The sequence below is a fragment of the Alosa pseudoharengus genome, unplaced genomic scaffold (genome assembly GCF_046254945.1).
Source record: "Alosa pseudoharengus isolate Yale_2024_CS ecotype anadromous, Long Island Sound unplaced genomic scaffold, YU_APseudo_1.1 YU_APseudo_1.1_scf_9, whole genome shotgun sequence".
Classification (NCBI taxonomy): domain Eukaryota; kingdom Metazoa; phylum Chordata; class Actinopteri; order Clupeiformes; family Clupeidae; genus Alosa; species Alosa pseudoharengus.
Window position 1 is genome coordinate 35628572 of NW_027468881.1, and position 114637 is coordinate 35743208.

Genomic DNA, 114637 nt, shown 5'->3' on the forward strand with positions numbered 1-114637 from the left:
AGAACGTCCCGGCTGGAATCTCAACAAGCTTCAAGTAATCTTTTTGGAATACTTACTGATTGCCTCATCAAGTCTGTGCAAGCATTGAAAGTATTATGCCGTGCTTTCCCTCAGATCTGACAGTGGATGCCTGAGCAGCTTGTAAATCGTCTGTCCCCAGTTTGTTGAGCCCCCCTTCACCGCAGAGTGGTGAGAGCCTTTTTACTGAGAGTACATTCAATTAGAGGGAGTGGAAGTGTCTTTTATCATCTGTACTGTTGCTTATCTCCATGTCCTTATAAAATGTATGTAATCCAGTAATGCTCACCCCACCCTTCTCATTGTCATGGAGGAGCGCTATAAAGGTTTTGTCATAAATGTCACTTTGGGTTTAATGGAGATCAGAGCACTCTCAGGTAAGAGACTTCGACTGCGGGGCCTTTAGCAGTGCCGCTATTCGTCTCAATTTGGTCCCGCTCGCTGGCTTTCAATGAGGGTGAAAAACATGTGGGCCATCTTGGAGCTAATGGCTTTGAAATGCTGAATGACTGTGTGCATTTGGAGCGTTATGGAGAATACCTGTGTTATTTAAGGAGATGCATTCCTGTCAGAGACTGGCAATTTAAACTCCGGGCATTAGATGGCGATATCCATTGTTTAGCTGGATAGATATAGGACTGATGAATACAGCAGCCTGGTAACACTCTATCTATACCAAATATGCACTTCTGTAGACCAGACCAGACTTGATAACATTTAAATATTAAAAAACAGCAAGCTAACCTGAATCTGTCAGGGCACAGTGCAAGCTAATAGGCACATTATAATGCAATCAGTCCATTTGGACAGAGAGCAGTCCCTTAATGAGAGGAGAACAGCTCAAAATGAGCGATGACTCAGGGGGGAGGGTCCAGCGCAGTGTAAAGCTGGCTCCTGCCTCCCCCCTGTTCTCCTCCGTTATCGCACTGAATCACCTGGGTCAGAACACACACCTCGGGTCAGCAGGGGCTGACTCAGAACAAACACATCTTCCCAGAAAAAGCAATGACTAAAAAGACAAAAAAAGCCTTCAGGCTGACGGTGCGATGCTTCGAGACCTGGACGTGCACATCAGTATAATTGCAGGGTTGTTTTGTGATTTGTGTTTCCATTTTGAGCTGGCGTTGGAACTCTGTAGGTGCCAGGTTGAACATATGTCATGGTGGAGAGGCATCAGATGGCCCGGTGGGTGAGCCAGAGATAACACAGTAAAATCTGTGGCATAAAAAACAACAGGCACACACAGGCTCCCCTCACTGGAAACGATGGAACAGTCAGTATGAAAGAATGAGTTGTGATGAGATGTCCAGAAATATATAGGGACAGGGATAGAAACGCCCTCCAAATTTGGTTCACTATATTTTTCTACAGTTTATATAGTAAAAAACACACGCTAGGCTACTTCCAGAAAATGTGTGATTCTAATTGTTGTTTTATGTTTGTAAACATAACATACATATTTCTTCTGTTCATATTACCCTAAAGAAATATTTTAAATCATAAAATGCTAAGCATGCTATGCTGTATGTATCTTGGAGTGTAAATGTGTAAGTGATCCATGAAACATTTGAGCTACACTCTCACTTTTTACAGTTGCCACCAAAATCCATTTATTGAGTTAATTTCTGTGATTAATCACAAATATTCATCAGTAAATACCCCGATTTTTAATTTGCGTAGCTTGTGAAACCAGATTCTGTTGAATGCAAATGTGCATTAGTACTTTGTTCGTGTGTAAATATTTCTACAAGTGAAAATAATTATGGATCTGTTGTTAGTCAAGCAGAGAATCCATTTCTATCTTAATGGTATGTGACATACTTTGTCTGAGCGGCCACAAAGCCAGTTCCCGTGGGAGTCACAGCCCTGGGAATCCTGCTTTTTGTGTGTCAGAATTCATAATAAGAGGGCTTACACAGAGAGAAAAACATACAGGCCTATGGAGGCACACCCATACTCATGATATTCGGAGAGTATGTGATATTATATGCTTCAATAGCACCATGTGATAAGCAGTGATGATCAGGCCCATAATAATGACTCCTCACTTTTCTACATAATACACCAAATCCAAGGATGAAGTTGCGAAGTCCATAAACCACATCAATCCATTCTGGGCACACCTGCCCATCCTAAAGTTATTGTCTAGGTTTGTGGAATATGATAGTCTTCTAAGTGGGCCATCAACTATTCATGAGGGTGCTGATTCACCTACAAAAACGCTCTCAGGTGTGCAAGATCCTGCTGAGATTTCCACCCTTTAGATAGATAGATAGATAGATAGATAGATAGATAGATAGATACTTTATTGATCCCCAGGGGAAATTCAAGGTCTCAGTAGCATACAGACAATACACACACATTCACTAACAGCAGAAAAAGTAGTTAAAAGTATATATAAAAAACACAACTAAGCAATAAGGACAGTAGAAGATAAATAATATACTAAATATACTAAAATACAAATTATACTAACACTTAATCTAAATCAATTCTAAAAACAGTATCCACATAGTGGGTGATTAATCAATCAACAGGCGCTTGCAATGACTGAGGCAGGGACTGAGCTTGTGATTCTCTGTGCATAGTAAGGTAAGGTAATATCATGGATTCCATGCCATGGTTGGAGCTGGAGACCGGTCACGAGGACACTGCCTGAGACTCGGCCTGAGCCTGAGACTCGGAGTGGATGGGTTACTCATAGGGGTTCTAGTATTGAATTGGGGCACTGTGGGTTGATAATTGATTTTGGTTATGAAGAATTCATGATATGAAAAATGAACACTCATATTTATCATATTTATGGAGTTATGATAAATATAGAAAGTTATAGTGATCTCATAGTTTCTGATACAGTACTGATTGGGTTGGAGGAATTACACCATACGGCTGCATAGTTCAGTAAACGCCTTTGATCACTGAATAGCAAGCTTGTTGGCAGCTACTCTCAAGAAGGTCTTAAGAATAATAATAATGGAATAATCCATAGCTTTACCACTGCAAAGTTAATGATGATTTTATGTTTTCCATAGGTTTTTTTTTAAATAAGTCTTATGACAAAACCTTTTAATTATTATTAAAAAAAAACAACAATAAACACTCTGTCCACTGTATTGTTCTACAAATTTGTTTTTATACCTGGTACGTATTTACAAAACTTTCAGACAGCCTGAAGGTGCTTTGCTCAGAACATCAATGCCCAGTCCATAACACTAATACTTTAGTCCCTAGAGTCTCTCTTGGCATCATCATGGTCATCATGTGTGGTACAGTAAGCGTTTGGACGAGTTCCAATACCCCATCTACATTCGTTATGCTGAACAGATGGAGGTTGTCAGGTATGAACATGGCACCTTGTTAAAAAGAGAGAGATGCACTCCCTCATCCATAATGTTGACAGCTGAGAATGTCAGTAAGATTACAAAAAAGTTGAGGACACAATCCAGTTTAAAAGCCATTAGGAATAAATGTTGTGCTGGTTTACAGTAGCTCTAGTTCAGTATTTGGACCGTGGCTGAAACAGTTGTGCCATGGTCTAATACTTGCGACACCTGCTGTAGTAACTGAAAATGATGCTGTCTATCCACCTGCGGTATCTTGACACGGCGGTGTAGACCCCTGGGTACCTGGCATCGGCACACCCCTCTCCCCAGGACACGATGCCGTAGACCTGGCCCTCACACACAAGCGGGCCACCTGAGTCACCCTGGAGACAACAACCAGGAGCCTGGGTTATATATGAACTAAACCATATACACACATGTGCACAAGCATGCACACACATCAATACTCTCACACACACACATACTGTAGTTGACCCCTGTCGATGTCAGCGGTCCAATGTACAGTGGTCCTCCATGCGGCTGTGACCTCACCTTGCAGGCATCCTTGCCCCCTGCGTTGTATCCTGCGCAAATCATGTTCTCTGAGATGCTGCCGTTGAAGGAGTCGCTGCTGTTGCACCTGGTGGTGGAGACGATGGGCAGCTTGACCGTGCGGAGGACAGAGGGGATCTGCCCGCCAGCGGGGCTGGTGCGGCCCCACCCGGACACACGGCACACCCGACCCTCAGCCACGCTGGCATCTTGACGGGGCAGGGGAGCGAAGGACACGTAGCTGTTCAGAACCACGGGAGACCGTAGCTGCACAGACAGGGGAGAGGGGAGAGGGTGTGTTGAAAGCCACAGACAGGAGAGAGGGGAGAGGGTGTGTTGAAAGCCACAGACAGGAGAGAGGGGAGAGGGTGTGTTGAAAGCCACAGACAGGAGAGAGGGGAGAGGGTGTGTTGAAAGCCACAGACAGGAGACAGGGGAGAAGGGATGTTGAAAGCCACAGACAGGAGACAGCTGGGAGAGCAGGAGCGTGCAGTCCATATGGGCAGGTGGGGCAGCTAACTACCTGAAGCAGCCTCCACAAAAAATAGTTCAATGAGAACGGTGCAAACTTAACTGATGAGTTCTGATCTACCATTTTAATCCACTTACATTTCTGACTGTGACATGATTTAAGCATACAACAAAGTCCTGTAAAATATGTAATTTTAATGTAGCCCAAAATGATAGGCTATTAAAAAAAAGGCTTTAAATGTATGGTCACCGCACGCTACTGGGGGAGAGGGTATGTTTAAAGCCACAGAGCTGAGGTCAGTGGAACTGCTGTAGTGCTGGTTGAATATCCACAGTTGTTGTCGGTGATAATTCACCTCAGAGACAAAAAAAGACCATTTCGACAGTTGTATCACTGAACATAAGTAATAGAGTAGCCTACCGAAGCCATGACGTACTGTTGTCAAGGCAGTATTGTTTGACTGTTTAATCAACTGTTCGCTTTGGACAAAGGCGTCTGCAAAGTCCCATAACCATAACCATAACCAACCATTATGCCCAGGCCATATAGATTTCAGTGTCCCACAGTAGAACTATGTCTCAGATGACTTCAGCATAGCCAGAATGTATTTGATTTGCATTAGGAAAGAAGCCATGAGATTTTTTCAGTAGTTTCTCACTAATGGCCTCCCAACACCAAACAACTTTGACAAGATTTGGGAAAGATTCTTGAAAGAAGAAGTCTTTTATGTCCCCCATTCAAGCTTTAGGCTAGTCTAAAGACTACAATCTTTCAAGAATTTCCCCCAAATCTTCTCAAAGTTATTTGGTGTAAGGACGCCATTAGTTGCATTATCTTTGAAAAAGTGTGGTCTTTTCATATAAAAAAAATGTTTACTCAAATAATGAGCGGGAAATGTCTACAGGCCCTTCATCTTAAAAGAACCATAATGTCTCAGGAGCATTCAGTGAACAGCGCCTCTTGAGGTTGATTAAAACACATATTTCTATATAAACATGCTAGCCTGCCTGCTGCTTTTATCCCATAAGCAGAACTTTTAGGCTGAGACACAGAAAATAACTCCCAAGTGTTTTGTGTCAGCCAACTCCACTCGTTAAGTGTCACCAGTTATGAGCATACAGGAACAGCTAATGAGTGTAATCAGTGGATTCAGTAAACACGTTGAACAAACTAAAGAAGACCATTTATTTTCACAAGCTACCTTTGAGCACTGGTGAAAATAACGGAGACTCGGTGTGCTCTGAATAATGTATTTGTCATCTCTTTTGAATGGTGCACACAAGTCCAAGAGTAGAGTAACAACAGTGAATGTAAGACAGTTTGACCATGTTTGTTCCCCAATAATGATCTAATTCCTTACCAACACCCAGTAGTATATATACAGTATACATGTGTAACAGGTAATTCTCTCTTACTTTAATGAGCATTATGTCAGCATTGTGTGTAGTTTTGTTGTAATCTGGATGAGGTATAAGGAGATACGGTCTGTAGAACTGCTCAGTGCCCTCATACATGCTGAGGGAGTAGTCTCCAGCTATGATCATCATGTGCTCAACCCTGGAAGAGGACAGAAGGAGAGATAAGACGATCTGAATGGGAATCCACGTTTATGCACAGGTTAATTATCAGAAATGTGTGATGTTAGGCTATAACATCTGTGATGACGCTGTTCTGAGAATATTATATAATAGGTTTTTTCACAATGTGGATTTTGTAGCAGTCACATTGCTCTCTTTGTTCACTTCTCCCAAGACCAGGGACGGATTAAACAAATATGGGCCCCTGTACAAAATATCAAAAAAGCCCTTCCCTCCCCCTGAACGCGACGCGCGCGGGCGCGTTTGCGCATGCGCGTGCAAGTGACGTGCTCGTGCAGCCAGCGCTTCTCTCTTTGCTGTCGCTGTGCAGGCTGGTGCACAATTTCACACAATGAAAATGTAGTACATTATGTCATATATTATAACTCAGGCCCACACAGAAATGAATTCCAGCAGCTGTTTTTATTATTAGGCTGTAATCTCCCTTTGCTGGCCAAACAGTCTACAGCAACATTTTTCACTAACAATTGACAACAGTTGTCATATTTCTGACGGACCGGGCGCAGGGACGTTGATAGTATTTTGTGAGAGGTGGTGCTGATCATATTACGGGGGGTTCGGTGGTGTCTCCCCAGGTAAAATTTCGAAATTCTGGCTGTTAAATATACCCTTTTAACGCGGTTTGGAAGGGGCATACAAACTTTAACAGAGCAAGCAGGGCCGAAGGCCCCCATTGGCTGAGGGCCCCTGTGCACGTGTACACTTGGCACAAGCCATGATCCATCCCTGCCCAAGACATCTGATTATGGTAAGAACATCAATTGGCCCCAAGGCCTTTTTGATCCTGTTGTCAAACATTATTCCACGTATCTAGTAGGCACAACGACACTCTTTGTGAGATTAAGAGGAATTAAGCCGTATCAGTTCCGTACACTTGCCTCAGCCCTGATTATTTGATACCTCAAGCTCAAGCACACACTCACACATGGCCAGTCATGCCAAGACTTGACCACAAGGCTGCCCTACTTCACCTGCCCTTTTCCTTGGCTCCTTCCCTGTTCCTACAGACAACTGAGCATTTGCGAGGCATTCCCACAGAACGACTGTGCATGTTTGTGAAACTGTGTTAAATTTTAATGACTTATGCAAGTGTAATGCATGTTGCATTATTTGGATCTTTTTTTTTTTGCCTTTCCTAACTTCAGTGCCTTCAAAGTTTCAGGGACGAGGCCTTTCGTGCATTTCGTGTTGTAATTTAAGATGTAGCCTAGTGCTGAAAATGCCCCCCTGACTAAGGACACACGCAGGGAGAGGGAAAGAGGTCAACACGTCACCTTACCCCACATCACAATGAGCGGCTGTTAGAACCCAGTACTTGTTGATTAAAGTGCCCCCACAGAAGTGCTGTCCTGAAGTGCTTTGGATGGACACCATGTACTTGATGGAGTATGGTGGTGGGGCATAGCCTCCTATAATACGACCCTGAATCCACTCTTGGCCTGTGGCATCAACAGAGGACAGAAAATGTAATTGCAATTAGAAGAACTTGGTAGGCATGTAACCCCACATGGATAGCATGGAACCATCTTTTTTCGTTTTGATCTGTAGCCCCCCGCTGGACTGGACCCCCGAAAGGAGGGTAGGGCAGACACAGTTTTCTGTGAATATCTTGAGAACCGTAGGGCCTAGGATGACCAATTTTTTGCGTATGTTTGCCGACACATACTCACACAGTAGACATATACGCATGCATGCACATGCACACACACAGGCACATAAACAGGCAAACACATGCACATGCACGCACACACACACACCCACACACATATAAACATAAACATGTACAACACGCACACATGCACACAATTCAAGAATTTCTCAGAATTATGAACAGGCAAGAAGAACTTTGGGAAATCCCATTCAAGTCAATGGAGCGTTCTACTTGCCTTTTGAAGAGCCGTGTAATAAGCTCTGATTATTGTTTACAGTTAAGAGCTGAACCTGCATTATTCTGTGAAAGTTAATATGAGGGTAACTTAATGCTGATGTAAATGATCTCTGTGTAATTGTCCTATTAATGATCTGGCTTGTATGTAGTGACACACTGGCATTAAACTAGAGGCAAGTTCCATGTTCTTAATTCCACTGTAGGTGTAGGATAAGTCCACTGTACTCTTTCCTCCTCCTACTTACAGCAGTGCCAGGTATTCACAGCACATCAATCTGTTGTGACTACACCGTATTGTCTGCCAGATACGGCCTTCTATAGAATTCCCTGCTATCTTCCACTCCATCAGTGAAGGTGTCTGGCAAAGATGTCCTCTGAGATTTCCAGCTCAATGACAACGCCAATCTTAGCGCTTCCACAATACGGCTCTAATGCTATCATCTTGTTCAAATAATGCCTGCTAAAGGAACAAGGAAGTCCTGACTGGAAAAATGACCCTTTCTACCATAATACCCGCTTACCCACAAGGATACTGATGCTCTTGTGACAATCACACCAAGTTAATTTATGTCATGGTTGAGGGTAATTCTATACAATGAGTTGCTGTACGTGAGATAAAAACATTATGCAACAGTGCATCACATTGCCATGTGAGGATCAACTTCATGGTGGAAAATCAACCTGACAGGTAGGTATGAATAGCTTCCCACAAAATGTGAGAATATCCTTGACTGAAACATCAGAACATCAGGTTCAGCTTTCATCCACTCTCCTTGTAATTAGGTGTTAAAGACAATCTTGCAAGCTTAGTAGACAATCTGATTTTGTTTGTTATTAAAACAGCTATTACCCAAGGAGTGGCTTCTGACTCTAGTGCCTATTGTGTTTCTTCTAGGTTTTTTTAATGAACATAACATGAAAATCATAATAACTTGTACATTGAACAAACCTGTTTTTTTGTGAAAAACAAACTGGTTCAGGATAGGTCATTTAAAATAAGAGTGATACTCAATATTTTTGCCAATCTCAATCTCACACTATGGATCCCAGATAGGTGTAAATGTGGTCTCCCAAAATAATAACCATATGATCGTTTTACTCATACATCACAATGTTTTTTATCAGTAATAATAAAAATTACAATGTCTGCTCTCCAATCAAAACAACATAACACAAGTAATTCCTTGAGTATACACATCAAAGAGTCACACTCAAACAACTGTGTTAGGACGTTGTGGAGTTAGGAGTAGTGACTCTGAGTTTTCACCTCATCATACACTCTATGGGGAACCCAAATCTAATATCCGTTCTCTCTGCTTAGCTTTCTCTGAACCTATGTTGTCCAATTTCCAAAAGGATGCCATGAATACATCATGCCCTGTCCAGGTCCCAACTGACATGAGCACACTCAAAACTTCATAAACAACAGAAGACAGCTCTATACAAATAAAAGTAGATTTCACTTACATGTCACAGCAAGCAGTTCCAGCAACAGATATTGTAACAGAGCAATAAGGATCATTGCGAGACAATGTGGACCTACAGGGACCAGGCTATACTGAAAGGCAATACTGCACTGCTGCTACCTTGATTCCTTCTGATGGGAAGGGAGCACACCCGAACTCTCAGGTTTCTAAGTTCCGATTTCCGTTGCCATGGTCACCACACTGTCCCAACGGGAGAACAATATATAATTGAAGCTGAGGATGAGACCTGGGGCCTTAACCCCACCTATGACCTTATGATCTTACCCAGCCTTCAGAGTAATCTCTAAGATATCTCCCACAAGGATATTATACAATTAATTAAGTCCTTTAGGAGAAAACCAAGTATCAAATGAAAACAATTCACAGATTAAAATGGTAAATATATTTGTTTACAAGGGTGACAATTGCCATATGCAAACTAGCACTTGTCAAAGTCGAGAAGGACTGGGTAACTGTGGTTTACAGTTAGGGGGTCAAATTCAGGACTCTTTTCCTCAAGGATTCCACACTGGTGGAATGAGTTGCCTAGTGTTCTGTGTTCCCGCAATAGCTTTGGGTCTTGTGGGTCTTGGTCTAAAGACTTATCTGTTCAGCTTACACCTAATTAATTCATTTTTAGAGTTATGGTTTATACATTTATGTTTTTTGTTAATTTTCCATATTTGATATTGATATTTGATATGGCATTTATATTATTGTTATTATTAATAATTTCCTTTGGACAAAACTGTCTACTAAATTCCATAACCACAAGTTAACCATAACCATGAGTTTAGAAACATTCACTGATGAGAGAAATTAACGAACCATATTCCATCCAAAGCACAACCACAGACACTGGACACCTAAACTGAAAAGCCTGATAAGCACTTGGATCAAACCGTATAAGTATATTTTTGGGGCTTTTTTGCCTTTATTCGGACAGGACAGTGGAGAGTGACAGGAAGCAAGGGAGTGAGAGATGGGGTGGGATCAGGAAATGACTGCAGGTCGGATTCAAACCTGGGTCCCCGTGGGCACTTGGACCCGTATATGGTACGGGCACTGTAGCCTGCTGCGCCCCAGCGCCCCCCCTGCTATCTTGCCTGTTTGTTGTTGTTGTTGTTGTTGTTGTTGTTGTTGTTGTTGTTGTTGTTGTTGTTGTTTTTAAAACAAATGCAATGCACAATAATTTGCCTTTTTGCGGTATCGGATTTTTAAAAAAGGCATTCAGAACATGTTTGATGATGGTGGAGGTTATTGTACAATGTTTATAACAATACCAGTGGTATTAAATGGTTCCTAGAGTGTTGATGAGTGTACATATTGGGATATTGGATAATGTGTGATTTTTGAATGTTAAAAGTGAATAAACTCTTTTGAGAGGTGGATAAACTCTAAGAGGTATAAACTCTTTCTGAAATTTCAGAGGTGGATAAACTGTGTTTACTTGCGTTTAACCTCCACTACATCCCACTAGTCCATAGGACCCACAAAGTAATTATGTAACCCCCCCCCCCTTTCAGCCTTTAAGTAACTGTGTTTTTTTTGCTTTATATACCGGTATACCCTTCATATATTAGATGCAGTATAATACTATAACCTTCAAAGTTCATAACACATTTTTAACAAATTTCATACTAACACTCACTGATTCTTTTGTATGCCCCTCACTCTCCTTTCTCTTGCTCGGTCACTAACACCTGTCTCAGAGTCCGTACTGTTCCTTGCAGTCTTAAGTGCATGGATGAGCATTTCTCCTCTGCCTCAAACATAAACACACAAATACAGATACAGCTGTCTCTTCCTCAGGTGCACAGTAAATAAGAGCGCTGAACCTTTCCACCTCACTGGCTTTCCTCCCACCCAACATATGTGCATGCCCACACTCAGACATCTCTCCCTTAATGACTCATAGATAAACAAACAACAACTGCTGGGGGGAAAAACATCATCTTATAATGTAAAACTGCTTCTGGCTCCGGACCTATGACTGGACTGGGTTATTATATTATTGATTATTTTTATTAATATTTATTATAATTATACCTTAAGTTTGTGTTTGTAAAGGTATCAGGGCTACGGTAGACTCCCTGGTGACCAGAGGAGATGAGCACAAGTGGGACGCTCCTGTCACTGGACTGTGAAAGTTGTGACAGTTTGATAAAGGCAAAAAAAAAACATAAACGGGGAATCCTGTAAGAATCTACACATGACGTCATGCCCAAGTAAAGACTAAACATATACTGAAACCAAACCAATGGTCACCAGAATCTCCTGAATACTTACTGTATCCTGGTGTCCTGGTGTCATACTGACACCTGGAGTTGGAAAGTCACCTGAGGCGACAATGAGTGAGTTGTGAGTGTCAGCCACCAACTGCAGTATATAGAAATCTTTCAGGATCAAATGAAGTAATACATATTTTGGAATAGTGCATTAAGGCTCCTGTTAATGTCATCTGTATTTAAATGAATGAAGCTCAAGCATTTCTTGTAAATGTCATTATTTGTGTTATTTTGTTATTTGTGTTTGTGCAGAACATGTATGAGCATCAGAGGTGCCAGCTGAGAGAGTGAATGATGTTTAACAAATTGGAATCCTCTTCTGATAAGGCTCCTCTGCTCTGTGCACCCCCCCCCCCCCCTCCTCTCCCCCCAGGCGCAATAATGACTCTCTGTTTATCGGACACTGCGGCCACCTCTCCCCTCTCCCCCCAGGCGCTATAATGACTCTCTGTTTATCGGACACTGTGGCCACCTCTCCCCTCTCCCCGTGGCCCTGCCCTGAGGTGCTCCTGAGCCCAGGGCTTTGCTCCGTCACACCGCCCCAACCCCTCCACCCCCCACACCCCCCCATCCTGCAGACAAGGCCCTATCATTGCAACAGCAGCCATGCTATTACCCTCTCCACGCATCTGCACAGGGAAGCAAGACCTCTAAGCAGCCTGACCTCTGACCTCTGACTCAGTCACATGGATACGTTTGTCACATGGCATACGTTTCTCAAGAGGAAAGAATTTTCACTTAGGACTACTTTGTTCATGGAGTCCCATAACCCTGAATTTAAAAGGATTTGCAAATGCTAGGATCTGAAATATATATTTCTAACTTTTATGTGATTCTGTGTAGTAATAAACAACCTTTCAGAGTCAGATAGTTTGATAGTTTAATCCCTGACAAACCATTTACATTTACATATATCCCATATCAGATAAGAATCAGAACCAGGTAATGCTCCTATGGAGACTTAGACATTTTTGAATGATGTTGTTTAATATTAAGTAACTGGAGACACACAGACCTTGACTTTTTTTTTTCAACAGACCACCCCCACCTCTCACGTATTCTCAAATTTTAGGAAGCTTTTGTGAAAGTCAAAATATCACACTCTTTCAACAGCCGAAAGGCTTGTCAGTCACAGAAACCACACTGAAGTCTATTTAGGCCATTTTCTTTAAAGAATAGGGGCCAGAGGACTGCTTTATACAGTTAGGTTGTTAGCAATCCAGCAGTGGTCTTAAAGGGCTCCAATACATATTATATCAGTGCAGTCCTGAGAAATATAAATAAATAAATATGTAATCAAGTCTTTGTCAAACTATAGTAACTATAGTACTATAGGAATTAACTATTTGCTTTTAAATGTGCCTTCCAAACTGAGAGAGAGAGAGAGAGAGCTAGTAGCTAGTCTACATGTAAAGTACATATAATAACACACATCCTTGGGTGAAACATCATCTCATCATAGAGGCAGTGTGTGTTCAAAGCCATTTCAGCACCACATATGATACTTCAGACCCCAACAAATACATCGCACCTCATGGAACACTTTCACGCCACCCATATTTCCATCAAAACAATGCTTTTCCCACCCTGATATTGTGATGGTCTCAAGTTTGATGGTATTCTGTTTCCGTAAGCCACAGTCAACCATACACCCAAAGGAGCCATCAAAAAGAGCCCATACAATTGGCAATATAATCCTGCAGGACACATAGCTTTGTCATGTACTAGGTCAATCTCTGTTGCATTGTGGGAGCGAAGTCTTATTGGCTAGTCCCAGATTGGAAGTGGGACATGGTTTCATTATAAAAGTCAACAACAAGGTGTGTGGATAACCAGTTAATGAACATTTGAGGAGTGTGAAAGCATCAACCATCTTCAAGTAAGTACTGACATGAGCCTTTCTGAGGAAAAATACAACCTCAGTTATCTTGCATATTCTGTTCTAGGCATAATATCAAATACAAGCTTTTATTGTCAATGCATTTTTTAGCAGCAACAGGCCCTGGGCCACTTCAAATGACTGAACCCAGGGAAGAACCAGAGCACACAGATAGCTTTTTTGAGTTTTTAATAGATGCAAATGAAAAAAGTTATTTGTGTTCTCTGGTCCTTAGGTTCAGTCATTTGAAGAGGCCCAGCTCCTGTTGCTGATTCTGTGGACCTGTTCTGTGAGGGGCAGGTGATACTCTCTCTAGGATTTCTTACATGTCTTAATAATTGTATTGGTAACACACACACATCTTAAAAAATGATAAGGAAAAAATGATGAAAGATTTATTTGCTTCTTCTCCTACTTGCCTATTTGAACTATGCATCTTGTACATACATGTTTCTGTTACAGGGCTTGCTAACATGGGTCACTGCCTTCAAACAACAATTCTGCTCCTGTTGGTTTTAACTATCAGAGGTATGGAGGCACTTTTCTCTCTATGTATGTATGCTATTCAGTCTGATATGTCCTGTACCTGCCATAGTCTCATGCTATAAAGATGGTATGGGATACTGAAGCCTCAATCAAATTTGGGCAGCCGTGGCCTACTGGTTAGCGCTTCGGACTTGTAACCGGAGGGTTGCCGGTTCGAACCCCGACCAGTAGGCATGGCTGAAGTGCCCTTGAGCAAGGCACCTTACCCCTCACTGCTCCCCGAGCGCCGCTGTTGTTGCAGGCAGCTCACTGTGCCGGGATTAGTGTGTGCTTCTGTTCACTGTGTGCTGAGTGTGTTTCACTAATTCACGGATTGGGATAAATGCAGAGACCAAATTTCCATCACGGGATCAAAAGAGTATGTATACTTATACAATCTGCAACTCACCATCTGCCGAGTCAGCACTTGTCTACCATGCTCTTCAGCTGTGGCCAGCTTTGGATATTTTACTGTAGTTCAGCTAGGGCTGCACAATTAATCGAATTTTAATCACGATTACGATTTTGGCTTCCCACGATCAAATTTGCGTGATTGAGCGATATTAAAAATGCATGCTCTATCCATAGAACCAACCTGGCAACCCATAGAACGCTCCGCTACAAAACAAATCAAGTGCTCCTTAAACTTGTCTGACCATGTGCCTGCATGCAGCCTACCAATGACAGCTGTTCCCTGCACTGCTCAGCCTGATGCATTGCTCAGTTTGGATGCACTGTGGACTAACAGCATTATGTTAACTATTAGTAGGCTAGGCTAGTTAGGTAATATACAAAAAAACGACAATCAAAAATGAAATGTGTGGTATGTGTGGCGCAGCAGAAGGCCAAGAGCTTGTCCCCCGAAACGGATCATCCGTTGTTCGAAAATATTTCGGATTTCAGGCAAGTGAAGTTAACCAAAAACATAAGCAAAGCAGTGCTCTCAACTCATACCGTGAAACACATCACATGACGTAAACCACACATGCCTTTTTTATAACGTTAAATTTTAGTCCTTGTTTGCTTCCTCCGATATAGCCTATAATAAGAGTTGAGCTAACGACGGGATCCGTGAATTTATTCATGTATTTTATAAGCTACATGTAACCTACAATGCATATGCGTTTCAATACAGCCTACGCAAAACGAGTGAACAATAATGAAAATGTACCCTACATGTCAGTAGTTTACATATCAACGAATGACTAAACCAAGGGTGTCCAAACTGCGGCCCGCCACGCACTTTAATCCGGCCCGCCGAGTATTTATTATTTTATCATAGGCTGCTCGCTATTTCTTTCCAGCGATAGACGACGTTGTGGTCAACTTTAGGCTACTGCAAACTGCTTTACACTCTTCTTAGACGACGTTTACAATGTCAAAACAGCTTGTTACATCGAGATAGATAGTATCTCCATAGCAGCAGATCTAACTATGTTATGCTACTCCATTTGGGAACGCATTTGAGTGCACGCAAGGGAGAGAGCGCAATGGCAACAGTAGTTCCCACTACTGACTGTAAGAGGGCACAGCCATAGGCACAGCACTAGCCATAGCAAAGAGTCTTAAAGTGACAGTGCACCATTTATAAATGATTTAAACAGCATCAAATTAACAGTATTTCTTAAGAAATTAAGTTGTCATTTAAATAATACAAAATGTTATTATTGTTATTATTGGTGTGTGGCCCGCCGGCCAATTTTCAAAACCCAATGTGGTCCTTGAGTCAAAAAGTTTGGAAATCCCTGGACTAAGCGATTAAACTCAGGAACAAGAAGCAGAGCTTAACTGGCTAAAGGGGAGCGTTGGGAGGATTCCCAGTGGGCCGTTAACGTTTCCCCAAATATTAACAAAGTAGCATGCACAAAAAATTTGTTTGGAAGTTTGAAAGTCGCAGTCAAGTCTATATTTGCAGTAATTTAGGGGAGTAAATGTGAAGGGAAGAATTTGGATGAGCCAGATAGCAAGTCCAATATGTTTAGGGAAAAATATTTTTGTCACTAAAATTAATTAATAATCGTGATAAATAATCGTGATCTCAATATTGATCAAAATAATCGTGATTATCATTTTGGCCATAATCGTGCAGCCCTAAGTTCAGCACTGGCACACCTGCTGCTTCTCAAGAAAGGTTTTCTCAGGCAGTTGAGTTGAATCAAGATGCTCAGTGATTGTATACTGGCAATCAATGACTAAAAGAAGAGACAGAAAATGAATTGGGATTAAAGCCACCGAGATGAGAATGGGAACAGAGGCAGCACTGTAAAAGAAACACAGATGAGGGGTGGTGTGTGTGGAAATGACTCTTGCAATGTGAGCGACCACTGGAAGATGAAGAGATTGAAATGTGGCTTATGAAACATGCATTGGGGTCTTTGCAAACTGTATTGTTTAAAAAAAGGTCTCGCAAAATGTTTCAGTTTTCATTTTTGTTCTTCATGACCAAGGGCGTCGTAGTGGGGGGACAAGTGGGAATAAATTACCCGGGCCCCAAGTGGGGGGAGGGCCCCTAAGGAGTTGAATTTTATTTTCCTTAATAATAAATAATTTCCTCAATTTAAAGATCTTAATAAATGTTATTAACTAATGTAGATGCAAATATTTCGGGTAAATGCATCAGTTGATTGATGTATTAAAGTGTGTCCAAGCCAACATTGTTTGAGGGCAGGCACCCTCTCCCTTGCACGAAATGGTTCAGTCCGCCTTCCCCTGCTAGGAGCATTTTTGAAGTAACGTTCATTCTGCCGAAGCGGCAATGCAGACGGTCACGGTGTGAAGATGTCTAAGTCTAAGAAAGCTAAATCCGGTTCCCAGAAAAGAAAAGAGAGGCAAGAAAGGGAGAAAAAAAGAAATGAGGGAAAACAAGTGTTAACAGACTTCTTTCCCAAGAAAGGTGAGCCCAATGTGAAAGCAATAGTCTACAAATGAAATGAACTCCTGAAGGTTACAAAACACTTCCATACCACCGTGAATCCGCGATTATCAGTGCTAAAACAGCATTACCACACAAAATTAGAAATAACATGATGCCTGATTTATAGCCTACCACAACATTTCAATAGCCTACTAATTCGAAAATTATTATGAGCTAATAGCTTAACTTAGTAGGCTCAATGTTATAGAGGTTCATGAGGAAAGGCTGTCAAATTAGTAGCAAAGCTAACTTGTGAAACGCATCACACTGACTCAGCTATAGATAGCTGTTCTCTCAGCCAAAAGTGTTCGATTTGTATAGATAGCTGTTCTCTCAGCCGAAAGTGTTTTCATTCATTTCATGTTCTAGCTTTTAAACATTCTTCAAATAAAACAGAAATTCAGTGAAGTCTTGGGTAATAAGATTATTTTCTGTTATACAGTACATATAAGAGTTGTTAGATTAATTCAATGTGTGATTAGATAGTAGTTAGTTGTGAACCTCATGCTTCATGCTTACAGCCGGTGGTTGGTTGGTTGGTTGGGGGGGGAGGGCATGGCCACCACTTGTGCATAGGGCCCAGAATTTGGTGCTACGCCCCTGTTCATGACAAAAACTTCCTCAGCACAAAAGAGTGTGGACCTGACACACCTGTATCCGCTAGTTTGTAGGATATGATTTCTCCCACGGGGACATGGTTTCTGGGGCACTGCCACATGCCTTTATTATACTCCTGCTACAAGAAAATGTGGTAATGGCAATGTTATGACACAGACATATGTTTAGCTGTCACCTAATTGATTAAGCAACGCTCTGACACAGCATGCTGATGAACAGACATTTTTTCTCTTACACTCTCTTGATGGCTATGACATACAGACACACTTGAGCAAAGGATCATTGGAGGTCAAGAAGTGGAGCCATACTCAATCAAATACCAGGCCTCCATCCAGCACAACCGCAACCACTACTGTGGAGGAACCCTAATCGCAGCCCAGTGGGTGGTGTCTGCTGCCCACTGCTGGAGACCGTAAGCACTGCGTCAATGTCCTATAGACCCTTTCAACAATAAAAACAAAAACAATGCTTGAACGTTCGATTTGGTTTCCAATCTACTTCCTCTGCATTAAGATAACATATGGAATGTTAAAACGGAAGCCTTGTGGGGCCAACTATGATGCTGATAATGGAACTCTCTTGAAAGGGTCTATTGTTTGGTACTGTATATTGTCTGATTGACTTAGGGTGTGTTCGAAACGGGAGACAGCTGCCTACTGCCTCCCTCCCTACATAGAGAGCTGTCTAACTAGACATGACTTTGGATTAAATGCATCTTTTAAAAATGAGCGTAGCACTCTAGAATCTTTGGTTAACACTACGGTATGACGTTAGCAAAGGCCTGACGTTAAACTAAATTAGCTTACGTAAGCTAGCAGGCTAACGGTATAAATTAGTTTTACGGCCGGCAGATATATCAGACCAGACGCTATTAATGGTTACAACAATGGCATAATCAGATAGTAAGTTGTTTATTTTTCATCTCTTTTCTACAAATCTAAGCAAAATAAGGTCACACAAATGACATTTTAAACAGATTCAGCAGCCATTACCGATGTCATCCGCCATGTTTGTTTACCTTTCACAGCTGTTTCAGACGTTGCCGCAAGGGATTATGGGTAGGAGGGAGCATGAAGTGTGCGTCGATGCTGCCTTCAAAAATGACCGTTATTTGGGAATTCTAAGATATCTTAAAAGGCAGCAGAATTTGTTTTTTCGGTTTCGAACCACACTTGCTGCCTTGCTCCCCAGTTAGATATCTTAAAAGGCAGCAACTTTACCCGTTTGGAACACACCCTTAGTCATGAAGAATTCAATTAGCGCTAACTAATTGAATAAGAATTCAGTAAACATGAGCCATATAACTAAAGCTTGAACAGCTTCATGAATGAATACACTGCTTTATGGGAACAATTCAAAAATCTCTACATAAAATGTGTAAGTTGTGAACGTACTCAAACTGCTTTTTATCTCTTCAGGAGTTCACTCATTCAGGTGGTTTTAAGTGAGCACAGCCTTGCCAGTGAGGAGGGTTTTGAGCAAGTCTTCGATGTCGAGAAAATCTTTGTGCACTACAACTACAACTACAAGATATACAACAATGACATCATGCTCATCAAAGTAATGGACTACTATTAAAAACACCACTATTTCAGATTCAGAGTTCATAGTCAGCAGCATATTAATGATTTTGGCTAGATTAAGACCATAGTGTACAACGGAGGACAGTGATATGGTACAGTGGCTTCACCCTCTTGTGTTTCTGTCCAGCTGAGCACACCTGCCCAGCTCAATGCCAATGTGCAGCCGGCCTATGTGCCAACTGAGAGTGACCCAGAGATGACGAAAAGTACCATCTGCACTGTGAGTGGCTGGGGAGTCACACGGATCTATAGCTACTACCTGTCTCCAGTCCTCCGCGCGGTGGACGTCAACATCATACCCAACTGCTACTACTACTACTACTGGAGGATCACAGACAACATGATCTGCGCCGGCTCACCCTTTGGTGGGAAGGATTCCTGCCAGGTGAGTAAACCATTGGACTTTTTGTCACATCCATAACGCAAGCAAATGCTCAAATTTCATGTAATCATTCACATCATACCATACCATCACATTTTATTTGCGTTATGGATGTTAATTTTCCATGGAATGGCCCCATTAGCAAAAAGCCACGCCTGTATTTAGGGTTGCAGATGATTGACTCATATATGACCTGACTCACATCATCTGATAGGTGAGGATTTCCCGAAATGGAAATGTACACAAAAAGTGAATGAATGTACCGTAAATGTGACATTTAATCAGAGCTCCTCAAATCTGTCTAAAGGTTTCTGCCAGATGAGAGAAAAGAATACTATTTTCAGTGAACAAGTTGCTAAATCTTTTTTTTTTCTGTCTGTCTCACAGGGTGACTCAGGAGGACCTCTTGTCTGCGATGGGAGATTTGAAGGCATTGTGTCCTGGGGTATCAGCTGTGCCAACCCATATTACCCCGGGGTTTACACAAGAGTGAGGAATTATAACAGGTGGATTGACTGGGTTATGAATAATAATTCATAAGAAATTAAAATCTCTTCAGAAATGGGTGCCAATGTAAGAGACCAAAACAGATGATAATATATAACATCACAAGCTCTAGATGATTCAGGGCCAAGCTTTTCCTGTGTGAAAATAGAACATACTTCTATAGTCTTTTCTTCATCAGATGTGCTGATCAAATGTGGTGATAAGAGAGGAGACTGATGTTAGACTCAAAGGGCAAATCAAAAGGGTACGCTCTCAAATTTAAAGCCACCTGCATGCATGCATGTGCATGAGTGAAGCGGGCTGTAACTCATTGTCTCATTAACTCTGTCCCAGCTGACAAGACAGGAATAACAAGCTGGTTTTACTTAAACTTTCAAAAACTCACACGCCCTATCCCGAGTAGTCTGGACAGGAGCCCTCGTGAAGAGATTCAAATATTATTTTCCTTTCTCTCTGAGCAGCACTTCAACTGTAACACTATTTGTATTGGTTTAATTTTGCAGTATTTTATTAATACAACACAAATAAAAAAATATGTGAAACTCCACAATCCACAAAGTCTTTGAAGAGTGTACAGCAACCATGACGTTTGAGAAAGCGGCAAATCCTGTTCCGTTGCATTGTTTTGTTCACTGAAAAAAATGACATGCAAGAATTACTTAATTTTATTTAGGTAACCATTTGCACTCAATTTAATTTAGCTACATCCAGCCATATAGATTTAGTTGAATTTGCTTAATATTTTCTTGCAATTAAAGCTAAACTAAATTGAGTAGTTACAACTAAATCAAGCCAAGCAAACTCCAATCAAATATTTTGAGTAAAAATTAGTATTAGGTAACCATTTGCACACAATTTAATTTAGCTACATCCAGCCATATAGATTTAGTTGCATTTGCTTAATATTCTCTAATGCAAGAATTACTTAATTTTTTTTAGGTAACCATTTGCACTCAATTTAATTTAGCTACATCCAGCCATATAGATTTAGTTGAATTTGCTTAATATTCTCTAATGCAAGAATTACTTAATTTTTTTTAGGTAACCATTTGCACTCAATTTAATTTAGCTACATCCAGCCATATAGATTTAGTTGAATTTGCTTAATATTTGTATATAATTTCATTGGTAAAAATTAAGTTAAACTTCAAATTCAGGTTAAATAGTATTAACTTAAATCTCAAACAGAAATGGTATAACTGTCTTTATTAAAACAAATGTTCAACACAGAAACACACATATGAACACACATTGGGACCCTTTGCTTTAAAAAATAATAATTTTCACGCTCTCAAACCAAAGCAAAAGCAGTAGTGCCAAAGAGAGAGAGTGTGTGCACCAAAAGAGAGAAAGAAAGATTCAATAAATGGTTGTGAACCTTTGACCAAAGCCAAACACCTTACCAGTGAGTGACTGTGTGTGTGTGTGTGCGTGCGTGCATTTGTAAGTAAATGTGCCGAGATAGAATGAGAGAAAGAAAGTGAGAAAGAAAGAATGAGAGAAAGACAGTGAGAAAGAAAGAAAGGTTCACAACCATTTATTGAATCTTTCAAATCAAGTCAATCATGACTGTGTGTGTGTGTGTGTGTGTGTAAAAGTGTGCCGAGAGAGAGAGGACGAACGATAAAGACAGAGAGAGAAAGAGAGAGACAGCAGGGAAGAGAAAGAAGAGGCCCACTTGCCCATCTAATGATTTGGTTCTTAAGACTGAGAACCTTGGGCAGGAGCTTATCACCATCCATCTGAATGACAACTTTTTGCATGAATTTGTAATAGTAGTAATAATAGTAATAGTAATAGTTCAACATTGATTCAATGTGTATATGACCCCTAGCTTCACCAAAGTCCTTTTAGGCAAGTCCCTGCACTCGGCAGCCATAATGCAATGCTTTTTTGGCACTCATCGGGCATCCTATTTGGCAGAAATGCGCGTGCGCAAGGCTTCACGACACCAACCTTACTCCAGCACCGAGTTCACAACACATGATTGGAAGATTTTTTGAGTGCTGTGTCTCCTCATTAGAAAGTCTCTGGCTTCACTGCACAGCCTTGTGCAACAGACCGAGGTTCCTCCAAAATGATGCCTCCATCCACAACGATGCCGATGTCCTCATGTTCCAAGGGGTGGTTTTCTCTTGACACCTCCTTGCCATGGATATCCTGTACAAAATTTAAAAAGCTGCTTTAGGTTGACGCTTGAGAGCTGGGAGCTGGCTTAAAGGTTTTTGGCTTAAAAATTGGCATAAAAATGCAATTTTTATTGCAATTTCAACATGCCCTTGGTTAGTGTTACTTACCATGTACATACATGAGAGAATCATCATCTTCACCAAAATAAAGGCACGGGGTCTTGATGGCTGCCTCCCTCCTCAGATGTACAGTCTCTGTCTGTTCAGATACAGGGATATTAATTATTTTGTGAAAATACAATCAATACTCTAAATAATAATAACCTCTATTTATAAAGCACTTTTAATACGGAAGATTCAGTTCAGAGTGCTTTGCAACAGATAACAGGCATTTGGCAAGCATTTCTTTCCCCTGTATTGGTTGAAACACACCCCATAATCACGTCCCAACGAAGCAGCACCAGACTTAAATTCTGACAGGAATTGAGTATAACGACATCAGGCTAATAAGTGAGTGTACCAGTTGGGGAAGGAACAATGTGAGCAACGGGAAAATGAGTGAGTGGGTAAATGTATGACGACTCATGTAGTCGTATCAACCCCGAGGAGTCCAGTTATAGTTAGACACAAAATTATAATGCCTCTATCTGTCGCTATGTTGTAATAAGGAACATAAGAGCAGTGTGTGAGTAGGGTGACTATAAGTGATGGCAGTTGCAAATAGCAGAAACAGATCCAATGTGATCATTGTATGTAATATGTAAGAGAAGTAAACAATAATAGTAATACAAACTTACACCTTGCAAAATCCTCAAATGTTTGGTCATTTTATGTCCTTTAAACCTTCTTCTGGAACTTATGACCTTCTTCTGGAGAACGGCGGTCACTGGACATCCAAGGTTACGCATCTTTGACCTGTAGCTTGCCTGAATACCCAAGCATCACAGGCATTTCCTGATCCAGTCATCAAGCAAGGACATTTCTCAATACCTGTAACTAAAGAGGATAGAAACACATTTATAATATAAATATAAAGTATACATTTATGAAATATACTTATTTAATACATACACAAATGGTACTAGTTAATCAAACGATTTTGACACTTCATTTAATTGACATTTGACACATTATCTTACAATCTACCAACAATAGCTACACAGCCCTGCTTGTTGGTCTGACTGTCCCCTTGAAGGGAAAACATTTCGAATTTCAACACCATGGAACAATTAAAATGTTCAACCAATATCTGCTTAACAGGTGCGTAGCATCAGCCTGTCCAGATCTTGCACTGCTGTTGAGTTTGAGAAATGCCACCACCACCACCATGCATATTCAGCGCTGGCGATGACATTATTGAGAAAATAGTGGTACTCCATTACTGACAGAATAAATAAACACGTTTCTAAACCTAGCGTAAATGTGGCTTTTGCCCAACATTGTCCGAGTTATGACCTGACCTAATCACTCACAAAACATGCGTCCTATTTCTTTCCTTTTTACATGTACCTTGGCCTGCATTCTGAGTCTCTAAACAAATGTATTTTGCAAACTCGGCATTGCTCAAGTTTAGTGCTGCCACTAACGACTAATTTTCTAACGACTAATATTTCGACTAATTTTTCGATTAGTCGACTAATCTAAACGACTATTTTTTTTTAAATCAAGTGTTTGTTATTTTGTTGTGTACGTTTTATTTTGAACTCAACTAAAGGGAAAACGTAAAATATATATCACCCTACTTTTGTTAGAAGCTGTATTACTGTAAGTAAACTGTTCAAAAACATTATGTATTAAAAAAAAAAACACCCATTTAAAATGCTACCTTCAGATCTACAGTAATGTCAGACCTTTGATAGACTTTATTTGTATGCCAGTGTTGCCATCGACATAGACAACTTCTTTGACCTGAGACCCGGTCATGGCATACTTTGGGGTCATAGGGCCCACATGAACCCACCCCCCATCAAATTATCATTATATCACATCACAATTATTATTGTTATGCTATATTGTTATACATGCACTTCAAAGCAGCCAGTGTTTAAAGTGCTAACATTGTTCACAAAAAGTTTGAAAACATGCACATCAGAGGACTGCTTTACTAATGTAAAATATAATTAGAATAGTGCCATTGCTTTTGCATGGTTGCATGATAAATACTTCTCAAAACAACAGCAATTATATGGGTGTCATCGTTTTGGGATGTTTCCCTCATGCAAGCATCATATACTGGTAGGCAAATGGAAAGACATATTTAATTATGCCACAAGCTTTTGGCCACGTTATTCAAATTTGACTATACAATACTCTAGATAGTGTATTATAGTCTGTGCTCTGTTTTTATGGAAGTTGCATAAATCCACATTGTTCTATTAAATGTAGTTTCATAATGAAATAGCTTTCCAATAGGTTGAATTGGAGATTTGCTACCAACGTTATCGAGTGGTTTCAGTTTCTCTCGCGCATTGAATGAACGCTCATACCACCATTTAATTGTGCCTCTATGTTTGATGACACCAAATTAGCAAGTAATTCATACTGATTGCAGAAAAGTTTGTTTTCTTTTTCTGTCGGTCCGCGGTTCCTTGATCAATTGCGCAGCAAATTATCAGACGAAGCCCCGGGAATAATTTCACTCCGCGGCTCCGGACCAGCAATGTCCACGTTACGGCCGGTGCTGGTCCGCGCGGCCCATAGTTTGAGAAACGCTGGACTTTGAAAGGCGACAGGAGTTGAGGACTTTGCAAATGAGCCTAACATCAGCATGTTCAAAACAAGTAGGCTACAGGCACTTTGCGCGTCTTACCACATAGGTTACTTCACTTTATCAGTTGGCTTGAACGCTAACAAAATATGCGTCGTGACTTATTGACCATGGGAAATGACGCGCACCTTGATTGTTGATATCACGGGCGGCGGCATGTTCGGTTTAACGTTTTTTTGTATGAATGAATTACAGTAATGACACGCCGTTGCGTTGTCAACGTGAGACACTTCACTTCATTTATTTCAATTTCCACAATAGGCTACTATATTAGTCAGAGTCTGGACTAGCGTAACTAGCTTAGCTCCCCCCACTTAGCTCTGCCTAATAATTAATTGCGCTGAAAGCAGGCAGGCACGCAGCTTTGCTGCTGGCGTTAACACTTGCGTGCATAGTGGGGTTTAAAACATGCCAACGTCTTAGTAGCCTGTTTAACATCCAAAGACAGTCATTGTACTTTTCAAGAGTTAATAACATAGAGTTAATATAACATTACAGCCGTGTGAGACCAAAAATAAATAGGCGGTCAATAGTAAAACGACTCTTCGACTAAAAAAATTGCCGTCGACTAATTTTCATGGTCGATTAGGTCGACTAAGTCGACTAATCGCGGCAGCACTAATGCATTTACTCATTTGGGTCCGCCCTCTATTCAAATGTTGATGTAGGGCCCTGGCAGTCAGAGGCTCTTTAACACAAGTTTGTGATGCATAGTGGTATTCTGTCACAGAGTGTTGATATGGAAAACCTGAATGGCAAAGAGAAGGTCGATGGGACAAAGTCAGTGGTTGATGTAGATGACAACATCATTGGGGAGCTTATTTCCAAATCACAGGAAGCTAAAGATTTTGCGTACTGTCCGTACAGCAAGTTCAGAGTGGGAGCAGCAGTTTTAACTCCAAATGGAAAGATCTTTACAGGTGAGATGGTGAATATTGGTTTGCTTTTATTTGATTACAGGGCTCCTGTGAAAACTGTACGAGAAAACCAGTAGTTACACTTTTGTATGAAATACCAAAAGCAATTTATACTAACTTTTTATGAAATACCAAAAGTCTTCTAGGCTCCATGCACGGGTGGTGGTAGTGTAGTGGTTAAGGAGCTGGACTAGCGTGCAGTAGCCTGAATGTTGTCGGTTCAATTCCCGGCTTCCACTGTTGTGCCCTTGAGCAAGGCACTTAACCCCAAGTTGCTCCGGGGACAATGTGATCCCTTGTAATATAGCTGACATATGTAAGTCACTTTGGTCAAGAAGTGTCTGCTAAATGTAATGTAATGTAATGCTAAAGACTACTGTACATTTAGAGGGAAATCATCCAATAAAACCTGTTTATAGCTGGGTCATCAGTTATATATTCTGTTTGTGAACTGATTACATTTTTGCAATCTACAGATTTAATGTGAGAATTAACATTCACTCAAAACAGATTATTTGAATATTTTAATCTAACGATATGTTGAAGTTCTGTGATTTCAAATGAAAGTCGTCTTAGAGTAGTGCTGGATTTTCAACATGGTTCTGTGTATTGGTGTAAGAGGGTGTGGAGAATTCACATGTAAATGAGATCACATCATGAGTCACTGAACAGTCACAGCACTCAGTGTTGCTTCTTATGTTCAAATCTATTAAGGAACAAATTATTCCCAATGATGAAGGGAATACAGGGTGACTTTCCAACACAACCTCCCACAGGAAAATGGACAAACTTGTTTTGGGAACAAGGACAAAGGTTCATTTATGAGTTTTAGTTTATGATTGTTTAAGACTGTTTGACTGAATGTCAGTATTGACGGCAATATAAGGTCTAATTAATGCAAATGATACAACGATTCAACTAGTGACGAAGAGAGGGCCCATTGTGTGTCTGTATACAAAGATGTTTCTGTCATTCTGACATTTATACCTTTTTGACCTCAATACACATTTCACAAAATGACAACAAAGAAGTCTCTTACACTCTCATATTGTGTATGGATACAAGAGTCCATTGTTTTTTTATGACACCAAGATGAGCTAACCGATTTTTACAACCTAATTTAACTTACTAAAATGGAAATTCTCATTTGTATTCAGGTTGCAATGTGGAGAATGCGTGTTACACCCTAGGAATTTGTGCCGAAAAGACTGCCATCTCAAAGGCCGTCTCAGAGGGGTATAGAGATTTCACGGCCATTGCAATTGCCAGGTGATACAAGTCTGAGATTCACACAGTTACAAAATCAATAGGTCACAATGTGGCAATGCACGACAGATGGAGTGGAATTCCCAAAATGTGACATTGTCAAAAAACACTGTTTCTAAATTGTTGAAATAAGTAATAAATTGTCTTTACAGTGATCACAATGAACAAGTAATTTCACCATGCGGAGGGTGCAGGCAGTTCATGAGAGAGGTCAGTACTGTAATGTGTCTTCAGCCACTGGTTTGTTTCAGGGTTTTAACATATATTTACTCATGCAACTCTCAGACTAACCCTATAGTATTTATTACCACAATGAGCACCACATCTTTAAACAAACATTTCTGTTTGCTCAATAAATGATGTTTTCTAAACAAAGTTCGGGAGGAGCCTTCGGGATGATTGACAGCAATTAACTCACCCACTGCCGCCGCAGGGTATTTAAGCCGACCTCCTTTTCCATACGTCACACACTCCGACGTTCGCAAAATCATCCCCCCTCCTCCCCCTACTCCTCCATTTCACCAATTGCCGTGTTACTCATCCTCCTTACACAGGGGGGTGCAAGCGGTCATCACTCTATCGCGATCTCCGCTCCAGGCACTCCAGGACCACGGACAGCTACCTTGCCAAACACGGACTTCTCCCATACATTCTAGTCTAGCTGAAGCAATCATATCGAAGGGCGAACTAGTGAACTAATTGTTAATATTTTGAGTGACTCTACTTCACTTAATTTACTCCTAAATGATTCCACTGACGTAGAGCAAAACCAATTCAGCTGATACACTTTTGTGTTTCAGTTTGGTGCCCATTGGGACGTCTACATGACAAAGCCTGATGGATCCTACTGTCAAATAAGTGTTGAAGAGCTCCTTCCTGTGTCATTTGGGCCTTCTGACCTGAAAGGGAAAAAGTGTGAAGCCTCTTGAAATTATTCAGAATTGCAGATATATGGACTTTATTTTGAACTTGCCTTTGATTATGGGCAAGTCTGAGAGCATATTTGAATTTGCTCTGGCAGATCTGATGAGGACCCTCCCATTCAAGCCAATTTCTGAATCACCAAAAACCCAGGAACCAACTGTTTATTCTGTATGAGACAGCTTTAGATGACAGACACAGGTACAGCTCTCACAACACAGTCACTGAATGCGCTGATGGTGTCAGTATCAAATGACACATATATTCTCTTTGAAATTTAGTAACTGCATTAAAAACCTTCATTTACAACAAAGATGTGTTCACTGTACTTCAAAAGGATTTGGTGTTTAATATACCAACTTAAAGGAAAATTCCGGTGTGATATTGACCTAAAGTGTGTTGAAACATGATACCGAGTGTGAACGTATGTCTCATAGCCCATCTCGGCTTGTCCCCTGCACTCCAAAATCTGGCGCTAGTTAGCCGATGCTACCAACAGCTTTTTCAATGGTGGTGCTTCGGCATCAGGCTAGCCATGCAAATAAATCACTGTTTTACACCATTTACGAGGCTCAATGTATCTCCACACTTCATTGGTAGATTACCGAAGGCCCTGACATTTAAATTGAGACATTGAGAACTTTGAAAAAGCACTGGTAGTTTACTTACAAGACGATTTATACAGACAGTATCTTCACGTAGTTTAGCGTTTGCAGCCATCTTGAATTTAGTCACGATAAGTCGAGCGACGAGTAAGAATGAACAGGTATGATAAGGGATCAGATTCCAAATATAATTCAGTGGAAATGCATGGATTCCAGTTGCTGCTACTGGAAGAAACTGGAATCCATACATTTCCACCGAGATGGGCTATGAGACATACGTTCACACTCGGTATCATGTTTCATCACACTTTAGGTCAATATCACACCGGAATTCTCCTTTAAGTTTAACGTCATCACTAGTTGGGCCCCTTGGAAATCAAAAGTGAACTGTGTCTAGACCAATTCTCTTTAATTTGGTGTCAGCAGGCTACAAATGAATGACTCCTACACTAAATATTTTGATGTTATGAGATTAGTTCCCCCTAAAACCTTGGTGTTTATAGGATTTAGTTTATCCTAAATCCATCCAATGAAAAAATTACTTTGGTAAATTGGTAATTGCTCAGTAACCCAAACTCGGAAAACCCATAGGCAATTTAGTCAAAATGATATCAAAACAATCTAAAATAAATCTATAATTATTTGTGGGCATTAGTGTATCAGTTTAGGCTTATCCGTCATATTTTAAGTTAACCCTGAATTGAAACTTATTGCAGAATGTTTGGCAATGGCCTTCAACTCGATTTTTTTAAATTTGATTTGGTTTGTGTGATTTGTGAGATCATTCACATCAGTGGCAATCATGGAATTTGATTGACCCTCCACACACACACACACCACACACACGCATACACACATAGAAAGTGGTTATCATCAGTGTTGGGAAAGTTACTTCAAAATCGTAATGTATTATGTATTACTCATTACTGTCATTTCAAAGTAATTTGTTACATTATAATATTACTGTATCTGAATTGTAAGGCATTACACTACTATTGTATTAGCCTACTTTTAAGTTACTTTTACCAAAATATCTAGAAATATGGATTTGGAATTCTAAATGCAGTTTATTATGCTCAATGCAGCTCATTGCACTTCTAATGGAGGGCGATGTGGTATAACATAATGACTGAGCAGGCTAACAACAGTAGAATGCAATAGGCGCAGTGATGTCTCATGATGCAATACAAGGAACAATCATAGCCAGAATTTTGTTAAAAGCAGACCAAAGGTCGAAGTCTGGTCAATTGTGATAGAAATTCTGTAACTTTAGGCTTAACCTAAGATTAACGTAAGTATGTCATCATATGGCCAACCATAAGGATGTAATCTGCCTGTTCTCATGGATGGGTAGTATTTCTGAAACATGTAATGTGTATTTCAAATACAAAATAGTATTTTGTCATTTGTATTTTATTGAGTTGAAGGAAATGGCTCTGTATTTAGCATCAAAATACTTGGTGTGTATTTTTGCATTTTAAAAATACTGCAAAATACTATATGTGAAAAACACTAAAATGGTAGATCCTACACACAGGTGTAATGAATAATTGATAATTAGGCAACAATGGTTTATGTTTACCGCAATCAGTTAATGTGAGAACAGCTGTGTTCAACGACACTCCCAGCTTTTCAGTGACGGCTATTGCTGAACCGGCAACCCAGGTTACAAGTCCCAAGCGCTAACCAGTAGGCCACGGCTGCCCTGAAGCACTGGTGTGAAGTCGTACGCAGGTAAAGATGAGCACGTTTACCTGTGCAACTTCACATAAGGACAGAAATGTCAGATATCTCAATGAACCACAATGACATCAATAGATGGTAAAGTGTTGAGTGTGTTTGAATTCCCTTCCTTGTAGCATACTTATCTGCATTCCACAGTGGGGAGAAGTTCACCTTGTTTAATTAAATAACAATTCTATTTCCTTATTAGCTGCATACTGGAGGTTGGAGATATTAAGGCATGTCAAGTTTCTCACATACTGGAACTTCAAGACACATAGCCTTATGATTTTCTTATTCAGTTCTGCACTGGACTTGAATTACGAAATTCGGCACAGAAACATAATTATGATTTTGGCCTATTGATTAATGTGGTTAAGTATAAGTATACTCTTTTGATCCCGAAAATTTAATCTCTGCATTTATCCCAATCCGTGAATTAGTGAAACATACTCAGCACACAGTGAACACACACTTATCCTGGCGCAGTGAGCTGCCAGCAACAACAGCAGCGCTCGGGGAGCAGTGAGGGGTTAGGTGCCTTGCTCAAGGGCACTTCAGCCGTGCCTACTGGTCGGCGTTCGAACCGACAACCCTCCGGTTACAAGTCCGAAGCGCTAACCAGTAGGTCGTATGGGATAAGCATCAGCTAAATGTAAATGTAAATTCTTGAATTATTTTTCATTCTGATCACACTACATGAACTTGCATACGGTATACTATTTAGTATGACATGGGCCAAATTGTATTGTTTTTTACTATATAGTTTTAATAGGCTAAATGTTTGGGATAAAAAAGCGTTTTTGCAGTGCTTCCATACTTCCTTGAAAAAAGTATTTTGAGTATTTTCTAAATACAAAAATACAGTATTTTATTTTGATAGGCTACATTAAAAATGAGGGAAGGCCTATTAGGTATTTTATTTTGAAATACATTCTGATGTATTTTTGTCCATCCCTGCCTGTTCCCAGAATTAGCACAACACGGCGATGGTTAGCTTGTCACCTGTGACGATATATGCTAGGCCTAATGGTGCATTGATGGTGCATTCAGAGCACCTCGGAATGACAAGGACCGCCCCCATGGCTACTTTAGGGGAGTTCGACTTGCGGCAGATCTGTGCAGATCTGACTTGATGTGATGCATGCTGGGTTGAACACAATGCATACTGGTTAGAAATTCTGTCCGACTTCTGTCAGCCGGGGAGGGACTTACCACCGTGACACCATGTCACATGGCCTTAAAATATCGCGGGAGTCTTAGCCTGCAGACAGATCTTGCAGTTGCCTTCCACGAGCTGCACGAGCTGAAACACGCCCTCATGACGTCAGTTCAAAGACGTGATCGGGCCATTTGGGAGGAATGTCCTCATGACGATTATGACTAGAGGCTCATGCTGCTTCCTTATGTTGGAATATGCGAAAATAAACAGAAATCGAAGGGATACCTTCTTATACGTGATTTCTGCAACAATGGTAGGCTAGCCTACTGAAAACGTTTGGATATTCTGTTATTTTCTGCTGTTGGCTAAATAGATAGACACACATATAGGGGAAACACTTGATATTGAATTTATGTGCTACAATGCAGGCCTGTTAACTGTATGACAACAGTGGTTTATTTAAACTACATCATAAGAATTTATTTCGTCAGTCATCATGCTCATTTTAATGAGTAAGAATGAAAGTTCTGCTGTGTTTATTGCAAACAACATTCCGCGATATCTCCCGCGATGTCTCCCGCGAGTCACGTCAGGCAGACTGTAGCCTTTCTGTCCGGGATGAGCTGCCCTCTGTTGTAGCTCCTCCCGGCTAGGCTCTGAAGATCACGTTTACGTAGTAAGCCAGACCAAGTCAGACTCAGGGTGCATTCAGAGCACCTCGGAATGACAAGGACCGCCCCCATGGCTACTTTGTTTTTCCGACAGCAAGTGTTCATGTGCTTTGCCATCGGAATGTGTGACAAACACGGATGCCACAACAAAGGTTAAAACATACACTCACTAATCCTAAACAAACAACTGTATTTGCTTAAAATATAGTGTAAGATGCTCGTGAAAGAAAGATATGCAGCTTTCAAGTGACAAAAACGGCAAATTCCCAAGTTCACATTAAAACTATTGGACATGAAAGGCCACATGGACTACAAACGAACTACAACGTGACGACAAAAGTGATGACGAGCCCCTAACTGGGCAACTCTGTTAGCAAAATCTAGCCCCAGTTTCCGACCTCTGACTCACACATTAGGTGACGTGAATGACGCGGAATGATGATGTTTTCACTCGGAGAAAGGTTTTTACGAAGCCCATGAACGCTAGGTCAGCCGAAGTCAAACAAGCCTTTTGTTTTTCCGACAGCAAGTGTTCATGTGCTTTGCCATCGGAATGTGTGACAAACACGGATGCCACAACAAAGGTTAAAACATACACTCACTAATCCTAAACAAACAACTGTATTTGCTTAAAATATAGTGTAAGATGCTCGTGAAAGAAAGATATGCAGCTTTCAAGTGACAAAAACGGCAAATTCCCAAGTTCACATTAAAACTATTGGACATGAAAGGCCACATGGACTACAAACGAACTACAACGTGACGACAAAAGTGATGACGAGCCCCTAACTGGGCAACTCTGTTAGCAAAATCTAGCCCCAGTTTCCGACCTCTGACTCACACATTAGGTGACGTGAATGACGCGGAATGATGATGTTTTCACTCGGAGAAAGGTTTTTACGAAGCCCATGAACGCTAGGTCAGCCGAAGTCAAACAAGCCTTTTGTTTTTCCGACAGCAAGTGTTCAAGTGCTTTGCCATCGAATGTGTGACAAACACGGATGCCACAACAAAGGTTAAAACATACACTTACTAATCCTAAACAAACAACTGTATTTGCCTAAAATATAGTGTAAGATGCTCGTGAAAGAAAGATATGCAGCTTTTCAAGTGATAAAAAGGGCAAATTCCCAAGTTCACATCAAAACTGTTGGACATGAAAGGCCACATGGACTACAAACGAACTACAACGTGACGACAAAAGTGATGACGAGCCCCTAACTGGGCAACTCTGTTAGCAAAATCTAGCCCCAGTTTCCGACCTCTGACCATAGACAGTAAAAGAAATGGACGAACAGACTCCGTCGTTTTCAATGGGAGGGCACTGAGTCAAATAGAACGATTTTTCAGTTGGTCCCCCCAGTACTGCGCAGACTCACACTTAACTTCGTGACGTTAGCCATCGAACTGAATCTTGTAACTCATATGATAGATACACAGAAATTCTTCTTACACTTCCTTCGCCTTCAAAGTCATCAAAGTTAAACATTTATTTATGTATTATTATTAATATCATCCTCACCAAGTCGAGTTAATGTTGAAGCTACCATAGCCTACATGATCATCTTCAAAAACAGTCATGCTAAAACAAAACAAAGTTTTAGCCTTGAAGCTAATCTTTTTTCCACTTTTCCGACCTACGGTCAATCCATCGAAAACCTCTGAAATGATTAGTGCCCTTTTTTTAAAAATTAGGTTTACTTTTTTATTATTATTAGGTTCCCTCTGTGTAATGCTTTACCTTAACATACGGTCGTGTATGCTAGGTTTTGCTTATGAGTTACCGTCATAGACAAGGTGGACTGAGCTTCTTATCCAAACAATACGGTTATCTCCCTACGGCGCGAAAGAGAGATTACGTCAAAGCTAGCTTCCCTCCAACCGAACAAGCTAACCGTTCTTCTTACGGGTAACCAACGTTACGGACGAGCTAGTGGAGTCTGTTTTGCCTTTGTAGTGTTTATGTGGATTACACAGAAGCTACAATATCGGCACAGGATATATGTTATATGAAGTTATGGTATTTCAAAAAAATCTTACAATGAATGGACTTCTATGGGAGTTAGCAGAGAGGTGGTCCCTCCAGCCTACGTCGATTCTTCTACTTCCGGGAATTCGCCTGCCCCCTTGCCTCTGACTCACACATTAAGTGACGTGAATGACGCGGAATGATGATGTTTTCACTCGGAGAAAGGTTTTTCCGAAGCACATGAACGCTAGGTAAGTGACTGACCTACCTGGGTGCGTTTGGAGATGCCTCATGAACGTTGTTGAATAGGCTTAATTTATCCTGGTGCCACACACCTTGCATGTCGCTGTTCGCTTATTTCCTCTGTGCATGAAGTTATTGTAACCGAAAATAATAATAAAAGGCACAACTCCGGGAGGATTTCTTGTCGCCATGGTCAATGCATGTTTTTATACAGTACCGGTATATCTGTGAGTGTGCGCACATGCGTTACGTTGCACATTATGGCAAAGGGGCCATGCCGCTCGTTATACGTTTTCCAAAGTATTCTGTATGTAGCAATAAAATAAAATAGTAATACATGAATACATTTAGATTTTAAAAAAGCAATAATTGCATGAAATACAGCTTGTTCAGGAGTCTCGAAGCTCGAGTCCGAGTCAAGTCTGAAATCTTTTGAGTGGAGTCGTAAGTCAAGTCTGAAGTCATTGTTTTTGCGACCTCACTGCTTTTCAGCCAATCAATGACGTTTCTTGTACTGTAGTGCATGGCTGTCGGAAGGATCAGCAGCACAAATAAGTTCGCTAAAATATTGGTGGGGACAATTTTGTCATCTTAAAATTTTGATTAGGACTATAGCGTCCCACCCTAAATCTACGCCCATGTTTATATGTGTGTTGGGAAGGATTGAAAAAAGGGCTACATGTTTGCTAATATAATTCCCTGCAGCCTATAAATAGAGACATCAACGCTTAATTGTTTGCAACTCTATGTTCACCTATTCTATCTAATTCAGTGACCTTTATTTTGACAGAGCTAAAATTGGGTTTGACGTGTGACGTTACTAGTGTCCACGGTAGGCCTATTTCACGTAAACAGTGCCCTTGTCTTGATTGAGAAGCAGGACAAGGAATGCTATGTAGAGCATAGCCCGAGTAAAAACGACTATTTTTTCTTTAAATATCGATTATTTTACTATTTAGTGGAAAAACATGTCGGTTAAACATGCTGTTAGTCGGGGCATGGAACTGGGACGGTCGGTCTTCCAGCTAGGGCTTCTGAAACCAGCTGCCCGACTTGCGGCGAAGTTCCGAGGTGAGCGCCTGCGGGTCGGCCAACCGTCCCGCACCGTTCAGCCTCAGACTTTTCTGCCTGCTCGCTACCGATATTATCGTATGTCTTTGAGTGGTTTAGCAGCGCAGTTGCAGTCCGGTGGTTTCAGAAGGTTAGTTGGGGGCTCACCCAGAAACAGGGTTGTGTTTTTAGCTTTCGGTGTCGGTCTTGGATTGATCGAACAGCAGTTTGAGGATGACAGGAAGAGTGTCGCAGCATGTCAACAAATACAGGTGGGTTGGTTGGTTGGCCTTGGAAAAATGTGGCTAGGCTAACTTATATAATAAAAACACAATAAAAGCACTGTATGTGGTGGGCAATTTTATTCTGTACAGACTATAAAATGAGCCAATCCTTTATATTGATTTAAGTTATCATCATCTTATTCAGGCATTGTTCAAGAAGAAGAAGTTTGAGACGCCACTGAAGTCTTTTGTGTCTGGGTATAAACTGGAAGATTATGTTATCGGGAAGCAAATTGGCAAAGGGTGTAATGCTGCTGTTTATGAGGCAGCAGCACCATTCGCAGTCCCCAGAGAAAGTGAGAAATGCTCCTTGGTGGAATTGAAGTCTAACTCCAATGAACAGTCTGCATCTCCTCAGTTTCCCTACCCAACAATATACCCTCTTGCCGTGAAAATGATGTGGAACATGGGGGTAGGCCTACATCATTCTTTGAAAGACCCTTGCCCAAGTATCTAATTTTTCCATTTTTCTCTCATTTATCGTCATTTTAAATAATTGTCTTTCCCTTGCAGGCCGGCTCCTCCAGTGAGGCTATCCTGAACTCCATGTCTCAAGAGCTGGTCCCTGCAACTCCCCATGCTCTCAAGCAGGAGGGAGAGCTCAGTCTCAATGGGTTGGCGTTATAATATAATATAAATATAATATATAATAAATATAATATAATATAATTCCACAAAAATCTACCAGCCCCCCTTGATGTGTTTAGTTATTGATCAGCTTTGTTTGCTTTTCCATGCAGGCATTTTGGGTGGGTGCCAAAGACTGTTCCTGCACACCCCAATGTGATCAGAGTGTACAGAGCATTCACAGCAGATGTGCCGCTGCTGCCTGGGGCTGAGGAGGAGTACCCAGATGTGCTGCCCACCAGGCTCAACCCCATGGGCATGGGGAACAACCGTACTCTATTCCTGGTCATGAAAAAGTAAGCACTCTTTCCCATGACACATTGTGATGCTGTTTACCTCTAACAAGCAGCTGTTGGTTGTCAGGCTGTCAAATATTGATCATGACAGTGGCAAAGCACAAGTGATTATGAATGGGCTTGCTGCATTTCTCCTGTCCTGTCTCACCTTGTTAAAATCAAGCTTTTTTGTTTGGTGAGACTACAGCTAAATCAGCATGCTGCTCTCAGCTCCTTAATGCCACCAGTCACCAATTTTCCAGTTGGACCATAACAATCAATTGAAAATTGTTTAATTTTGTCTTCATAACTAGTGTATTACTTGATAAAAGTGAGTAAACACTCACTTTCAACTCCAGTCATGTGTAAACTTCATGGTGGTATCCCCTTATATTTTTTAGTTACCCATGCACTCTACGTCAGTACCTACAAGTCTGCACGCCAGCTAGAAAGGATGGCACCCTCATGGCCTTGCAGCTGCTGGAAGGAGTGGATCACCTGTGTAGACAGGGCATTGCCCACAGAGATCTGAAATCAGACAACATTCTCTTGGAGTTTGATTCAGGTCAGCACAATAATACTGCCTTCAGCCTTTTCTTTCATTTCAACCCAAAAACATTCCATTCCAAGGCTTTTGTTTTGGGGGATGTGATGTGGAGAGTTTACTTGTATCATGTTTATATTGCAGGTGGTTGCCCTCGTCTTGTGATCACAGACTTTGGCTGCTGCCTGGCAGATAAGAACTGTGGTCTTCAGCTGCCCTATAACAGCCGCTGGGTGAGCAGAGGTGGGAACGCATGCCTGATGGCACCAGAGGTAACACTAAACCACGTTGTTTCTTTCCTTGTAGTTTCCCACAAATGTGTTCAGGACAGTGTTGCATAACTGTCATCTGAACTGTAAGAACATGCTTGTGTTAAGAAAGGTGATATTTCAATTGTAGGTGGCCACGGCAACTCCTGGACCCGGTGTTGTCATTGACTACAGCAAAGCAGATGCATGGGCAGTTGGTTCCATTTGCTATGAAATTTTCGGCGAGCCGAATCCATTCTATTGTCCACATGGCCTGGAAGGGCGCAGCTATCAAGAGACACAGCTTCCTACACTACCTACAAACACACCAGCAGACGTGCAGTTGGTGGTTCGCCTGCTCCTGCGCAGAAACCCCAAAAAGGCAAGTGTCCCACACAGCTAACAGTGAAGGCAGGCATGTATCCCACACAGCTAACAGTGAAGGCAGGTGTCCCACACAGCTAACAGTGAAGGAAGGCATGTATCCCACACAGCTAACAGTGAAGGCAGGTGTCCCACACAGCTAACAGTGAAGGCATGTATCCCACACAGCTAACAGTGAAGGAAGGCATGTATCCCACACAGCTAACATTGAAGGCAGGTATCCCACACAGCTAACAGTGAAGGCAGGCATGTATCCCACACAGCTAACAGTGAAGGCAAGTGTCCCACACAGCTAACAGTGAAGGCAGGTGTCCCACACAGCTAACAGTGAAGGCAGGTGTCCCACACAGCTAACAGTGAAGGAAGGCATGTATCCCACACAGCTAACATTGAAGGAAGGCATGTATCCCACACAGCTAACAGTGAAGGAAGGCAGGTGTCCCACACAGCTAACAGTGAAGGCAGGTATCCCACACAGCTAACAGTGAAGGAAGGCATGTATCCCACACAGCTAACATTGAAGGAAGGCATGTATCCCACACAGCTAACAGTGAAGGAAGGCATGTATCCCACACAGCTAACAGTGAAGGAAGGCATGTATCCCACACAGCTAACATTGAAGGCAGGTATCCCACACAGCTAACAGTGAAGGCAGGTGACCCACACAGCTAACAGTGATGGAAGGTTTCACACAGTACATAATGCAAATGTGCTCTTGAAGTTTCAAGTACAACATTACAAGGCCTCATCAAACACAAAATATAATTGCTTCTAATCTGATTACTGGTTCTCTAGTCTTCCAGAGAATTTTGATAAGATGCTCCCTCATAGATAAATGAGCATTCCACATTTCCACCTCTCCTATAAAATGGAAGGTAGTTAATTTTTGCATCTATTTTTCTCTTGTGTGTTTAGCGTCCGAGTGCCCGGGTGGCAGCCAACATGCTTCACCTCAGCCTGTGGGGCAGACGCGCCCTGGCCACCTTAGACAGAGCCAAGCTAAGTGAGCTAGCCGACTGGTTGCTGTGCCAGTCTGCCTTTGTCCTGCTGAATGGCCGTGGCCTGAGTGGGACCTCAGTGGAGGCCGACCTACAGAGGTGCTTCCTCTCCAACATAGATCTGGAAGATCTGCGCACGGCCATCGGCTTCCTCGTGTATGGACAGCAGCTCAGCTCTGCCGTCACTCTGTGATTAGGACCCATTTGAGCTGAAGATTTATCCATCATGTAGTAGATATAAGCACAAGTAGAAAATTGTATTTTTCTGCCTGTTTTTGTTTAGGTTGCACTTTATGAACACCTTGCACTTTTCCCTTGTGCCAAGACTAGTAAGGTTTGTGCATGTTCCCGTGTCAACAGCTCAAATCTAAAACTTTAAACATTAAAGGTACACCAGGCAACGTTTTCGTGTTAATTAATCATCTTCGTAAGTCGGTATATAGTTAAATGACTCATTACAGGGCGAATGAAGACTATCTCGCCCGCCCCTACTGCCTGTAGGAAGAATATCCCACTTGCAAGTTCAGTGTATCGTACCCAGTCTCACAAAGTGTCAGACACTGCGAGAAGCAGGATCAGTTTACATCCTGCATCCACAGCACAGAGGCAGGCTAACGAAATGCTAGCGATTGTTGTAAAAGTGTGTATAATGGCAGAGCCAGCGAAGAAGCAGCGAAAACCCTTGACGGAAGATGCAAAGAAAAGGAAAAGAGCTTCAGACCGAGCGAGGGCTCGCACACATATCGACACGTACAGACGCTATGGGGAGTTTCGTAGAGAAAAAGCATCAGGCTTGCCTGGTGTCCCTTTAAATACTGTGATGCTGCAGTGTTATATCATTTTGATAAGTAGTACAAATTTCAACTCAGTTGATTTGAACGTTATTAAAGTGCGTATGTCAGGTTAAAAAACATTTTTGACAAATGAAGGGACATGAAACAAGATAGTAGTGTGTAGTGATTTTTCTTGAAAAATCAACTTTAAATACAATAGAACAATATTTACAGCTATTTTTATAACTGAATTTATGAACATTCCAGGAAACATTCCAGACACAATGATGACCTCATAAGAGGGAGTCCAGCAAAGTTGGTCAATTAAAACACATGGGATAAGGGATCACACAGTAGGTTTTTTTACACTGATGAGGCCAAAAACATGACTTCATTCCAGTATGTCATGCTAGAGTCTACTATCTGCCTGACATAAAAATATCCCGATACCTTTTTTCTTTACTGGCAACCATTTTTGATATTAAAATGTGATATGGGTAAGTAGCAATGCTTGAAAATGCCAGTTGTGTCACTTGCCATCACATATAGGCCATTATATAGCCTAAACTAAGTAGAATCAGTAAGCAACTCATTAGTCTGTGTTCAGCCAACCATGGGCATATATGCTTTTCTTTAGAGACCTGACTATAAAACCATCAGTGTATATGTGCTACCACACATTTGCTCTTTATATATCTGCTTATTAACTAATGTTAGCTACTGACAGACTATTCATTTGCTTACTGATTCTACTATCCTAAGATAGTATCCTAAATTTTGTAGCCTATTCGTCTTTACTTTGTCCCTGCCAGTCAGGCTCATGCTTATGAACCACTGGTATGTCATAGAGAACATTTTTGGCCTTATCAGTGTAAAAGAAAATGCAGTTAAAACCCATTCTCCCCTATGCTCAACTTTGCTGGACTCCCTCTTATGAGGTCATCACTGTGTCTGGAATGTTCATAAATTCAGTTATAAAAATAACTGTAAATATTGTTCTATTGTATTTAAAGTTGATTTTTCAAGAAAAATCACTACTCACTACTATCATGCTTCATGTCCCTTCATTTGTCAATTTTTTTTTTAACCTGACATATACACTGATTTGTGTAACAATACCAGCTACTTCCTCTCCACTGACAATGTTTCCTGACAACTCTTTGGATGTTTGGACATAAATGCTCATAAAAAGAACAAAATAAAGACATGTTTGTGTTATGTTTTTTTCTGCCTTTATTTTAAATATTGAAAAATAATTTTGGAAGGTAAATATTTATATAAAATAATGTTAACAAAGTCAGTTATTATGGTTATGTCGGATTTCAAAATGAGTAGGCCTACAATTCAGTAAACCTGCACAATAAGGTCCTATGACAAGGTCTATAAAGGCAAGGTAGAGTTGCGACAATGGGTGTTCAAAATTCCGTTGGTCACGTGGTTTGTGTAAACCTCAACTAGTTCCCGGAAATGATTGACAATGGATTAGAATGCATTAAATAGGCTACTGGTCAAGTCAAGTCGGCTTTTATTGTCAATTTCTTTACATGCACTGGTCATACAAAGAATTGAAATTTCGTTTCTTACTTTCCCATGCAGACATAGACAATGATAGACAGAGCCACGATTTTGGGTAATTGACAGTCAATAAATGCATTGATATACAATATTTATAACACAGCGTAATTATTGTGTAAACTATGTAGTTATCCTACCATTACAACAATATTAAATTAAAGTCCAGACTTTATATCTTAGCCTGCTATATGGTGACCTTTTTTTCCGCCCTTTTACGTGTCACTTAATATCAATTTCTGTACAAAATCAAGACGGGAGATTCTTTAGAAAACGCAATTGCACCCACCCCATAAGTGTATCTAAATTATCGCTATATAAAATAAATGACCTCGTACAGTGACTCGAAAAGTGAACAGTGTTTTTGAGACTGCGTGTAGCCTACAAAAGCGCATGGAGCTCCTGCGAAGCTCATTGCAACGAGAAAATGTAAAACACAGCTAATCTAACATTACTTGTTTGAGTTTTCTACCCCGCGTTTCCTCTGGTAGTCACTGATCTGAGCTAATGAGCGAATTACCTAGCCAAGCCTAGCCTATCGTCGCAGGAGAATAAAAAAAGTTTAAACGTTTTTTAACATCTCAGTGTAATGGTGGGCATTCTAAGCTAACCGTAGCATTAGGCCTACCTATTAAGTAACCCCATGGTAATGCGAGTGATCATAATAAAATATAAAACGTGACATGTAAGTCCTTCGATAAATAACCAGGCTATGAACTCATAAACATGAACAGCATTTTGTCATCGTTTGTCATTCACCGTGCTGTGAACAGCATTAAGATGCTAGGCTAAAGAGCTTGAGATTCAGACAGGTGAGCACCTGGGAATGGTGTGCATCGTGTCAGAAAATAGCAATTTGATCAGTGATCATGCATCATCAGCAAAAGCTTGGTTTGAAACTTTCTGGGGATGGGGATTTTACACGATCCTTCATCACTGGGCTAGCCATCACTGGGCTAGTGTGCCCTGCTGTGTTAATATGACCGTGCTGATGCTAACAGCTGCAGCTCCCTCAAATCTAGGTTCTCTCATGCATATTAGGCCAGCTTTTGCCAATGAAAATGAATGCAAAAAAAAAAAAAAAACAGTCCTGCTCCTAACTGAAGAAACGTTTACGTTACCAACACTGTTAACAACAAACTCAGTTTCACTGCTGCAAGTACAAAGTTGGCTGTAAATATGCTTAGCCATATTAAATTTTAACGAACCAGCTAGCTTTGTGATAACAAAATCTTACCTTTTATGTGTTTAGTCCACTGAAAGATCCACATATCAAACGATTAAATCCACAGTTATGGAGGAATTGTTTTGGGGAAGCAGTTGCACTTTATCCCACTTTTGCTGCCCTTTTTAAAATTAAACCACTTAAATCCATAGCCTAGATGAGCATTGCACATAACGTTACAACTATGTTGACATGATGGTAAAGCTAAATGCCCAAGACACGTCACGTCATAAAAGTTGTAGGCTACAAACGCAAAAACTTAATGACAGCTCGTTCGTGGTGTTGCCTAGTGCTGCCTAATTGAAATGGTATAGGCAAGGTTTATCTTATATTAGGTTATTATCCCAGATAGCAAATAGTAATTGAAACGATGTTAAATCAACATCCTGCTGTCAACGATAAAGTCATTGAATCAACGTCGAACTCCGATGTTGATTCTTCATCATGTTGCACCCTCTATTATCATTGAAGCAACGTTGAAATCATACCTAGAGATCAACAGGATTTCAATGGTATTTCGATTACAATGGATATTGAAACAATGTTGAAATCCCAGCATATCAACGAAACTTCAATGGTAGGCTATTTCAGTATAGGTTTAATCTGAAGGTCTAAATTAATATATTACAAATATTATTAGGCTATTTTGATCCTGCTTTATCGACAGCCAGGATATGGGCTAGCAAAATATAGAACAGAGAAACTATAGCAGATCTTAAGGCTTTAGCCTAGACTAGCACAATTATGACACCCCACACATTTTTTAAAAATAAACAATAGTTTTTATTGTATTGTTTCTGTTTTTTTCTTTTAACGCTAACTCTGCGTCGGTCGTCCAGCTCCTCCAGCTCGGTCTGGGGCGTAGCGCAGCCACTTCTGCACAGCTTGTGCGAATTCATAAGTATTTGCCGTACTCAGTCGTTGAGTCAGTGCATCTAAAATAGAACACAAGCAAAAGTACATTTCAGTTTAACATTACTATGCCTGTGAATGATATAGGCTAAACTTGATAACCTAGGCCATGTAGAAATGTAGAAAAAAGTGTGTGTGTGTCTGTGGCACAGCTATCCCAGAGACTTTCTGGAATAGAAACTAATAGAAATGCATGGTGTTAGTTTGTACTAATAGAAATGCATATGGTGTTAGTTTGTAACGCAATATGGCACACATATCACACCCCTTCCGCGGCAAAAGTCGACATGTGAATAGCCTACATTGAGCCAATCATGTGCTGTATTGTGAATACATTGAGCCAATAATGTGGTGCTGTGAAGATATCGTGCCAATCATGTGTTGTGATCTCGCCGCTGCAAGATTGGTGTTGTGAAGCATTATGTACGCGTATTTCTGCCTAAAAGGACTTTGTTCCTAATAGCCTAATTTAATTTGAGCGCGCCCATGCTTTCCACTCATGCCCTTCAGCTGGACAAATGACGTCACCACAGGCCCACGCGCCACTCTCTTCTCTAAATCACATGTTACGTGTGTGATCCATGGTGTGATCACTCTTTGATTGGCGCGAAATTTAACTGTCACATGTGTGTGCTGGATGATGCTGGTCCGATATTTTTCCACTCTGGTCTGAAGAGTCACTGAGGTAATTTGTGGCAGAAGGGACACCACAACAAACTTCGCATCTGGAAACATTAACTGGTAAGTCTTATCAGAACAAAGGCAACGTTTAATATGTGAATGTAGCCGTTTTTAACATCAATTTTGGAAAAGTCTGTCAAATAGGCCTAGTTTAGGATGAAATTATTTGACAAACACGTAGCCTAAGTTAGGCTACCAGTTATGATTTAAGGCTCCAATTTGTGTGGAGTGCTTCTCCGTTCTCACCAGAGGAACAATATTTTAATTTCTTCTGTAGGTTGTGTGTCTATCCAGTGTTACCCAATTTAGAGAAATAGCCTAGCTGAGGTAGAGATTCGCCTGCCAGATGTGATTCGGCCTCAGGTTAGCCCTTTCTTCAGACGAACTACAGAAAAGCGAATTGGCCGAATTAGGAGCAGGCTTCACTCATTCCCATTTTCGTTTAAAGGCCAACGCACATCGGTTCAGTCAAACTGGGCTACTTGTCGAGTTGTGCTACCAGTCGCACCTTGCCGCCAACAATTAGATTACGAATCAGTTCTATTTATTTGGCGCTGCTATTTAAAATCCATTATTTTCCAGTGTTTGCCAGTTAAAAAACGTCTGCGCTGATGTGCGTGGCAAGTGTGCCACTGTGGATGCTGGTGCCCACGTGAGTGCGCGGTCATTAGGCACGCACATCTGCGCCGAAGTTTTTAACTGGCAACAATGTATTTTATTGAGCGCCGCCGACAAAATAGAGCTAAATAGTACATATACACGACGGCAGCGGCAAAGTGCGACACTGGTGTGCGGAGTGGTAACGACACACAAGACAAGAGATGCCTAAATGAGCGGCGTAATTGCCAGCGTACCCGTTACACCAATAGACAAGACAAAATGAAAAAAATGATCAACTAAATAAATAAGAAATTCCCTGTTGCATAGTCCAATTGGTTGTAAATTGAATAGGATGGGGCAGAAGTGTGAAGCTTGAGTTTATTTACTCAATTGAGGGCATACTGTTTTACTGCACTGCATTCATACTTAAGGAGAATAACTTACCAAACATACATTTGCAGAGAGCCATTTCTTTAAAGGGCCGCTTCTGTTTGGCCACATCCTTGTTCTTCTTGCCAGCCCAGTTTAGGCCTGAGGCCAGCTCATTGGTCATGCTGTATGCCAGCATGCGCCGGACCCTGATCTCCAGGGTGGTCCCCCCAATAACTGTGAAGCGGGCCACCTATCAAAATAAAAAAAGTAACTATTCAGTTTAAAAAGTAAACAATTTAAAAAGGCTCTTTTTCAAAGATGATGTAATGTTGCTCTATGTAGGTTTGTCAATTGTCAAGTCTAAATTTAACCGAGATTGATAAAGATGTGCCAAAACAGACATTTTTGAATGGGATGTATTAAAGGGTGATTTGTATCCTCGTCTGGGATGAGCTTAAACAGATAGTTTAACAGATTTGTTAAACAGTTTAACAAAATTGTGCAGTCAGGTACAGTGTTTCCCAGAGAATTGAATTCCATTTGTGGTGGTTTTGCAGAATTAACTTGAATAGAACAGTTTTTAACAAATTAGCACAGTGTGGTTATGATGCTAATCAGATGTAAGCACAATTTAGTGCAACCTGGAAAATCATTGTGTGGTGGTCAATGTTGATATTATGGTGGGCCGCCACAAATAAGTCAATGTATGGGAAACACTGAGGTAAGTTCAATCAGAAAAATAATGTGACCACTATTTAATCATTGAATAATTACCATTGCCTTTCTAGCCTCCTGGGACTGGAGTATCACCTCTGCGTTCTCCAGCTCCTCCATACAGTGTAGAGGCAGTTGCAGTGGCTCTTCAGTCAAGCCCACCACCCCAGCACTTTGGCCACACCTACAGGACTGGCGGAACTCTCTGAAGTCTTGCCGCAGGTCCCTCACCTCCTTAGTCAACTCTGTGACCGTGGTGAGCAGTTTCTGCAAGGTTACATCTATTGACAGGAATAACAAATAGTTTTGGGTTGAGTGCAAGCATTCCTTTATTTTGCAATGTAAACAAGCGTAAAATAAAGAAATTAAGAGTTTGGTTCCAAAACGCTATATCTCCATTTTAAAAAACATTAAAAGCTCACGTTCTGTAATTGTGTAGTTAAGGTAATATCAATCAAATTGCTGTTTTGTTGTTTTGATTGAGTAACGAAAAATCAAATAATACCCAATTACAGTTCTACTGAAATTACTTGCAAAACAAAATGTAAAATGATTTATGAAAATGAATGAAAATGGTGGATATAGCGTTTTGGAACCAAACTCTTCAAATGGTCAATCTAATTTCAAATATACACAAGGGATGTTAAATACTATAGGTAGGGGATTCACCCCAGCGACCAATCACAATATTTAATGCACAGTTAGTTTTTAACTGTCTCTATCTTCTGATAGAGAATGCAAACCACTGTAATTTTTAGGTATTTCAATGCACAGGGCTATTCCGTTCATATATAAATGGAATCCTATGATAATCCCAAGGCACAACAGTTTTGCACTTGCCTTTTAAAAGCTGCCTGGCGGAGTCTCTTGAGTCTGTGACAAATATGGAAGAAACATTTTTGTATCTATATGACTGGGTATAGGTATTTGGAATAACATGAAACTCTCTTTTCTAAAACATACCTTCTGGAGAGAAATGGGGTGCACACCGAGGAGTACCGGCAGAAGCCACTGGCACGAATGACTGGAGGGGGAACTGAAAATCTTCAGCAGAGAAGGTAATGGGTTGGCTGTTGGGGTAGGGCAGCGGAGACTGGCAGCTGGCTGGGGTGGGCAGAGTCTGGTAGCTGGTTGGGTTGCTAAAAGTGGTCTGGTAATCCACTGGGGCTAGAGGTTGGAGTTGGGAGGATGGAGAGGGAGACTGCAGAGTGGTAAGCGTCTGGTAATCCACTGGGGCTAGAGGTTGGAGTTGGAGTTGGGAGGATGGAGAGGGAGACTGCAGAGGGCCGGAGGCTGTTGGTGTGTATGACAGAGGGGTGGGGGGTGGGGGGTGGGGGGGGGGGGGGGTGGTATAAAAGACGTTACAGGTTATTACGCTGAATTAGCTTCTCTGCTTACTTTGTTACACAAACTACAATGTGGCCTATGTTACACCCCACCCTTAGACAGCCCTTTAGGGGCAAACAAAAACCCACTATTGACCCAAATTCCTAATAATAACACCTTTAAAATCACCCAACCAGTGGGATTTATTAAGATCAAGACACTAAACTAATACGTGACAAAGTCCAAATCAAGATCAGACAAAATCACAGGCTGAGAAGCAGCAAGACAGCCAGCAGTCCCCACACCAAAGGTCTCTCGTCAGGAACAGGATACTGGAGCCTTTAACTCAATCAGCTGGTCAGGTGCTGCTAATCAAGGTCCTCAGATGCAGTGCGCCTGAGCAGAGGTAGAGAATGGGAGGAGAACCGACAACACAGTGAACACAACCGTAACACCTACTATACTGTACCTGGGAACAAAATTTTTGGAGCTCGGGGATATTTACTCCGAGGTTGATCTTCCTCAGAGTCATCCAAATTTTGGTAGATTGGGTTTGGTCTAGAAGTGAACGTGGACAAACTATAAATACACTGCAGTATTTACATTTGTTCATCTGTAGTTACTGAAATATTCAAAATGTCAACTATTCCGATGTTACAGCAAACAAATATATTTCTGAGGATTGCCATGTGCACATACAATTCAACAACTTTGCACTGTGAATTTGGAAATTATTACTTCTTTCTCCTTTTCAGAGGCTGTTGGCACTCCTCCTCTGACTGGATATCGGTGGTGTCACATTGCTGCTTCACATATCTCTCCAGGCACCTCTCAGCTTCCTCAAAGGTATCTGCAGACACAGAGTTGTTATGAGATACTGATACAAAGGGCTATGATAAAATGTCAATATACATAAAAATACCCACCTCGGCTTATGAGGACCCTGACAGGCTCATAAGTCTGCCAATTTTCATTTGGTTCCTCCCTCCTCCTGATGGCAGCACGGACCTTGCCAGACTCCTTTGGAGGGTATGGAGGCCAGAACACCTTCTCCCCCTGAAGCCATGTGTGTGGCACCACTTCTGTTCCACCACTGTTGAACCTTACAAGGCACCACTGCTTCATGCTATTTTTTTATGGTAAAGATGATGGTTATTAACACATGAACTGATTTTTATGAACTGATTTTTGATTTTTATGAACTGCTTTTTATGAACTGCTTTTTATGAACTGATTTTTGATTTTTATGAACTGCTTTTTATGAACCGCTTTTTATGAATTTTATGAATTTTTAGAAAAATTATTTACTTTGTATGTATGAGGGGAATGGCTATGAACTCTTTTTTATCGGGGAAAAGTATATATTTGTTTTTTATTATTTGGAGCTTTACAACACCGACACCGCTGCTTAAGTCCCACACTTTGTAACAGCCAATGTTGGCTGATTCGAAGGGGTATTGGACATAAGATTCCTTCTTTGTGAATTTCCGGAAGATCACATATGTTTCCTCAGCTACTTTTACTATGTTGTCAACAAGAGCGATGTCCTCAACTATCTGGATGCAATTATCCCCAAACCTACATGACAAGGTGAAATGTTTAGTTACAACCTTTCTATACTGATCCCCATGTCCCAAATGAGGCACCAATGGACCATCATGATGGAGGTGCATGAATTTGTGGCCTTTGTCGATTTGGGGTGTCTGAGGGTCTCTTTCAGAAAGCCTTTTAACTATTTGCTGTAAAGGCAAATGAGGTTTGCGCAGTAAATGTTTCAGTTGGGCCAAATAGTTCTCATAAGGAAAGGCAGCAATGTTATCTAAGGGACCATAGAGACGATATTCTGCTGCCAGGTGTGTCAGCTGGTGGACATTGTACGTTATTTCACTTCTGCCATATAGCTGCCCAAAGTGACTCACAAATGAAATTAGCAATTCGTGAGCACAGTCCACCATTTTTGCTGATGTCCCAGGAGACAAAAGGAGATGCATAGCAACAGAAAACAACATAAAGTTGTTAAACATCTCCAAAGGAATCGTATCTTTCAGCACTACAGGGCCAGCGTATAGCATAAAATACCGGAGCTCCGTTGCTTTCCACCTATCAATTTCTGCGAGTTCTCTGGGTTTGCGACTGAACTCAGTTGGAGTGTAAGGTGTCAGTGCCTTCAACTTCACAGAAATCTCCCCAATTGTTTTACTGCCCAACCTAGTTGCGAGACATTTTCCCCGCATCCATATATACAGAATTTTTCTGGTTACCCCAAGACAACATGCATGCATGTAATCAATTGGGAACATTGTCACCATTTTCACTACACTAACTAGGGGAGACGGCGTTTGAGTCAGGTGGTGGTCCTCATCGATCATGGAGGCGAAGTCTGCGTCAGCTCTTAATTTAGCATTGACCTCAGGAAATGTCATTTTCCCCTGCCATTCACCCACTTGAATGCATTTATCGCAGCCCGAGTAGCCATTGTGACCCTTGGTATTTTTAATAAAGGCTCGTGCAGGGGCATCACAAATGAACGAGCACACTTTTGCCATTAGCTGTTGCCCATTATAAATGATACCCCTCTCCAGAATGTCATTAAGGTCCTCAATAAATGGGCCCAAGAACTCCAATGCAGTTTTAGGCTTGCTAAGCCCACAGAACAGGCCAACAATGAAGGGAGATCTGGTGTAATCTACATCTACCATGGCAAGGATTGGCCAGAACTGAAGCCTACTGCTTCTGAATAGTGGTAACCCATCTATATTGAACTGCAACTTAAGTATGTTCAAGTTGGCAGGGAGAGTCAAAGATTTAAGCCTCGACATTAACCCATTGGTTAGTCCAAAGTGATAGTATTCCCCACCCTCCATCTTCCTAGTTATTATTTGACCTTGCGTCCTCAAAACTGTCCTAGCATCTTTAGGCAATTCTGGATGAAACACGCGCAAAATGCTCAAAAGTGCAGTTAGTGCCACCAGAGAGACTGAAAATGTAGAGGCCCAAAATCTCAGACCAGTCATCAAAAACTCTGTAGTTGGAGTTTCAGTATCATCTGAATCAATATGAGTTGTGTCTATTGACTCATGGGTCTCACTGAACTCTAAACTCATAGGGAGCTCATAGCTCATAGGGAGCTCATAGTTCCCTATAACTGGTAGCTCCTCTACTACTGACTGAGTAGAGGTTGAAACAATTGGATCCACTACTTCCCTTGTGCATTCTACATGTTCTGATGCTGTGTCAGTGTTGCCTTGTATATTTGTATTATTAAAGGTCTCCTCAAACTGCTCTAGTATCTCTGACTCTGTGACCTTAAGCATTGACCTACATTTGCGCCTCTTTGACCAGCGTGATGCCATTGTGAGTGCATGTGGTGTGCAGAATCAGAAACGGGGATTTTAAGATTCTCAGACTTGCTTACTTGAAAAACGATGTGGATTAATGATCTGAAAATAAATGACAAAAAGTAAATCACAGTGTCAGTAAACAGCAATTTAATTCAGAATCATCCACTATTTCTATTTTCCCCACAAAGCAGAATGACATGTTCTTTTAAACTGGGCTTGCAAAGATTTTTCTAAAGACTAAACCATTTTCATTCATAAACAATGGACTCCGTTCACTATATCTAAGTAAGGTACTATATCATGTTACTAATTTTCTGTCACATACGCTATAGTGCCTGAATGGAACTAGTACTTTTTTGCCAATTTGTTTGTACAGTTTTAAGATAATAAAAGCATGCCATGTTCCACTCTTCTGTATGTGATCGAGTCATGTGGGGCCACCTATAACAATAATATTGTTGAAAATATATCTTGATAATGTATGAAGTAAGCAAGGACAGCGCACTCAGTTCTCTTTCAAACTTGTAATCGCCAACAAATGGCGATTCAAAGTTTGAAAGAGAACTGTGAGTGCTGTCCGTGCTAACTTCATACATTATCACTATATGAGGGATTCAGCACCTAAGTTAAAACCACCAAGTCAGTAAGTGTGAGCACGTTGCTTCATATATTAGTAATTGAAAATATATCTTAAAATAAATAAATCATATTTCAAGTATTTCTTTTGTGTATTAACATTAATCACCAATACCAACGTTGGTAACTCTGAATATTAAATTAGCCAACTTTGTTTTTATAAATACCAATGCAACTTCCTCTGATATGATCGCGAGAGCCCAATCAGCTCATGTGACATGAGTAACGTTATGGCTACACAACCAGGCACAAGCATGGGTTTGATCTCCAATGGACATGCTAAGTAAATATGGGAGTCGGTTATTGTTAATAACATTTTGGATTACGACGACGTAACATTTTCAACTGGACATCCAGACTTCTGCGTTGTGTAAGGTGCAAGTAAGTCAAGTTTTCGGTTTAATTCTGGCCCGCTGTGGTCATTGTAACACATGCGATTATATCAGACCGTAGCATTCCACATGGGCTAATGTAGCCTACAGTAGTAGTCGTGTTTTTCCAACTGTTATGCATAGATGTTAGGCTAGATCATCTTGCCATCTCATAGTTAGGTAAGTTAAATCATTTTATATTTCTGGGGGGAAATGCATTTTGTTGAGGCTGTATAATACGGACTTTATTTCCGACAGACAATTACATGGTGGTGATGATATTGGGAAGTGTTAGACAATGTAGGCTAAACATTTTATACCGACTTAATATCCGATCATCTGACATTCCACTAGCATAAATGCTAACTTTATCAGAAAAGTTAACCTAACTTGACAATGACTGCAAACATCGTAAGGCTTAGCTATACACAGCGTTCAGATGACAAACTATGCCTCTGATCTAGTTTCCCGTTATCTAGCAGCAGCGTTAACGTTACAGGAGCGTTGTCCACAACTTTGACAGCAACATCCATGTAGCCTACATCTAACATCTGACCACAAAATAAACGAAGAAAGCAATTCTTGCTTAACTTAATTAAGTCACTGTAGGTTTATGAAGCTCTGTGTCTGTAACGTTAGTGAACTTATCACGGTATAATTTTGGCAGAACTAACGTTACTAAATGTAACTGTTTACTTAAGTGACATTATGTACATTTTAATTATGGTATCCTACTTCTGATAGGCATACGAATGCCTGCATAATATTGCACCATGTAAATAAACACGAATGTTCAATTTAGTAGCCTACAATTGAGCAAATATGAGATAAAATGCATGCTTACCTGATATGGACTCAGAAATGAGATGTGTGTGGTGCAGTACCGCTGGTCTACCACATCGATGGTCTCCCGGTCAACTACAATTCGATGACTTTTCGATCATATTTCCCGGTCAACTATAAATCAATGGCTTTTCAACAATCCGGTTCCCGGTCAACCCTATATCAATGTTTTTTCAACATCTGTGTCATCACCAGGTAAACCAAAAATCAATGTCCAATCAATTATAAAGATTCAAATTTTCTTTTATTGACATTTTATCATGGAGAACCTAGTTTTCAATTGTTTGCATGGGAGAGTACAAATAAAATAGGTACAAATATTGTGTGTGTGTGTGTGTGTGCAGAAGTTATACCCAAAATCTGCCGGTGCATCGGTAGCAGTGTGTGTGTGTGTGGTGGTGGGGCGGGGGGCGGCGTTGCACGCTAACTATAGATCAACATTGTTCCAATGCCACTGTAATCAACATTACATTTGTCAGGTTTTCATCAGTATTGCAATGGTGATTCAACATTTATTTAGTGTTGAGATTTCAATGTCAACCATTCTGATGGTTTTGATGGAAAATCAATATATTTTCAATGTCACCTTGCTGTCTGGGATCTGTGGCACATTTATTGGGCTTTAGCCTCTTTTAATTTATTTGATAAGGAACTGATCAAAACTGAGCAGCAGAAAAGCTGTCATAGTATACATAAATAGTTTATTATTATAATTAGGTTATTAATACTATTACTTTACTACTATTACTGTTGTTACTGTTATTATTATTATTATTATTATTATTATTATTATTATTATTCGGATGAGCCAATAATGTAAATCTGAGTCTGAAATGTTGGCTACAAACAGTCTGTAACTGGACTGCTGCTATTATAAATTGTTATTCCACTGCTTGGTTGAATTTCCCATTGTCCTACGTAATTTAGAACGACCATTAACCGTATGTTATCTGTATGAAGTAGATCCATTTTTTTGGCCGTATCACACTTGTATATTAATTCGCCGAACTCGTTGTGAAGTTTAAATGAACTGTCACGTTGCATCCGAGCTGTAAAATGCAGACGTTCAGAACATTGCAACATTGTAGCATATGACGGAGGTGGCTTGCTAGATGTATGACAGCAGGCTAAGTAAAATAGCGATAACGAACTAACGACTGGCCTTTGGCCGTAGCAACCATCCATTTAGAACTAGTAACGGCAGTTTGTCCTGTGAGTTGAGAAATTAGTTGATATGTGTCGGAAGAAATTAGTTCTACAAACAAGACAGTTTTAGAGATTAAAACGTTTAAATTGTAACAGGAAATGAACACAACGCAAGTGGCAACAGTGGAATAAGCGGGACAATGGACTCCACGGTGGTCTGTTCACAGAAGTTAATGCACTACGAGGTTTAAACGGCCCTCCGCTTCGCGTCGGGGCCGTTTTACAACCTCGACAGTGCATTAACTTCTGTGAACAGACCACCGTGTCGTCCATTATCCCTTACTTAACTTTCGGGAACTATTTAAGGCTTCCATTAGCCGCCATTGTTGAAAAAAAAAATTTGAACATTAGCGTCAATGGAGTTGTCGCAACTCTACCTTTATATGGCTCTGCCTGAAATGAGACACGACCTAGTCAGCGCATTCTGACCACGCCTTTTTAGGAGGCAGGAACTGTGTACAATTCCATTCCATTGTAAAAGCCTGTGCTGCTTTATCTTTGTATATTAAGGATCTTTGATTAGACATTCTCTGATCCTACTAAGCCAATCAGTCTGCAGACTGAAATTTTATCAAGTGGGAGGCGCTGTTTATTTGTGGAGTAACTGAGTTATCAAAAGGTTTGTCGAAGCAACTCTTGCAGACCAAGTATGCTTTTGAGACAGTCTAGTAAAGTATGGCTAAACTTCTCAGGTCCTCGGTTTTGCAGCAAATTAGAAGCCTGTGTCTCTCGTGGATTAGCACTGACAACGGCACATTCGGGTCAAAGAAATGACAGAAGGAAAACACAAATTACCTGCTCGAGAGGAATGTCGGGGAAGAGCTACAACGTGCCACCAAGCGCAGAATTTGTAGCAAGAGTTTCTGGAATCGCCACGATGGGTAAATTGCCGTACCGAGAGACCGCAGAAGGTTTAGACGCAGCGTTTGTTGGAGTTCCCATTGACACTGGCACCTCAAACCGACCCGGAGCAAGGTGCAAAGTAGCCTATGTATCCGTCAGTTGATTGTAGATTAACTTTGTATTTTATGAAAAATGATTGCATGCAAAATAGACATCTATTAAAGCGTGTGTTTAGCTGAAACCCTTCTTATCTAGGCCTATCTAATATTTCGACCCCCCCCCCCCCCCCCTTCCCCTCACTTCCCTTTTAGGTTTGGTCCACGCCAGATCAGATCCGAGTCTGCAATGCTCAGGGCATACAATAGTGGCACTAGGGCAGCACCTTATGAATCCCTGGTGGTTGCTGATATTGGTGATGTCAATGTCAATGTGTACGACCTGAAAGACACCTGCAAAAGAATTCGAGAAGCTTACCACAAAATCTTGGCCACTGGTTGCATTCCTCTGACCATGGGTGAGTCAGCATACTGTAGATAAAGATTAATGTAAGGAATCTCCTTACAAAAAGTAAATTGTTAGCAATGGTATGATTCTTCGGTTACTCTGCTAAATAGGCCTGCATGCTTAGTTTGGGTTCCTGATTTAATTCAACCCTGTCTTGTATGAAAAGCACAAAGGTTACTGTGCTATGTTCATGACAGTTACTCTCACCTTGAATGGCTTTTGGCCTCCCAACAATAATTAACTTTCCTGACCTATATTAAAGTGTTCTTTGTAAGTAATTAAGTTACATCTGCCTTATAGGAGGAGATCACACCATAGCATATCCAATTCTCCAAGCAGTGGCTGCCAAGTAAGTATGATCCAATATGATGCCATTATCACTTATGGTTTACACTTTGTAACACCAACCTGAGTAGCAGATTCCCTGGACTCATTTATGTACTATATTCCCACTAACAGTACAAAAAATGCACCCAAGTGCTGATATATACATATAAACTATGTTATGCATATGACTATGTTAAGTTTATTACTAACAACTGCTGAACACCTAAAACCCAGACACGGGCCAGTTGGTCTAATCCATGTGGACGCCCACGCTGACACAAGTGATGTCGTCTTGGGTGAGAAGATTGGTCATGGGACACCCTTTCGACGTTGTGTGGAGGAGGGGCTTCTAGACTGCAAGAGGGTGGTCCAAATAGGTCTGCGTGGAACAGGCTACTCCCCAGACGCCTATGAGTGGAGTCGTGCTCAGGTAACACATCTTCAGTGAACACACCCTGGAACTGATTTATCAGATGTGTCATTACATTATCACGACTTCCTAAGAGTACTCACATTGTCACATGCATTGAAAATCCACCATTATGTGTGTTGATGTGTATGTGATGAGTAGGGTTTCCGCGTTGTCCAAGTAGAGGAGTGCTGGCACAAGTCACTAGTACCCCTCATGGCAGAAGTCCGTGCTCAAATAGGGAGTGGGCCGGTGTACCTCAGCTTTGACATCGATGCTCTGGACCCAGCCTACGCTCCAGGCACAGGGACACCAGAGATCGCCGGCCTCACACCTATCCAGGTTATCAGTTACAATCCTCTCATGCATCCACATTAAAGTTGTATGTGTGTTCAGTAAAACACAGATAACCTCAGATATAATAGATCATCTCTTTTTTTTGCATGTAGGGTCTGGAAATCATCCGTGGTTGCCGTGGGTTGAACCTCGTTGGCTGTGATTTGGTGGAGGTTTCTCCACCATACGACACCACAGGTACTAAGGAGCCAAAGGTTTTTTACTTATTTTACTCATTATGTCAGATAATAATGCCTCTATGACTATGGTCACTGAGATAATAATGCCTCTATGACTGTTTTTTTCCTTCATAGGTAACACTGCATTGACAGCTGCCAACCTCCTCTTTGAAATGATGTGCGTCCTTCCCAATATAAAGTATTATTGATTTTCTCAATAGCTGCTTCTGATGAAAATGTGATCTTTAATTGTTCTCTGTCTTGCCATGTAATTTAATAAAGTTTGCACATAAAACAAATGTCTTGGGAGGTTGGAGAAGTAGTGGGGGTTAAAGATGTAAGGTGAAATCGTTTTCATTTTGTCCCTGGGTGCTTTGTGTAATACTGCTTGATTTCAAAGTCAGTTGAGATAAAATAGTTGAGATGAAATATGTTGTTAGATAATTATATTTGACACCTGACACTGATTTCTACATTCATATACAAAATAAAAATACATTAAAAAAATCTGACAACATGATGCTCAAAATTTTGTTAAAAACATGATATTGACATAAAAAATAAACAATTCTCTTTCTTCACAATAATATATGTAATGACTTCACAAATGAGATGTAGTCTATATTAAATACTATCAGCTCATCTAATATACTGTATTTGCCAGGAAACCAGCCTGTCCAATATCTTCCTGTTATAAAGAGTTCTCTATGGTAAAATTATATTAGCCTAATCTCAATATCTGTGACAGATCCTTGCCATCATTCAATACAATGACTTCCAAAAGTTATTCAAATTCAATTACTGATTTTCAGTACTGTATCTCTTTGTCTGATCTGTCTGCGTGCTCACTACTAGTGTGAGTCCATGTAAGACTATTTGAAGGCCTTATAGCCACCACCAGATTTAATGCTGTCTGCTATATGAAGAAAAACAGGCTGCAAAATGTCACACAAAACTGGACACAAATAAGATCTCATCTCTTTTTCTGTAAATCAGGAAATGTATCTTTCAATTCATACCATCTCATTTAAATGAAATGGTTTCATGAACAAGCAAAAAGACTGGACAACTTTGGCAATCATTTTAGAACATTAAACAGCAAGGCTGAATGAACTTTAAGTGTCTTGTATTCTGCAGTTTACATTGAAACAGCCAATAAGCCCAATTTGCTCCCAAGTGTGAAGTTATCAGGGCTTACTGAATTCACATTATTCCCACTCAGGCCATGCATATGTCTCTTTTAGACTTGTACTGATCCACGGTAAGCTATCTTCCTTGCTATGCTCATCCTTCCATGTCATGATCTGTTTTATGTGATGATGATTTGGGAGAGCCAAACAGTAAATATATGTTTACATTTCAAGTCACGTCGGGCTGCATTGCTCTCAGAGAGAACTAACTAACCAGTTCAGTTACAGGCAGTATGTACATACACACAATTGAATAGCTGCACTGTCTCTTTCTTGATTATATGTTTGTTCAACTTACAATATGAATATTTACTGTGGATGTATTGGTCCTGGTTTGATCTGTGGTCAAAATATTATTACTTCCTTAGTCCCTTATCTGCAGCACAGATAATCCAGACCATAAAATGCCTTTGCTACATGAATTCTCTCTAAAAAGGTGTTGAAGGACAATTCCGGCGCAAAATGAACCTGGGGGTTAATAACACATTTGTACGAGTTCGACCGTTCGCTGGGATTTATTTTCATGCTAGTCGAATGTGACCAGTTTTATTGCAAACCGCTAATTAGCTTTTAATGCTAGCCTTCGGGGCACACGTACAGTAGAAAGAAATCGCTATTTCTATACCACTAAAAAGGCTCAAAATAGCACCACACTTAAACAGTAGCATAATGAGGGTCTCTACATGTAAACCGAAGCATTGAGAACTTTGTAAGTGTACAGGCAGTTTATTAAAAAGAAACACATTACCGTTCACGTCTGGTTGTTCACATATACAGGCAGGCGATGTGAACTAAAATCATGTAATTTGCTCAATATAGGCCTATCAGAAATAAGCTCCGATGTAACATAACTTGTATAGTGTACTTACTTAGTGGATGTCCATCTGGTCTCTCTGGTATGGATCGCCGCCTCCAATTTCTTTTCGGGACATGGAAAAAAGTTTCAACTACAGCCCTGTTTATCAATGAGGGGGAATCTTCAGACTCTACAAAACACTGCGTCTCTTGGGGGTCAAGACGCAACAGGTCCCACTCCATGCAACACAGGCACTCCTCTTCGGTGGCTATAGCTTCACAATGTCCGCAGGTAGCCTACAGTTTCTAGAAGTGCGAGGCTGTGTGCAGAATTGACTACAGGTAGCTCTCTCTCTCTCATAGCCCTTTCACGGAGCTCCGCAGCTCTTCGTTGGTAGGCTATATTCCGACGTCCAATAAGGGTTCATCCTCGATGTCTTCAAATTCGTTCAAATAGCCTGCCATCTCTTATGTCTCCTGTTGCGTTCAGTGCTTCTCTTTTGCACAGTCCTTTCTTTCAGCAACAACGTTTCACATGAGATTCACTTCACATCCCAGAGTTTCGTTTTCCCAAGGCGCCTGCCTGTATGTGAACCAGACGTGAACGGTAATGTGTTTCTTTTTAATAAACTGCCTGTACACTTACAAAGTTCTCAATGCTTCGGTTTACATGTAGAGACCCTCATTATGCTACTGTGTAAGTGTGGTGCTATTTTGAGCCTTGTTAGTGGTATAGAAATAGCGATTTCTTTCTACTGTACGTGTGCCCCGAAGGCTAGCGTTAAACACTAATTAGCGGTTTGCAATAAAACTGGTCACATTCGACTAGCATGAAAATAAATCCCAGCGAACGGTCGAACTCGTACAAATGTGTTATTAACCCCCAGGTTCATTTTGCGCCGGAATTGTCCTTTAAGGGGGGGATTCTACTATTATGTGAGAGAGTAACTTTTAACTTGGCTATTATGATGATGAGCAAATGCAACAAAAGTCACCTTTTTTACAAACAAATCCAAGTGAAAATGCTAAAATTCAACTGCATCTAAATGCTTGTAGACTGTGGGTGTATACAGTGCATGTGCCTAAGGCCTACAAAGGTTAGAGCTGTTAATGGTATCTGTGGGCCGCCAATAATCGTCTCAGAAATGATAAGTATAGATAATACTTGAATAAGATGTGTAAGGTCTAAAGTTAACCACAGTGATCCGACATATAGAGATACATAAAGAGCAGCAAACACATCGCTCAATGGTGTTTTATGCCCCCAACGTTGTCTTCCAGGCAGCGCTGCCACCGCTGACTTAAAGGCTCCTAATCCTAAACCTAACCCCAACCTTAAACCATGCCTAACCATAGTGCCGTCCAGGCAGCGCTGCCTTGAAGACAACGTTGGGGGCATAAAACACCAAGAAACCAAACACATCACAGCATGCTAAGGAAAGGTGACATGACTTATTCCAACTGCTTGAGCTGCATTAAGGTCTACCAGACCCTGCCTGCAACCTTTCATTGCCTAAAAACAATGCTCAATAACTAAGTCAACGTATCCAGCCTCCAACTTAAGCCGGGCAGACACTGTGCATTTATCAGTCGCACTCACACTACATGTTTCAATCAGACGTGAATTCCGTGCTCACACTGTAAAACAGCCGACAAAATGTTCTGACAGGATCGGACTGGAGCAGAGCTGAAACGTTGGCTATTGCAGCCTTTAATCGGGTGTCGTGAGCCTTTTCAAAATACACAACAAATTGGACAGGAACGCGGCCCGAATCAGGAGTTTGTCGGATCTGACTGATTTGGGGCTAAATCGGGTCAAAATCGCACAGTGTTTGCTTGGCAAAAGGCAGTAAGTCACAAACACAGAACCATTCTGGTCCATGCACATAAACATACCACAGTGACTGTGAGAAACCCTCTGCCATTAAATAGTGTACATGCCTTTTTTTCTGAAGAGACTACAACCAGAGATCAGCCAAACCCCAATCCCTCTACACACAAGGGTTTACTTAGTGACCGTGATCTTGTCCAGGCCAGGCCAGGCAGGGATGTAGTACCGTGGCAAGGTTCCCTCTATGAGCCTCTCCATCCAGAGGCCAAGCCGGTCCAGCTTGTGGTGGATCTGCAGTGTTGTGGAACGGGAGCGTGACGTCCCTTTCCGTGACTGGTGCTGGTGCTCGTCACGCAAGCTTGACCTGGACCGAGTCCCCCTAGTGGCCGCTTCCTCCTCAGACCTGTCGGGGTCCTCCCCAGTATAGACAGGCCTGAAGAGACACAGATATCTCTTGTGGCCGTTGAGAGCCAGGACATAGCCTGTGTAGTCTACCTTGCGGTTGCCGCCCTCGTCTTCGTCAGTATCAATCTGCATGGTGTCCTGGGCGAACTCCAGCAGAGTGTCCATCCACTCACTGTGCTTGTCCACATTTAGGAAGGAGAAGTGCAGCGTCAGGCTTCTGAGGAGGAGACATTGGCATTAAAACAGTTAAACTGTGACACGTGTGAGCGCTGTGTATTCCTTAATAACTTTTTTTACCAGATGTAATCAAGAAGACCATGAGAAGACTCACCCTGTAAATGAATACACCTCCTTAGCAAACTTGCTCAGTAGAATGTTTTTGGAAGCGTCTGTTAGGACCAGTACTACATTGGTGTGCCCTGGCCTTAATTTCACTAGGTTGCTCATGTATGTGATGTCAGTCAACTCTGTCACCTCCACAAAGTTCTTCTTTGGTTGACGACTGTGGATGTGGAACATGTGGAAATGGACTCTTTTGAAGTTATAACACAAAGCTGAACTATCAAGATCTAAACTCTTTTTTAAAAGAAAATGTAATTTATATATAACATCCTTTTAGCAGTAGGCCTAGTACTATATTAGTACACAAAAAAAAAACATTTGAAAATTTGAACATAGAACTATATATGTTACAAACACTGTTTTCTACCTTGATGTGCCGGTATTGTTGGGTGACCCATTTTCTGTCTTTGGGACCTCTTTTGATTTTGTTTTTGCTGGTATCTCTTCACTCGAATCACTGATATAACACAGAGTCATTAAAAACAACTCATTACAATATCAATGAATAGCATTAGGCGTCAGTTTTATATTCAAGACATATCCAACAGAGCTAAATCTTAGGGCTCAACAGTGGTGTCTGGTGTCTCAGACCCACCCACCTCCACACTCATGATGGCTTCTCTACCAAAAAAAGTCAATAACCAAACCAAAACCAAAAATTGTTCTGTCATTCTTCTTCATTGTCGTGGCCGTTTATGATCCGATCAGGAACATAACCAGCCAACAGGCAAGCCATTGATGTATGGCTGACTCATTTAAATTCAAGTTTTAAACTATTTTGCAACCATCAAAGAGGTTTGCAGAGATGCTAAAGATAGAATCATCTCATCAGATGACGTGCACACAAAGACCTCGGCTGTATGTCTAGATAACAAGTCACTAACAATTAATTAGCTATTCCTGCAACCTAATCAAAATACAATGGAAACAATGCACAGCATAAACACAGTGGCAATTTGTGGAATGGTAGCACCAGGTTAGTCATCTAATTCTTCCAAGTATATAATTCCAAATCTAGACATTTAGGATAAACATATGCAAGTGTTGTACCTGAAGGCCTGGATGACAACGGTGCCAAACAAGATGAATAATGCTGAGAATATCAGTGACAGCAGAGGCATCATCTCACGCCTGCATTAATAAAAACAAAATGTTAGATGCTTAGAGTAGCCACACTTAAGACTCAAACCTATCAAGTCAAAAAAGCTTGGGAGAGTTACAAAGACATGTAGATAGATAGACAAAATAATGTCAGCCAGAGAATGATTTGCCACAAAGCAAGATGTCTGACTTGTTTCACTATTAGTGTTGTAGTACTCAACTCCGGTCTTGGTCTCGAGACCATTTTTTGCTTACTCAGTCTTGTCTCGGAATTGAAAGCAAAAATATTCATTCTTGACTCGGTCTTGGCCTACATTGAAAGGAGGCGGACTCGTAATTTTAGAGCGAGACCACGTGACCTTTCCCCCCCATTTTTTTATTGTGTATATTTCATGGTATATTCTAAAATATCCACCATTACAAATATTCTTATTTTAATACAAATTATAATATTGACTGCCGCTAAAATATATCCTGAAAGATACAATCTTTGTCCAAATTGCACAGCAGTTTCTTGGGAGGGTTGAAGTAGCCTGACCTACGGTTTTTGCCTAATCTGTCATTCCAATGCGTGCCTTTGGTTGTGATAATCAACGAAATGAGTGAGCAATCTGCAATTATTAAATTTGATTACTTGAACCACAATACATTCATTTCTAAAAGAAGAAGCACAGCGCAGAGTGCAAGTTTTATCAAGCTGATAACGGAGACATCTGGAACCTCTTTTTTTGGTCCGTCTTGAAGTGTCTTGACTCCTTAAAGACTCGGTCTCGACTCGATCTTGCCTCCTCAAAGACTTGGTCTTGGCTGCATTTTTTTTAAAACTCGGTCTCGACATATGCGGTTTCGTCCCCATCACTACTGACTCAGCTAAATATAACACCTAACACCACATCTACCATAACACCTCAGCAGTGCCACAGGCTGATTGCCTTCATACACACCCCACATTGATGCAGTAATTTGTGCAAAGGCAGCCAGAACAAGTATTGAGTGTATAAACTATTTTAGATTAGTCAAATTAGTTCATTTATTTTCAAAAGGTCGAAATTTCTGTATTATAACCTCCTTATTATAATATTTTGAGATACTCATTTTTGGTTTTCATGACCTATAAGCCGTAATCATCAAGATTACAACAAAAAATGGCTTGAAATATTTCATTTGAATCATGAATCTAGAATATATGAAAGATCCACTTTTTGAATTTGAACTTTTCGACGATATTCTATTTGTTTGAGACCCACCTGTATTAGGGTGCATCAAATTTGAATGGGACATTTTAATTTCAAAATATCAATTTGGCTGGCATTGCATTTTGTTCCAATTAACATAAAAATGACTTTTGCACAGTTTTGAGTAATTCCATTGAGATTTAGGGGTGCCACCTAACACATGAACTTTGGCGAAATTTCGAAAAATGTGCAATTTTTAGTCTAATTGCCAAAATTTGACCTGGAAATGTTGGGTACAGTGAACTTTTATACAGTAACATGTTCTATAGGGTTATCAAAGTAAAAGTTGTTTGTTTGCCCTTTGGGTAACTTAGGCATTTCTCAGAATTCAACTTTCAAGATTCTCCATTCACTGTCCTATAGACAAAATGAATGGAGGTCAATGGGACATGTTCACGTGGCCTTACCCTAAATTCTGTGCAGCAGTGATGGATGTCGGACACACATATAAAATTTAATTGACTTTATTGTTAAACACAAAGGGCGATACTGACAAACTTAAAAGAACAAACTCTCTCTAGTGGCTAACTCACTGACTAACAGGGCCTAATGGTAAGAGCTGACATTAACTAAACTCCGAATTTAACTGCTCAGTCTGTGCCAGAGTCTCTGCTCCACTGAGCAACATCACCAGGGAGAAAGAGAGAGGGAATGGAACCTGAACTCTGAACCTAGCCAGTGTGTCTCCCCCCAGATATGTCTCCCTCACCCGCCACCCAAGAGTAACCGTCCTATTCAGGGATTAGCTTGGGTTTGCAGCGGCAAAAGTTTGGCTGTTGGTTGCGGTCATGTTCAACTCACACACACACACATACACACACACACACACACACACACATACACACACACACACACACAAAGACACAGACACACACACACACACACACACACATACAGACACAGACACAGACAGACACACACAGAGAGAGAGACATACACACAAAGACACAGACACACACACACAGACACACACAAAGACACAGACACACAAACACACACATACAGACACAGACAGACACACACAGAGAGAGAGACATACAGTACACACAAAGACACAGACACACACACACACACACACAGACACACACAAAGACACAGACACACAAACAGACACAGACAGACACAGAGAGAGAGAGAGACATACAGTACACACAAAGACACAGACACACACACAAACAGACACACAAACAGACACACACACAAACACACAAACACACACACACACAAACACACACACACACACACACACACAAAGACACAGACACACACACTAGGCCTGTCACGATAACAAATTTTACTGGACGATAAATTGTCTCAGAAATTATTGCGATAAGCGATAATATTGTCGTTCTGAGAATTTTCCTCGGGAAGAGGAAGACGGCCCACTTGTTGTGTTTTTTTTTTCCCCAACTGGGAAAACTGCAGCGGATGATTGTGTTTTAGATGCATATGCATGTTTGTTGTGTTGCCGCTTTTAATTGCGACTGTTTTCCAACCAATGCGACACACCGACTCGCACACGTTCAGTGGTTCACCACGGGCATTCGGTTTAAATCCGAAATGCTCCCACACTGCAGCTGTCGCGTTAGGCTTAGAAACCAATTCCATCTTTTTTGTCTTTATTAGGCGTAGCCTACTCGAACTCGCAACTAGCTTTCTCTCTGCCTAGTGCCTACCGGTATACTTCTCACGCGGCTCTTTAGCTGCACTCTGTGGTAGGCTACGCCAGTAGTCCCGCCTCCCCACACACCATGCGACTGATAAGTGACTGACATGAGGGTTCACTCATCGTTACTCTAAGGACCCGAGAGAGAGAGACGAGGAAAACAAACAAGCATGCAAATGGCATTTATCGCGGCCAGAAAAATGATCGAGCTAATTTTAATTTTCATGCGATTAATTGATTTATTGAATATCGCGACAGGCCTAACACACACACACATACAGACACAGACAGACACACACACAGAGAGAGACATACACACAAAGACACAGACACACACACACACAGACACACACACACAAAGACACACACACACACACAGACACACACACACACACACACACACACACACACACACAGAGACACACACACACACAGAAGCACACACACACACACAAACACACACACACACAGACATACACACACACACATGTTCTCCACAGCCAAAGAGATAAATAGAGAGAGAGAGAGAATAAGGGATACAAAGGAGAGAAGAAAGACACCCAGAGAAAGCGGATGAAAAAAGGAGAGACAGGGCCAGATGTATGTTTTTGTGCCCACGTCAGGCATATTTCATTCGCAAAGTGCACGTAAAAGCATGGCGAGGTATGTTCAAACAGGCCGCACTGAGTAAAAAGCGTAGACTGCCTGTCGTGGGAGCTGCAAATGGCTATTTGCGCTTTTCCGTGTCATGCATATGCATTCATAGGAGGGTCAGGGGTAAGTGGGAGAATTGCGCAAACACAGGAGACGACAAGTGCTAATAGCATTGATTAGGTATTCCGCCATATGTATGAAAACAGCTCATGTCTGTTTTGCAGTGAAAAACTTGCCTGTTAAAAGCAGGTGTAATCAAAATCGCGGTTGAATGCGTCAATTAGAGAAACTTTTAGAGACAGCTGAATAAGTATTCAGAGCATCAGTTTTTCATTGTGCAATAAATAGTTCAAGTATTTTTAAGTAGATTAGTAGAACTACTAGGCCTACTCTGTATGTCGCTGGTTAACTACAATTGGTTAACTATTCAACTGCGCTTGTGGTTCAGCTGTGGGCACGCAATTAGCTTTGCAGAGGGGGCGGGGAAACAACTACAGATATGATAGTAATATGTAATAACACATCCAACACAGATCAAGATCACCTCAAACAGAAAGATCACCTCAGTTTTCTTGAGCTGTAGTATTGTTTACCTCAGATCTCCATAGTGACCATTGAGCATTGTTAACCACTTTATCCAACAAAAACAGATGTGCGGTGGCACCCCTAAATCATAATGTACTGGAAAAATATTTTGCATGTGTTGTTTCTACATATATTGGAACACTTTTAGCACCCAGCCATATCAAAATTCAAGAATTGTGTTTTTTGATGCACCCTAACCTGTATATATGTAGGACTTAACAATAAACTGTGTAGTTGGTAGGGCTACAACAGTAAATAGATTGATCAATTAGTTATCAACTATTAAATTAATCTCCAACTATTTTGGTAATTGAAAAGGAGAATCTCAAAATGCTCTGATTGCAGCTTCTCATACTTTAAAATGTTCAGCTTTGCTCCTCCTTTGCTCCTTGCTCCTCTATTACAGTAAACTAAATATCTTTAGCATGTGGATAAAACAAGTCATTTAAGTACATAATATTGGGCTTTGCAAAACACTGTTTGACAGTTTTCCACCATTTTCTGACATTTTAATTAATCAAACAAGTAATCGATTAATTGAGAAAATAGTTAGTTAGTTGCAGTCCTGGTAGTTAATTACATAATATACAACTCAACTTTACTATAGCTATTATTTTTAAGTGTCACAAATTATTTTAGATGGTTGACAGAGTAGAGTATTAAGAATCATATAAATATGACACAACACATGGGATCTGGCAGATGCTTCAAGGCAAAATGCTACAACTCACCAATTATTGTGAAGAAGGTCTTCAATAATTTCTGTCAAGTAATCATATGCTGTGAATACCCATCGAATTAGAAACATCTAGAAAGAAAAAAACAATTCAACAGTTAAGAGCTTTTATGACAGCTCTTATGTCAGCACATAAAACAGTCTCTTTGTCATTGGAAGACTTATCACTGTACATTGTAAAACTACAACACTTTAATATGTAATGACACTCAAACTCATCTGGGACCAAAATCTAGGCCAGTGCTAATTTTTCATTTACTAATGTTCCATTTCAGGAAGGCTCTGAGGAGACTCCTGAGAGATGCCAGTGGGGGGGGGGGGGGGACTCACAGAGGCAAACTCGTTGTTGAGTTCTGGTAGTATGGCGTCGTGGTTGAGGACAGAAGGGTCCTTCTGGAGCCGCTGCAGCTCTTCCAGTAGCCGGTGCTTGTCCTCCTCGCTGCCATTCCAGCCGCTCAACACAGGCTTGTACAGGACCTTGCCAGCTCCATTCCGCCGCTCCAGAATAACCACCTCAGCGCACACAGATGGGCAGACAGATTTACCATGACACCAGAAATAAGCTGCACTACAATGATATTTACAGCCATCATGTCCACTTCACTGATCTGAGCACAGCCCAGCAACAAAAACCTGCAAGGATGATTGACTGTGTCTGGAAGTCTGGTGGAAGCTTATTTATTTTCGGAAGCCATCAGGATCAGACTGTAACAAGGTTTAAACCTCATGACCTTCAACCTGTCCTTAGTCTTACAGTAGAAAGCGCGCCCATACACACCTGTGGAGGGGTGCTGTCCCTGCTCCTCAGCAGCATGTCACACAGGGCCTGCTGCTGTCGCTGGTACACATAGGCAAATCTCAGAACCTCGTTGGTGTTGGTGGAGGCCAGGGAAAGGAAGGCCTTATTACCAGTGGAAAAGGACTCCTCTTCACTCGTGATCAACAACACACAGTATCTGGGAAACATATTGAATTGAAAGAGCACGTGTTAGAATTTCGCTCAGCGCATAGTCTTTCTGTGGCTCTGCTAGAAAACATAATATGGAACATGACTTACTTCCTGCGCCGGTGAAACTGTTTCACAGGACAAAGCTCATCAAAGACCTTTTGATTCACCAACCGAGGAGCCAAGAGGAACTTGTTATTTGATATGAATTCATCAATTATTGTTTTTTTCATCCCCTTAGCCTTGGAAGAAAAAATAAATAAATACTGGTTTAAATAAAATACTGGTTTAAGACAATATCAAGGTAATTGACATTTTAAAAATCTTAAATAACAATTCCAGATGGGAAGAACATACATCAGTGTTAATCAAGACAACAACCAAACCTGAATAATGTCTGCTGGCTTGTCTGTGTTTTCCTTAAACACAAGCATTGTTGGAGCATATGTATTAATGTTGAACTGTCTCAGTAGGTTCGCTGTCTCTGTAAGGCCCTGGTCCACATACCCAAATTGCACATAGTCTTTATAGGCAAATGCAGTCAGCTGAAAAAGAAAAAATACTATGTAACAGTTTTCACGTTATTGTGGATAAATTCATAGAGTTTGCAAGTAACTCAGTACCTTATATAACAGTGGGACAATGGGAACTTGGTCGAAAAGAAGGACGTGGGGTTTGTTGATTGCATGCCAGCTGTTTAGAAACTGGTGGTTATTCCTATCTGTCACCTGAAACATTGATGTACATATTTCCAGTATTTTTATGTGAAACGATTCACCGGACAGAACAAATACGAATAGGGAATTTGCAGACATAGAATAAGAGCTACTGGGAGCTACTGTAAATGTGAGAGGATATTTACCTTCTCAACAAGTCTTTGTGGGAGCAAGTCCTCTACAAACTGCCTGAGGTGTTGACGCACCACAGCATAGTGGAAAAAGGTCACCTTGCCATTTATAACACCAAGTATGGATGGGGTACGGTGTGCACCAAGGTGATTGGCCAATCGTCTCTCGTAGCCAACATCCACCACACCTATGCCAACACCTAACAATGAAATAAAAATGCATTAGTTGCACATGATTAACAATCTATGGACAACACAGTCAGAGAAGAGAAATGGCATGTGTTCATTAGTACATACCCAGAGGCTCCAATTCCTCCACACTCTCTTTCCACACTGGCTCAATGTGGATGCAGCTGAAGCACCAATCAGATGTTATTTTGATCAAGTAGGGTCGCTTAAAGCTGTCAGGTGCGATGTCATTAATGTATTGATTGAAGTGAAGCATGTATTTGCTGTCAGCAAAGTCTCTGCCATCCTTGGCATTGAAGGGGAAATGGAAGAAGGTCTCATCAAAATAAAAATGGTCGTGAAATGGGTGGTGTCCATGATGCCCAAACGGCTGAGTGTCATCCGTCTGTCCATAACGGTCATAGTTCGATCTCTTCTCCTCACTGGACAGGATCTGGTGAGACAGAACGCATTCAAAATCTACATCAATTGATCTATAAAATACAGTGTCTAGGGAGGCAGCCTTTATTCAACTAGACACAAATTCATACATTGTCAAGATACATGCATTTAAGAATGTTTCCAATGTTTCTATACCTCATATGATTTGGTGATCTTGATAAACATATCCTCAGCTTCTGGATTTTTGTTTTTGTCTGGATGCCTAGCGGAGAAATTCACAATTTTCAATGTGAGATGTTTTCAGAATTCATGATCATCACATCCACTATGAGTAAGATGAAATGTTACCATTCTTTGGCCAATCGCTTGTAGACTTTTTTAATTTCAGCTTGACTGGCACTTTTTGTGACCCCAAGCACCTTGTACGGGTCAAAAGGAGGGACTGATTCCACCAGGTCAAACAAGAGAGCACAGATGACCACAGCTGGCAAGGTCAAGGGTGTCTTCAATTCCACCATGGTTTGTGGCTGAAAGGATATGCAAGCATATAGGCTACATTTAAAATTCTCATTTGAATCAAATTAGATAGCCTACAGCAATGCAATGAATGAGATATGACTACGAATGATGATGTAAAAACTTATTCATGGATGTAAATGCAGTTAAGCCCGATAGCTATTCGACCCACACGTGGAGCACGTTACACATATTGCTGAAGTGTAAATATCAAAAGTATGCATGCTGCATGCTCCAAGATGAACAATTCTGTAGCTGCCAACATACAAAACTATGTAGCCTACGTCAGTCAGTCACTTGTCAAATAATGTTGACAAACAGTGACAAGTGTCCATAACGAATTCAATTTCCACAATATGGTAAATCGAGGCAATATTTTACACTTCCATACGATAAATTAACGTAAAAGATAACGTGGCTATATTTTTTTACAATTTAACAGTTCAGTTTGGTCAGCACATGCCACTTTCAACTCACCTGAGAGTATGCACTACCGTTTTACGAAATTCATATTTAAGCCTTGACCTTGACCACAGACAAGTATCTCTACGAATGGAATGATGCGTTTCACTGTTTACAACATCCCGATTCTCCCAGATATTCCCGTTACAGTCCTTCCGCGACTGTCAACTCGATGCGACTGCGTGGTGAATCATAGGTGACGTCAGATTTGTGTCTGATGAAAACAAGGAAGAGCAACGTGCAAGTAGTAGTAGATCATATGGAGAGTAACTGAGGTAGGTTTCTAATTTTGTCAGTTTATCGTGAATTTAGCAAAAATTCGAGAGGTATTTGGCATATTCAGAAGAGCTGATGGTGGTGTAGGCCTATTTCATTATCAGCACGGTAGCATAGGCCTGCATGGGACCGCCGTCATGCATGCATGGGTGAGGGAATGAACTGTGTCTTCTTCTGGTTATAGCGATGATGTAAAGGCCATTGTAATAACGTAGGTTACTTTAGTAGACTAGCTCTGTTCAAAAACAATGATTTGACATTCCCTCCGTTGTCGAGATCTAATGGAAAATATTTTCGCAATTGGGTGTTAGGCTAGCCTACTATAACATTGTTAGCCTAGTTTGTTCTTTCGGTTCTGCCTATTAGCTTCTTGTTTTGTTTCCTGTTTTGGACAGAATGGACCCTAGACATAAAAAGATCCTTCAACGCAACAGAACAAATCTTGTGAGGGATTTAGACCCGTCAGAAGTTTATGATGGACTCCTGTCAAGGGGAGTCTTCACCCAAGATATGATAGATGAGATTAAGGTAAGACCCACCCGAGGGGCCCTTTAGTGTATGGTTGAATTCTCAGGGCAAGTCAGTCTCTCTTTTACTTTTTTGAGTGTGCCTATCTTTGCTGTTTCAGAGCTCAGGAACCAGAAGGGACCAGGCCAGGCAGCTGGTGAGAGACCTGGAGACACGTGGGAGCCAGGCCTTCCCTGCCTTTTTGGAATGCCTGCGTGAGTGTGGCTATGAAAGTCTGACCAGTCTCCTCCAGAGCGAAGATCCAGTTGGCCAGTCTGTGCCAAGCCCACAGATGCCAGTAATCAGACCTCTGCCAGTGTGTAAGAGCACAGTCTTCGATGTCTCCATCACTTCCTAATTTTTCTCTTTTAATATCTTGCATGCATCAATATATTGCTTAATGTTGCACAGGTCCTATTGATGTCAGAGAGCCAGACAAAATCCACAGTAATCCATCTAAAGAAGTGCCTCTATATCCTACTGAAATAGATATTGCCAGTCCATGTAAGTATGCACATTACCTCTGATTCCCCCTCTTCAAGGTTATAATTTCAGTTAGACCAACATATATATTGTGTATATTGTGTGAATGAGAGGATCATATTATGCAGTTGATTGAAGTCACATTTGAATACTTATGTTTCACAGCTCCAGAGAGGTTGAGCCCAAGACCCACGCAAGGGAGAACAAGACGAGATAGCATTCAGGTAGCCTGTCTAGATGAATTTTTTTCATAAGACTTTCATAAGACTCTAGTTTTCATGAACAGAAAACTATCTTTGTTAGGGGCTTCTGAACCTGTCTAATGGGTTAGGACTTGACAGTTGCTCATTAAAATCTCATTTGCTGAAGTTCTTTTCTGTTTATCTTTCCCTCAGAGTTATAAGATGGATGCTAGCCCCTGTGGACTCTGCCTCATCATAAACAATGTGGAGTTTGAACAGCACTCAGACCTGAAGGATCGCAACGGATCAGATATAGACAGTGACAAGCTAGAGAGACGATTCAAGTCTCTCAATTTTTATGTTGTTGTGAAACGAAACCTGAAACATAAGGTATAGCAGGGATGCTATAATTTCACAGTAGTATGAAATAGAATGTATATTGCCTTATGTTCATACCATATCTTGTTTCTTAGCAAATACGACAAGAGCTGTCAGCATTAGCAAAGATGGACCATTCCAACTCTGACTGCTGTGTGGTTATCATTCTGTCACATGGTACAGAGGTAAGCTGAGTGAATTTTGAAGCATTCACCCAAGTCCTGTGATTGTTACAAACTCTCATTCTTTTGAAGCATCCTTTGTTAGTGTCGCCGCCATTTTTAGCACTCTCTTTTCATATACAATCATTACTGTGTGGTTTTCAGCAGTGTGGTTTTAAGCCTTTGTGTTGTTGTCCTCAGGCCACGCACAGTCGCTTTCCTGGTGCAGTGTACGGCGTGGATGGCACCTCAGTGCCAGTTCAGGTCATCACAAACTACCTCAATGGACAGCACTGTCCCTCACTGCAGGGCAAGCCCAAGCTCTTCTTCCTTCAGGCCTGTGGAGGAGGTCAGATGAGTTCTTAACCAGATAGAACATTCTAGATATCACATGACACCGATGAAAGATATTCACAACACACTCATGATAATTGCTTTAAGGCTACATCCACACTACTCCGTTTTGTTTGATTCCGAAACACCTTTGTTACATTTTTGCTGCTCATCTACACTACTCCGGCATTTTTCAAGCTAGTTCAAATCTGGGATGATTTGAAAACGCTGTCAGATCCATATTCATTTGAAAAAAGCATTGTGCAGTAACACATTAACAGTAAGACATCATACTGGCGCTGCTGCCGGCTCATGGCATGAGTGTGTGTTTGGGTAGGAGAGAAGGACACTGGCTTTGAAGTGTCTCCTGATGAGGTGCAGCCATGTATGGGTGGACCAGATGACCAGATGGATGCCATCCCTGTGTCATCCAGCAGTGACTCCCTGAGCATGTCAGATGAACCAGATGCACGGGCTACTCTGCCCACACCAAGTGACATTCTGGTATCCTACTCCACTTTTCCAGGTGTGCTGGAGTTGTCTTCAAAACATTTGTGGTTTCTTCATCTAAAGTGGCATCACTTAGATGGAGTTAAAAAAAAAAGTCCTCCTCAAGATCTTTACAGTTTTGCACACAACTTGTGTTGGTATTATTCTTTAGTGTACATTCTTTAGTGCATCCCAGGTAATTAATGCAGACTAAGAAGTAGCAGTTTTAATTTATTTGTACCGTCACCTACAGGATATGTCTCGTGGAGGGACACCAAGGCAGGTTCCTGGTATGTAGAGACCCTGGATCGTCTTCTGAAAGAGAATGCTGCCATTCACGACCTAGTAACTATACTTATGATGGTGGGTATGCACTGTGCAGATAGCTTGATATTGGAGGATTAAGCAAGCACCAAAACTGTACTTTCTGCTGCAGGTGCTCACATTGTTATTCCTGCTATTTAATATGTGACATTGTCAAATATATAAACACTTAACAGTATGTTACCAAAACATATCAGTAAGTTAGCTAGATTTTATCAGAGCAGACTGTGCTGTTGTAGCCTCATTGACACCAGACCCTTCTCAATTGAGAGTGGGTCTGGAAAAGGTTAAAGGCGCTCTAAGCAATGCCATGCTCTTTTTTTAGGCTAAAACATTTTTTGTCACTTACAGCAAACATCACCTCACCATCCGCTAGCTGCCTGTGTACTGAATACACTGTAAAAAAATGTGATCTCTGTGGACAGCCCAGGCTCCAAAAACGGCAACAAAAACAACCTGGGCAAACCTAGCCCATAAAAACATAACAAACTGTTCCAGCAAATCACAGACGAGATGCATGTTTAGGAGAGTTTCAATTGCACAGGAGGAAGTAGCGAGCTAGCTCTCTGTTTTGTTTGAATGTCAGCAGAAGTGATGTTACCCAGCAACGCTTGGAGCACCTTCAATTGACTTACGGCTTCCAGCAGGGGCGTAACTAGCAGTGAAATTAAACTTAAACTGGTGCATTAAACTATTACCAAATCGTTTCAGAAGTGTAGCAATCCTGTAAACAAAGGTTTTAAATGCAGTTGTTTTTCAATTCTAAAGAAATACGCGTCCATGTTGGATTAGCGATTGTATTTGCGTGCCCGTGTTTTAGGGACATATGTTCTTCAATGGCCTCTTGGACCTGCAGAGCAAATCCCAAATTTGCCGAAAGTTCATTCTGGGTATTCCCAGGCTGGTGCTATTGGTGTTGGCAAACCATGGCAAATTTGTTGGCTTTTAGCTGCTTGCTAGATTTGGACAAAACATGTAATGCCTATTTCATTATGACATATCTGAGGTGACAGAAAGGGACCAGTATTTAATCTGCTTTTTGGTCTTTGTTTTTAATGTCTAGGTCAACAATGAAGTGTCACAGAATTCTGCTAAAGGCTTGTTTAAACAGATGCCTGGGTCATTCAACTTCCTCCGAAAGCTTCTTTACTTCCAGGCTCCACCACACAGCCAGTTTTCTACATGACCAGCATATCTGTCTCTGGATCACAGAGAAACTTTCAGGAATTCATAATGTGGTTATAATAATGGTTATCCTGTGGTAATCAAATCTGTTAGCTTTGTATTTTTTTTATTTTTGCACTCACAATTTGTAGTGCTGTTGTTTACTGGATTTCCCAGTCAGAGAATTGCCACCCCTTCAGCCATTTTGTAGGGTGTCATTTAGCCTCGGGACTAGTTGTCATGTCATGATCAAAACAACAATTTTCCCAAAACATATAACTTATGACTTTTTAATGATTAGACATCAATAGATTTAAGCTTGGCAATTTGCTCTTTTAATTTGGCAATGGTGATGGAATATGTAATAGTTTTTCTATACTGTACATCCTTATTTTTTTTACAAGTAATGTCAATACATGTATGTAATGATTTGTAACCTTGATATGATGTCTGGTAAATCTGCAATTCTAGCAAAAACATCTTAACTACTTGCTATTCAAATTACACTGTTGATTGTCTGTAATTGTTTATGGCGCTCACATAATGGAATGAACAGCTGGAAGAAATAGAGGAGCAATTCACTGAATTAACTGAATAAAATTAGATTAACAGTCTTAAACTCTTTAACTGCAAATAAATGTACCATAACACTTAATTCAGCAGGTGCCCCTCATATAGGCTTCTTTTTTTTATGAAGTCAGGTGAAGCTACCTGCCTTTCCAATGCCTGTAGTTCTGTGGTTTCAACCCCAAGGAAAATGTAAGAAAAGGTTTCATAGCCGAAATTGCAAAAAGAGATGTTAACATGCTAACAAGCTTTTATGCGCCGCACAGCGAAGTCTTTTTTTTTCTTTCGGATTTTTTAATGTGGTGTCAACAATTCCCCGGACACTGAAAGACCGGGGTGCAGGAAACTTGCATGTAATCCCACAAGGATGACACAGAACCATTGTTTTTCTGTTTTTCAGTTTTCTGTGAATATCTCGAGAATCGTAGGGCCTATGAGGACCACATTGTTTTTGTATGTTGGTCTTAAGGGGCCATGTCAATCCCCTAACTACTCATTTGATGTATAGCGCCACCTAGTAAAAATGAAAAAGCAAAAATGAGGTGTTGTATTCACAGGTATCTAAAAACTGCACGGAAATGGCTGTGTAGGATCCCTCTGAATGCACACCAAGTTTTGTGGAATTCCGTTCATGGGGGGGGATACAAATACACACACACACCACTTATTACCCCCCCCCCCACACACACACACACACACACACACACTCACACACTAATTTATACAAAAGTTGCAAGAGTAGGGGATGGAAAGAGGGAGACAAATTAAGCGTAGATGTGCGAGAATGTGCAGGACTAAGCGGCGGTCATATTTTGTAGGCCTACTGTGCCGTATATATATGTACTGTTTCTGCCCATTTGCGAGATTTTGCTTGCTTTGCCTACTGACTAAACAGAAAAACTCATTGGGCTTACAGAAGATGTTTAAGGCCACCAACTCGGTAGGTGGCAGTGTGGGGCTGTCACGGATTCAGCTTCCAATTCAAAAAAGTGCACCAGATGAAGAAGATGCATCATGGCGGGCTGCACGAAATTGTTTGCTGTCGAAGTCGACAGACTAATAGTTTTATTTGGGTTATTTTTCCTTCTGCATACATGTATAACAGCAGGTATTACAGAAGTTTCTCTTGTAACTAGAAATTGATGGTAGAAAGCGTTGTTCTTATATTTTACAAGGCAAATCCAGGGTGTTATATATTGGTTTCTAATCAAGGAAGACAGTAGCTAATTCAACAGCTACAGATATGATAACATTAACTGATGATCAGATGAGTGTGAGCACTTTAATTTTCTTCACGAACACTTTATAGATGAAAGACAACTGTAATGTGTATGTTTCAATAATTGAGCTAGTTTCATGTAATGGTAGGCTAACACTTTTCCTAGAATTCGGTTGAAGAGAGATGGTAACCTTAATACCATCCAGCTAAATACCTAACGTTAACCTATTTGCTGACACTTAGGTGTTCAAATAATCGATTTGAAAGACAGCCAAGAGTTGAAGACACGTGAACCACAACACTTTTGCTACCATAATCCTGTTATGCCAGGGTGGAGAGAGACTTGGACTAGAATTCAGGTAATTACAGTTTGATAACGACTCTAACGACCATGTTCTTCCAAGTTATTGCCTAATGAAATGTACCTCTAAGTCTCCAGTGGTGAACAGATACAAACATATTTGTAATGCCTGATCTGTTTGTTGTGGCAGGTGCGAGTCTGGAGCTCTAAAGAGCTGAAGGTGACTGTAGTTAATGATGAGCAGGAGCTGCAGGAGCTGGACCACTTCAGCATATGGACCCTTATGCAGTACTTCCTACAGGAGAAGACTAATGAAACCTTTGTCAACATCAACCTTTTTTCACCCAAAACATGTTTCAGAGTTGACCCTTCCAACGCACAAACATTGTACACTGTGAAACCTCTCCGAAGTGAGTGTGCCCTTATGGCCAATAGGCCTACAAGCCTATTGGCTATTACAAGTTTTTTCAAAGAATTTGTTTCTTCATTACCATCAATTCAAATTATTTTTGTTTTCCCTGACTACAGAATTTGACATCTACCTGTTCATAGTCTTTCTTGTTGGGGTTCTGCTGTTTTTCTTTGCTGACATTCTGAGCAGGTATTGTTTTTTCTGCAGTATGACTGTTTTTCAGAACATGATAACTTTTATAATCTTTATTTGTAATAACTTGATATATTGTTTATCTTTGTCCAGGAGTCAGATGTTCTATTACTCTGCGGGTATGAGCACAGGAATGATTGCCTCTCTCCTCATCCTCATCTTCATCATAGCCCGCTTTTTGCCTAAGGTAGAAGCTATACATGTACTGACATTTAGGGATGCCATTTTACTTACTTGCATTACTTGAAATTACTTGAAATTCCAACCATTGGGATCTGAGGATATCCATGGTGTCTACTTACTTTTCAGTAATAGACAGCGATAATGTGTTTGGAGTTTGAATTTGTTTATCTTTCATCCCTCAGAAAAGTCCATTCTACGTGTTGATAGTAGGAGGGTGGTCTTTCTCACTGTACATCATTCAGCTAGTTGGCAGAAATCTGCAGCTCATCCTGAAAGAACACTGGCCCCTAGCCATTGGTAAGATTACAATGTAATTTTAACATTAAACTATAGCCCCTTTGACACCTGGGGCATCTGCACTTCCCATACATACAAGCATCTGCACTTCCCATACATACAAGCATCTGCACTTCCCATACATACAAGCCTCTGCACTTCCCATACATACAAGCCTCTGCACTTCCCATACATACAAGCATCTGCTCTTCCCATACATACAAGCATCTGCTCTTCCCATACATACAAGCATCTGCACTTCCCATACATACAAGCATCTGCACTTCCCATACATACAAGCATCTGCACTTCCCATACATACAAGCCTCTGCACTTCCCATACATACAAGCCTCTGCACTTCCCATACATACAAGCATCTGCACTTCCCATACATACAAGCATCTGCACTTCCCATACATACAAGCATCTGCACTTCCCATACATACAAGCATCTGCACTTCCCATACATACAAGCATCTGCACTTCCCATACATACAAGCATCTGCACTTCCCATACATACAAGCCTAATGTTGCAATTCCCTTTTCTTTTTCTTTCTTTTTTATTGCCTTCAGGTTACACAGCTGTGGTGGGCTTCATCAGTTTTGCTGTGTGTTACCGCCATGGCCCTTTAGTGGACCGACGTAGTATCAACATCCTGTCCTGGACGCTGCAGCTGTTTGGCCTTCTACTGATCTATGCTGGCATCCAGGTGCAGCAGGTGGCCCTGGCCATCATGGTGGCAGCCTTCTGTGCCAAGAACCTAGAGTATCCCATCAACCTCGCCTTCACTATTTGCCAGTAGGTGAACATCAGCACCAATCTCTAACAATGAAAATGCAGTGAATTCAAAATAAATTGTAGACCACTTTTAAATGGTCTTTCTTTTCTGTAGTTGCAAGAATGCCTAATGCCTTGAGACAACTTTGGTCTTCTTCTGTCTGATCTTGTATTCATTATCCATAAGAGGTCCAAGCATTTTTCAGTGAACCCAATAAAACATGAGGCTAGCGAGTCTCGTTTGAATTGTGCGAAGAAGTTAGCCATGCTGAGATAGCTAATATTGCAGCACAACTCAATGAAGGCTACAGTCTGAGAAGTCAGCAAAGAAGTAGAAGGGAATGTTTGATGTTATGCAGGGCCATAAATTATGTAACAAAATGCCTCTGTGTAAGCAGACGATTGGATTTAAAAACAATCCAGGCATCTTGAGACTTTGACTCAGTCTCAAAACCCTGAGTTTCTATCCCTCTTATACCTGTGTTATACCTGCCCATAACTAAACATGAACAAAACCTCCACGGACCGCCCTCAGTGGTTCTTCTTGGCTTTTGCAATCTGGGACTGCAAAATGTAAAACATTTTATTCGGTTTAACTCCATCATCCGACTACTTGCCTCACCTATACCCGGGTCGCCGGCGTACGGTGCAGGTGCCCCAGCCAGTTGCGCCACGGCTGGGGCCAAGCATAGTCGGTTTTAATTGGGAACTGGACCACTCAGTTGGCGTAGTTTCTGTCTCTCACAGTAAGCTGAGCCGGAGAATACACTGGAAGCTGGAGCCGCGGCGGCTGCTCACTGAGGAGGAGTATCAGAAACAAGCAGAGGTAGAGACGAGTCGTGCCCTAGACGAGCTGCGCAACTACTGCAACAGTCCTGAATTCAACACCTGGAAGACTGTCTCCAGACTGCAATCACCCAAGAGGTAGGTTGCGAGAAAGAAGTTAGGGTGTCTGTTTGGCTTTTCATATGACACAGAACTTCTGTACAACACTTAGTGACAGGATAGCCTATTTGACAGACCAGAGTGTGAGGTAATTGAGCTATTCTACATTAGTATTGCTTTACTGCTGTTAATCCACTTTCTTTCTCTCTATCCAGATTTGCTGATTTTGTAGAGGGATCCCCACATTTGTTGTCCAATGAGGTTTCAGTCCATGCACATGAATATGGATTTGAAGGCTCTTTCCTGGAGGATGAGCTGTTTGCCACAGATGAAGAAGATGATGATGATGAGGTTGAGGGAGAATGGAAGAGAGATGTTAAAGACACTCGATTATTTGATACACACAATAAGTTTCATTGACTCAAGGGAAGTTGAGGTGAGAATGTCTGTTTGTGTTGTGCGTGTGTGGTTATGTTTGTCTGAGAGGGAGATGAGAGACTGAATGTTGAGTTCATAAAACATATTTTGCTGCCTGTGGTATGATGGATGGACAGAGGAATAACTGATTTTTGTGTGTGTGTAACTGCTCCTAATATTGTTTTCTGTACAGTTTTCTTTTGTTATGTATGTTGTCAGCCAACACAATTGTAATGAAAGGCAGATTTGTGAGGTTTAGAGGTGAGGTTTGAAATAAAGGCAGATTTGTGAGGTTTTCTTCTGTGAAATGACTGATCAGTCACACTGCAAGTAAGTTAAGTTAGAAACATTCGTTTTTACATTAACAACGTCCCTTAGCTGTGTGTGTAACCTACGACCTCTCGGGGCTTATTGCTTAAGTATATAGCTGAAAAGGACAACAAAGTAATCTTACAGAGTTTAAATATTCATGAGGCAACAGATCAGGGGGCAGCCGTGGCCTACTGGTTAGCGCTTCGAACTTGTAACCGGAAGGTTGCCGGTTCAAACCCCGACCAATAGGCACGGCTGAAGTGCCCTTGAGCAAGGCACCTAACCCCTCACTGCTCCCCAAGCGCCGCTGTTGTTGCAGGCAGCTCACTGCGCCGGGATTAGTGTGTGCTTCACCCCACTGTGTGTTCACTGTGTGCTGAGTGTGTCACTAATTCATGGATTGGGATAAATGTAGAGACCAATCAAAAGACAAATCAAAAGAGTATATATACTTCTACTTATAGATCAACACACTGTCTATACATGGAGATGAGTACTGTGGCTAGCTTGGATGACTCCAAATGCAGAATCTTCAATGAGGAAAAGAAATATCATGAAACCGCTAAACACAAGGGGGAGTCACTGGCGGGGGAGCATCATGATTTATGGCTGCTTTACTGTCCTGGGGACTGGACAACGACCCTAAATATAGAACTAAATCTACGCAAAATGGCCTCAAAAAAGGGAAAACTACCTTTTGGAGTGGCCTAGTCAAAGCCCAGACCCAATAGAGATGCTGTGGAATGACTTCAAGAGAGAATGGGCTACAATTCCTCCTAAATGTTGTATCTTATTCACAGTTGGCAGGGGTCACTACTTATAGGGTCAAAGGGCTTAAATCAGTTATGAATTCCAAGGGCTGCAAGATCATCATTTTCCTAGGGTTAGCTCATGTATATGGGTTTTGTCTCTATTTAGACAAGGATCAAATAACATTTTCTGAATTGATGCAGAAAGCCAGGTAATTCCAAAGGGTTCACAGATTTGTCATGTTTTTGCCACTGTATATGTCATTGACATTCATTACTGAAAGTCATATAGTGTAGCCACAGGCATCAGGACGTTTCCCATTTGAGAAGAATTCACTAGAGTGAATCACTAGAGTTCTAAATCTTTGCCCGCTTGAAAGGGTTGAAAGTTCTCACGAGATGTCTCCACACAAGAATGACGCAAAAAAATGAATGGTTGTTCTTTTGAATGAATGATTGTCTCCAAACAGTACATTCTTTCTTTCACTTCCACTTTTCAGATTCCCATACACTCGAATAGCTTTGAATAAAATATCCTGGTATTTGAACATTTGCTGTAATGCACATGTGCAAATGTTGAGTGGTTAACAATGCAAATTGTGGTTAACACTGTTAGTAGATGGCTTTGACTAGAAAAATATTTAGCAGGTAAAGAATGGAAATGCAATGCATTGAAAATTAAAATTCGAGTTTGCTGCATAGACACAAGGGGGCAGTCACAGAGTTTAGACCAGACCCATAAATAGAGCTATATCTGCTCAAACAAATTAAGGGAACACTTACAGTTTTCCACAATTGTTAAAACACATTTTTTTTTTTTTTTTTTTTGTTCCCTTAATTTTTTGAGCAGTAAATATACACTGCGCTGCTTTAGTCTAGAACTAATTGCTTATATTGCTTGTCTAGAACTGGGTGTATTTGTAACAATGGCAAAGGGGAATTAAAATTGATCTCATTTAGAAAGGGTTTTCTCTGTATCATGCCTCTCCTCAGAATAATTTTATTTGTCTAAATCTGCTTGTCTGAGTTTTGCTTTTAGAAAATGTTCATTCACTGATTTATCAGTGATCTCTCATTATGTTTTTCATTCTTCAGGGATCGTACACACAGAGTATTCCACAGGGATCGTACACACAGAGTATTTGGATCATACACAGAGTATTCCACAGGGATCGTACACACAGAGCATTCCACAGGGATCGTACACACAGAGTATTCCACAGTCAGTGGGCAAAGGAGGCGCAGTTAGAACAGTGGAATGTGTTTGAGACTGAAGAAACCATTCAGGGCAACAACTGGTTTACCTACTTTCAGTTCGAGTTACCCTGAGTAACGTGTGAATGGATGGAATTTCAAGCCATATCTCTACACGTTTTCTCAACCACAGTTATCGGGTACAGCCATGGGCGGATTATGAACTTTCGGGCCCCTGGGCCCAGATGTATTAAGGGTGGGCCCAGATGTACTAATTGTCGCATATGTGGGAGGGGGGGTTTGGGGGTCCTCCCCCAGAATTTTTTTAATTGGTTTGATGTGATTTCCTGTATTCTGGTGCATTTTGGGGATGGCCAATACTACATTCAATCAGATTCATAGCCTACATCCTGATTTGTTGATATTGAGGCAATGATTCCATGCAAAAGGCTTCAGGGCCCCCTGACCCCATGGGCCGATAGGGCCGTGCAGTAATCCATCCCTGGGTACAGCTGAGATGCTTCCTCAGTGTGCACAAGGTAGATTGGTGGGTGTAGATCACATTAGATAACTGAACTATTTGCATACAAATCTTTCAACAGCTCTTCACACACAGAGAACTTGTAGTATATAGATTACAGTTTTTTTTATGGTTAGGGTTATGTGTCATTGTGAGTTTTCTGATGAAATTAGTGTGAAATGTGTCTAGATAGTTCTCAACTTTCCCAATTTTACATTAACAGTAAGAGTCACCCATTTGTTTCTACTTTCAATATAATACATATATATTTATATATATATATTTATATATATTTATATACGTCTTTACTCTTTTTTGTGCATTGTTCTGCATTGGGTTTGATGCAACATGAATACAATATTATTGTGGATAACCCTTAATATTGATGCAGCGTAACTATGGCTACTTTCACACAAAAAAAACATTTATTGATAAGCTAACATAAATTATGAATATAACGTACACAATAATAGATGTAAGAATTCTATGTTAGAAGGCTTTTACTCAGCATCAAGTACATCACTGTAAACTGTCAAAGTAAAATATATCAACCTGGTACCAACAGATGCATCTTATCTTCACATAAATTCCCTGATATGACACAGCACAAATACTACAGAAGGAAGCACTATCAATTCCACTGAAAAGAGTTCGAAAGACCCTCTGCCCCCTACAGCATGCATGGCCAGTCAAAACACTTAAATACCACAGCACTTTCTGTGGTTGAGCACAATCTCTACTCAAATAATGGGGTTGGGTAACCTTTAGTGGTCACTTAGAGATGCCTAGGAGGAAAACGAAAGCAGGAAACCTCCAGGGAAAACCTCCTGACACTATGCAGGCGCAGCAGGTGCCAGTTTTGATGGGGCATCCAGGACAGGCAGTCCCTCACTGACGATGCCGTATTACTCAGCCCACATCAAAAAAAAAGAAAACAAATCATTTGCATGTGTTTCCCTGGTACATTACACTGCATGTTGCAGCTCGTAGGCAAATTCAGATGGGTACAATTCCCAGACCTGAATGTGTCCTTCTTCCGCCATATGACTTGTACACACACCCAGCTCTGCCCAAGCAACTAGGCAGGAGTTGGTGGACACCCACATACGGGTTGCCTCTGGGAGGTGTGTGGGAGTCTGATGGGAGGGGGGATTCCCTGCAGCTATCGTCCCACGACAGGTGTCACCCAGCTGGAAGCTGCATGTAAAGTGTCTGGATTTCCCCCACATGGGCCTACACACACAAGACACACATCACAGCCCAGACACACATCATTACAGATAATCGGAAGGTCAGTGGGTTTGTTAGGAGTATGGAGGCCCTCCTCCATCCAAGCAGGCTGGGGCTGGATCTGTCCATGGCAAATTTCCCTCAGAGCAAGGTTTTTCAAATATATTGTGTTCAATCACTGAAATTAAAAATAAATTAAATAAATTAAAATTAAAAGTATCTTAAAAGAATGACATGTTTATCTAGTGTAAATGCAGATTTGTCAGAACCATATTCATACCAAGATTCCCACTGAGATTATACAAATCGGATAACCACTAGTGACACTCTGAAAAGAAGGAGAAAGGGGGGGAAAAAACGAGAAGGTTGTGAGAGTCAGAGGAGGTTGTCTTGGGTGCTGCTGCGTACCTTTGCAAGCCAGTCCAAAACCAGTGGAGAGCACACATGCATCACCACCAATGCACATTACAAAAGTCAACAGCAATTCAATAGTAAGGACCACGGTTGTGCAAAATTCAGAATTGAATTGAGAATGACTCCTAAATTCCAATTAAATTCCAAATCAAAACAGGATTTAGAATTACAATTCGTATTTGAATGAAGTAGAATTGAAATGAAATGAAATTTGAAGAAATTCATATGCATAATTTAAGTGTAGTTTTTAACAATGAAGCTATACGGTAATCCAAACCACATTTGTAATAGGTAACTTATGACAGTAACCAATTACATTTCCAAAGTAACCGTCCCAACCACTGATCTATAAAGAACACGTGCCGATATCACGGAGGCTTCAGGTTTATGACGTAGTTGCTCTATCCAGTGTTCTTATAGATCAGTGGTCCCAACACTAATTGTATGTGAGATTCAACACATTCTCTCTGTTGTGTGACTGGAATTTCTTTCAATTTGAATTCCACTTCCTGTCATTCCAATTCCAATTCAACTTCCTGTGGGTCGGAGCCAATTCAAATTCCAATTCATGAATTGAATGGAGGGCAATTCTACAATTCTGAATTTTGCACAAGCCTGGTAAGCACGTGCAGAACTGAATAAGTGCAGACAGCACAAAAACATCTAACATGAGGGCAACCCTGTCACAAAGTTTTAGCTATGCACTCTACATGAACAAATCAGTAACCCGACCAGTAGGCACGGCTGAAGTGCCCTTGAGCAAGGCACCTGACCCCTCACTGCTCCCCGAGCGCCGCTGTTGTTGCAGGCAGCTCACTGCGCCGGGATTAGTGTGTGCTTTACCTCACTGTGTGTTCACTGTGTGCTGAGTGTGTTTCACTAATTCACGGATTGGGATAAATGCAGAGACCAAATTTCCCTGACGGGATCAAAAGAGTATATATACTATACTTTAAATGCCGGACAATGCGTGTCATGCATGTAAATGTGAATAACAATGGTTATTCATATGGCAGTACACTGGTCTGAAATATACAGGAACAGTGTCTTACTGACTGTTTTGACTTAACCATGTAACATACACAACACAAAGACTGTTAAAAGAGAACAAGGTCACCTTAGATTAAAAATTACCTGATCATTAATTACCCAAATTCTGTATGTTTAGAAGGTGTTTCAATACACAGAAAATGAAATAGTTCTTTGATATTGATATTTGATTTTATCATGTGATTCTTATATGGATCTTTGAAGAGGTGGTGACTCATCTCTCCAATAATTACCAAACAATAATTCACATGCATGTTGATTCATAAGTGATACTTATTTCAAATTAGAATCTCAAGAGAAAATATGTTTTAAACAGCAAATGGTTTTATTAATTGTATTTGTCATTTGTGCAGTTGTGAAAAAATAACTTGCAAAATCAAAACCATAACAATAAAATCTGACATTTCAAAAATATCCTCCCTCAGACATGACCTATTTTTTAATGTTGTTGCACACTTTCAAGTGCACATTCAAAAGACTGCTACCAAGTTAAAACTTTAACAATGTACTTCACATGGGCAAACTATTTTCTTTAGGGGTTAAGGAATGTGCATTGAGCATATTAAACCACCTGCTTATAGCTTGACAGTTTGGCTTCTTCATATGCATTTAGCCATACCTTGTTTCTCAGATAAACCTATATTCTAAACCGGTCCTGTTTTTTGTTTTTTTTTGGTCAAAGTAACTCAAGCAAGGGCTAATCACAACCCTCTTTATACTCTCTCTACAAACCTTAAAGTAACAACAACAACAAAAATCAGGAAGGTATTAATATCTTGGCAACAATAGTATATGAGAATGTAAGGCAATCACTGACTTTAATAAATAAATAACGCAGTAGCACACATTCAGTAGTGGGAGGTGGCCATTGAGTAGCACTGCATCTATGCCTATCCATCAGTCACCCCATTTCCACTTCAAGGCATGGAACTTTTTTTATAGTATTTCAAAAATCATTTTGAAAATATCAGCAACAAGAGACCAAGTCTTCACATCATTCACCCACTGTTCTCTTGCTGACCTTACACAGATAACTAGCCATGGTCATCATATTTTGCATATTATATAATCACTTAAATTTAGGCAATATTATTAACAAGGACAACTGGGTGATGGTCAGCATTTCACAGCTGACATAAGAAAAGTCCCTTAGATGCAGAGGTAAACCCATCTTCTTCCTTTACACTTCAGCCTTGGTCAACCTGAGGTAAGAAAAACTATACGGAAAGCTGAAAATCCCATCCCCACAGTCAATATTTGTTGATTCCAAAGATGCGCACTCCATGAAACTGTGGCAACTTCGGAAGAAGCACACTGAGAAGTGAGCATGTGTTGACCAGGAAGTGGGTAGCATCATACTTTGTGTAGAAGCTGGCCAGGAGGTACCTAAAAAGTTGAAGGAAAAGGTGTGCAATCGTTAAGCAGAGGTCAGAAAATAACCTGGATAAGGTGTACACTATGTATCCTTCACACAGGCAAAGCACTGCTACTTGAGATTTGGCCTGACTGAGAACATTGTTCCAAGTATGTATGGAATTACTACCATTTTGTCATAGCCAACAAAATTCCAGCACCGTGCCCGAATATGAAAGGTCGGGAACGACGCTGGAGGAGCACGTCTTCTAATGTGACATATTCAATGACCAGCGATTAATTGTCTGCGATATTCCGCGACATCACGACCGAAAGTCTAGCATGTCAGAATTATTGGGATATGTCCTACGACTCCCGTGTTGACACGACAATATGACGACACGTGACACGAACGATAAGCTACATGATCTTGTAATGTGGCCAATCTCCAAACCAAGACGCAGCAAGAATTTATGGATCGTATAGGCTGACATGGTCAATCCTAAACAACCATCATGGAAGGTGAAAAAAATTGTGTAATCTGACTCAGCCATTAGCAAATCGCTGTGTCTCACATTAGATACATTGGTATTTGTACATATTTTAACTATACAAGTCACAACATATAAGTAGGAAAATGTTGGAGTCCTTTTTGAGACTGCAAATTCCAAAAATGTTGCTGTGTTCCTTTAAATAGCCTAATTAATCAGCATTTTTTCTGCGCTTCTCTGCTAAGTTGGTACAAATGCAGAATTGAAATTTCTATGGGGAGGACTACACTCAAAATACTTCCGTATAGTAGATACAAAGGCATATGAAATTGTATTGTTAATCATTATATAAAGCTCTGCTGAGTGGTAACTGATACTAATAGCCCACTAAGTACCACTATAGCTGAGGAGGGCATTTTGGAAAGGGCACAGGGAAATATTTAGCGAAAACTCATCTGCATCTGTTTAGATTAAAGTTAAGCTATTGTAAGAAGGTAAAGGGTTTGATGAGTTGTCCTATTTTCTAGGAGACGATTTGAACCACACTCCCTTCTAACGCTGTTCCAAGGGGTAAGGATAAATATGAGAGTTGGGATTAGGCCCTCATCTCAGACATCTTCTCTTTAAAGTGGAGGAAACGCTGATGAACGCTGCTCACAAACCACAGACGTCTGTAATAATCACTTAGAAAATCTCAAACTTTCTCTTATTTCTCTATCCATCAAATACAGTGCATACGGCAAGTATTCACAAAGCTTCACTTTTTCCACATTTTGCTATGTTTCATCAATCTACACACAATACTCCAACACTCCACAAAAAACAGGTGTTTGAAGTGTTTTGTAAGTTTATAAAAAATAAAAGACTGAAATATTTACATTTGAGAGGAGAAGAGAAGCGTAAAGGACAAACATCAGTGCAGCTCAGTGCCTGGTTTCTTCCACACACACCGTTGGGAATTGTGGTCAAATAGTTCAGTCTTCGTTTCATCAGACCAGATGATTTTACTTCTCATGGTCTGAGAGTCGTTCAGGTGCTTTTGGGGAAACTCCCGGCAAAAAATGGCCTCCATCTGTCCACTCTCCCATAAAGGCCTGGTTGGTGGAGTGCTGCACTGATGTTTGTCCTTCTTTACGCTTCTCTCATCCTCTCAAAGGAACTCTAGATCTCATTCGTAGTGACCATTGGGTCCTTGGTTACCTGTCTGACCAAGGCCCTTCATCCCGGATTACTCAGTTTGGCTGAGTGGCCAGATCTAGGAAGACTGTTGGTCGTTCCAAACTTTTGCATTTGAGAATGATGGAGCCTACAGTGCTCTTGGGCACTTTCAATGCTGCAGAAATGTTCTTGTATCCTTCCCCAGATCTGTGTCTTCACACAACCCTGTCTCTCAGGTCTACGGACAATTCTCTCGACCTCGTGGCTTGGTTTTCACTCTGACATACACCATCAATTGTGAGACTTTATATAAAGAGATGTGTGCCTTTCCTAATGATGTCCTGTGAATTCATTTAGGCACAGGTGAACTCCAATCAAGTTGTAGTAGAAGCATCTCTAGGAACATTGATAGAGGTAGGATGCACCAGAGCTCAATTACAAGCGTCATAACAAAGGGTCTGAATACTTATGTAAATGGAATATTTCAGTCTTTTATAAATTTACAAAACACTCCAAACACCTGTTTTTTTTTGTGGAGTGTTTGAGTATTGTGTGTAGATTTATGAGAAAAATCGGGTGGCATAATCACATCTAGATCACGGCTATATACTATAAAGCTAGCCTGGTCGTAGAAACTAGTTAAAATTAACTAGTTAAGATCACAGGCATTCCACAAAAACAGCCACCTTTATATACAAGCAGCGGAAAGAAAATCCAGCTTCATCATCCAGGATGCCTCCCACCCCCCTCCACGCTTTGAGCTATTACCATCAGGAAGGAGGTTAATTGTGCCTCTGGCTAAAAAGTCATTATACAACAAATCCTTCATTCCCAATGCAATACATATACAAAACTCATGCAACCTACACATCACACGCACTCTGCCTTCAATTAAAAGAACAATTTCTAACATGGCAACATATTAGACAATAAAGCTTTTTGACTCTTGAATCTTGAATCTAGCATGATAGTTTGTTAGCTTTGTCAAACCCTCTACCCAGCTCTCACCCAAGCTTCTTGTCAACCTGGATAAAAACCTGGCGGTCTACTAATCTTCTCAAACTCAACAGCATTAAACCTGAGCTCATGGTGGCGTTTCCTGCATCACAACCAAAGGTCTGTGATCTCCTCCTGGATGTGGATGGATGCTCCATCTCTCCATCCCCAGAAGTCTACAACCTGCGCGGCATCTTGGACTCCACCCTCTCGTTCCAGTCACTTATGAAATACATCACCAAATCTACCTTCTACCACCTCAAAAACATCAAGACTCTGACCCTCACTCTCGTACTCCGAAACTATCATCCACTCCTTAATCACCTCCCGTCTGGACTATTGCAATGGTGTCCTGTCTGGTCAGCCCAGCAAGGCTCTTGACAGGCTACAATATGTCCAAAACTCAGCTGCCAGGGTCCTAATACACACCAATCCCTGGCAGCATACCCATCCTCATACAGCTTTACTGGCTGCCAGTCAAGTCACAAATCACCTTTAAAATCCTCCTTCTCACCTACAAATTCCTCCACACACATGCACCCCAGTATCGTACTGATCTCCTCCACCCAGTCAATCACGGTCCATGCGGTCTTCTGACAAGGGTCAGCTTGCCATTCCCCGCACCAGACTCTGGACCTTTGGGGACAGAGCCTTCTGTGCTGCTGCCCCCCTGTTTATTGAACAATCTACCCCTCCACATACGCAGTTCCCCCCTCCCTAGGTATGTTCAAAAAATTCCCAAAAGCACACCTCTTCTCTGAGGCCTTTGGCCTCTAACCCCCTATTCATTACCCCTCCCTTTTATTTGTGAAGCAACCGTGGGTATACTGAAAGGCGCAATATCAATTTAAGCCATTATTATTATTATTATTTATTATTATTAGGTAACTGACATTCATCAGATCATTTTAAAATCAACTGCTACCTACTAGTGTCACTCTGCATTTGGATCATTCTTTCAATGTTGAACACATTCTGTGGTCATTGTGTCAATTGTGCCATCACAATGATTTTGAAGCCGTTATTTTCAGGTAATATTTGCTACATAACATTGCTTTAATAGTGAACATCAACAAGTTTAGACAAGCTTTCACTGATCTGAACTTATGATGAATTATATCAACTACATTATTGTTTCAAATCACAGTCTGTTTAAAGTATCAAAACAATAGTCATTATAACACACAAAAAGCATGTTCACTCACAACTGCTTCTATTTTTGGTGTGTAACTAGGAGGCCACTGTACACTGGGCATGTAACTGAAGCCTTCCGTTCACAGAGCATGAAAATAGTTTTAGAAGACTGCTCTCATTTTTTTTTTGAACGTATGCGCTGCGCATCACGTCTGGTGCAGCCAGTTCCATTGATTAAAGTGGAAGCTAATGGTTGCAGCAGACACTCCGCAAGCGGAACACAGTTACACGTCCGGCATAGCCTCCCTGTCAGTGTGCTGTGTGATGTAGGCGACTGTACTCCAAATGACTCAACTTACAGCACAATTGGGGAGATGGTGAGGAACTTCCGAGATGAAGTGAACTGTATGCCATAGTCCATCTGTTCCCAATGTGTGAGGAGGCGGGCCTTACCCTGGTCAGGTGTTTCAAACGGAGTGCCTTTCACCGTGTGCAAGAACAAGTACATAATCTGTAGCAAGAGACATGGCATCGTCACCATCACATTGTCAAACTAACCAACAAAGTGCCAGCAGTCTCATCATTTTGCACAAGACTGTAGACTGAGATTGTCATTTGGTCATCCAAATCCTTCACACTTGTTGTTCAAGCCTGCAACTAAACTTAACTACTAGTGTAAGACATTTGTAAAAGTCTGAGCTATCGATATAAGCAGATAGCCTATGTGATTACATCCATTAGTTTACAAAATGTGTAGTGCAGTCAGTGGGTTGTAATATGACGAAATTACGTTCTCTGCGATAGGAGATGGCAAATGCAAATGAAATGCCTTAACTTCTTACTAACCAGATTATGGATGACATTTGTCAGGGTCCACACAACAGGCACGCTGAAGAATGGAATACTCAGTAGCACGACGTGCAACACAGTAGTCAGCAACAGGTAAGCCAGCCAAATGCCGCGGCTGTTCATAACCCTCGTATTGGGGTTCACCTCACTGTGAGCTACGCCCACATTCATCCTAAAGAAAGGGGAGGACAGAGAATTGTGGACATAATGCTTCACCAAGTACAATATGATGGTAAAATGATTCAGTGGAATCCATCCACAAAGACTACTAAGAGAAATAGACACAAGTAACACAAATACTATTTGTGTGAGTATATGAGGATGGTTAGCCAAAGTAAATTTTACGTTTTTCCAGACAGCAAATTAATGGATCATCATCACTATTATGGACAACACAGCCCTTTCACGTTACTTCTTGTAGCCATTTAGCTAGTAATCGCAATTAAACAGTATCCAGATTTGCCTTATTAGGTTACTCAGGGTTGTTGGCCTGAAAAGTTTAACCATTTCTGTGTCCAAGTCTGCGATGTTCACTGCTGGCCCAAAACAAAGTGTATTTTTTGCCCATTATACAGTTATAGCCTATTACACAGTCCTACTGTCATTATGCCAAATTGACTGACCAACAACAAATACTCTGATCCATAAATATATTGACATATTATGTATTAAACTCCGTTGTTTGTTTCTATATCCCTTTAGTACCCAAGGAAACATAGGTCTGATCTGATGACAAAGTGCGACAAAGAGCAGGGGTTTTTCACTCTCTTGAATTCTAAAGGGGCACAGCTTCGTCAGCCAGCTAAGTTAATGTTAGCAAGTTTATCAACCTATATGGACAAAAACGTAGCCCTGTTAGCGAGGACTATTTCACCATTGTAACAAATAAATATAGTTAATGAAAAATCGTACTCTCTAATTACGTTGTGCACTTCATTTGTCCGCTAAAGTCTGTCAAAACAATTAATTTAACAAGCTTCCTCTAACAGCTAACGTTAATGTTAAGCTAGCTAACATTAGTTCTGGAAGTTGATGTTAGCTTGCTAACATTAACAACCCTGATATGTATTGATGATAGCAATGACATGTGTGTGAAAACAACACACAACACTTACACTTTTGAAATATTCTGGATAAAGTTGCACTTAGATTAAACATATCAGTGCTCCTGCGACAACAGGCTACCCATTTACACAGTCTTACCTTGTGTTGCAATCAGGAAATCCCGGTTCAAGACTATGAAACTCCGCCCCTTTCGTTTTCAGGGCGGTCTTGAGTGCCTCAGGACCAGAGTTCTCGAGTTCTCTAGGATCTAGGACAGCGGTTCCCAGACTTTTTCCGACAAAGGCTACCACCACCTGCATCCTGACTCGGCTCGCGTACCCCCACCATCCGACACATAAAAACGTTAACACATTCTATTGACACATTCCAGCCGCCCTACATGATAACAAATAGCCTAACAAAATCAAAAAATGTGCACTGATCTATGAGCTCTCACACTAAAAAAAAACAGTGTGGTCATTATGAAACACAAAGAACAAAGAGAACATAGGCCTAAGATTTTTTTAAATATAATTTTTAACACCTTTTCCACATTGCCCTTTTCATCTCATGTAGGCCTACCCCCTAGTGGAAGCTGGCGTAACACAGTTTGGGAATCCCTGATCTAGGAATTAGGACAAAACATAATCTGTAGCCTTTTCAACAGCTCTCTAAAGTCATTATTTTCAGCTTTACAAAAGTTACAAAATATTATTCTACATTTTTTCCCAGGTCTCAAACAATAGTCATAGTCTTGGCTAATTGGCCTAGGCTACTACATTTATGTGCTATGATATTTGGGCTAAATAGCCAACGTTCTTCCTATGAAATTGGAAATTAATGTGAAATGATAAACAATAGGCTAGGCTTCATAGTTTACTCTGCTGGCACTGATTAACCTAACATGAAACCCCTTTGCTGGAACGTAAGCCTATCTTGACATAGGCCCAGTAGGCCTACTAGTGCAGTTTACCTTAATGATTTCATATTATTATTATGTGTAAAGTAGCCTAGGTTTAGGCTTATCTTAATTTTGGCAATGCTTATGACTCTTCAGGTTTGAATTTTTGCAAACCACTGTGTAAGATTGCTTTTTCTATCTCTCTGCATTGTGTCATCAATGCCACCAAAGCCCTAGGGCCTACGACTATTGGTCTCTCTATTTTAACTCTGAAGTCTTTCTTTGTTGCAGGATATAATACAAGAGCAAAAAAACATAATCAGATTCTGATAGCTAACTACATCCATTGCACCAAAGACTCGTGAATAATTGCTCCTGTGGAAATGTGAACAAGCTGCAGTGCTGGGAAATATAAAAAATAAACTAAACATTAAAGTAAACATTGCAGCAATTTGTACAGTTTGTGCACCACTCAGTGCCACAGATAACAACAATAATAACCACAATACTAACTAACAATAAGGCCCAATAAAGTTAGTACCTGTAAGCACATGTCAAAATGATAATTTAGGGATATATGCCTTTGTTGTGGGATTGTAGCAGAAGAGACAGAGCAGGGGGTGTTTTGGGGATTCCTTACACAAGAACAAATGCATGCTAGACCAGCACCTCACCATTGCCCCCTTTCATTGTCCATCTGGAGGTGTGGGGGAAAATGCAAATCATTTTGTAGGGGTTTTCAAACCAATATCCTCACCTATCCTCAAAATGGGTTCTGAAATTGCTTGCAGATACAGTTGAGAAACCAATATGACCAATATGTAAATTTTGTGGCCATAAAGTCCACTGAGCCTGGGGGGGTCTAAGTGGATGTTCATATCGCCAAGGGCGAGTAGTGGACAGTCATGCTCAAGGATGGAGGACATCAGTGTCCAGCTCGTCCAGCTCGGCCTGGTGGGTGATAAATGACCAGCATATAGAGATTTACCGGGGCGGTCACTGTGATGTCATGGTATTCAAATGAGACATATTTGTTTGAAGGCAACAGTGGAGTGAACTTCCATTTGTTGGAAATTAGCAGGCCCGTCACTTTATGCTTTTATGTTTATTCTTTGCTTTATTTATGTAAAGCACATTGAGACAAAGCGCAACATAATCTTGCACCCTCTTATCTTTCAAGCCTCCTGACCTCTTACCAACCAACCCGCACCTTAGATGCCCACCTCCTACCCACCCCACACATCTCCGTTCCATGGGTGACAGGGCCTTTAGCGTGGCTGGCCCCAAACTCTGGAACTCCCTCCTACTTGCACTACAAATCACTTCCCTGTCCACCTTTAAATCCATGTTAAAATCTCACCTTTTCACTCTTGCTTTTCCTTCCTACTCATAACCATGCCTCCTCCATCTCACCCGCTCCTCTATTACTGTTTTATTTTATTTTATTTTATTCTACTTTTGTTGGCAATGTATGTCTCCTGCTGAATGTATAGTGTGTTTTACTATGTGTACTGTCTACTTGTACTGTCCCTGTATATGTTGCTTTCATGTCTATGTTCTCTTGTATACTGTCTCTGTTTGATGTTTTTATGCTACTCTTATGTCTATATCCTTTTGTCTTATTGTACAGTGTCCTTGGGTGACTTCAAAGGCTATTATTATTATTATTATTATTATTATTATTATTAATAATAATCTTATTAATTAATTAACCCCTGTGTATGAATTGTGCTATATAAATAAACTTGCCTTCCCTTGTCTGGCCTTGAATACATTTGAGGTGTGAAGAATGTGTCCCAAAAGGTTCACAATGATTTCATTTCTGTTAGTCAGTTCCTTTTCAGGTGTGTAGAATATTAAAGCAATTTCCCTAAATCCATTAAGACATTTTAATATGGAGAGAGCACTGATTTATAAAAATTAAAATACATTTAGGCCTATTGGGTGATATGTCTAAAAGAAAACTGTGCTAATGTTTGTTATGTTTCCAAGGAAGTAAGCTGGGATAAATTGTTATAGATTTCCCAAATCAGCAGTGTGCACCATGCATTACTTCATGTTTGATTTCATGTAACAGGTGTCTGTATGATGAGTATACTACAGTTCCTTGTTTGGACCATTGTGGGCAACATAAAGCAAGTTCCTTTTTTAAGAATGACTTCATACTTAAAAACAGAAACCACATACCGCTATACTTTTTTACACTTCTAGTGTCACTGTATTTAGATCAATTAAAACAGTGTAAATCATTAACTACCAATGACAACTATTAAAGCTAACAAGATGAGAGGAGTGAATAGGAGATAAGAATGCCCTATAGGTTGTCATGGGAATGTTTAAGGAAAATACTGCTTCCCTCTCCAGTGAGGGATAGCCTTTGTCTTTTGGGAAATTTGGAGGCAAGGTGGACAGCTTCCTTGTTAATCTTTGGTTTTTGTGTCATCTAACCAGACATCTGCATTATTTTCTTCACAGCAGAGAATAGGTATATTCATATTCATGGATACACCATCACATTTCTGAAATATCTTGATTCAGACATTTTCAGTACATTTGTTTTTATTTGTTAACAAAGCATGACAGCAATGCACTCTTCATTAACACATAATTCAGGCATTTTAAATAAATAATTCTCAATCATAAATAGACATCTAATAAATAATTCAATAAATACAATACTTAAATAAATATAAATGTGCCTCTGGCCATCGGCCAAAGATAATATAGGGCAATTCCACGGAAAATTGACTTTTTGTCACATCCATAACGCCAGTGAAATGCCTGGGCATTTGTATGATGTGAATGATAACATTCATTTTTTGTGCATTTTTTCTCATTTACATTCTTCAGCCAAAAATAGCAAATGCTCAAATTGCATGTAATCATTCACATCATACCATACCATCACATTTTATTGGCATTATGGATGTTACAAAAAATTCAATTTTCCATGGAATTGCCCTATAGCACATATTTTTACTTTTTTGACCAATATGATCAAGTCACATATAGTCCACCCATCTGTTGCCCATCATGTAATACTGAAAGGCTCATTAAAGTTAGTTCCATTCCCTGCATCACTGGCAACGGTTGAGGGACTTAACGCCAGTCATCTCAGGATCAGCAATAAAAGATAAGACACGTGCTGAGAGAATGGAGAATGAGAAAAGACGATCCACTGAGTAGGACTGAAGGAAGCAGATTTCCCAATCACCATTGTTGACTTGAGTCTCCTTCACGGTTTTCTGTGAAAAGAAACATTGCTTAAACTTTATCAATGTCTGTGAATAACTGAATTTTCTAAGGGGTCCCCTTTGCGGAACAGGCATGTAATGACCATGCGTCTAACTATGCGTCTAAAAACGGGATATGTCACAAGTTTCAGTTTGAGTCCCAGAGTTCTACATCTGATTGACAGTACAGCACAACTAATAATATATATGGGGAGTTTACTATGGTGTGTAATGTGCAGAACAGACACTGCACCAACCATTTTTATTACCAGATTAGAATATCAGTGTTTCACAGTGGATCAGTTTACTCTGCAGGCAAAATTACTTTCATCTGGAAACTTTGATGTTTCAGTTTGTAGTCTAGGCTATAGAAGCAACAGTCATTCTGTAGCTTTAACTGTTTCACTTACCCCAAGTGCAACCAATAGCTCTGTGACAGCAGCATTCACTTCTATGGCCATCTTTGTCACCTCTGTAGGCCTGTCTTTTGTCTGAAAAAGTCCATTCCCACCAAAGATGCCAAGGAATTTCTGCAGCACACCTGTTACGCTCTGAAGACATTTCTAGGAAGAAGAGAAGAAATCTGAGTTAATTTTACAAAAAGGCAACTTGCATTCCTCTACAGTTCTCATAATAGTTACAAACTGCATCCCACTCTAACTTCCATTTTTAGGATCAAGCCATTAGTCCATCTCCTAGGCTACCCATTTACATCACATAAAAAGGCCAGGGTCAAATAGGCATCAATATCTTAATTCATATTAAAGTGTAACGTTTTTCTTTAGGCCGAATCTTACCTCTGCTTGATTTTGACTTATACTGAAAGGATCACACACACCGGCTTCAATCTTAAGATCATCCTTGATATCAGCTGACATGTTGCGGCATGGTTCATCAATCATAAAACTGTTAAGTGAAATTTTTCGCGCTAACTGATTTAGTGCAATCGCCTTATTTTTGCAATTTTTCCAGTCAGGCATCCGAGGGATTGGATTCCCATTGACAAACATCTGGAGAGAGAGCAATAAAGCAAAAAAAGTAATGAGACGCAGGTCCATAATCGTGATTCCAAACTGTCTGCTGTCTTGCTTGCTGATGCTTGTGTGGTCTGTCACCCCGTACTGGATTCACAGAGGCTGTAACCCTTTTAAAGAGAGGGTGGGTGGTGAGTCATGGGAGGATTTTCCCTGCGCGCAGGTAAACTCTAGGCTACGGACACGCACGTGCTTGCATCAAGCTCTTCGTGAGAGAGGATGTGCTTGAAGACGATTTTAAAATTGTCATTTTTGTAACAAATGGCAACGTAGGTGATGAGGTTTTGTAAAAGTCGAAGGAGAGGGTCATGAAAGTCTGTGTAGAGGACTATTTCATTGTACAACGATGAGCTATTTAGATTGTAAGTTGGGAGGAGGGGGGGGGGGGGGGGTCCTGGCTATGTTCCTTCTTACCTGTTGACAACATAGCCCAGTTTTTACCCCGAAAGCGAAATGAGAAGTACTGAATGAGTCATCATGATGGTGTAGCCTCATTTGTTTTATCACGAAGATGCCCTAACTCCTATCAAAATCATGAATAAAAATCTCCACAAAAAGATGTTTACGCACGAGTAGGCTACATTTCTTAAAGGTTATGCTACTCTGTACAAGGATGCCTCGGTTACTACTAATATTTTCATTGTTTGCATTTTGAGGTTGCATACTTTGGCTATGGAATGGATAGATAACCTAGTCTAATGTCCGTCAATCATGAAAACAACCACTGATCCCGAGAGGCTCCATAACGCTAGAATTTATGAATTGACAAATCACTCTCAGAATTTCCATTATTGTCATTTGAAAGTGTAGAAGAACGCACTCAGTGTAGTTTCCTCCTCTGAAAGTTGGAGAAATATTTGTCAGTGGTCAGATGCGTATGCTTTGAAGTACAGAGGAAGTGAGAGCAGCATAATCAGCCATAAACAGTTATTCACTGATGATAGTGGCCACTTTACAAAGTACTGAAGACTCTGAATTTCCTGTCCAAATTCCCTTTCTAAGAAAACAGCAGCAGTCGCCATTTACTGGTGCTTCATCCATTGAAAAAGTACAGAGGCAAACACCTTAATTAACAACAAATGAACACATCATATCTTATCAGTATGACAATGTTATTCTTTAATGATGATGATAATGATGATCTCAAAGGGAAAGGGATAGGAATTTTATTCTTGACGACCTGTCGTCCTTTAGGGATTGAGCAACAAATAATCATTACTTAAATCCCTAGTTTGGTTAATTGGTATTGGTGTTCAAAAAATAAATATAAAATTATATTGTGAAACCTGAAGATCTTTAAGATAAGAAATATATGGACATTTTAAATTACATTATTATTTAAAATTATTTTGAGGAATTGCCTCTCAAAGTTCTATTGGGTTATACTGTTGTCCAAATTGACTTGTATGTGTCAACTATTACAAGAGATTACATTGTCGCCAGAGCAATTTGGGGTTAAGTGCCTTGCTCAAGGGCACAATGGTGGAAGCCAGGAATTTAACTCACAACTTTCAGGCTGCACGGCAGCCCAGCTCCTTAACTACACTACCACTGCCCCATTATTATTAATCAACGATTTCCGGGACAACGAAAGACCGGGCTGCACGAAACATGGTGGGCATGTAGCCCCACAAGGATGACACGGAACCATTGCTTTTTGTTTTTCTGTAGCCCACCCGATGGCTGTAGCCCAACCAATGAATTTATGTGTACATTTAGTCACTGTACACCAATAGGCCTATAGATGGTGGAGTTGAGCAAAGGGTTGCCGGTATTCATTACTTTTCTGCAAGCACACACACACACACACACACACACACACACTCAGACCCACAGCAACACAAGTACACACATAAACACACACACAGACACACATACACACGCATGCACGCACACACACACACACACACACACACACACACACACATACAATACACGCACGCACACATGCACAGTTGCACACACACACATGCACAGACACACACAATCTTACAGTTTTTGCCCATTGCTACACACTAAAATCGAATGCTTAGATCAAAGCCTCAATACATAAAGTTCTTGTAGCATACTTTACAGTTTTTCTCAATTGTTTACACACAAAAACTGGTACTTGAGACACAATGACCACAACATGTAACTCATGCACCAACCCCCAGAACCAATTCTGCTAAACTACAAGGACAATTCCTTCTTTACACTCAAATTGCAGTTCTAAAACACACTTTCAACACTAGATTTAGACACAATTTTCTGCATTTGGCACAATATTCATGAAGAAAATCTCTTGTTTTCACAAGGAACACACTGCCATTCAAATTCTAAAGTTACAGTAATTGCCCTACTATGCACACTGACTTATCACATGGGCAAACAACTGTCACACAGTTTTACAATTTGCAATCAGAGCTTTAGCATAATGCTTGTGATGTGGATGAGGTGCTGTGGCCAGATCGAAACAGAAGACAGGATGCAGCATAGTTTTTTTTTTTTTACTCTAACTGTATACAGTAAATTCTTCTGTTGTTTTGTATGTAGACCAATGTAACTTTATGTTGGTTGGGATGTACACTGTGTACATTGTTTTTCTGGGAAAAATAAAATATATTTGTTACAGTGTATTTGTGTGTTCTGAGTATAAAAACAATATTCTCAAATATTTTACAACACACCTATGTATGTACTGTCTGTAGTTAGTGTAACACTGAACGAAAAAGGCCTAAGTCATTATGTGGAATGGAGAAGAAGTGTTTTCCATTCATCATAGTGTTCTACATTGAGCACGTCAGTGTTTAACTGGTTCTTATAAATGTCTATTCATATGATGGTTTGTGTGTGTCATTTGAAAACAAAATACTATTTTGAGAAGAAATAACATTGTTTTGAATGTAAAGTTTCATTTTGCAGGAGAATTGAGGGGTTTTGCCCGTTGTGTGTGTGGTTTTTGTGTGTAGAGTTCTGAGAGTATGAGGCATGCTTTCAGAAAATGTGTGTAAACAATCGAGAAAAACTGTAAACTGTGTAACAGCTTACAGTTTTTTACAATTGCTTAAGCACATTCTTAACTATTGGTTATTTTTGTGAAACTCTACACACAAATAAGAAAACCTTTCACCAAATCAGCAAAACATTGTAGTTCTCTTGCAAAAGCTAATAAACCTCAACTCTTCACACCTTTGTAAAATTGGTATTTTCGTATCAAACAGTTAACACAAGCCATCACATTAATAACCACACAATGCGCCAACTACACACTGATGGTATGAATAAAAAAAACATCTGGCTTTTGTTTTCTCTGTGTACAAGGCTATGTCAGTTTGAGGTCATACTTTTGTCATAGTTCTGTAAACATACAGGGATCCAAACATCAAGTATTGGTGTTTATTTACACACATCACAACAACATCAACATCAAGTCGAAACACAAAATAGTAATTTCACTGAGACAAAAAAAAAAAATCAGTCTATCGTGTCCAGCCACAAAATGTTGTGTGCATCACATGCAATGTCCTGTAGTCCAAGGCACCGTAGGCAAGGTAAAATATCTTCTGGAATGCCGTATCCAAGCCTGACATGATGCCTGGTCAATATCCCCACATGCCTCCTCCATTGCCTGTAAAAGGGCTATGCGTTGATGGGGATGACGGTAATAGACCTTCCAGCGCCAGGCAAAGAAAAACTCTTCAATTGGATTCAAGAATGGTAGTATGGGGGGAGGTTGAGTACAGTGAAGAGTGGGTGTTCTGTAAACCAGTTGCGGACCAAAGCAGCCCTATATGGAAACTAACATTGTCTCATATGATGACGTATCTGGTCTGCTCTGGCCTCTGAACATTAGTTAGCATGTCATGTAAGGTCTCCATGAATGTAATACAGTTTTTTACAATTGTTTACACACGTTTTCAAAACTCTGTGTCTATTTTTCAAAACTCCACACACAAAACCCACAATTGCTCACACAAAATGCAAAATGCCTCAAATCTCCAGCAAAATGACACACAACATTCAAAATGTCAAAAACACATCTTTAAAGCAAACATTCGCCTCACATTACAAACACTTTTGTCATAATATGACATTTTGGATACATCATGTACACACTGTTGCTCAAAACCTAAAGCTCTTCTGTCTTAGGCTTTCTGTATGTATTTCCATACAAGAGTGAAAGTTACGGTATCAACAAAGAGAAGTTGAAATACACAGTAAAAATGCAAGCAATATTGAAACCAAAAATAGTGATTTTTCCCAAATAATTTGCTGTTGCGAATACAGTATTTTACAGCAAACAAGAAAAAAAGCAAAGAAGAATACAGTGACCACCAGATGTACATGGAGTTTTGAAAACACTGATTTTGTTTTTTTCCAAAGACAAGTGTGTGTGTGTGTGTGTGTGGGGGGGTCAAACAAAAATAGAGTAAAAAGAAAAATGTTACATAAAGTCAACTTTTTGTAGAACATTACTGTAAGCTAAAGTCCGATTACTGTAATTTTCAAAGTATCTGCATTGGTTCTGAATATTTCAACCGGAAATCCTCTAGGAGCAGATTGAAAGGGTCCATACCTATATAGAGAGTATATCTATTCATAGACCTATACTAAGGCAATGATTGGATGGTGTTCAGTAAAGTAAAGAGTGTTTACACATGTGAAGAGAAAGAGTGAAGCACTGGTGATTTAGTATGGCATTTTGATGGGTTGTGTTTGAAGAACGAAATCAAGTTACTTCCTGTTAGATTTTTGTGTGTTAGGTAGAAAATTGTGTGTGATGTTTTGCAAAATTTGTTTTAGGCAATTGAAAACTGAGTCAAACACTGAGAATTAGTGTATGGTTTTGCAGATTTGGTGTCGGGTTATGATGTTTGGAGGACATGTTTAGAAAATTGTGTGACAAGCAAAGATTTAGTGTGTAAGCAGTTGAAAAAAACTGTAATGTGTGCAGTGTAATATGGGCCTAGGGTTGCATGATGGTGAACAACACCATTTTGACTTATACTGTAGCTGCACACATAGTTATGTTACCACGTTGTCCTGGGACTTTGATTATGACACGGTGTCCAGTAATGTTCCTGCCACGTCTCCTTGTTTTAGTGATGTCACAGTTTAGTCACAGTTACTGTAAAACCTGCCTCATCCACAAAAAGCAACTCATGACCCATGACATCTGCCTCTAGCTCCATCACTCTCTGGACAAGACAAAACAAATGCAGCACTGCAGGCCCATGCACAGCACTACAGTATGCACTTCCAGATTCAGGACCAGTTACCTGCACATAGTCATATTGCAGTTGTTTTACACGTTCACTGTTTCTTTCAAAAGGGACTCTGTTGCGGGCAAGTACGCGACATAATATAGAAATGCTCACATTGTGTATGTTTTGGAAGGTGGTGTCATCCTCAATTATGCGCTGCTGTATTTCTCGTAGCCTTATAGAATTACAGTTTTTGTTCTTGTGTCAACTCTGACATCACGTTCTCAAAACAGTTATCCCGTGCCTGAACAATAGCACTCTGGCCAAAATGACACATTTTGCTTGCAAAAGGCTGTTACTCTCAAAACACTTAAAACATGCAGCAAAAGCAAATCTTGCCTTCAAACAACACATCCTGTCATCAAATCACTGTGTGATTTCAATTAATCATTACACACAACAAAATGCAAAATATAGTTCTCAAAATGAGCATTGTTATGTCTGTTCCACTTCTTTCTCATTTTTCTGGTATCAGAAAAAACTGTGAAAAGACTAAATGTAGTGAATAAAAAGTAATTTATTCATTCCTCTCAAGATGTAACTGTCATTGGCATGTAAGACCTACAGCAAACACCTAGACAAGATTTCATTGAACTACAACTTGTCATTTTTCATCAAAATAGACCTACAGTAAACACCTTTTGTACTGTTTTCTTCATAGTTAGTGTTACTGTTTTCTTCAAATAGGCAGTACAGTACTTTGTCCAAATCTGCATTAGATCCATACTTGCAAATAGCAACACATAACAGACATGGCATCTCTTATGGATAATGAATGATTGCTGATTGAAGAATTGTGCAAAGGAGATTCAGACTTATGCAAGGAATCTATAACACCTGTGAAAATATGTTTTCCTTTTGTTTAGCACAGGAAAACCAATAGAGTTTGGGGTTTTTGAATGACATCTGTGTTAACTGTTTTGCAAAAGGGTGTGAGAAATGTGTGAACCCAATGAAAATGTGTGAACACATTCGCAAGAGATGGCTTCTGCTGTGCAAAGAAAGTGTTCATGGAGACCAAGTGGATCCCAGTTTCCTTAAGCAGGTCAAAGCAATCAAGAAAAACTGTATTTGCAATTTGCTTATGTATAGTGCTTAGGCTGATTGCAAAGTGAACTAATTATTACCTTTTTCTCATGTGACAGTGTGCTAGACAGTTGACAAAATAGTGTAAATAATAGCCATACATGTGTATAGTTTTGCTAAGAATGTGTTGATCATTTGGAAATTGAGTGTAAAGCAGTGAGTTTACAGTTCCGCAAAAAGAGTGCTGTGCAGTGCAGTTAATTGTAACTTTACAGTTTTGCAAAGTGTGTGTTACAAAATTGCAAACTGAGTGCAAAGCAGTGTTGCTTTTAGTTTTGCAAACTCAGTGAGTGGTTTTGCTATAAGTATTAATAGTTTTAGAAATTGTGCTATAAGAATCACGGTTAGGGTTTACGTAGCCTAAGCATTCAGAAAAAACTGTAAACACATTTTCTGCTTTGCACATTGTTTGCATTTCTGCAACACACTTTACACTTTGTTCAAAAGTTAAATCTCCTGTTATCATTGAGAAAACACTTCTATTCAAAATGCAAGCACATCTGGTAATTGGTAAAACCCACACACATACCTGAAAACACTTACAGAGAAAACTTAACACCAATCAGTCTGAGGTTTAGCCCTACAAATAGACTTCAGGTAATTGTGTACCTGTTCAAGTGTGTATGTTTACATTGAGTACCTGTGTACAGTTCTGTATCGAATAATTATTATGACCAACGCGCAGCGAAGCAGCGCTCATATAGGTTTTTTTTCTTTTTCGCATGTCCAAATTTCTGTCAAGGATTCCCGGGACACTGTAAGACCGGGGTACACGAAACTTGGTGGGCATGTAACCCCACATGGATAGCATGGAACCTCCTTTTTTCGTTTTGATCTGTAGCCCCCCCGCTGGACTGGACCCCCCGAAAGGAGGGTAGGGCAGACACAGTTTTCTGTGAATATCTTGAGAACCGTAGGGCCTAGGATGACCAATTTTTTGCGTATGTTTGCCTCCAGGGGTCATGTAAACCATTTCCATATGCACACATGTGCATAAACAGATACACACGCACACACATACATTCACAGTAATCCTACGTATGACAAATACTCACACAGTAGACATATATACGCATGCATGCACATGCACACACACAGGCACATAAACAGGCAAACACACAAGCACATGCACATGCACGCACACACACCCACCCACACACCCACACACACATAAACATAAACATGTACACGCACACATGCACACAATTCAAGAATTTCTCAGAATTATGAACAGGCAAGATGGGGGTGGGGTTGTATAAAATGTATATTACATGTGAAATCTATGAACTAATCCTGTTTTGGTACTTGCTGTCTAGCAGATACCAGTGAGAATTGAGTGTGAATAATGCAATTCAGTGAGACAGTTAGAATCATATATGCCTTTCGGCGTGACTTATTTTTGTGGAAAACATGTGCTGGACTGGGCGGCGGTCATATTTTGTACCGCTCTGCGGTACATCTAGTTTTCAGTGGGCCAATGAAAAGTATATGACCACCAACCACATACCTGCATGCCTTATTTGCAAGCAATGGAAGAAAGATTTGGATAGTCTAATGGCGTGTCGTCCATCCCTAACTTATGTTGTACCTGTTTTGTCATGTTCCTGTTCACCAAATGTCTTCAATAAATAACTGTTAACAATTTTCCTGTTGTCTGCAGTTAATTGTAATATTTTAGAATATGGATAATTCTATTAATGATAATTAATAGCTAAAAAACACAGCTACAAAAGTACAGTACCTTTACTGTAAAACGTATTCACAGTAACTTACTGGCCAATTGTTGCCAGTAAGTTACTGTGAATTTTACGGTAATTTTTTTACAGTGAGGTGGGGTCAGTTCAAGGGTGCATATGGCACACAAGGTGATATTTTCCCGGTTGCCTAGCCCGAAGGACATCACCTGTGATGTCTATAAGGACTTGTGGCAGAAGTCAGGATCCATAAAGCCCCCGTCACACACACACACACACACAAACTCAAAAACTCACACACACACTTTTTTCTTGTTACTTTTGTTTTGTTGCTATTTTTTATTTGTTTAGAGTACATTCGTTTACAGTATTGCAGTGATAAGTGTGATTCTATTTTTCTTTATTTCTGTAAGAATGTTTGTTTTTTGTAAAAGCTTTTGTTGCAAAAAATGTCTGTTGATTACTGCAGAAATTCTACTTTTGAGTTTCACAGAAAACTGAGTTCGGGAAAATGACAATAAAAATAAACTCAAAGACTGGGTCCGTGTATGCAGTGTTTTATATAAAACACATTAGCGTGTTGCTGTTGATTTGACAGTCATTCAAAGGTTGCATGTATGTATGGTTTTGTTGCAATAATTACATTTTTAGAAATGATTGTTGAGTTTTGATTGCAGTGTTTCATTTTGGCAGATGTGAGTTGTTTACCGTATCTCCAAGTCTTATATGGCTGTGTGTAGAGTGGCAAAGAAAGCAAGGTTTTTTTCTGAGTCAGGATATAGTGAGTCAGTGTTGTTTATTTGTCCAACCAGTTTCCATATAGGCGTAGTGCACATCTTATCAACAGTTTGAATGTTGTGTGTTTCTGCTCATTCACAAAGTGTTCAGTGCAATGATTCATTCACAATGAATGTCCCCTGTTGAAGTGTTCGCCTTTGTCTACTCCAGTTTGGTTTCCATTTATGCGATTTTGTGACGTAGTCTCTATGCCAAATATTGTGACTCAGTTATTGTTGTCATAGGCTACAATTTCCCTTCTTAAAGACAAGCTGGTGTAGCCTATTAGCCTACTATTAAATGGGGGGGGGGGGGGGTAGTGTCCCCACCAAAGCTCAGACCAAACCCACGCCCTTGGAGGTGAAGCACACACTAACCCGGAGCAGTGAGCTGCCTGCTACAGCGGCGTTCGGGGAGCAGTGAGGGGTTAGGTGCCTTGCTCAAGGGCACTTCAGTCATGGATGTGGGCATGGGAGAGTAGTGCTCAACCACTTCCCCTACCTATCGAACCGGCAACCCTTCGGTTACAAGCCCGAAGCCCTAACCAGTAGGCCACGGTATAGGGTAATAGGGACGTCTTCCTGCCACTCCCTGCAGCTGACCTATGGGGTGTCTGGCCCCATGTATTGTCCCTCCTCCATAGCCACAGTAGCCAGCTCTTTCAGCCTCCTCTGCCAGCTCATTGATGGCCCTCTGCAGACTTGTGCCTGGCCCTGACATTCCAGCAGCCCTGAGAAACTGGATAGCTGACCTGCCCACAAAGCCCCTGCACCCAACTTCCACTGGGTGGATGGACGGTGCCCAGCCTGCCTCTCTGCACTCTGCAGCCAGCTCAGAGTACTTGAGCCGCTTTAGCTCATGCGCCTCATGATCATAAGGTATTCCCTCCTCCCAGTCAACTCGATGATGAGGACCCGTTTCGCAGCTGTGGAACACATCACAACATCTGGTCTCAAGGTCATCTGCACAATCTCATTGGGGAAGACCAACTGTTTGCCGGTGTCCACGCACATCTCCCATTCCTTTCCTGGGGTCAGCAGTGATCTTGCTTGGCCTGACACCGGCCTCTTGCTCTCTCCTGGTCGTACAAAGGGGACGCCTGGTCCCTGCTGGCATTTCAACATTGATTCAACGGTGAATAAACGTTATATACCAAGGGTGAATCAACGTTGAATTATGAGTTGGATTTGCAAATCGAATCAACGTTGATATCGCAACATTGTTTCAACATCCGCCGTTTCAACATAGGTGAACACATGTTGAAAGCCTCAACAGTGAATCAGTGTTGAATATGATATATTGCAACATTGAAACAACGCAGTAAAATCCAACATGGTTAAAGCCTCAACTACAAATTACCGTTGAATAAACGTTGATATTGCAACATTGCTTCAACATTTTACCTTTATTAGCCTATGCAACTTGCAGTAGGCCTATCACACACAGAAATGATAAACACCTTCATCAAGAACCAGTCAACTTATATATTTTTTTACATTATTTTATTTTGTTTTATGTTTTACAACATAAATGATCTATCCAAACTCAGGTATATGTGGTGCATGTATACCGATGGCATCATTCAGCAACAGCAGGGAGTGTCTTCCGAAAGCCACCACCACCCACCCTCTCCAGTGCATAATTCAAATATCTTCCCATGGTGTCCATTATTCGGGTCAGGGTGGTTCGCTGAAGACAGCATCTAAAGAGGAAACAACAAACCATTATTGTCAAAAACTGGTGAAAAAGCCTGTGGACATTCTCTGGGATTTGAATCAGGGATATTCCGATCACTGAACTTCCAAATAACGTCCATCAGTCACACTGTGTGAAGTAAGCGGCGCCAGAGTATGTCTAATAAGGGCTCTGGCGGCGCCCTAATTAGCAAGTTCATAGCTAGCTAATGTTACGCGGTTTCTAAACTAAAACATTTTTTGTCACATACAGCAAACATCACCTCATCATCCGCTAGTTGCCTGTCCCCTCAATACCATGTAAAAAAAACGTGGTCTCTGTGGACAGCCCAGGCTCCAAAAACGGCCTGGTCTAGTCTGGACCATGAAACATAACAAACTGTTCTAGCCAGGGGAGGGAGGGGCGAACTAGCTCTCGGTTTTGTTTGAACATCAACAGAAGTGACGTTACCCAACATCTCTTGGAGCACCTGTAATGCAAACTACTCAGCTTGTGTGACAAATAAAAGCAAACCTACACTAGCAGCCTCGAAGTCAGGTGCCATAGTTAGAAGTAAAGCAGATGTGTATACACAACCATTATAAAGTTTGGGGTACACTTAGATATGTCCGGTGCATTTCTTTTGATAAAGAGGACCTTTTTTAAAGGCCGTGTTGCAGGGTTCATTTTGGGCACAATTTGCTTATTGGTAATAAACATTTAAACTGTTATCCATTGTATTTGATGTTGTTGGGTATCACAAAACGGAATATAATACGAAAAAGCAGGTACTATTTCACAGCGGTTTGAAGTGATTCTCCTTTCCCCCACAATGCATTGCATTACGTCACCTTGGGGAGGCTACAGACCAAAGCCCACCTTAAGACCCTTGAGAGTAACGAGAGAGGAGTAAAGAGAGACGAGTAAGGGATTGTTCAGCAGTAGATAGCGCAGATTATAGATAAATAGATATAGATAGCCTAGATAGATATATAGACAGGTAGATAGATAGCTAGATAGATCATGTCATATGCTGGTCGCGGGGTGAGCTCGACCAGCGGCCAAAACGCACTCGCTTCCCCAGTTACAGCAGCTCTCCACTGCAGTTTCCATCGGGATGGCACAGCCCACACAAGCACCTGCCAAACTGCGACTTGCCCTTATTATCTCCCTCTTTGGTAAGCCATACCCTGACGATGTCAATGACAATCAATCACGAGGAGTAGTTATCGAAAAAATTCATGCTGAAGACACGACCAGCCTAATCGGCGGCGGTTTGCAACAACAGGGGTGGCTCACAGGTGGGACTGGAAAGTTAGCCCATAGCACTAGCTAGCTATCATGATGCTTTATATTCTGATCTTCTGACTAAGTTTACCCAGTAGCCTACTTATCTGAACTAACGACATGATCACCATCACTAGATATAAAGAAAATGTTGACTTCCACTCAGTGCTGTTCACTGACAGTAACAAAAAAAGGGTCATAACAATATATAAGCATAATGCATTGAACTGAATAGGCGCATTATGTAGCCTCATAATGAGACCTCTCAAATTCAGAAAATTGCTTAATTAAACAAGACATTGTTATCTTTGTTAGACCATAGGGTAGTTGCCATATAAATGCTGTAACAAAATTTGAAGTGTAAATATACAAACTTTATGTTGAACGTGTAACCGCGACCGTTTCCCATAGGAATGAATGTAAAACATACCCTCCAAAACGAGACCTCCCCAAATTCAGAAAAAAAAAATACTTCTACTTGATATCAGGCAACGTTATTACCATTGGTCGATCATAGGGTAGCTGTGATATAAATGCTGTGATGAAATTTTAAGTGTAAATATAGAAACTTTATGTTGAAAGTGTAACCGCGATGTCCATTGGAATGCATTGAAATGACTGAAGCGCAGATCATGTAGCCCCCAACGTGACGTCATCACCGAATTGCGTAAAAAAACCCCGCTAATGCTAAAAACAACAAAAACTGGCATTTAACACCATTTGGAGACATTTTTAAAAATGATATACATATATCGAGTGCTTTATGTACCCATTAATCAACAGTGGTGGTTAACCTGCAACACGGGCTTTAAAGTGACCCAACACGTCTAAGCAGCAGTATGTCTGTGATATCATACCTAATTGCAACATTGCCTGCAGCAGCTCTTGCCTTCTTGCTTACACCACCTTTCCTCCCCCATCTGACTTGCAATAGCAGCTTCTGGCTCCAGGCTGGGACTGCTGGATAGCACCTAAAAAATAAAACAGCAATTGCCATACATTTTGTTATTGTTGATAAAGGTAAAAATCATAGCATCAAAAAAATAAGTAAGGTAAGTCAATCAGGTGTACCAACAAAAATTATAATTACCTTCTGAAGGCACTCTTGCCACCATCGCCGTCTATGTTAAGTCTTGATATCAGGTTCGGGCTCTGCCAGTAAAATATGAGTAAAAGATAAGATTAAACAAAATGATGCATCCTGTACAAAAAATTGAATTACCACCAACACAATGGTAAAGTGGCTAAATTGCAAAATTCAAGACTATTTTAAGTAGCTGCAATAATCCTGATTAGTTTCTGTATTAATGCATTACATAGCACATATGTCAAGCAAATTAGAGCATGCACAATAACATAACCCATAGCCCTATCCATGGAACAAAAAAAATGCATTCAAAACACAAACACTTACACCACGTTGAAGGCAGCAGCAATGGCTATCAGACATCATCAAGTAGCAGGTAGTGCCATCCAGACGGACTGACATTGCCCTGGATAGTTGATGGAGCCCACTACACAGTCATAACAACAGACAGACACATGAAAAGAGGGGATAAACTAAACACAGTTACAGACACAAATACATGCTTACGCATTATAATGCTATATGCAATTCTACGTGTGTTTGTGTGTGTGTCTACCTGGTGAGTGAACTCTCTTGCGGGCTTGGAACTTCTTCAGTATGGAAGTGGCACACATTTGGAATATTCCAGAATGCACTCAGAGTTCTCAGGGCAGCAGTCCTCACAACACACCGACTGCAAACAGAGGGAACACATGGAGACTAAGATCAATAAGTTCCAAAACACACAGAACATGAAAAGACCATCACTGAAGCACTACTTCACTCACATGCATCTTAAATAAACACATGCCTCAGTGCAAGTCAGGTACATCAAACAAGGGCCAAATAAGGGCTAAGAAATGAAAAACATGTAACACTACCCTTCACAAACTAAAGATCCCTTTACTTGTTGGCATGCCCACCCATCATACTTGCCCCCATTCACATCTATTATATGACAGGTCTGTTAATGAACATGGCTATTCATGGGTTTCATCAGGTCCCTTTCCACAGGTGTATTAATCAAGCACCATGCAGTCTGCATTGATAATTAAGGTGCTTGATTTTATACACCTGTGGAAAGGGACCTGATGAAACCCATGAATACTAAACTGCAGTTCCTTAGTTCCTTAAATCAGTGGGTAGCTCTATAGATATAACTTATATATGACTTTATTAATTTGTTTTACAGGTCATCTTTCCAGTTAACACGTTATAGCAACACTACATGTATATTATGTATGTTGAAGTTTGCAAGGTAACCGTTATTACTGCTGCTTAACGTTAACAACCTTCATGTGTCTGTAACATTAGCCTGCATGGTAACAGCCACTTTAATGGTAGCTAAGTTAGCTTTATAACTTACTTGCGCCTGATATTTCATTCAAACTAAAACTCTACATTCATAGCGACATCACAGACAGATACAGTAGAACTAACGTTAGATATGGTATATGATATAAACTACCATTCCAGATATTCCACACAATAATGAAGTTAGTAGCTGGGAAAGTTAGCTCGCTAGCTAATTTCTAGCTAATTCCTAACATGACTAACAGCTTTGGTTAACATTCCATTATGAAAACAATATATTTCGAATAAATTCCCGTTTTCAATTGGCATACAAAAGTACTGTAATTCTTACCTTGGATATGATAACGGCAGAGTTTCTACAGCTTACACATGCAGTCAGATGCATGACAGTGACGGTTGAAGTCACTGGTGGGCTGGAGTTCAAAATAGTCAGTCAGGGGTGGGGGATGGGAGTTGCTGTGTGTGCGCATGCGCTTATCAAGAGGCGATAAGCATCCGTTAAAAACAATCGTTGCATTTTAGACTGTTAAATTGAAATGGCTACCAAACTAATTAGAAGTGTCAAAACAATAATAACATTAGCCTAGTCTAGTGGGCTGTCATTACTAGCCTACTATTATGAACATATCCCATGAACATTTTCTTTCCTTTTCCTTTTCTTGATATCAAATCAATTTGGTTTAATATCCATGCTGATTTCGTTGATTTCTTATTTTACAACCATTTGTCAACATTTTACAACTATTTAGCATTAAAACAGTGTTTCAACATTGTTTCAACATTGACACAACAACTGACATTATTTCACCTATAATTCAACATTGATTTTCTTGACCTTTTTACAACCATTTAACATTGAACGTTGTTTCAATGTTTGTCTACATACCCTTTTACAACCATTTAGCGTTAAACATTGTTTCAACATTGTTTTAACATTGACGCAACAACTGACGTTATTTCACCTATATTTCAACGTTGAAGGTCGGTCGTGTGCCGGCTGGGGGTGTCTGTGGGGTTTGCCAGAGGTCCCTCCCATTCATTGTGCTATAGGAATCTACAGGGTACACCTAGATTAAATAATGATCTATCTGTTCATATCATGGCTTTAAGATGGATTGAATAAGTCAATAAGTCAAAACAGTCATATGCACAGATTCAGGCAGTTTTGAAAAGTGGTGTTTCAGTTAGAGAGAATTTAGTATAGAAATTAGACATAATTGAATATTAATGATCTTGGAATTGCAGTTCAGTTTTGCTGGGTTCCAGTACATACAGCCTAAAGGTAATGAAAAAGCTGATGAAATTGCTAAAAAGGCACTGGAGAAAGACATGGATAGCCTGATTCAATGGAGGATGGAGAAGCCAAAGACATAAGATTACATTTTGCATATGCTAAAAGACTGGGAATCTGAGTCTAAGGTTAAGCTGCCTATCTCATTTTCATTTTTACTGAGATACTAGTCTGGCACCCGACTATACACAATAAACATTTCCCTTAGACAACCAGGGTGCTGGGCCAATCAACGATGAGAGGGCAATAATGCTAGTTTCGAAATTGAATGTGGCTGTGGTAAACAATTGTAAACGCCTGCAAACTTGCACAACAAAATTGCAGTCTGAAAAATGTGTAAACCAGGGTCTTCAACCTTTTATCCTCTGAGAGCTACTTTAACAAAATGAACATGGCCGAGAGCTATAGTGTTTTATATTAATACAGTAGTAGCATGTAGCCACATAGCTGCATCTCCATCCAAAACAGTTGAATAAGTTTTGTACACATGTTAAGGCTCCTTTCAACTCTTTTACCTACTTCTATCTGTAGACTGAATTTTAATTTAAATAGGTTTACCAAGTTACTGATTTATTAACTTTTCCTTGAACCTTTTAGAGAGCTACTCAGAAACAGGTGGGGAGCTGGTAGCTTGTGAGCTACCTGTTGGAGACCTGTGGTGTAAACAGAAAGAAAATGGACATTTAATACATTTTATTTAAAGCGCCTTTCATGACACCCAAGGTCAATTCACAAACAAAAAGTTTGCTAAAATTATTGTCATCTCATAACATGAAAAATAAAAGTAAAAGTCAGTCAGTCAGTCAGTCAGTCCATAAGTCATCTTGAAGAGATTCTAAAGTCAGTAATTGAGTCCCAGGGTACTGAGGTTCACACTAGGGACATGCAGTAGGCCTGCTGAGGAGGATCTCAGTGAGCGGGCAGGGGTGTAAGGCCTTGTATGCCAGGAGCAGGACTTTGAAACGTATTCTGCAACTGGAAGCCAGTGCAGTTGCATAAGCAATGGTGTTACATGGCTAGTGGATTTGGAGCCTATTATAATCCTTGCTGCAGAATTCTGAATCAGTTGGAGCCGATGGAGTAGCTTAGGGATTCCAGACAAGATGGAATTACAGTAGTCAAGGACTTCTGTACTCTGCTGGGTGAGCGCTGGGTGAAGCCCAGATGGAAATGGCACTTTGAGACATACTGTTTATGTGTGCACTATGAAAATGTATTGTCCAGTATGACACCAAGACTCTTGACCTGGTTGGAGCAAGGGATGGTGCTGCCATCTACTCAAAGGCTGAAAGGTTCCATCTTAGCAAGAGTTAATTTGGAGCCAACCACTAGAAGCTCAATCTTACTGCTATTCAGCTTCAGGTAGTTTTGTGTCATCCACAAGTTTATGCCATAGAGGCAGGCAGTAATTGCAGCTTGCAGAAGAGGGGCAGTGGGTTTTGTAGATAAGTAGAGCTGGGTATCGTCAGCATAGCAGTGCAATTGAACACCATGCCTGAGGATAGTGCCAAGTGGGAGGAGGTAGATCGAAAACAACAGAGGGCCCAACACAGACCCCTGGGGCACCTCTCTTGTCACAGCACTACTCTCAGACTTGAAACTCAACATTTGTACATATACTGTGTCCTTCCAGAGAGATAGGAGGTGAGCCACTGGTGAACACTGCCCTGTACTCCGATATTGGCTAAACGTTCCAGGAGAAGATGGTGAGAGATGGGGTCAAAGGCTGCACTGAGATCAAGGAAAATCAGAATGGAAATAAGTCCATCATCAGCTGCACAGGGGAGGTAATTAGTAATCTTAATCATGGCCGCTTCAGTACTGTGTATAGGACGAAATCCAGACTGGAATGGCTCGAAGAGGTCATTGTCCTTCAGGTGATCCGGGAGTTGAGTTTCCACTATCTTCTCAAGAACTTTAGAGAGAAAAGGCAAGTTGGAAATAGGCCTGTAGTTGAAGTTGTCAGAATCCAATCCAGGTTTTTTCAGCGTTGATCTGACAATAGCAGTTTTAAAGGATGGAGGTACAGTGCCAGAGAGAAGAGAGGTGTTAAATATTGATGTAATCATCGGAGCAATAGATGGCAGGCAGCTCTTAACCATGCTTGTTGGAAGAGGATCCAGCTGACAGGTGGAGGAATTGCACTTTTTAATAAGGCCACAGAC

At 40.7% G+C, this 114637-nt stretch overlaps 10 protein-coding genes and 3 long non-coding RNA genes across 18 annotated transcripts; 8 read left to right on the forward strand and 5 right to left on the reverse strand.

Annotated features, from left to right (window-relative positions):
• Positions 1–3553: 3553 nt before the first annotated feature.
• On the reverse strand, positions 3554–9373 carry LOC143115321 (trypsin). The gene is made up of 5 exons (XM_076277292.1): positions 9319–9373; positions 7243–7402; positions 5781–5922; positions 3894–4160; positions 3554–3724 (listed from the first exon to the last, which is right to left on the reverse strand). The coding sequence occupies exons 1-5, from the start codon at positions 9371–9373 to the stop codon at positions 3554–3556; spliced, it is 795 nt and encodes a 264-aa protein (XP_076133407.1).
• A 4584-nt stretch (positions 9374–13957) lies between these two features.
• On the forward strand, positions 13958–20461 carry LOC143114456 (trypsin-3). 2 transcript variants are annotated; one of them, XM_076276059.1, is made up of 5 exons: positions 13958–14012; positions 17803–17953; positions 18960–19101; positions 19252–19509; positions 19894–20461. In XM_076276059.1, exons 1-5 carry the CDS (start codon positions 13958–13960, stop codon positions 20044–20046), a joined length of 759 nt encoding a protein of 252 aa, XP_076132174.1. In that variant the 3' UTR covers positions 20047–20461. The 2 variants fall into 2 exon arrangements, with proteins under 2 accessions (XP_076132174.1, XP_076132175.1); XM_076276060.1 differs by lacking the exons at positions 13958–14012; positions 17803–17953 and adding an exon at positions 18011–18140.
• Positions 20462–20921: 460 nt separating this feature from the next.
• On the reverse strand, positions 20922–42701 carry LOC143115413 (uncharacterized). Of its 2 annotated transcripts, XR_012985090.1 has the most exons (4): positions 42378–42701; positions 22940–23138; positions 22311–22401; positions 20922–22173 (listed from the first exon to the last, which is right to left on the reverse strand). It is a non-coding gene; the product is annotated as an uncharacterized LOC143115413 (long non-coding RNA). The 2 variants fall into 2 exon arrangements; XR_012985089.1 differs by lacking the exon at positions 42378–42701 and having other exon boundaries at positions 22940–23363.
• On the forward strand, positions 25638–28242 carry cdaa (cytidine deaminase a). Its single transcript, XM_076276494.1, has 4 exons — positions 25638–25829; positions 26984–27095; positions 27245–27302; positions 27893–28242. The coding sequence occupies exons 1-4, from the start codon at positions 25649–25651 to the stop codon at positions 28019–28021; spliced, it is 480 nt and encodes a 159-aa protein (XP_076132609.1). The 5' UTR covers positions 25638–25648; the 3' UTR covers positions 28022–28242.
• pink1 (PTEN induced kinase 1) lies at positions 35221–40786 on the forward strand. The gene is made up of 8 exons (XM_076277428.1): positions 35221–35707; positions 35865–36131; positions 36233–36333; positions 36460–36642; positions 37023–37186; positions 37310–37437; positions 37565–37795; positions 38713–40786. The coding sequence occupies exons 1-8, from the start codon at positions 35354–35356 to the stop codon at positions 38986–38988; spliced, it is 1704 nt and encodes a 567-aa protein (XP_076133543.1). The 5' UTR covers positions 35221–35353; the 3' UTR covers positions 38989–40786.
• Positions 42702–42712: 11 nt separating the features above from the next.
• Positions 42713–46702, forward strand: LOC143115415 (uncharacterized). The gene is made up of 3 exons (XR_012985092.1): positions 42713–44018; positions 45719–45900; positions 46617–46702. It is a non-coding gene; the product is annotated as an uncharacterized LOC143115415 (long non-coding RNA).
• On the reverse strand, positions 46408–50803 carry LOC143115411 (uncharacterized). The gene is made up of 6 exons (XM_076277429.1): positions 50386–50803; positions 47897–48096; positions 47709–47820; positions 47440–47528; positions 46608–46937; positions 46408–46517 (listed from the first exon to the last, which is right to left on the reverse strand). The coding sequence occupies exons 2-6, from the start codon at positions 48093–48095 to the stop codon at positions 46408–46410; spliced, it is 840 nt and encodes a 279-aa protein (XP_076133544.1). The 5' UTR covers position 48096; positions 50386–50803.
• Positions 47727–50252, forward strand: LOC143115414 (uncharacterized). Its single transcript, XR_012985091.1, has 2 exons — positions 47727–47816; positions 47972–50252. It is a non-coding gene; the product is annotated as an uncharacterized LOC143115414 (long non-coding RNA).
• Positions 50804–53800: 2997 nt separating the features above from the next.
• agmat (agmatinase (putative)) lies at positions 53801–56765 on the forward strand. The gene is made up of 7 exons (XM_076276682.1): positions 53801–54342; positions 54522–54724; positions 55015–55063; positions 55276–55471; positions 55613–55792; positions 55900–55984; positions 56101–56765. The coding sequence occupies exons 1-7, from the start codon at positions 54017–54019 to the stop codon at positions 56172–56174; spliced, it is 1113 nt and encodes a 370-aa protein (XP_076132797.1). The 5' UTR covers positions 53801–54016; the 3' UTR covers positions 56175–56765.
• A 2071-nt stretch (positions 56766–58836) lies between these two features.
• Positions 58837–70000, reverse strand: dnajc16 (DnaJ (Hsp40) homolog, subfamily C, member 16). Of its 2 annotated transcripts, none has more exons than XM_076275808.1 (15): positions 69862–70000; positions 69217–69395; positions 69064–69130; positions 68596–68920; positions 68314–68498; positions 68075–68179; positions 67838–67996; positions 67563–67693; positions 67284–67461; positions 66836–67018; positions 66501–66577; positions 61579–61659; positions 60896–60985; positions 60518–60688; positions 58837–60400 (listed from the first exon to the last, which is right to left on the reverse strand). In XM_076275808.1, the coding sequence occupies exons 2-15, from the start codon at positions 69384–69386 to the stop codon at positions 59956–59958; spliced, it is 2367 nt and encodes a 788-aa protein (XP_076131923.1). In that variant the 5' UTR covers positions 69387–69395; positions 69862–70000; the 3' UTR covers positions 58837–59955. The 2 variants fall into 2 exon arrangements, with proteins under 2 accessions (XP_076131923.1, XP_076131922.1); XM_076275807.1 differs by having other exon boundaries at positions 58837–60403.
• A 24-nt stretch (positions 70001–70024) lies between these two features.
• On the forward strand, positions 70025–74583 carry casp9 (caspase 9, apoptosis-related cysteine peptidase). 2 transcript variants are annotated; one of them, XM_076275810.1, is made up of 11 exons: positions 70025–70121; positions 70518–70650; positions 70751–70949; positions 71041–71133; positions 71278–71336; positions 71508–71684; positions 71768–71857; positions 72035–72182; positions 72504–72692; positions 72909–73018; positions 74043–74583. In XM_076275810.1, exons 2-11 carry the CDS (start codon positions 70519–70521, stop codon positions 74163–74165), a joined length of 1320 nt encoding a protein of 439 aa, XP_076131925.1. In that variant the 5' UTR covers positions 70025–70121; position 70518; the 3' UTR covers positions 74166–74583. The 2 variants fall into 2 exon arrangements, with proteins under 2 accessions (XP_076131925.1, XP_076131924.1); XM_076275809.1 differs by lacking the exon at positions 70025–70121 and adding an exon at positions 70152–70271.
• A 1139-nt stretch (positions 74584–75722) lies between these two features.
• Positions 75723–79666, forward strand: nemp1 (nuclear envelope integral membrane protein 1). Its single transcript, XM_076275832.1, has 9 exons — positions 75723–75818; positions 76173–76288; positions 76421–76640; positions 76759–76831; positions 76928–77021; positions 77200–77314; positions 77869–78094; positions 78821–78997; positions 79174–79666. Exons 1-9 carry the CDS (start codon positions 75725–75727, stop codon positions 79376–79378), a joined length of 1320 nt encoding a protein of 439 aa, XP_076131947.1. The 5' UTR covers positions 75723–75724; the 3' UTR covers positions 79379–79666.
• A 5480-nt stretch (positions 79667–85146) lies between these two features.
• ormdl2 (ORMDL sphingolipid biosynthesis regulator 2) lies at positions 85147–92067 on the reverse strand. 2 transcript variants are annotated; one of them, XM_076276214.1, is made up of 4 exons: positions 92029–92067; positions 90823–90997; positions 90336–90487; positions 85147–86230 (listed from the first exon to the last, which is right to left on the reverse strand). In XM_076276214.1, exons 2-4 carry the CDS (start codon positions 90994–90996, stop codon positions 86095–86097), a joined length of 462 nt encoding a protein of 153 aa, XP_076132329.1. In that variant the 5' UTR covers position 90997; positions 92029–92067; the 3' UTR covers positions 85147–86094. The 2 variants fall into 2 exon arrangements, with proteins under 2 accessions (XP_076132329.1, XP_076132328.1); XM_076276213.1 differs by lacking the exon at positions 92029–92067 and adding an exon at positions 91941–92028.
• Positions 92068–114637: the final 22570 nt, after the last annotated feature.

What these genes read in the sequence shown, in the direction of transcription:
- LOC143115321 (XM_076277292.1), bottom strand. Translation starts at nt 9,373, where the DNA reads ATGATCCTTATTGCTCTGTTACAATATCTGTTGCTGGAACTGCTTGCT. An exon ending in GCCGCTCATTGTGATGTGGG is followed by an intron (nt 5,923 to 7,242) that starts GTAAGGTGACGT and finishes GTCCTCTTCCAG; the next exon opens with GGTTGAGCACATGATGATCA. An exon ending in CTGACATAATGCTCATTAAA is followed by an intron (nt 4,161 to 5,780) that starts GTAAGAGAGAAT and finishes CTGTCTGTGCAG; the next exon opens with CTACGGTCTCCCGTGGTTCT.
- LOC143114456 (XM_076276059.1), top strand. Translation starts at nt 13,958, where the DNA reads ATGGGTCACTGCCTTCAAACAACAATTCTGCTCCTGTTGGTTTTAACT. An exon ending in GTTGGTTTTAACTATCAGAG is followed by an intron (nt 14,013 to 17,802) that starts GTATGGAGGCAC and finishes TATGACATACAG; the next exon opens with ACACACTTGAGCAAAGGATC. An exon ending in GCTGCCCACTGCTGGAGACC is followed by an intron (nt 17,954 to 18,959) that starts GTAAGCACTGCG and finishes TTATCTCTTCAG; the next exon opens with GAGTTCACTCATTCAGGTGG.
- cdaa (XM_076276494.1), top strand. Translation starts at nt 25,649, where the DNA reads ATGGAAAACCTGAATGGCAAAGAGAAGGTCGATGGGACAAAGTCAGTG. An exon ending in AAATGGAAAGATCTTTACAG is followed by an intron (nt 25,830 to 26,983) that starts GTGAGATGGTGA and finishes ATTTGTATTCAG; the next exon opens with GTTGCAATGTGGAGAATGCG. An exon ending in GCAGGCAGTTCATGAGAGAG is followed by an intron (nt 27,303 to 27,892) that starts GTCAGTACTGTA and finishes TTTGTGTTTCAG; the next exon opens with TTTGGTGCCCATTGGGACGT.
- pink1 (XM_076277428.1), top strand. Translation starts at nt 35,354, where the DNA reads ATGTCGGTTAAACATGCTGTTAGTCGGGGCATGGAACTGGGACGGTCG. An exon ending in AAATGATGTGGAACATGGGG is followed by an intron (nt 36,132 to 36,232) that starts GTAGGCCTACAT and finishes TTTCCCTTGCAG; the next exon opens with GCCGGCTCCTCCAGTGAGGC. An exon ending in TCTCTTGGAGTTTGATTCAG is followed by an intron (nt 37,187 to 37,309) that starts GTCAGCACAATA and finishes TTTATATTGCAG; the next exon opens with GTGGTTGCCCTCGTCTTGTG.
- LOC143115411 (XM_076277429.1), bottom strand. Translation starts at nt 48,095, where the DNA reads ATGAAGCAGTGGTGCCTTGTAAGGTTCAACAGTGGTGGAACAGAAGTG. An exon ending in CAGGGTCCTCATAAGCCGAG is followed by an intron (nt 47,821 to 47,896) that starts GTGGGTATTTTT and finishes CTGTGTCTGCAG; the next exon opens with ATACCTTTGAGGAAGCTGAG. An exon ending in CCTCTGAAAAGGAGAAAGAA is followed by an intron (nt 47,529 to 47,708) that starts GTAATAATTTCC and finishes GTTCACTTCTAG; the next exon opens with ACCAAACCCAATCTACCAAA.
- agmat (XM_076276682.1), top strand. Translation starts at nt 54,017, where the DNA reads ATGCTTTTGAGACAGTCTAGTAAAGTATGGCTAAACTTCTCAGGTCCT. An exon ending in TCAAACCGACCCGGAGCAAG is followed by an intron (nt 54,343 to 54,521) that starts GTGCAAAGTAGC and finishes CTTCCCTTTTAG; the next exon opens with GTTTGGTCCACGCCAGATCA. An exon ending in ATGAGTGGAGTCGTGCTCAG is followed by an intron (nt 55,472 to 55,612) that starts GTAACACATCTT and finishes TGTGATGAGTAG; the next exon opens with GGTTTCCGCGTTGTCCAAGT.
- dnajc16 (XM_076275807.1), bottom strand. Translation starts at nt 69,386, where the DNA reads ATGGTGGAATTGAAGACACCCTTGACCTTGCCAGCTGTGGTCATCTGT. An exon ending in AGATCACCAAATCATATGAG is followed by an intron (nt 68,921 to 69,063) that starts GTATAGAAACAT and finishes CTGTCTCACCAG; the next exon opens with ATCCTGTCCAGTGAGGAGAA. An exon ending in GTTGTCATCCAGGCCTTCAG is followed by an intron (nt 60,986 to 61,578) that starts GTACAACACTTG and finishes GTGTTATATCAG; the next exon opens with TGATTCGAGTGAAGAGATAC.
- casp9 (XM_076275809.1), top strand. Translation starts at nt 70,246, where the DNA reads ATGGGACCGCCGTCATGCATGCATGG. An exon ending in CCGCCGTCATGCATGCATGG is followed by an intron (nt 70,272 to 70,517) that starts GTGAGGGAATGA and finishes TGTTTTGGACAG; the next exon opens with AATGGACCCTAGACATAAAA. An exon ending in TAGTAACTATACTTATGATG is followed by an intron (nt 73,019 to 74,042) that starts GTGGGTATGCAC and finishes TTTAATGTCTAG; the next exon opens with GTCAACAATGAAGTGTCACA.
- nemp1 (XM_076275832.1), top strand. Translation starts at nt 75,725, where the DNA reads ATGGCGGGCTGCACGAAATTGTTTGCTGTCGAAGTCGACAGACTAATA. An exon ending in AGACTTGGACTAGAATTCAG is followed by an intron (nt 76,289 to 76,420) that starts GTAATTACAGTT and finishes TTGTTGTGGCAG; the next exon opens with GTGCGAGTCTGGAGCTCTAA. An exon ending in CACTGTGAAACCTCTCCGAA is followed by an intron (nt 76,641 to 76,758) that starts GTGAGTGTGCCC and finishes CCCTGACTACAG; the next exon opens with AATTTGACATCTACCTGTTC.
- ormdl2 (XM_076276214.1), bottom strand. Translation starts at nt 90,996, where the DNA reads ATGAATGTGGGCGTAGCTCACAGTGAGGTGAACCCCAATACGAGGGTT. An exon ending in CAAATGTCATCCATAATCTG is followed by an intron (nt 90,488 to 90,822) that starts GTTAGTAAGAAG and finishes CTCTTGCTACAG; the next exon opens with ATTATGTACTTGTTCTTGCA. An exon ending in ACCATCTCCCCAATTGTGCT is followed by an intron (nt 86,231 to 90,335) that starts GTAAGTTGAGTC and finishes TCAACTTTTTAG; the next exon opens with GTACCTCCTGGCCAGCTTCT.